Source organism: Lissotriton vulgaris, unplaced genomic scaffold (genome assembly GCF_964263255.1).
Source record: "Lissotriton vulgaris unplaced genomic scaffold, aLisVul1.2 SCAFFOLD_3362, whole genome shotgun sequence".
Classification (NCBI taxonomy): Eukaryota; Metazoa; Chordata; class Amphibia; order Caudata; family Salamandridae; genus Lissotriton; species Lissotriton vulgaris.
This window is the reverse complement of record NW_028243025.1, coordinates 55,761-199,939: the sequence shown is the minus strand read 5'-3', so window position 1 is coordinate 199,939 and position 144,179 is coordinate 55,761. Positions and strand designations below refer to the sequence as shown.

General features: G+C 44.1%; 1 protein-coding gene across 1 annotated transcript; it reads right to left on the bottom strand.

Annotated features, from left to right (window-relative positions):
- Positions 1–35,813: 35,813 nt before the first annotated feature.
- LOC147668741 (alkaline ceramidase 3-like) lies at positions 35,814–142,469 on the bottom strand. Its single transcript, XM_086948465.1, has 10 exons — positions 142,362–142,469; positions 113,420–113,472; positions 93,952–94,004; positions 86,941–87,022; positions 86,523–86,558; positions 53,888–53,946; positions 53,613–53,714; positions 49,724–49,828; positions 45,700–45,745; positions 35,814–37,233 (listed from the first exon to the last, which is right to left on the bottom strand). Exons 1-10 carry the CDS (start codon positions 142,447–142,449, stop codon positions 37,180–37,182), a joined length of 678 nt encoding a protein of 225 aa, XP_086804591.1. The 5' UTR covers positions 142,450–142,469; the 3' UTR covers positions 35,814–37,179.
- Positions 142,470–144,179: the final 1,710 nt, after the last annotated feature.

Here is a 144,179-nt window from a genome sequence, read left to right as displayed (position 1 = left end):
CAAATGACATCACTGATGACATCACTGATTACAACATCCAGTGACTGTATGTTTCTGTAAAGTTAAAATATGTTTTACATATTGAAGAATGAGTGGATATATAAGTGTCTGGATGAAGGATTTACTAGGTGCATGACTGACTGATTGAGTGAGTGATTAAATGTGTCTCACTGAGTGCATGGGTTAGTGACTAAACTGTTTTAATTTGTGCATCATTATATCTGTTGTTCTACAAACTGCTGCATATGTTGATCAGTAGCTATATGAGTAACTGTATGGGTTATTGATTGGTTGTCCAAGTATTTGTATGGGAAACTGAGTGTGTGTGTATGGGTGGCTGAGAGGTGTGTGACTCTGTACATAGATGTGTGAGTAGTTGATTCACTATATGTATAGATTCAAAAGTGCATGTGGAAACAACTGTATGGGCGGTTGACTGTGCATGAGTGTATTAGTGAGTAAATGGATATCTCAGTGCTACATGTCAAATTAAGTACATATGTAAAACACAGTACATGTGAGAGTTGACATCTATAAATAACTGTGCATAAGAGCCAGTGAATGTGTGAGTGGCTGTATGGATCATTGTGAACATGTATCAGAGATTGTATAAGAGAGTAAAGTAAATATGTGTTAGTATATGTTTGAATAAGTAAGGTGTGTATAACTGTATAGTTGAGAAAATGGAGGTGTGATTGATTTTTGGCATAACTGACTAGGTGTGTGAGTAACTCCATGGATGAGTGACTGTCTGTTTACACTGATTGTATCTAAGGTTATATTAGAGTCTGAAGAGGTTCATGGTATTATCACATGAATGATATCATCAGTGATGTGATCAGTCATGTCAAATGAGATGTTATCAGTGATGTCATCAGTGATGTCATTTGAGATGTCATCAGTGATGTCATCAGTGATGTCACTAACCATGTCATGAATGATGTAATATGTGACATCATCAGCAGTGGATTGCGGGTGCGCAATATATAGTTAGCGCTTATAACTATATATGGAATTTCAATGGTTTTATGCGAGTAAAATAAGGTTTTCTAAATGCAAATCCCTAACTATATATGACCTAAAACCAATGGTTTTTTCATTGAATTTTCAAGGTTTTGTAAATGCAAATTCCTAACTATATATGGACTATAACCTATGGTTTTTTCTGTGAATTTCAATGGTTTTTTAATAGCAAATATCAAAAGCTGTCGAATGTCAAGTACGTGATAGGTAAAAACGTTTTCGTGTTTATGCACGCTGATGTGCTTTGAACGCTGCCCCCCCCCCCACTCCCCTCTTTTCTCTTAGTAGTACTCTCTCTTTGCAGATAGTGAACGGTAGTTAACGCAGACCTTTACCCCTGTTGTAATCCGTCGTACCTGCTTGTCTCTCCATTTGATTGATTATTATCCAAGCATTTACTGTTTTACAATTGGCTCTCTTTGGATCATTCTCTATTTACAAACAAGCACAAAGTCGCAATACTCTGTTTAGTCTTTGCAGATAGTGAAAAATCGTGAAAAAAAATAAAAGTAATCGAGCAAAATCAGTAGACCACTAATTCGATCTCTTTTTGACCTCGGTAAAATACAAACATTAGGAATAACCCTTCATGAGAAATACGAAAATAGTGAAATGAACTGAGCTCCACACCATGAGGGCTGCAAAACAGCTCGACTCCGCCACCCACACCGCCCAAAATAACGACAAACCCTATGCAAATATTATAAATATACACAACACACCAGCAAAGAAACAGAGTAAAACATTTTATTAAATAACTATTTACATAACTATTTTATACTTTTTATTGCCCGATCCGGCTAGCTCAATCGATCGAGCATGAAACTCATGCACTGATAACAAGCGTTGAGAGTTTGTAGAATGATGGCTTCAGATTTTCCACATACGGTGTAGTGGCGCGAACTGGCAGGGGGCGTTTGGATTCTACCCCTTCTCCAAATAAGATTTTCATACGTGAATGTTCGTTCATGCTTTTTGTCCCTGAGTTGCTTCCATGTCACTGCCTTACATAAATGGCATAAGTCCTGGTTGTTGAGTGCCATACTTCAGAGTTCTAAGCAGCTCTTGTAACACTGTTTAAACCTTATTTGCACCTGCTGCAGCTTCACTATTCAAAGTAAGTGGAGTCCATTTGTGGACCTGACTGCATTAGAAAACAATGTGATACGGTGCCTCCCTAAACCGCTTGACGGAGGCCCCCGAGGGGCGGTGAGATGGCGCGGACTGAGAGGGGGCGCTTGGCTCCTGCCCCCTCCCCAAGTCGTGTTGCCCTGGTGAGGCCTGAGATCGCCCCCGGCATAGGCGGCCGGCTCCCGGGGTCCGGCGGAATTTTTTCCCTTTTGAAGAATCTTCCATTCTCGACCTTGTCCCACAATCCGTTTGACCTGAAGACACGCTGTCGTGGGACGCTCCTTTACCGTTTTAGTTGCCATTCCGCCCGCTTTTGGTACTCTGTGCCTCTTCCGCCATTCAGCTGTTTACCGCCCGCTCTTGCGACTACAACGTCTCGCTCACCATGTAGTTGAGTTGCTCCCACTCTTAAGATTTAACCGAACTTTTTGGACTGCTGAAAGCGGTTGTATTCCGACCGCTGGTTGGTGGAGACATTTTGACTATATTCTGGACCTGCATTGTCGCGTAATGCGTCATATGACGCGACGCGTTAGCGCACCCGGAAGTGCTCCGCTGCGCAAGGCGCAGCTTCCCGGAAACGATCCAGAGCGCGCCGCGCAGCGCGTAACGTAAGCATAACAGGTCATGTGACTTGTTAATAAAACTTTTCATTGGTTCATTTTACTTTTCTTTTCCTAATTATGTAAGACTAGGTCATGTGACCTAAAAATAACACTTTTCATTGGATTAAAACATTTTTTTTCCCAAATGATGAAAGCCCCACCTTGTTTCTGGATGTTTCAGACTGAAGCTGGCGTCACCATGAGAGCACCACCATCTCGTAGCTCCGTCGTGGCCATTCCGCAAGCAATCATGGCAGCCGCTCCCCACCGGAAGCCTGCGGGAGTCGACGGCCCCCAAAACTTTTGTACAATCTTCAAGGCTGAGGGGACGCTTTCGAGAATGGAACCCAAGCCCTGGCAGACAAGCGTCCGAGTTCCAAGGTGTCCCAGGGCCATTTTACTGGACCAGGCCCAAATCCGAAGAGCCGACCGCCATTTTAAGAGTCCTGTGGAAGCCGCCTATCGCTGCACCGCAAGAGTGGGAGCAACTCAACTACATGGTGAGCGAGACGCTGTAGCCGTAAGAGCGGGCGCTAAACAGCTGAATGGCGGAAAAGGCACAGTGTAGCAAAAGCGGGCGGAATGGCGACTGAAACGATAAAGGGGCGCCCCACTACAGCAGACAAGCCTCCGCCATGTGCTTCAAAACTGCATATGTATCTCGTGATATCAAGGTTGGGCAACCAGTACACAACAAGCAGTTACGAGTCCCATTTACACCGGCGCCATTTTGGGCGCGGCCGGGCAGGTCCAGGATCTACTGAAGCATAACAAATGAGGCTGACGTCTCTGAAGCAGTTGACGAACAGCAGGACATAGCAAATAAACATGAACTCTCTAAAGCTGTTAACTCACTGCAGAACAAAACAAGTGAACCTGAAACCTCTGGAATAATTGTCGCTGAAAAGAACAACACACAAAACTCTGTAGAGCCTGAAGAAAAAAAAACAGAAGGGCACTGTAGTTTCAGACACACTTAACACTAATGACTAAACAAAGATATCGTCTGTTTATGAAGCAGTTATCATCTTGACAGAATTGACAAAGAAGTGTACAGACACCAATGCTATTAAGAAACACAAGGAAATCCTAACGCATCAGCATTCTCGGAAGAGGTTGACACAGATAACATCTTAAGGAACAAAGAAAGACCTGTTCACTCTTGACACCCCAGGTGCTGTGTATGTTGCACTATAGTGCTGCATCGAGAAAACGGACAACCCTATTGATGTGGATTTTTCATTATTGCTTATTGTAAAGAAATGGCGACTCCCCCCTTTAGCAGATTAGCTAAATGTTTGCGTAATTTAGGCATAAAAGTTATATTATTGTTGTTGTTATCGTTATAGTTCTGGTTAATTTCAAAAAATGGTTAAATATATTTACAGTTTTTGTTGCGTTCGTTATATTTAAATGTTAATAAAGTTTTAAAATCTAACTTTGTTGGAGTGCTATATATGTTTAAAAAATCGGGTGAATGGGGCCTTGAATCGGGTTATTGTCATGTGTGGGCTTTGCAAGTGTACTGCTACAAGATCGGACATTTCAAACTCAAATGCACGTTCTTTTTCTTACCTTTCCGAAGCATGGAGCGCAATAGCAGGCAGAGAAAGGGTGATGCACGTGTTGAACACTGCCTGGCCTGCAAATTGCTGGCAGTGCCCCCCCGCCCGCTCCTGAAAGAGGGCACGCACACACACCGCCGCCCCGAGTACTTCACAAATCTTTAAAAGACCATGCGCTTGTTCATGAGGCTTAAATGGTTTATCACCCCTTCTAGAACCCCTGCATCGACCCTCTGACGTTTCCTGGAAGAATTAGCACGTAACACAATACCAAGCCCTGTCAGCTGAAACCCCCGAGAAATCATGGGGCATATTATCAAGGGGGTTTATTTCCGCTTTTTTGGCTTTAAAAGCCAAAAAAAAAAGAGATAAAATTATCTCCCTATTACCAAGCTGTCGCTAACACCAGTTAGTGACAGCTAAAAGGAGATAGCGACCATCTTGGGCCCCGCTTTGCATATCAGTGATATTTATCACTAATGACATGCAAAGTGGACGTGCCAAGATTTTAGCGACTGGAAACTGTCCCTAACCATCGCTATCTCCTATTACCAACTTTTGGAAATATTCGCGCTAAGCGCGAATATCTCCAAAACCTAACACCTGCCCTGAGCAGTTTTAGCCATGTTATCCAATGGGAAGTGGATAACATGGCTAAAAGCATTTGCTGGATAATGCATGAATATCGCTGACTTTTCAACGATATTCATGCATTGCGGCCGTTTTTTATCGCATTTGCGATAAACCTTGCTAATAGCAAGGTTTATGTGCGATAAAATTCGCCGAAGTGCGGCGATAATTTTTGTCTCTAAACAAGTTAGAGACAAAAATTACCGCTAGTTGTTGGTAATATGCCCCCGGGTTTTTCCTTGCAGGAATCGGGAAGCGAAAGACTAGCACTGAAATCAGTAGTCTCACGCCTGAATCGGGAGGGTTGGCATGTCTGCATACTCTACAGCTGGAGCCATAAACTACATCCGCAGGGCTAGGTGATAGCCTAGGTCCGGCCTGGACAATCGGACACAGAGGAAGAGGAGTGTCAGAGGGTGCGGTAGTGAATAGGGTGAAAGGGAGGTGTCGGGCGGGAGCAGCGCAGATGGGGGAAAGTATATGTCCCATGCATGAGAGAGAGAGCGGGGGTGACCAGTGCGTGGGGGAGATGCTTGCGAGGGTGGGGAGCCATGCTGAGGATCGGCGGCGTGCAGAGAGTGGCCCTGGTCAAGGCATCTAAAATGGCTGCCGTGCACGACAAAATTGTGGCATTGGACAAAAACGCAAGATGGCGCAGACAATGTTTATCAATAAGGATTCATTTATAACAAAATATTTACTCGCAGTGACAAAATGGTGGTCAACACTTCCTGATTTCCATCGAATCGAACGTTAACAAACGTCACGCAGCAAAAAAAAAAAAAAAAAGCTCACGCACAGAGCAGTTTTTAGCCATGTTATCCAATGGAAGGTGGATAACATGGCTAAGAGCATTTGCTGGATAATGCATGAATATCGCTGACTTTTCAGCGATATTCATGCATTGTGGCCGATGTGCAGCGATAATTTTTGTCTCTAAACAATTAAAACGAAGCACAAAATGGCGAATTCCCGTTTCGCTACCAGTTTGCGGCCCAGTTCGCGGCCCGTGAAGCGCTTCTACCGTGAAAAATCATTTTTTTTTATTTTCCCCACGGGACCCTTTAATAACCCCAACAACATTCCTAGGGGGTCAAGAGGGGTATACCTTGCCCCCTTTCAATAAATTCCCCCTTCGTTTTTCACCTCTTCTTCTCTCTCGATCCTACCGAGAGATAAGATGGCGGCCGCTCCGGACTGTTTAGAATGTTGACAGACACCGGAGAGCCAATCAGCTTTCTGCGCGCAAAGTTCCGTTTCGCGAAAAGTAAGCGGACCGGATCGCTGCCCGGAGCGCTGTTACAGATATATATCTTGTTTTGAACGTTAATTTCTCAAAAACTACTGGAGCACATATATAGAGACCTAGCAAAGGCACATCGGGCTAACAGTCCCTACAATTTTGCCAAGTTTCGTGCAAATCCATTCAGCCGTTCGAGCTAAAAGTGAGTCCAACCGCCCTATGGAAAAATGAATGGGAAAAATGCGTTTTGGGACCCCCCTTTTTTCTCAGCCCCCCCTTGACGAAACCCCACCAAATTTTCAGGGGCTGCTCAGAAACAAAATGTGCCATTTTCCTGAAAATTTCAGCCGATTCCGTCCTCAAACGCCAAAGTTATTAGACATAGAATTTTCAAAAATCCCATAGGGAATTAATCCTAACTATATATACCTACTGGCGATAGCCAGTAGGTAATATATATATATATATATATATCATTTTTTTTATTATTTATTTTTTATAAATACACACATATATATATATTTAAAAAAAAAAACCTTTACACACAAAAAAATAAACCCACCCTGATCCCTTAAAATACATCTGCACCCCAAAATCCTAACCCACCCTTAACCTTAAAAAAACTCCTTTACCCTAAAACCCCTTAAAATCCACCTGTACCCCAAAACCCAAACAAAGCCGTAACCCTAAAAATACTCTGCACCCCAAAGCCTAAACCCACCCTGACCCCTAAAAATACCCCGCCCCAAAACCTAAACCCACCCTGACCCCTAAAAATACCCCAGCACCCCAAAACCCAAACCCACCCTAACCCCTAAAAGTGCCCCTGTACCCCAAAACCTAAAACCCCCTCAACCTTAAAAATACCTCATTTACCCCAAAAACATTAATACCCCTAAACCCTAAAAATGCCCCTGTACCCCAAAACCTTAATACCCCTAAACCCTAAAAAATCACTCCGCATCCCAAAACACAAAACCATCCGGAACCCTAAAATTACCCCCTGCACCCACAACCTAAACACACTCTGAACCCTAAAAATATCTCCAGCACCTCAAAACCCAAACCCACCCTAAAAATGCCCCTGTACCCCAAAAACTAAATGCCCCCTAAACCCTCAAAATACCCCATTACCCAAACCTAGCCTGAACCCTATTAAATCCCCCTGTACCCCAAAATCTAAACTCACCCTGAACCCTAAAAATATCTCCTGCACCCCAAAACCCCAACCCACCCTAAACCCTAAAAATTGCACCTGTACCCCAAATCCTATATACCCCCTAAACCCTAAAAACACCCCGTGCACCCCAAAACCCAAACCCTCCCTAGACCCTAATAAAACTCCATGTACCCCAAAATCTATACTCACCCTGAACCCTAAAAATATCTCCTGCACCCCAAAACCCAAACCCACCCTAAACCCTAAAAATGCCCCTGTACCCCAGTAACTAAATACCGCCTAAACCCTAAAAAATACCATCACCCCAAAACACAAACCCACCCTGAACCCTAATAATTCCTCCTGCACCCCAAAACCTCAACTCTCCCTGAACCCTAAAAATATCTCCTGCACCCCAAAACCTTAATACCCCCTTAACCCTAAAAATACCTGAGCACCCCAAAACCCAAACCTACCCTATACTCTAAAAATACCCTGTGCACCCCATAACCCAAGCCCATCCTTAACCCTTAAAATACCCCTGAACCCCAAAACATATACCTCTACACCCCAAACTAAAACCATATACTTACCTTAAACTTAAATATAAAAACAATATGATTTTACCATACATGCTTTTACAACAAATTTCGTTGTAAAAACATGCGTGGTAAAAGCATATAAAATGTAATGCCATTCGTTATTAAGGTATTGCGGAGTAATGGTACTTTAGTTATGAAGGTATGCGGAGTGATGGTATGTGGGATAATAGTTTTGTTGTGAAGGTTGATTACCTTCCTGCCCCCATAGGACCTTGAGTGGCAAGAAATGTGGCACTGTGGCTGGTGCGCTGCTGCACCGGACGTGATTTTGCCACCCCTGGGCTCCCACGAGGGTACTACAGCATGGGTCCCCCACAGTAAGTCTACCAGCGAACTATAAACATCTGGATGCGGCTCAATTCAAATTATGCACTAGACTAGAGTAATATGTGACCTTAAAAAAAGTAACCAAATCCTGGAAAAAACAAAGACTCGTAGGGAATGCAAGATTAAGTAATGCATGTGAAATGTAAGCAGGAACAACATGGTTACCTTACCACTTTTACACTAATTATTCAGAAATCAATGAGTGTTTTTGCCTTATAAGTTAAGGACATGACTACAGGGCCTGGAATGGACCTGTTTCAATGTCCATTGCTTATATCCTTACAAAATGTAAGCAATATGGATTAAAAAGACCACATCTGTGAACACAGCTGCTGTACACATTTTGTTTTACAATCCACCCATCAATCAGGTATTGCAGTACCTCCAGGATTGGTGCACTTCCCCATCCAGGGCAAACAATGATGTTCAAAGAAAGACAAGAAAACAAAAGTAGAGCTTTACTGGCAAACTCTGTAAAGTGGCGTTAACGTGTTTGGGTGTGAATAAAATCAATCTTGCCACTTTGCGACCTCTCTATCTTGCTTTATTTAGTTATTTTTCATACTTTGAACCTTTTATTCCCAAGTCTGCACTTTGGAGAAAAAAAAAATGTCAGAAAAAGACATTTCCAACAAAAGTGATTTTCTTTTTTGGATGCATTTCACAGGGGAATAGATGAAGGAATAAGAGAAAAGAGAGGGTAAGATCCGTTTCTTGAAATCAGGGTTTTCAGTAAGCGGGAGGGGTAGACAAAAATACTTACCTGAAGCACCAGCTCCCAGGTTCAAATAGGTGATCTCATAGTTGGTGTATTGTTAGGCTATCTGTCTGTCTCTTACATCTAGTCTTTTACCTGGAGCACCATTCCCAGCGTCGGACACGGGACCTCAAAGGCTTGTCTGTAATTTTGCCGATTGTCTGCCTCCTTACATTTAGCCATTCACCTGCAGCATCCGACCCAGAGTTAGACACGACTTCCAGGGCTGGTTTATTATGCTGTTTGCCTACCTTGTAACATCCAGCTATTCACCTGAAGCACTAGTCCCAGCATTAGATATAAGACCTAAGTGTCTGTTTATTTAGTTCCCAGCAGACCTACCACATGTAAAGCTGTGTAACTTACCCGACCATAGTCTTGGAGAATACTTTTGGCAGAGAGGGTGATGTTAAAACATGTCAAGTTCATGAACTTAATGGCTCCTAACTATGCACTTTAGGTTTTAAATCTTGCGGCTTTAGGTTAACTTTTTTTGTTTGCCTTATACAACTTTAGTTGGTCATTTTGTGATATTTGGAACAGAGTAATAGTAGTTGAGATGGGATGTAGATTTGTAAAAGACAACAGTGGTGGCTTCTCCGGTAAGGTGGAGGAGCGTCAGTCATCCCACTGCTCATGGATTAGTGTAAAAAAAGAAATAATAATACGTTATTTCTGTTATTATCAGTTTTTTCCCGGTCAGGTTGGGCGGGGGGCTGGGCCTCCCGTGATGGCTGGGAAGAGGAGTGGTTGTTGCACTTCAGGATGTGCAGGACTGCTTGGCCGCACCTCTCGGGCCAGCCAAGCAGTCCTGCGCACTTTGCATGTTTCTCTACAGGTTCCATTACAAAGCCTAGAGGGGAACATGCCCGCCCTCCCATTCCCCATCAGAACGCCGAGCCATGGTGCTGAGACCAATCAGAATGCTGCATTGAGCATTGTGATTGGCTTAGAGGAGGGAGCCTGCGTACTTTTTGGTTCCGGAGAGAGGGCGAGGGATGACGTAGGAGAGACAACTGAGGAGAGCTGCAGCGAGGATGCGTTTTTTAAAATTTTGTAATTTGTAAACACCCGCCCCTCCACTCCCGTTCCCTCTGAGCCGCTACTAGAAGACAAAACCAGAGATGTAAGGAAATATTAATATGATAGAGTAGGATTTGGTTGAAAAACTCTCTAAGTCATATTTGACATGACAACACACGCCCTTATTTCTGGCTCTCTACTTATTTACCAATTCAAAAGTGGCCTGTTTTGTTCGAATTTTCTCTCAAGCCAACATGTTTAAGTGTTCAGCTTTGGAAGCCTTTTCATAACGTAGAAGAGATTTCCATTTCCATATGGATATATGTATATGTGGGAGCCTCAAACATTGCAGCAAGGAGTTTTAACCACCACCTTTTCTTTGCTCCTAAATCATTCTGGCCTCAAGATATATTATGGGAACTACCAGTGAAGTGTTTAGGAGTCAAAATATTCTAGCCCCTGCTTATGCCTCTATATCCATTTCAACATTTCCCAGTATCTGACAAACTGTTGACATTTCTGAATTAATTAGCAGAGGGGGCTCATGTAATTCTCCCTCCGTTTCTATCTCTAACTCCAACTCCGCTATATAAAATGCAGGAATCTGCATTAAATAAACCACACATTTGCTCTACTTGGACTGTATGGATAAGAGATATTCCTGTACTGAAAAGTAGAATTCCTCAAGATTAGGTATTTAAAGGTAGAGTCAGCTGAGATACAGTTTTACCCTTTACCAAACTGGAAGCTAGAAAAGACTCCAGAGTCAGACAGGGTTACTGTCATAGCGTGTGTCTCACAAGAGATACCACCCTCAGAGGCATGTGAGACATAGAATGGATCTACTCTGAGTGCTTGTAATCTACCTATGATACTAGTCAAGCAGTCGAGTATATGCCATGTCCTGGAGGAAGAGATTACTTCAACCCTCAATAAAGATGCAAAAGACCCAAAGTCGACTCTATACATGCCTGTAATCAATAATGGTTTCAAGGCAGGTTCAAAAAGAAGCCCCAATCTGGGTTTATAATTTTTAATCCCACAATAAGTATGGACCTTCAACATTCTCTAGGCAGATCTAAAGGTGGGTGCTTGAAAGATAATAAAACTGCATAAGGCAGACACATTTGAAATGGACTTAGTGGGAGGACAAAAATTAAAAAAGGTCCTGTGGTACGTAAAAAAAAAAGAAAACAAACTGAATTGGAAACATAATGAGAGCTAATGGGTTTAACCCTTATAGAAGTAGTTGTATTGACTCAGATAATTATAATGTATTATAATCCAACAGTCCTTAGTAAACTGGGATACATAAGTAGAAGGGTTTCAGGAGCAGATAGAAAATTTGGAGTTTAGCCATAACAAGCTTGAAAAGCAAATGAAGAAACAAAAGGCAACTGTAATGTAAATAAAAAATAATCGGAAGGTAGTGAAGAGTAAGGTAAGGAATTGGATAAATAGAAGAAAAATAAACAGTTTATGATTTTTGTGGTAAGCTGAAAGACAAGTGTGGCATAAACAGGATTACATTTATTGCTGATTTAATACAGAACTGTTTATTTCCAAATGATGACCCAGGAGACTGGAAGAGAGAGAGGTTCGTCTGGCTCATCGAGTCCCAGCCCATATACAATAAGGTCAACAAAAGTAGAGAAAGATTCTATTTTTTTCCCTTTTTTCCCCTGAATTGTACTCAGCAAGAGTGACGGTATTCACTCAAGCCCATTGCGGTTACCCATTTGGATGTATTCAGACAAAAGGCAACAGTCATTTGACCAATAAATTTAAAGTAAAATGTGCTACTACTCAAATTTTTCAAGGAAGACAATGAAACATGTCCAATTCCATAATGTCTACTTTTCAATTTGTATCAGAAGCCACAGACTCTCTGCATCCATTAAAAAAGCCCTCTTAACTCTCTATGGTTCAGCAGGAACTTTAAAATTCTTCATCTCCTCACTGAAGGGTTTTAAGAAGCGAGTGATGGGATCTGTAGGATTCACATGTGGTCTGTGTTAGGACCGAACAAAAGGATGCCTTCTCCATGGAAGACATCCACTGGGGTTGCTGTTATAGGGGTTAGGGTTTCAGGATGGGAGTGGGGATTGGGGGTAAACATGATTCTAAATGGTACTAGAAGCTGGCTAGATTTGACTAAATTGTTAATAAAATGTAGTTTCTTAAATATGCGATCATCACAAACCAAGGAATAAGCATGAAAGGAATGAAAATAGAAATTTATAAGGTGAAAGATGATTAGAATGAAATGTAAACAAAGTTTGAGAATAGAGAAAAGGCAAAAGGGGCTATAACTCTTCACTATGTACATACATTAGTCTATGACATTATTGGCTAGAAGAAATGTACCTCAATTTTAATGAAACTAAGAAATATTTCAATATAAGTTGGGCAGTGGAAGCTTTTTTCTCAACGCCAGGTTCAAACGTCTGTTGGGTGGCAATTCTGGAATTTAAGATCTTTTTTCTAGAAGTGAGGTAAAAGTGGGCATTAGTATAAGCCCGGATACATGTTAAAATTCAATGAAGTAGTGAAGTATGGCCAATATGCAAGCAATCAACAAATGAGGACATTTGTGAGATGTTAATGTGGGTGGCTAATGTAAGCATCAAGCTCTGATGTAGTTGCAGTAGAAATGCACAAAAGCATTACAGAAGTATAGGTTCTATTGCTTAAACATTAGTTCAGCCAGATTTGTCAATCAGGAGCGCATCCATAATCAAGGCATCCAGCCCTGATAACAATTTTTAATAAACCTGGAAAATACCTTCATTAGTGATCATTGTATCAGTGTAAGTTCCACTAAATTTGCAATACACAGATCTGTGGTAAGATCTTGGCTAATAGTTTGGGCAAGGAAATGGGGAGGTTAATGCATGAAGATCAGAGGGCTCACTCTCTAGTCCATTCGTTTGATATTGCAATCTCAGAAAATAACCCTTTAAGTATAAACTTAGTTGATGCAAAAAATCATTTGAGCCTGTGCATTGGAGGCATTTGAAGGAAACATCCTTATTTTGAATAATCAGAGTTTTGATGAAGGATTTAGTGCCATGAATAAATTCAAAAAGCTAGGGTGGTGGTGGAGTGGCATGTATAGCTAATTTAGCATCAATAGAGGGACAAGGTAAGGATGTCTACTTTTAACTACTTCTTCTTGCCCCCAACTGCTGAACACTAAGCCCACACACTTAGTTTAGAAGAAAGATGATCAGCTTTTTGTTACAAGGTCTTGAAACTAAAATCTACATTCTATGCTGATGATCTGGTTATGTATAGAGATAATTTTTTTATCCTATTAAAGGAAATAACTGAAATCTTCTACATCGGGACAAAGTAAACACTGCTAAGACTGATTCTGTATAATAGAACTCCAGTTTTCCAATTGAGTTACAGGTCCCCTAGGGCACGACATTATGGGTAAATATCAACAAATCATATTAAAAATAACTTAGATTCACTTCTGATCGAGGTAAAAGCTATGTTTAGAAAATGTACTCCTTATACTTAACTTAATTGGTAGGATTCGTGCTGTGAAAGGGCACTCCATGGAACTCCATAGGGCCTCTCATCTATCAGACTTCAATATCCCCGTACCTCCCCGGGAGAACCTTACGCTCCTCCGTGACCAACATAGCCATAGTCCCTAGCATCAGAAAGGTAAAATGTCAAGGGCACTCCTTTGCCTACAATTCGGCTAAATTATGGGATAGGGTTCTTCATTCTCTGAGATCAATGAAAAGGGAATTTCCTTTTCGAAAAGTATTAAAGACCTGGCTTTTCCAGAACAGATCCAGGTAATCCTCATTTATCCGGACAGTGACACACTATTAACGCTGGGATGCCGAGGGGTAGCCAAGCACTCTATAATTGCGGTTTAGAATAAAAGTGCTGTATATAACTGTACTTTCCAGGAGTTCTCCAATCCCCAGTTACTCAGTCTGTACCTCAGTGAGTGAACGACCCTGACCACTACAGAGTTTGAAAGAGGTGGGTGAGATCTGGGCAGTATCATGTCAACAATAGTATTAAAATCCAATCTTAAAGGTACTTAAGCCAGGGGCACAAAGGGCCAGATGTATGTTCCTTTTTATAGCTCGCAAATGGGGCGATTCGCAGAATCGGCCCGTTTGCGAAGGGAAAAAAGGTTTTTCAAAAGTATCAAACTCAAATTGCAATTTGGTAACCTGTTACAGAATCGCAATTTAAATTTGCGATTCAGTATTAGGAAGGGGCGTGTTTAGGGTGTCCCTTCCTAATACTGCATCTCATCGGTATGTGTGAATGTTTTGTGACCGTAAATGCGGTCGCAAAACATTCAAATTTTACCACCTACTTCCAGTAGGTAGTAGCCCATTTTTCTTTTTTTAAATGCAACCTGTTTTCCATTAAGGAAAACGAGCTGAAAAAATGATTGCTTTATTTAAAGGCAATCACGGACATGGTGGTCTGCTAACTCCAGCAAGCCACCATCCCTGTGATTTTTGCGATTCCTAGGGGGTCGCAAATTGCCACCTACCTCATTAATATTCATTAAGTTGGTCATTTGCGACCACCTAGGAATCGCAGAAAGTATTCAACACACTTTCATTCATGCCGTTTTGCAATTTCCTAATTGCGAACCCTTGTGATTCGCAATTAGGTAATCGTAAAATGGTATCTTCATACATCTGGCCCAAAGTCTCTTATCGTACAATTCAGTGTTCAACAATGGGAACTTAAGCACTGCCCATAACCACTTCCACCTCAATCAACTTAACAACCATGATGAATCCCTTGTTAATCCTGATTTAAAGGGCATTTCCAATATTGCGGGAAGCCTTTGTAAAACAGTTACCGCCCCATCAACACTTTTGTTATCTGCTTACTTCCTCACATGAAATGGGTTTCTTGCAAATACATGTAAAGGCTCCCATCTCTTAGTGTGGCAGAATCTTGAATAACCTTAGACCATAACTCATTTATATATCATTTCACATGAGGAACTTACAAGCATTGGAGGAACCCATAAAAACCAGTCAGCTGAAGTGAACAGTCACTCCAGAGTGTAAGAGCAGCAGGATATCTAATAATACTGCCATCCATTCAAAGATGCATGTCCATTTAATGTTTCACTCCAATGAGACAGGAACACTACAGGCCAATCTGAAACAAAACCTAATTAACACCCCAACAAACCCCTCCTTGGATTGAGAGGCAATGGTCTTCTAGACAATAAGCTAGAAAACAAGTTTTGATCTACTTAGCACCACAGAACTAGGAGAGAAGAAGGCTTACATTGGGTGAGAGAGTTATCTCTCCTATGTACTTGTCCATCGATAAGCTCCCACCGGAATTGAATTCTCTTCCTGCGTCTTTGTGGGCAACAGGTCCCAATGACGTGGGCCTGCTTGACATCTCCCCTTATGTTGTTCAATTGAAATCCAATGTGCGATTACCACGTATTCCCCAGTATCGTATCTCCCTTGATGGTGAGCGAGCGTTGTTAGCGATCATCTACGATTTGATCGAAAAAGATGTTATCGAGGAGACTCGGGGAAACGTGTGTAACAGCCCTGTGCTGCCCATTTTGAAACGCACTGATCCATCTGAGCCTCCTGTTTATCGTTTTGTCATCGATTTACGGGAGGTGAATAAAATTGTGATTCCTCAGTTCCCTGTGGTGCCTGACATTACAGCTTTACTGACTCTGATTCCAGCATCTGCATCCTGGTTCTCAGTGATCGATCTGAAGAATGCTTTCTTTAGCATCCAGATTGCTGAGGAGAGTAGGGACCTTTTCGGTTTCTCTCTAGGTGGCCGCAGCTTTAGGTTTAAACGCGCTCCTCAGGGCTACTGTGAGAGTCCATCGATATACAGCCAAGCCTTGAAGAGCCAACTTGACGCGTTTGTGTTGCCGGCTGGAGCGGCCTTGATCCAAAATGTTGATGACTTATTGGTGGCTGCGGACACACAGGACATTTGCAAAATTGCTACGGTGTCGTTGTTGCAGCATCTCTGTGACTTACATCACAAGGTGTCACCTTCTAAACTGCAATATTGTTGTCAAGAAGTAACCTATCTAGGTCACTTATTGTCAAAGAAAGGAAGAAGGTTGACCCCAGAGAGAATTGCAGCGATTGCTCGAATGACTGTGCCAACAACTCAGAGAGATGTGCGTGCCTTTTTAGGTATCACGTCATACTGCAGGCAATGGATTCCAAATTTTTCATTGCTAGCGAAACCATTGGTGGCTCTTACATGCAAGGATGTTCCAATTCCTTTGCCATGGACGGAAGAATGTCAGAAAAGTTTTTCTGAACTGCGTGATGCGTTGTGTTCGGTTCCTGTGTTAGGTACTCCTGACTACAGTAAGCCGTTTACACTATACGTTCACGAGAGGGAAGGTTGTGCGTTGAGTGTTTTGACGCAACAATTTGGTGGTAAGCAGAGTCCATGTGCATATTTTTCCTCGACCTTGGACCCAGTAGCTAGAGCATTGCCGAGTTGTTTGAGAGCAACAGCGGCAGCTGCAGTGTCCATCCGACAATCTGCAGGATTGGTCATGGATAATATGCTTACGGTGATGGTTCCGCATGCAGTTGACACTCTCTTGAATCGTACGAAAACTCAACATCTGACGAGTGCAAGGTTGTCTGGTTATGAGTTGACGCTTCTGGCAAGTCACATTCAAATAAAGCGCTGCAATGTCCTAAACCCGGCGACTTTGTTGCCAACCAATATGGAATCAGATGAGGTAGCACCACACGACTGTTACTTACGAACTGAGGAGGAAACAAAAGGTCGTGTTGACCTAAAAAACACTCCGTTGGAAGACCCCGATGGTACCTTGTATGTGGATGGTTCGTGTTTTAAGTTGCCGAATGGTGATGTGACGACTGCGTATGCTGTGGTGACGTTGAGTACGGTTGTGGAGACTGCGAGATTGAATCAGAATTCTGCACAGGCGGTGGAGCTAATTGCCTTAACCAGAGCGTGTGTTTTGTCGAAAGGGAAACAGGTGAATGTGTTTACGGATAGTCAGTATGCGTTTGGTGTTGCGCACAGTTTTGGACGATTGTGGAGAGAGAGAGGTTTTATGACATCGCATGGTACGAAGATTCAGCATGGACAGCTTGTGAATGATCTTTTGGATGCACTTACATTGCCCAAGCAGGTGGCAATCATTAAATGTAGTGCACACCGTAAGGTGACGGATGATGTTGGTCGTGGCAATGCGTTCGCTGATGAGATTGCTAAGGAGACTGCAAGGAACCTTACAACTAGAATGTATGTGACGAGTTCGGTAACTCTCACTGTAAGTCAAGACACGTAAGAGACAATTCCAAAACGGACAAATATATAATTAGAGAGGGATTAACAAAACACCAGTTCCACATGCAGAAGAAAGTGTCATATCATATTGTCTCCTGAGTTCAGGGTGATTTTTAGTATATCTGTATTATTTTCAGATGTGTGATCTGAGTTTTGACCAATGTCAGACGTTTCTCTGGCAGAATTGTCGGATTCCCCAAATGTTTCTTCGTTAATAAATTCTGCTGCAGCCACCGCTGTATCATTGTTTCTTTCTTGTGCATTTTATTAGGACCGTTTCATCAGCTGCCTGAATATGGGTCTCCTGCATCATCATCTCCTTGTTTGCTGCTGGTCCAAGGGTTTCTGACGACTATGTCCTGTTATATGCATCTCCAAAACAGTCTGAAATATCTTTGGGCTTAGGCATTAACCCCTTCACTGCGGCGGCTATTCCGCCGCAGTGCTAAGGGGGCGGGGCGGAAATGCGGCGGGCGCATGCTGGTGACGGAACAGTCACCAGCGTCGGTTGCGCTGTGCTTATGAAGGAGCGGTTCCGTCATGGCCCCGGAATTCGCGCCGCGCAGGAGCGTCGGGTGGGCCATGACGGAACCGCTCGGTCATCAGCACAGTGCCACTGCGGCTGATGACGGGGCGGTTCCGTCATCAGCAGGGTAGGGGTTAAGGAAGGCACAAATAAGACCATGCAGAGCGGCAGTCATAAAATGTTTTGGAGGATCGTCGCTTCAACTGTCCTGCAGAGCCATAAACATTTGGAAAACGGAAGCAAGAAAACTGGACAAAATAGCAAATTAATTCAAGAACCTTCAAAATAACATGTTTACTGTTTCCCATTTGTACGGATTACAATGTTTTACATTTCTTATTCTACTAGCTGCTAAAATGTTGATTCAATTTTTTATGTACCATGGTGGTATTCCCACCCTTTTAGGATTTTAACGAAATCAAATAACAGTATTTTTGACAAGTGAAAAAGTATGATTTATCAAAGTATCATCCAGCACAGCTTTCAATTTTTAGTGAAAATTGGAGCACATAGGGCACTCCAATGCCCTACATTTATGTTCCATATCCAGGAAGGATGAATGTTGCTCCAGAACTGCATCATCTAGTCATGATTTTGCTGTGGTCTATGACAAAATGTCTGGCTCACGTGCTCTTTACAGAAGTAAGTCTCCATCGTTGTAGGTCACGATTCTAGTAACTAAAGGCCTTGGGGGTATCTTGGCTGGAAGGGGCCTCACTAGTAACCAATGAGCAAGCTCAATGTAAAAGTTTGACTGATTCATTGTTCCAAAATAACGGCTACCCTGCACCCTTTAATCCTCTCTGGTAGGTCTGCCACACAGATAGGTGCACATAACCCTATACCCTCCATTTCAGAAACCATACTCATTCAGTGATGTCCAGAGCCTGTTTCTGCACGGCTTTAGTGGTCCATCCAAGTTCACAAAGAAAAGACTCAGGTTCTCCTGCTCATTTGGTTAGTTTCCTTTGGTCTTCCATTAAGAGAACTAAAAAATTCAGCACCAAATTATCATTGTGCTGAAAAGCTTATCACAATGGCATGAAGTATCCTGACCAATAGATTCGATGGTGTCTCCATTGCCGCTTCTACATCAACTTGTGACTCAATCTGTATTACCCCAGATTGAAGGGTAGATACGCTGGGAGCTCCCTGGGCGTCCATGCAAGGCCCGTGGTGCCCTTCAGTTTCCCAATGTTGGGGAAAATAGAATAATACTTAGTGTTGCTTTAAGTTTTTTTTTTTTTTAGTAGATCACAATGCCATGAAGATACACAATCATGAAGGTATTCAAAAGATCCCAGAATTGCAATTAACTAAGTGCTGGAACTAGGTGCCCTTTAGTTTCCAGATGTTGAGGAATGTAGAACAATACTTAGTGTTACTTTACGTTTTTGTAATAGATCAGAATGCCATTAAGATACTCAATCTTGAAGAAGGTATCCAAAGGATCCTGGAAAATATTAACAAAGGGCTGGAACACAGCAGGGTTGTTGTACAGACAAAATGACATGACTTCTACTCACCCCTTCCCTCACAGATTTGGACTTGATTGGAAGACCCCTTGTGGTCCAGTTTGGAGAAGACTTGGGCTTCTTTCATCACGTCTTATCTGAGTGGAAGAGGGAATTGAATTCTGATGGTGATGGCACCAAACTCATGATGCACAGCCTGTATTTTCTATTTGGCATGAAAATATTAGTGTCACAGCAGGTGAGGTTGACTGTCGGATGAGATCCTTTTCTATGTTCTGCTTTAGACACTGCTAGAATCCTTCATCCTCCTTGACTGTTAAGGAGTATATTCCCCGGGAGGAATATGAGTCTTCTGCATCAAGTCTATGAGAGTCATTTTTAGGATGAAGCAGCACAGAGTCAGCCCCTTTGTGACTAAAGGTCACTTGGAAAATTGTCTGTTGCAGGAATATTTTCATCAATAGACTTTTAAATAAGACAACATGGAAGCTGAGGTGTCTGAAGGAATATTCAGGAGCTTTAGATAGAAAACGCAATTGAAACTGAACCATAAATGTTAGAAACAAGCTGGATTCTCCTGAAACCATATCATGCGGGGCTCAAAGATTGGAGATCCACCCACTCCTGCTTCTGTTGAAAAGCACTGGGTTCGTTAAGACGCACTGAGGGTATATCCTCCTGAGATGTTAGTGTCAATTGATTAACGGACATCCACACCAATGTTCTTTCTTGCCGGGTAGTTTTTGAAAAAACATTTAAGTCTTTAAAACGGCTTGGGCCACTACTTCAAAGAGATTGCTGGCAGAATCAAGGCGGTGGATAAGTGGCTTGGAAAGCGGTCAGGATTTGTTTTAAGTGTTAAGACTCCCCAGAGGGTAAGGTCAATAGACCCAATGGTCCAGCTATTCTAGTCAAAATAATGTATCACCAGAGACACTGTTTCGGAATGGTGCCCTCAGCGGCCCTGGGTCATACCTGTACCACAGCTCTGTTACCTTGATAACATAAAATACAGGACAAAGACTTTTAGGGAATATTGTCAAACAAATAAGTAATGCACTCCACACGAATCAATAAGGTTAGGAACTTACCGTTCACTAGGCTCAGGAGGACGGTAACTAGTCCTGGTCCTGCCAGGATATAGGCATAGAGTGATAGGCACCAAGGAGAGCAGTACTGTGGAGGCGCAATGCCATCACTGGTTGCAGGCTCGATAATCAGGTAAAGGGTCGAAGGCATAGAGAAAAAAGTCTGAAGAGGTCCTTATGCACTGTATACATAAGGAAACCAAAAAGTTCTATAGGAATGAATAAACAGTGGGAAAATGGAAAGGAAGAAAATAAAGATTAAGACAAGGCCGTGTAATGAACTAGTGTGGAGGCAAAACGCTGAATCAACTAGCAATGTTGCCGGGCACTGATCCATTGCCTGCGATTCTCGCATGCCGCCCTAGATGCCCCAGAAGTTCCTCCTCTAGCACCGAAGTGCAACAAAACTATATTTTATGCTGGTTTCCAGGTCTCCGTCTTCCACAGTTTCCATCCGTGCCTGACCTCTGCGGAACTTATACAAGCCTGAGCCCTGGGTACTGGTCAGTATCCCATCCCATGCTTGTCTCTAGTTCTTTACATGCACAGAATCACAGCAAATTTCTTGGATTCCCTTCACCCTTTCTCTAAAGTGAGCACATACAAGACATTGGGACCAGTACTTTTAAAGACTTTATTTGAAGTCGTTGCAAAACTTTGTAGCAAAAAAATCACAAGAATATTGGTAACTAAAAGCAAAAAGAAAATAAATAATATTATAATGGCCAACACGTTGAAAAGTCTGCCATCGAGAGAGCTGAAGTACATCGCCTACCTGGTTGGTAGGCTGCCCGAGGGGGGAAAAACCAGGCTCTGTGATGACCCATCTTTTTATCAACCAGTGACCTTAACGGTGGAGAAAAAAGCTCCCTGGATGCTGAAAATTCGCCTCTGGGTCCAAGAAAGCTGAAGGCGTATTTGTACTGTTTCACGTGCAAGCTATGGTCTAAGGCCCTGTTTCACCTTTGTCAGTGCCTCTATGGGCTGATCAAATATTTTGGCTTGTGGTCTACCAAACAAAGCCCCTCTGGCTGCTTGTCAAGGTCTCCAGTAGATGAAAGGAAGAGAAAACATCAGAAATCCAGGTGAGAGCCAGGCAGGGTCAGGACCAGGTCAGGTCAAGCTAGTAACAACAGACGGGCAATCAAATTCATACAGGGCCAGTACAAAATCAGAACAAGGACCAGTAATATTAGGCAATGGCAAGTCTGATTCAGGCCAGGTTAGCACCAGGACGTCAGGTCGGAGTCCAATAAAAGCAAGCGTAAGTTTAAAAGGAACTAAAGGTGTACAGTCATTCACAGAGCAAGTCATGCCTCTATCTGAACTAAAGAACTGACTGGTGTAAGTTGGCAAATGCAGTTTGCGCCTTGACAATCTTGTGAGCACACATTCTGGCCAACTAGTGCCATGTGCAGTAACCAGGAGTAACTCAGATTCTATGGCACTGCCTCACACCCAATTTGAAGTATGGAAACACTGACAACGATGACAGGTCCTAAACGCAAGATGCAATGGTGGAATTAATGGTACAAAGACTCCTTCATTCATTGAGGTACAGAGAAAAGCAGGTTCTATGCCACGTTATACTAGGCGAGGAATGGGGCCTGACGATTTGTCTCCCTAATGCAGCCCATCTAACTTTAAGTTCAGGCTGATATAAGCAAAAGAATGTGAGACTTGACTTATCCTGGTGGAAGTCTTACGGGACAATCTCTCGACTCCTGTCTAAATCAAGATGGCAGAGGCCTCACTTTGAGAGAAAGTTCTGCCATGGAACAGAAAACCCCAATTCCACCTATCCCAGGGTGGCACTTGGCCCCGTGGCTCTTGGAACTGGAGTCCATAGTGCCCTCCAGTGAGCAAATGGAAAACAATATTCTTCATTTCACACCTCACTCAAGTTCCTGGAATCATTTTCACCCAAAACCCTGTTGTGAAGGAGATCTTCTGAAGACAGGCAAAGAAGATGGTGCCCAGATAATCTCATCTGGATTCTGTGACAAATTTTTCTCACCTGCCCAGGTGTAAACTTGAGCATTTAATTATCCTCTTCCTGAAGGAATGTAGAACACATTTAATAACTTTTGATCCAAAATACATTTCATATTTCATGTTCAGATTTGGGAGCTTTAATGTGACAATTGGATCCTGCCCGTTTGTGGAGAGCTGTTGTGCTGATCTAACTTGGCATGGCTCACGTTGCTAGACAGGCTTCCTAATCCTGCACACAAAGTCAGGAACTTAAGGACCTTTTTTTTTTGTCACTTGTCAAATCAAGTCAAAATATACTTTTATTTGATTCATTAAAAAAATCATAAAAGGATGGACAACCATCATAAAACGCAGTGCTTTAGTATATACATTTTTAAAAACCTAAAAAGACTTAAGGTTGATGTCAGAATAAAGAGATGCTTATTACTTTAAAAATAATGACGAATAGAACAATGCATTTGGGAGAAATCTGCTAATTAGTTGGCTGCTTGGCAGGGTCGCATTTTGCCAGTTCTTTTGCTGCGATTTTCCATAGTATTATGGCTCTACAGGACAGAGGAATTGACGACCCTCCGAGACATTTAATGACCACTGCTCTACATGTTCTTGTTTGTTCCTTCCTTAGAGCCTCCCGGAGAATGGATTTTCGGGCTTCCAATAAAAAAGAGCAAGTACATAGAAAATGTAGTAGTGACTCTTCCCCTTGACCACAGAGACGACACTCCTTGGATGGCCATATTTGTTTCCATTTTGGGGTCAAATCCTTTGAGGGGAAAGACCCCATGCGTATCAAAGTCAGATAATGTTTTTTCTGATTGGAGAATTGTTCCAAAAGATATTGTTGCGGCTTCAGCCTCTGGTAATCCTTTATCACAGCCCAGGCATGATGTTTTTTTGCAAAGGACGTTTTATCAGTTAATAAAGAGGTCCGTTTGATAGCGTTATTGACTACGATTTTAAATCCGGAGTACGTTGTGAGGGTGAGCCAAGCATCCTCTAACTGTAATGCCGACAGGGATTCCTTCAGGGCTGCTGTAGCTGAGTTAGCTAGGCTCTTTTGGTTTTCAATCTCGACCCAACAATGGTGGGCTAGGGTGTTATCTTCTGCCTCCCTCATCTTCCAGTAGTATTTTACTAGGGTGCCTTGTCTGGCCATAATCTGATTTTTTAGACCATATTCTAGGCGGATTTGTGCCTGTGAGGTGTGTAGCGGAATTGAGAACAGTCTCTTAAATAGTATAGATTGTGCTGTATTTAGGACTGTGGCATCTTTAGTATTCAGAATTTCTGAGCCGTATGAAATGGAAGGTAAAAATTTTGCAGCAATCACTTTAAGCAGGTGGGCAGTGGAGCATCCTATAAGTTTTTTCCTTAGAGTTTTAAAAGCAAACAACAGTTGTTTGGCTTTCAAGCGACCTTGGTCCAAGTGTGATTTGAAGTTAAGCTTACAATCTAGCTGAAAGCCCAGGTATTTATAGCACGTAACCCTTGTCAATTGATGCTCACCCAAATTCCAGGAAAAAGTTTGACTTTTCGGTGTTTTAATAGATTTTGAGAAACACATAACTTTTGTTTTTTTATGGTTAATCGTGAGTTGGTTCGAGGTGGCATAGTCTCCTAGTTCTGTGATCAGTTTCTGTAGGCCTATGGGAGTTTGTGCTAGCAGGACGATGTCATCGGCATATTGGACACAAGGGATCGGTTTTTGTTCCCAATTTTGGAGGGTCTGCTTGGATTAACCTGAGGCGCTTATCGAGATCGGAGGTGTAAATGTTAAATAGACAGGGTGCCAGTACGCAACCCTGTTTTAGCCCATTGGAGGTTGGAATTTTGCCGGTTAAACTGGACCCATCTCCTTTCTTGATTTGTACCCACGTATGTGAGTATAGATTGATGATGGTCATCAGGAGTCGTGGCGAAACCCCCCAGTCTTGCATTTTTGCCCATAAGTTGGTTCTTGAAACTTTATCGAAAGCTGCTTTTAGGTCGATAAAGCAGGCGTACAAGGGCCTAGATTTTGCAAATGACTGATTGGCTATGAGACCTGGTCTCATGATCATCTGTCATTTGAACATCAGAATCAGAATATCTGATCCTACTGCCTGATGATGACATCATGCACCATGAAGAAGAAGCTCACATTTAACCTTTTGATAACCCTCCTCATATGGTGGGCTCTGTGATTTTGCCCTCCTACATTACCGTAAAGCTGTCTACCTTGGTCTTCTGGCCACTCAAATCAAGTTGCAAAGAATTCAAAACATGGCTGTGTAGCAGGTTTAGGGACTTCACAGGTTTGAGCATTTCTCATCATCTTGCTGTGCTTAGCACTGGCTCCCACCCCACTGCACAGACTTGAAGGTGGTATGTATTCAGTAAGACGCCGACCACTGCACTGATCCTAAGCAGCTCCTCAATAGGCTTTACACCATCTTCCTCCCAGAACATTGCACTCAGACTCTCTCTCTCATCCACAACAAAGAATGCAATTGCGGTACATCCTTCCTACCTACGGTCCCATCTTTGGAAAGCCCCCCTGTTCCTGTTAGACTTGAGCATGACTTCTAATGTTGCTCTCTGTAACTCTAAAATGGCAACTCCTCTCTGCTCTTAATCTTGGTCGGTGTCTCTCTCTCTCTCTCTCTCTCTCTCTCTCTCTCTCTCTCTCTCTCTCTCTCTCTCTCTATCTCTCTCCCTCTCCCTCTCCCCCCCTCTCTCTCTCCCCCTCTCTCCCCCTCTCTCCCTCTCTCGCTCTCTCCCTCTCTCTCCCCCCCTCTCTCTCTCCCTCTCTCTACCCCCTCTCTCCCCCCCCCTCTCTCTCTCTCCCTCTCGCTCTCTCCCTCTCGCTCTCTCCCTCTCCCCCTCTCTCTCTCTCTCCCTCCCTCCCTCGCTCTTGCTCTCCACTCTCTCTCTCCCTCTCTCTCTCTCCCTCTCCCCCCTCCCTCTTCCTCTCTCTCTCTATCTCTCCCCCCTCTCTCTCTCTCTCCCTCTCGCTCTCTCCCTCTCTCTCTCTCCCTCTCTCGCTCTCTCCCTCTCCCCCCCCTCTCTCTCTCTCCCTCTCTCTTCCCCCCTCTCTCTCACCCTCTCCCTCTCCCCCCTCTCTCTCTCCCTCCCTCTCTCTCTCCCCCTCTCTCTCCCTCTCTCTCTCCCTCTCCACTCTCTCTCCCTCTCTCTCTCCCCCCTCTCTCTCCCTCTCCCCCCTCCCTCTTCCTCTCTCTTTCTCTCTCTCTCCCCCTTCTCTCTCTCGCTCTCCCTTCTCTCTCCCTCTGTCTCTCCCTCTCCCTCTATCTCTCCCCCCTCTCTCTCTTCTTCTCGCTCTCTCTCCCTCTCTCTCTCTCTCTCTCTCTCTCTCTCTCTCTCTCCCTCTCTCTCCCCCTCTCCCTCTCTCCCTCCCTCCTCCTGTGCTGTCTGTTCAAGCACCATGCTGCCCTCGGGTGAAGGCTGTGCTTTACAATAAATACAAATAAGTAAATATGGTAGAACACACAAATAAAAACCATGAACATACTATTGGTGTAGTCTTTCTGCAGCCTACGGCACTGAAAGCCTGGAAAACCATAAAAGACAAAGATAGAGGCAAGTTGCACAAACACCCACCACAAAAGTTCTGCCAGGATTTACTTATGTCTGTTTGCACGCGTCAGCTCATCAATGGCAGAAGGGTTCGTAGAAGCAGCCATGCTGTGTTTTTACTTCAAAAAATAAGACATAGCAGGATGAAGGATTTGGACATATTTGTTCTTGGTTTCCACAATAATATATGCTTTTCCAAAATTCACCTTTGAAAGGCGTCTTGCATTTAATGTAATTTTAACAAGTCTGTATATTTATTCAGTACACATGATTATTCCCGACTGATTTTGCATAATGAATACAAAGTATGTTGCCTCACTTTTACATAATGTTGCTTTTATTGACCGCTCCTTGTTTATAAATTATCAATTTATGCCACCTAGCAAATTATGAATGAATTAAGGTACAGCGTTTAGCAGTCATTAACTAATGCTTATAGCTTTCCTGTTTATAAGCGACACTCCAGAACTTAGGCGAGCGGTCACCGGCAGGCCTTGCAGTCAAGAGCTTTCAGATGTCCTACCCAGATCTTTGGTCCAGGCAGGCAACTTCCAACATAATAAAAACAATACATGTTAATGCTATTGCACTTACAGTGTAGTTTTTGCAGTTTCAGAAGGACTCTAAATTACAGGCGTTACTATTATCCAATGTAATGGCTCTCATTTTAACTTCAGAAGGATGAATTGTCAAGCTGGCCCGCTGCGATTTGAGTTCGTGACCAGGAGGCCAGAGCAGTCAGCTGCGAGCGCATAACGGACTTGCGCATTCTCGCCTCAAGGATGATAAATTTCTGCAATAATCTTCCTTCAACACATGCACTGCGCGATTTTAACCAACTCTTCCTTACTGAAGAACCACTTGGCAGACAGGCGCTATATTCGGCCCGAAGAGCTGCATCCGTAGTCTCTATACACATATCGGCAGGTCATCCGCGGTTATGCTCTACTTATTGGTTATTGTTGGAATCTCGCCCATGGTTGTGTTCCCAAGCCCTTTCCCTCAGACTCCTACTTTGACAGCCGTGATCACTATGAGGTGTCTTCATAAAGACATCATGGTCCGATCCATGGGTCTTGCAGACTGCCAAAAGCTGGATCTCTGGATCAGACTGTAGCGAGCCGTGGCGCGAATGATGGCTATCATGGCGGACTCCCGCAAGGGCTGTGATTACATCTGGAGTCCACTAGTTGGTTATTTGTCGGAAGGCTTGCCACTCTTTGCCGGTGGTCCTTCACCTCTTTCATACATAACTGGTTTGGTCTGGTCGCGGTTTCATCGGGAGCCGTGGCTCTTAGGGCTCTAATGTCCCCCTCACGTGCAGACCCCCACTCTACCTGGGCCGGAAGAATTGGGCCCTGTTGGCCCACCTGGCACTAGTCACCGCCTGCTCCTTGCTCTCCTCAACCACTTTATGGTTATGTATAATGGATTCCACTGGATTGTTTATTTGTTTCCCATTTTGTTTATGTTGCCAGCTCTCGATCATAGCGCCTGGGTGCAACAAGCGAGGTGTAGATTGTACAATATATACAATGTGATAATGGGACGTTTGCACTTAGAAACGCTAAGAGTTATGCCAAGAAGTTGTGTAAAACTGTGTATTGTCTATACATACCTGATGATCCTGGCATGTGTCAGAGCTCGGTTGAGCTTCAAAAGTTGTTAAAACCAAGAAAAAGATTGACAAAAAAATACCTGGATCTCTTCTGCGATTGATGATCTACAGTGAAATCTGCACACCCGACAGCATTCCATCCTTTTCAACGTCTGTGGACCTCACAGTGCTGCAGAACCTCTGTACCCTTGGTCTTGGTCTCCTATCTCTCCTCAAGCCACCCTCTGTAAGTTATCTTGAGAGGAGCGGCAGGAAGTGGTCTAAAGACCAGGAGAGAAGGAGGAAAGGATCCGCTTTGTCTGTTGCCACCTTCCATGCGGGCTCAGAGGTAGAGCCGTGCTATGCTGTCAATCACGCTGCCTACCACTCCCTGAAGGCTGATCCAAACTGTAAACAATATGGACAATAGAGGAACAGGAGAAGGGGACTTACCCAATACCACACTTTGTGGCTGTTGTCCTGTGGGCTGATAAAGACATGAATTACATACAGACTGAGCAATGACTTGAGAAGGCTGACCGACATCTTACGTATGCAAACAAATACAACAAATATAAAGCAGTGTTTTATACCAGACCATAACATTTTCCAAAATCATTGTATCGGCGGCATAAGTACAGAATCCTTAAATAATAGATATGTGATTTTTTAAAGAGGGTTAGCCTTCCTGTTTGTGTTCCCCAAAAGTCACAAGAAACAGGTTTAACTATGAAGGAAAATTAGCACCCTCAAACCATGTAACCCAAGTATGTGTATGGCCAGCCAGGAGTGGTGCTATATGTACCACAGTGAATTTAGAGTGTACGCTTTGTTAGAGAGCCCTTATCGGACGATACCCAGTCAAGTGGTCTGAAATCAAAACAGAGCATACAAAAAGCAAATTTTGTGATTCTATTGTTGAGGCAGGGAGTCCTCAAATGAACAATAAATCAGTTCCTTACCAAGTTATTATATTTGTCACTCTATCCTACAGTATTTGCATACCAATCCCCCACCCAGTCAGGTGTGGGTTCCACTTCTTACTTTAATGTTGCTTCTTGTCTGAAGTTATTATGGATAAACGCAGTTACCTCCATGTACGTGGCTTCTTGGTGTAAACCTCTTATAGCGGAGTAGTACATAACCTGCATTCCTAAGAATATGAGTAACATCTTTCCAAAGCGCAGATTACCTAGTAATATGCAAATGTAGGGCAAGAGAGTTCGACCTGATGTTTTAGATTAATGCAGCTGCAGTTTGGGAGATGTAACCCTGGATTTATTCTCTAAACACGGATATAGGTGTCACTGTTCGGTACGATAAACGGGATATACTTGGATCTTGTCATGTCCGTGATGTATTAGGCTAGGAGGATAATGGAATTATAAACTTACTGAAACAGAATAACATTATTTCATCGTTCTACTACATAGTTCCATACGAAAGCCCTGAAGAAGGTAATTTCATGAACGAAACACATTGGCTAGAGGCTGTTTTTATGAAAATGGAATAAAGAAAGAAAAATAAAGAAGATTCTTACAAACTGGAAGCTTTGGACTATTCACTTTGGGTGCACCTTCCCATATTGTGTTCTCTAGAGAGACAGAAGATATTTTGGTTCAGGAGGGGTTGTATCAGTGAAACATCTCGATGAAGACATGAAGACTGCCATCATAGAATGCCTGCTGCACAATACAAAGTGGGACCAATTCACAAAGGCAATCAAGAGTATGTAAAGTAGTACTTCTGTATGTATATGTAATTGTGGTCACATATAATACATCACATTCCGCCGAAGGGTTCCCGCGACAAGCCACGCTGCCAGGAGGAGGGGGCTGGAGAGGTGAACGAAAACGCTGGGGCGGCTGCACAGCCGAGGGACCAGGATCGAACCTCATTCTTGGGGAGAGCACAATCTGAGGAGACAGCACTTTCGCCCGTGTCCCTGGGCATCAAAGGCATAGAGCACTTTTCACATGACCCCCGGAGGGACTTTAAATCACTGGCGGCGGCTCTGCGACAAGGGACCGGGCCAAGACTTGCCTGTCTTAGCCCGCTATAGACCGGGAGAGGCCGGGCTGGGCCAAAACTCTGTCATCTGCCACATCTAAGGTTCTGTGTACTGTGATTAAAGCAAAGGACTTATTAGTTGGATTTTATTGAAGAACGGTCAATGATTTTGTAAATTGCCGAGCTCGCACCACTTCCCCCGAGAAGGAAAACTGAGTGAAGCAAAGTATTACCTTTTTGACATCCTGATTCCTTGACTTGTGGGGACAAGGAAACCAGCCACAGAAGGGTGAACCTACCTGCGGACCAGACACTCGCCTGCTCGCTCCTGGGGCCCAAACGCTGTAAGTCTCGCCGTCGCTGCATTCCATCCCGTGGCTAGAGACTACAGCTCCCAGGGAGCCTAGCGGCCACTTCCTGCATCCGGCCAGAGCGCGCCACGAGGGGCTACATTAACGGACGCTTCATCCGCGTCGCGGGACTCGCGCGGGCGTGCGCCGGGCAAAGGGCGGGCCCTCTTTGGCCCTCAGAGGCCGGACGGGACGGGCCACAGACCCTGGCTCCTGTATAAGGACCTAGTTCATTCAAGTGAGACATTGTCTGTTTATATATTTTAATTCCTTTTTAACTTGTGGATAATTGTTGCATCAGATTGAGATAATACAGGTCTCTCTACGCCTACTGGGGACTTGGGGCATACTGTAACAGCTATAATGCCCAAAATGATTTCGGACCCACCAACAGCTGGCCTGCTTACCATGGACAATTTCCTGGTAAAAAAAAGTTACTCAAATAAATAACGAACGTAGGGCCTCCTTAGGCAGCAAAAATCTCCCCCCCCCCACCCCCCCCCTTGGATAATGTACCTATTGAAATATCAGAAGGTCCAGAAGGCACTTTAGAAGATGCCCTACATAGTACAGGGGGATCTAGCATAGTGGTACAGGTACAGGTACATCCTGAGACGCCCGTAGACTTGCACAACACATCGGAGGAAGACTGAGCCAAGGAAGAGTTAGTAGAGGCCCCTTCCACACAAAGGCCAGTGAGGAAGTGTAGAAAGACTCAAGGGAGGCGCGGGGGGAACCTACAGCACCAGTAACCCAGCCAATTCAACAGGTTCCTGCACCCTTGAGTACTCGTGCAGCTGCTCCGCAGAGGGCTAAACTTAGGAATGTAAATCTCCCTCCTGATTGTGTGCCATATGTTGTGGTGCTAACCAATGTTCCACGCTACGAAGAAGTACCAGCCCAACCACACGGAGTATCTCATGACTCTCTAAAAAATAAAACGGTGGCGTGGTTAAACAAAAATTGTGGTTACCCAACTCATTACTATGACCAAATTATTTCTACTGAAAGGGTCAATTGGGTCGGCCCTTCGAGGAAGGCGACCACGGGGGATTGTGTGGTTGTTAATTTCCAGCATCCCCAACATGTCACAACAGTTTTACTGCGTGCATCCTCATTAGTGTACAATGCAAACAGTGTTTGTGTGTGCCCTCTGGGTTACTTCTATGCTCCTGACCAGAATTTCCCCAAAGACCCTCGAAGGTATAGGCCTACATCCCATGCTCAGACTCCAATTTCGGCAGTACCATACATGTACAATAATAATACCCATGGGTTGAATGGTTGGCAGACACCGGCAGCAAATTCTAACGCTGTCAATCAGAGCATGAGAGGGTACAATGTTCCGACACATAATCGCTTCGAAATGTTTTCAGGGCTGGACGCTTGCGACTGACTGATGGTGCCGGATGGTCAGAGTATTGTACAGTCTCCTGTAGGACAGCTGACAGAGGTGAATCCACCCACAATATATAAAAATAACGTCATATGCTGGAATGTGGCGGGTCTAGAAAACAAAATGCAAGATGAAAGCTGGTTATCATACATTAGGGGCTTTCAGATTATTTGCCTTCAAGAAACCTGGTCAGTAAAATGTGAAATGTGTATTGAAGGTTACAAGGCATATTTTGTACCTGCTATACCAGTAAACCGGGGAAGGCCTAAGGGTGGCATGGTAATGTTTATCTCGGTAGCACTGACATGTACAATTGATAGCAGGGCATCAAGCAACCCCGGTATACAAGGCCTAGTTTTATCTGCTGGCAATTGCAAGGCTGGTTTGATCAATTTTTATAACTCTATCAACACTGGCACAGCTCATGGCAACCTATAAATTTTAAATGACTATATAGGTACCTCAATGAGGAATTGTTCACACAACTTATTGATCATGGGCGATTTTATTATTCACCCTTGCGGTGACCCCCTAGGGAAAAACCTTCAGGAATTAGACTGCCCCTGACTAAACGGTCTACATCTGGAGCATACTATGGAGGGGGTCAGTTTTAATAACTTTCTTAATGACCATGGTCTTACTTTAGCAATGGCACTCTGTGACCCCTCTAAGCGCTTTGTCACCCCAACTTTTAAAGGGCACGGAAAGGGGACTTTTATCGACTATATGTTGTTAACCCTGCCCATGCAGGTCCTTGTGCATTCATTCTCTATAGATAATAATGCACTCAGTGATCATAACCCACTCACCATACATCTAAGGGGGCCCTGGGTGGCTAGCGTAAGTCGCAACTTGGCCAGGGGTAGGGTAACATCAACGGATTGCAGACGCCGCCTAAAATGGTCTATGTGCACCCCGGACCTCATATATCAGAACATCAAAAATACCTGCAGTGATATAATCATTAGATGCACACAGGATGACTCTGTTCCAACTCAGGTCCTGTCTGACTACCAGAGCTTAACAGACAAAATAGCTTTTCTAATGACAGAACCATTAAAGAGTAGAGGGAGGGAGGGCCCGAGGTGGTTCAACAAGGAATGCTCTAAAGCTGCCCGTGACCTTAGAGCTGCTTTGTCGGTAATACCAAGAAACAAGGAATTAGTCCAGAGGTCACGTAAAGAGTACAAATCAGTCATCGCCTCACGGAAGGAGGTATTGAAGAATGAGGCTTGAGCTGAGATCCTGGAACCACAATCACTGAAAAATAGCGCCAGATTTTGGGCGGTGCTTAAGAAACCATTTCTGGTGCAAGATTTGGGTGAGGGGTTAGAATGTGTTATAACAAAAGATGAATGGGTTGCACATGTCAAACAATTGTATGGGGGCAGTGAGGTCAACACTGTACTTTCTGAATGTACCAAAGGGGGCCCATGCCTTAATGTCAGTATAGGAGAGGTTTTAGTGGGGATAGAGGGACTCACAGCGGGAAAATCACCAGGCCCCGATGGGATACCCCCAGATCTTTTCAAATCTGATCCTAATTTTTGGGCTCCGATTATTGTGGCGGTTATTAATGCAGCCGTGAGAGTCGGATGTCCACTATCCTGGGGGCTCTCCACTATCGTGCCTATATTTAAAAAAGGGGATAGGGATAGCCCCCTCTGTTACAGGCCTATCTCCCTAATTAACTCCATGGCGAAACTAGTGGGGAGAATTGTACTGCAGCGTCTCTCTGAGTGGACACGGGACAATAACATCATGTCTATTACTCAATATGGTTTTTGTAATGGCCGCTCTACCACAACACAATGTCTAAATCTCTTCTTAATACTCAGCAAACATACTATTGCACAAAAGGGTACAGTCCACCTGGCCTTCCTGGACCTATCCTCAGCTTTCGACTGTGTGAACAGGGGGAAGCTGTGGGGGTCCATGAGGGATAAGGGAGTAGACAACGGTATTATAAACTTTTTGGTTGACCTCCATAGTAACACAAGTGCAAATATAAGGTATTGCCAAGACCGGTCAGTAACTGATGATTTTAGAACAGGGAAGGGGGTGCGGCAAGGCTGCATATTAGCTCCATTCCTTTTTAATTTTTACATAAATGAGCTGGATAGCGTTTTACAGGAGGTGAAAGCAGACAGTCTGAGAGTGGGGAAAAGAAGCATTCCTGTCTTGTTATACGCAGATGATGCGGTGTTGTTAGCAAGAACTGAAAAAGGCCTTCAACTACTCCTTAATGCATTTAAAAAGTTCATGGAAGATAGAGATTTGTTAGTGAACAACTCTAAATCTTACATTATGCAAGTCGGGAAACAGCCAAAGAGACAATATACCTTCAAACTAGATAAGGCAGTAATACCGTTTTCTAATACATTCTCCTATCTAGGAGTTCTCTTTGACTCCAAATTATCGTGGGGCCCACAACTTGCGAAGAAAAGATGTGACGTGACTAGGGTTAATGCCTCCATTTTTAAATTTGCTTCAAAACTTGGTAAAAAGCCCACGGCTGCAATGATAAAATTGTATGACGCAAAATCTGTAGCAACTGCAGCCTATGGTAGTGAGCTCTGGGGCTACATGGCTGGGGATTAACTTCAGATAACAGAAAATTCTTTCTACAAATGGCTTCTGTGTGTCCCGGCCTCCACCTCCAACTTTGCAGTTCACGAGGAGCTAGGAGTGGGGTATTTGAGCGATATCCTATCCCTACGACCTCTGACCTGCTGGTTGAAAATGTGGTTGTGTGAAGATATCCCCCTAACACATTTAATTGTTAATGACTTTATGGCTCATGATAACGCGGTGGGCACTCCCTGGATGAAGTATTTAAAAACCTGCTTCTCTGAGATGGGTCGTCCTGATCTGTTTGAACACCCGTCGGGAATTGTAAAGGGGGACATTGATCTAATCAAGCAGACCTTTCTTCTGTGTAAGAAGGCTGTGAGGGAGGGTGTTGAGTTACAAAAAGTAAGTGTACGGAAATTTATTATGGTTAAAACCTGCTTGACAACAGAGCCTTACCTACTCGGCACACTTAGCACTCACGATAAGTTTTTATTAACAAGATTCAGATTCAATCTGTTTCAACATCTGCTTATCAGACCCAAAAAGGAGAGTTTTTGTAAAAATCCAATATCCTGTGGCTGCGACAGAAAGTCTCCACAGGATATGTTGCACTTTATGTTTTTATGCAGATTTTATGAATTCCCACGTAAACGCTTTTTAATTGCTCTTTTAAAGAAACTAAATTTTAATCAGATACGACCAGCCTTTTTATATTTACAATTGCTGCACAGTGACAGTGTCCTTCAAGTTCTTGAACTTTTAAAATTGTCTCTTAAATTGCGAATTTGTTTGGACCAATGAATGAAGTGATTATAATGAACTGAGCTCTACGGATCTAATGTAGACAGTCCTATTAATATTTGCAATCATATTTTATCTAATGTCATTTTATGTATGTACTGTATGTTTATGCACTTTTATGGTTGAAATACACCGAATAAAGTCTTTTTTGAATTTGAATTTGAATACATCACATTGAAATGAAAAAGAGAGAACACCTCTTTTAAGACCCTTCCTAAATATGATGTGCAGCAAGTCAGTAAATCAATTTTGCAATTTGGAAAGGTTTTCTGTCATTGGAAAATGGGTTTACTAGTTAGTAAAAAGCCGTTTTTCTACACAAAACGAAATAATATTTGCAAACTGCAGTGTTTGCAACTTCACAATGGCTTTCTGCAAAGTGGCTATCTCAGGTCCCAGCTCTCTTGTTCTAGCACATAAAATAATTAACTGCCATCTCTACATTGGCCCCGTACTTATATCTACAGATTTACGAAATTGTATTATTTGTGTGCATTTCCCCCTTTCCCCTCTCTTTTTGCTTCTTTTTCTTCTTTGTCTTTCTTTTGTTTGTGTACCTAATCTCAACTATCCATTTGCAGGTTTTACTTCTGTTTTCACTCTTTTGCTTCCATATTGAATCATTTTGGGTGAAATTAATTTTCCCGTGTTTTTTTTATTTTTCCTGTGTTTTTCTCTTCTCCTATATATTGCCTTTCTTTGCAAATACTCATTTGCAAGTGTTACATGTAAAATCTGAAAATATATGATTTGGAATTAAGGTTTGACCACAACAGTGTCAGAGATACAAAAAAAAATTTGCAGATAGAGCTAAGTTTCCTCTCACAAAAAAGTCTGAATACGGACACTGGCCAAACCAAATTACCCTGGAGGCAGTGGAACCGGGGGACTTTAGGTTCTTCGTCAAGCATTGCCGTTAAACCCCAGGCTAAAACACAGTCAAGTCTCACAGGACATTAAAGAACATCAAGAGCAACAAGCCAGATGACATATAGACACTCAAAATATGAAAGAAAGAAGCACAAGTTAAATATGGAGATGTAAGTCTTTATTTTTACATCATTTGGCAAAACGAGGGTTTGACACCGGAAGGAAATGGAGGTTGAAATGGAGATGATACAAAATACTTTATATTTTTGCATTGAAATTTCAATGTGTGGCGTGAAACTGGATCCTGGTCTCCAGGAGAAATACTTGCATAAAAAAGCTCTAAAATGTGCCCAGATTGGATGCATAGTCTTAAACATTCTCACCACAATGCATTTCAAGCAAGTTGGAATCAATGACTATCGGTTTACACCTTAAGTAGTAGCTCCACTGACAGTGAGAAGAAGCCGGTGCATGAGTGTGGCAAGTTCTCCAAGAGCGACCACGCAGCACTGCTAGAAGACAAAGGCCGAAGTCTGTGAGCTTGTGTAGTTTCTACACTCATATTGTGCAGGACATGACACACCATCGATAGACAGTGGACCTTAAGACAAATTATTTGTGCACCACTACAAAAGGCTTCTGTTGAAAAGAAATGCACATTTAGGTGGATGGTCATTTTTTAGTGAAGTTGTTGCGTCATCAGGCATGTGGCAGTAAGTATGTGAGCGCTTTTGTGCCTCCTATAGTGGCAGGCACCACAATCTTTTTTCCCCAATGTAAGGGTCACTGGAAGCAAGTTTAGGAAGCACAAACGCACTTGTAAAATAAGACAGACCATGCCTAAAAATAGCAGATTTAGGCCAACTTCACATTGCTGTTATTGAGAACCAAAAGCAGATGTAAAACAACTGATGTCCATTGCCCACTAACATAATACAAGAACTATGGTGTCGGCAAATTACAGTCCTTCCACAAACTACTAATACCACAATCCAATTTTGATCAAATGTCCATATTGTATATATACTTGGTCTTCAGTTGTGATGAATGGGCGAAAAGTTCAATTCAGGCCACAACCTCCTTCTCTTGCTGTATTTGTTTGAATAAATGATCTTGAATTCGTTTTTTGAGCAATACAAACCAATAAGCAATAAACATTTTTTACATCTCATCTCAAAAAACGTCAATTTTCCATGGCCACGCACAAACCCAACATGCCCGCTTCCACCCAAAAGGCCAAGCCTTATATTGGGAACGGTCCAAAATATAAAAGAATATCTTACTCATTAGGTTTTAACACCATATATTCAGAAACGCACAGTTCCCCTTGACTCATCCACTCCTCTTTGTGCTGTACCTGGCAGTACCACTTGCAAACAATTATACATAAATAGTCCCTTTACTGCAGTGGAACTTGGCGGCAGTGCTTCATATGACACTTCTGCATGATCACGCAACCCGAATGTCTCCATCTTTCAGCAAGTTTTGCCTTGGTTGCCTTTGCCATCAGCAGCATGGTCACGCCCGTCAGTTCTTCTTTGGCCGCTCAACAAGGATCACAGGCCATATCCCAAAAGCAAACTGTTGAAAGATGGAAGAACAATACGGTTAAGTATATCACTTGTGGCAGATAAAACCAAGCCCATTTTAGAGACACGTCAGTCCCACAGAGGCAGCAGCCAGGTACTAAGATACGGGGAGGAGACAGGTGAGGACTCAACAGAGCACTCCCATTTTTGGACTGTGCGTCTTACCAGAAGCAAGCATTACGCATTTCCTATGAAAAAGGGCACCCAAGCAAACCGTCTGTCCCACTAATGTACGCTTATATAGAATTCCGGGATTTTTGTTTAAAGATGGTAAGTATCTGATTCCACTAATATCTAATAGTCTTTAGATTTGGTCATAGACAAGGTACATCACATCAACTCAACAAACATAAATGCAAGTGCTCAGTATAGATCCGAATGTAACACTTTGCAAGCAGCAGGGCCGGACTGGCAGTATTGGGCACCGGGCATTCCCCCGGTGGGCCGCTAGGGTGAGGGCCGATTTTGGGCCCTTGGGGGCCGTTTTTGTTACAGGGCTGTTTTTGCAGCGTAGCTGCAAAATCGGCCCCTGTAACAAAATCGGCTGAAAGCGGCACAGGCAAACCGCTAGGAGGGCCGGCCTAGCGCTTTGCCAGGGCCAGTTTTGGTTCCCAGTCCGGCCCTAGCAAGCAGGAACAGGCTACCTGTGCATCATTTTTCTAGTGTAAGTCAAACCAACAGTAATGGAATTTAGCAATAGAACCCAGCAGGAAATCACAAAATTGTTAATATTTTATGCAACCAAGTTTGGGCTAATCAAATGTGCTCCGTAAAGCAGTAGTAGTTGGCAAGTCAAATATCTCAGCTCCCAAATTTGGGAGGGTACAAAGTATTATTTAAAAATATATATTGACTTATGCTTATAAAACTTTCAAATTACTAACAGAACACTAAGAGAATGTAAGAGTTGACCCACAATGCTGATAGTACAATAATAATGGGAAATGCTTCTACTCATTTTGATTTGACATTATTTAATATTGGTCTAAAACAAGAGAATCGAAGAGGCACTTGTGGTCTGATCTATAAAGCTTTACTTTGGAAAAACTTGATAGATGCTGGGAAGCATCTCCGATGTAGACTAGCACTTTTAACACATTGAATACAAAGGACAGCACTTTGAAAAATTAAGATTTGCCTGGTTTATGCATTAAAATATTTGTGAATTTCAATTGCACACAAACACCTCAAAGCTGTTCTGAAAGAAAAAGAAATCCCCAAACGACTTTAGTTTATTGCATTCACCACAGTTTCTGGGAACTTTAATATGGATTTAAAAAATATATATTTTTGTGTTTCAAGTTTCAGGAGAAACATACAACCTGCAAAATAGTAACAAAAGATCGCACATAGGTCAGTCATGAGAAGTCTAATCATCACAGCCTCAGTGGTCACACATTTCAGAAAACATCGGATGTAAAGGTAAGTGTTTCTCTTCCCCTTCCCTAAGAGTAGCACAGTTCGCATGCGGCACTCTTGTAGCAGGGCCCCAATGGGCCACTACTATTTCCGCTCCCCGTCATCTGAAATCTGTGTATCTTTGTCTCGATGGGCTAAACCTTAGTGATTCAACCAGCTACCCTAGATCTTACTGAATTTCTTTGGGCGCCCACAACTCTTGTATGTGACTCTTTTAGCCGCCATGTGCAGGCCCATACCTCTCTTCCATTCGTGGAGTGTCTTGTGTACCCCAGTGTCTTGCCACATCCTGCTTTGTTACCACTAGGCCCAGGGCGCTAAAGAGCAATAGAGTTCTGGCCACATCAACATCGCATGGGATGTCCAGAAGGATGAACTTTGGGTCCACTGGAAGGGATACCTTCAGTACAGCAATCAGTTCTATAATTATCGCACCGCAGTAGAACTGTATGTTAGGGCAGCCCAATAGCATGTGTAAAAAATCTCCCACTGCAGTCTGGCAGCACTGGCAGCTCGGGTTCTCAGCCTGATCCATTTTATGTAGCCCGGCTCTATCGTAGTATGTCCTGTGAAGGATTTTATACTGAATGAGGCGCAATCTGGCTTTGATCGCCACTTCCGCATCATGGCCGCCTCCCAGAACGTCCTCCATAGTCCCCAGCTCATCCTCCCATGTCTCCCTAAGTTTGCCAAGAGTGTCGGGCATGTTATTGTTCCGCGTCTTGTAAGTGAGTGATACTGCCTTGTTTGCAAGCGCTTCCTGGAGTACCGCCCCTCAAGTGGTGCATATTCTGGTAGGTCCGTCCCTTCCACTCCTTCCTCCCTCCATGCGTGGTGCAGCTGGGCATATTTAAGAAATTGGGATCAATGTAATTTGACGTCGGTACAGAAGGTGGAAAAGGATTTGAAATCATCCTTATCAATGACATCCCCAACTGTGGAAATCCCCACCGTATGCCAGTTTCAAAACCCTGTAGCTGATCCAGTTCCTTGGGCCAGTTCCCCTTCCACAGCAGAGTTTCCCTGGAAATCTTATGGGCCCACCCCAGTGACCGAATTGCCCCTTCCCACAATTCCATGGTAACTCGTGTCATGGGAAGCAACCAAAGTGTTCCCTTTCTTCCATATACATAGTGCAAGAACGTGTGGGGTGTCAGTGTCTCCCGTTCCAGTCTATATGTGTGGTGATCCCAAGCCACATGCATCCAGTCGTTAATGGGAGTCAGATGCACTGCCCAACAATAGGCTTCAATATACGGCAATGCCAACCCACCATAATATGGATTACGTTGTAGTGTCCTTAGGGCAAACCTTGGGTGCCCCCTTAGCCACAACAGTGATTGTAGTTCGAAGTCTATTTCCCCGAATATTGTTCTGGGGAGAGGGCGATTGGTATTCTGGACGACATATACAAACCGAAGCAGAGTAATCATTTTAAAGATGACCACCTGGTCCATTATGATGAGGGGCAGGTATCTCCATCCTGCTTAGATTTGTTTAACACCTGCAGAATGTGGTGTGTATGGCAGACCCCAGCATGGGATGTAAGAAAAACACTAAGATATTTAAAGCCGTCCGTGGCTACCTGTAGGTCCCCTGGTAGTTAAGGCCACTTCACTATGTGTCCAGGGCTGTACAGTACAGATTTGTGCCAGTTGATCTTATAGACTGAAAACCGGACAGTCGTCCATTATATGAAACAAGGTAGGAATCGTGGTGTCGGGTACTGTTACAAATAGGAGAATGTAGCCCACGTACAGGGATACCTTCTCCTCCTCGTTATAGTCAGGAGTAGCTCTGAAGCCCAATACCAAGGGTGCCCTCTAATCATACACGCTAAGGGTTCCACTATCAACGCGAACATGAGTGGGGACAGGGGTCACCCCTGTCTAGTCCCGATACCAACAGGGAAGTCCTGGGATAGCCTGCCATTAACCAGCACAGCCTCTCAGGGGGAATTGTTTAATAATGTCACCCATTTCCTGAAGTTTGGGCCATATCCAAATTTGACCAGAGTGGAATCTAAAAAGGGCCAGAGCACCTCATTGAATACTTTTTCTACATCTAATGACAAGAAGACATATGGGGTGTTCTTGACAGCCATCAACCAGTTGTGTGTTCTGCGGAGATTGCATCGGGTGGCCCGGTCGGGCATAAACCCAGACTGGTTGCAGTGGATGAAGGTCATTATTATAAAGCGTAAAAGTCGTGTTGCCAAAACTGTCGCTAGGATTTTGACCTCAGTGTTCAATAAGGAAATCGAGTGGTATGAGTCACACCTATCCCTGGGCTTACCTTCCTTATGTATAGTCACTATTGTGGCCGTGCGGAGGTCAAATGAAAGGATGCCCTCACTATATGCGTCTTGATAAAGGCCTAGTATAAGTTTTCGCATCGTTTCTAGAGCTCAGTGGGTATTCCGTTCGGGCTGGGGTTTCTTTCTGGGCACAGGCTAGCCACCACTCACTCGCTTCCGTGAGTGTCAGTCCTTCATCCAGCCCTTTCCTGTGGGGAACATCCTTTACGACGCGGATGTTACCCCGCAGTACCGTTACAACGCGGATTTTAGAACGCAAGTCGTAACCACGACTTGCGCTGGAGGGCGCTAAAGGACAAGGAATAGTAGATTTACTATTCCAACACCTTCCCTACTGTACGTAGGCTGGTTTTGGAATAGTAAATTAAACTATTCCTAAGTCCGCGCCCCTACAGCGCAAGTCGTGGTAACAACTTGCGTTGTAAAATACGCGTTGTAACGGTACGCGTGGTAATACCACGGGTCGTAACAACGTACATCCCTTTCCTGTCATCCTAACACAATCTGGGGGTCTGAATGTATTTTGTTTAGTCATCAATAGCGGCTGAGCCACTAAGTGGTCTCATTCCGTAAAATGCTTCATAGTGTGTGTCAAATGCTGTCACTATCAGCTCGTCAGTGGAGTAACTCCCTGGTCGTCTACAATGGATCTTACCCATCTAGTCTCAGTTTCTTTCCTGGTCAACCAAGCCAACAGTTTACACGCTTTGTCACTGACCTCGTAAAGTTGGTGTAGTGTAGCTAGCCTCTGTTTAGCTCCATTATGAGCGAGGTCACGGTTTTCCAATCTAAGGGCTTCATTGCCGGGTAGTCAATGGGTCTGGCGTGGCTATAGCTTGCCTTTCTAGGGCGAGTACCTGGTGTTCCAGCTCCTTTCATTTCTCCCTACCCTTTTTCTTTTTCCATGCTATACAGTTTTGTGCCCTGTCTCACAGTACCATTTTATAACCTTTAATAAGGATTTTGAACTACCATTCATCCTAAAGAAATGTACAAGGGTAAAGTCTACTTCTAGGCCCACAGAATAAGAAATGGTGGGATTTTGCCCTTGTTAAGTGGTTTTGAATTTCCTTGTGGGCAAATGTACTGCTTGGGACAGGTTTGTGGGCGCTCATGAGTGGGTCCACCAGTAATATTTGATGAACCTAGAATAGCTTTGTCCCTGACAGGAGTACGCATTTGAATATCTGATGCCTGGTTCGGGTTATGGAGTATGCCCCTCATACTTTCCCCAGATCGGTATGTATGGTCCTGGATCTGAATAAGTCATCGGACTCCCTCGACTGGAGGTATCTTGTGTGTTCCTCCAACAGATAAGAGTCAGATGTATGCTCAAATTTATTCAACTGCTTTGCACGCTTCCTTCAGTGCAGGTCCTTCATGGCACCATATCTTGGTCACTATCACTATCTACTGGAGCACCAGAGAGGGCTATCCATTTTCCCCTCTCCTCTTTGCACTGGCGATGGAGCCAATTGCCATTTGTTTACACAGCGAAAAGGTCGCCTGAGACACCCCCTGGAAGACAGAATGAACACTGTATCCTTTATACAGACTATGTGCTGTTATACTCAAAGGATATCACTGCAGGCTGCACAGACATTGTGCTAGCCCTAGGTGTCTTTCACAAAGTACTGGGCCTACAGGTTAACTGGCAGAAATCCTGCCTCTTCCCTTATGCTCCAGAAGTGACACTGTATATAGGCAGCCGTATGCTCCAGCACCAGTGACATACCTTCCAAAACCTAGGTATACGTGTCTATCATGAAGATCCAATTTTGCTTGATGGTGACGTGACGCATGCTGCCACAGAGTTCTGCAGTCAGATATCATTCTAGGGGTCGCTACCACCGGCAGGGCAGGATTGACCTTTCTAAGATAATCATACTCCCTTGATTACTTTATTTGCTCACTAATCTGCCAATCCATCTGCCTGTCTGCAAATTCCTTCCATATTGTTGATACCCTTCTGGGAGCTCTGATCTGACGCAACGCATGGCATAGGGTTGTGTTAGCTAAGCTTCAAAGTCCTACTGACATCGGCAGCCTGGATGTTTGCAGTTGTGAACATTACAATCTTGCTTCTCAGCTACAGAGGCTTTGCTGCTGAGTCAGCGGTGAGTGCCTTGAAGACACTGCAACAGCATTGGCGCCATGAACACCTGCAAAGGTGCTCCAGCTCTTTTGTTCAGCGGGGCAGTCTGCCCGGCCCTCGCCCATCTATTAAGGGTAATTTACATCTGCTATTGCAGAGCCTTGATCCTCACAGCACGGGTTCATTTGTGCATCGGGCAATCCTACTCCTGAGCCTGACGTATATTGGATGCGCTCTTGCCAACCTGAAACAATGTCATAGACTGGAGACCTTAGGCCACCTATTCCAGGACAGACACTTACAGACACATACTCACCTTTGAAAAGCTTAGGGAAAAATACAACATACCCTCTTGGCCAATTTTTTACTTATACTGCATTAACTTATAAATTGCAATATCGCTGGCATGTCACAGCTAATGAACCTCCTCCGCATGCGGTAATGCAGGTGATCTACACTTTGGGCACGTGCTGGCACTTCATTAGGTGGTTGGCTAAGGTGCTTGTTGCCCACACGCTGTTTCCAAATTTCAGACAGATAGGAAGCAGAGTTTGGTAGGGAGTTCAACAACAGTGAATGGGGCCATATACTGGATCACCTGCGGTATCTAGTAATATAGTTCTATGTTCTGCATTGCATCTTCTTGACCCCATGGAAGATAAGATCATTCTTTCTGGGAGCCAATGCTTGTTGTCCTCGGGGCCGGTTATTAAGTTTGGAAACGCAGCATTTGTTTTTGACATGACCAGGGTTGGCCCCTTTTTGAACATTGGTAGTGATCAATTAGGCCAGCTTTAAGGGCATAGCAACCTGCGTAGTGGGGATGTTTGCACCCTATGCTTTTTCAAAAGCTCCAAAAACACAAAGCATTGACTCCTTTCCTGCACTTAGCTCTTCTGCTGGCAAGGCGCTCTATCAAATGCCTTTGGAAGGCCACTATGCTTCTTTCAGCCTCTGCGCGGCTTTGTGCAGCGCCTTTTGGGTTGAAATTAGGAGTATGCTACTCTAGCGCGAAGAGATAAGGGGACTCCTGAAATACCCCTTTTGCTGGGACAAGCTCATTCAGAGTTAACAGGCTCAAACCAAAAACACCCCCGCCCTCTGCAGAAGTGCCATCGTGCACCGAACATGCTATCTCCTAACTACTGCCACCCCTGCTTAGAAGCAACTATGTGTCACTGTTACTTGCTCCCTTCCTCAAGTGGGCACATGCAAAACCCTAAGTAGTCTCAACTCCCTATTTGCATGTCTTTTCCCTCCCGATACGCCACTCCACGTGGCAGGAAGAGTCAACATTGCTGTATTGAGTGCATGTAATGCACGCTGTTTCTTTCCACAGTAATGCTTATGCTGATCCAATCGTTCATACACTAACTTGTATGTTACTAGCTGTACGATTGTACTAATGCAATAGTTCTATAAAATTAAAATTGATCCATTCTGTTCTATGATAATAGCTGGACCTGCTGATCCTTTAAGTTCCACAGAACAGAGCCATCCACACTGATATGCATTGCAGGATACAAAGCTGAAAAGTTCTTGATAACAGAATGGGAAGTGAAAACATCCAAATGCCAGTCCAAAGGACCAGGAGCTAGCTGGTATAGAATCCTTTAAGTGTTACCGCCTGTCGTTGATCTACTTACTCTGCAGGAAAAGTACCATCAGAAGTAATGGATCTACTGAGTCGGACCACAGTAACTCAGTCTTTGACTTACTGTTTGATGAACAATCTGTACAGGGAAATAGTCACAGCAGGTCATCAAGCTCCCACCATTCTTTGAGGATAACTTCTCAAATAGCTGGAACAAAGGGATTCTAGAAAATTGAATGTGGCCGATATGGTTCGTCATGGAGGACAATGGTGTAGATCCACAATCTTAGGAAGCCTACACATGTGCCGGACATTGACACAGCCATAATGTGTTCCCAACTAAGCCGTGCAGTGGCAGGGATTTACAAGGAGATGAACACATACTCTAGGTCCAGGCAGGACTAGAACAACCACCATAACAAACCACCTCCAAATTCCAGAGAAGAAGACCCCATAGCACAGACAGGAAGACCCCTGAGGAAGAGCTTAGATACGCCTTTTTCAATAAACTCAAAGGGAGACCAGTTTCGAAAGGACTCAGTCAAAAACTGAAAATTGAATGGGTTGAAGGTCATTTTGTATTGGGCCAAGGCCAGGGCTTAATTTTCTAAAAGAACTAGAAATGGAAATAAGATTGGCACCTTTTTCAACATAGTTAAGTACCTCATTCAGTGTGGGAGCAGAGCCATATAGTACTAGTTCTCACTGTTTTATGTTTATTAATTTTAAAAACATGCTTAATCATTCAGTGTGAAAGAGGGACCATATAGTACTAGTGCTACTGTCTTCCGTTTACTAGTTTAAAAAGCATGTTTACTTAAATGACATTTTGTTAGTATTACACCCAGAGGTGAATAACACTGCCTAATAATTTTAATTGCAAGCCTATCTATGGAAGTAAAATGTATTTAATATAGTGAAGAGCCTACTAATAGGCACCCTACCTTCTACAGTCTTTAGGATCATACTGCAAACAAAGTGTACCATTTTCAAGTTAAATGTTATTTTGAATGCACTTGATGTGATAACTTACCTTCACTTTTGGCCTGTATTTAAGGTAAAGTGTTCTTGTGTATAGGCTGGAAGAAAAATAATTGATTTTATACTTTTAATACACCTAAATCAAAAATACATTGCGCAACAGATATTAAAAAAACATAGGCACAAAAAATTTGCATGCAATATTACTATGCTCAGTCAGACCTCAGGGCTCCATATCAGTAGGCACTTAAAAGCAATAAAAGACAATACGTAAATCAGAATCAGATTTAACAATTTCCCTTTATAGGAACCAAAAATGCAGGTTTTTGACTGAAAACATGGAGAACAAACTTTTTTGAGACCCTTAGTTCGATTGAAAAGAAAAGGTTTAAACATCAGTATGTGGTACCATTCAGAGAGCAAGGCATCCTAACAGTCACACGGTGTTATAAGAAACTCATCTGGATGGTCAAATACCAACTGGAGAGTTTATATAAGTGAACAGCCGTAAAATAGTTCTCTTTGGGAGATAAGTCTAAATTTACATGTTGGTAATGGGGATTCCCTCTTTGATAATGATGATAATGATACAATACTTATAAAGTGTGTAGGTCGGTCGTACTAGAGCGTCCCAGTGCTAAAATTGTTACCGTCAGAGAGATCTGGCGAAAGATCTTGTTCAGAGTGATACATGATACAATAAATGTAGGAATTTAAATCTGATGAGTACTCTCCATCAAAGGCCACAGGTATTATAAACTAAGCAACATATAACTGTGCAGGCTTTATATGCTTGCTAACACCATCCTATTAGAAGCTCATTAGCTAATCTGGCATTCTCAACCAACCAACAACTCCGCAACCAAACAGATCTTCTGGGAAGTGCGTCGGCTAATCTGACATTCTAAAACCAAACCACAACTAGTGGCAGGACAAGAGTAGCAAATCTATGAAAGGAAAAATAATTGTCCTCAAGGATTTAAATTGGGAGATGACAAGGAAAATAAGATCAGATCACTGACTCAACACGGTATTATGAAGAAGAGTTCTCATCACCTTGGAACACAGTAAGCTATTGGACCTTAAATTGCTAAGACAGTGAGTCATAATATCCTACCAACATTTACACTGCTTTAACCATAAGATTTGTGTCCAATATCATGAAGATGTCCTATTCAGCTGACATAACACATGATCCTATTTTGTACATGAAAGCGGTTCCATCAGAACAAAGATGCTTTCACAATATTTCAAATTCTTAATTATTTTTTTAATGTCTGGGCATCATTTGGGAGGGAACTAATTTGAAAGACACTTATGTCAAAAAATGGTCTACTAGCAAAGGACATTTCAGATATGTAAAGCACCAAGTTTAGAGTCTGGACTTCCATCAATGACCATAAATTGTAGTCTTTGAAGCCCAACTGAACAAACAAGGACTACATCTCTCACAATCTAATACATTATTGAATGAAATTCCAGAATCTGTAAATTAGGATGACACACATTTATGGAAAGATCTGGTGAACCTAGTTTCACTGTAGTTCAGTATGATCTAGTTTTATTGATTACATTTACCACAACAAATATTTGGTGCTTATGATGGAGCTCAATCACTTACTTTTGATTACCACCTTTAAAAGGTTTTTAATGTGTTCCCCGTTGGTACTTCGCAAGCGCATTGATGAAAAAACACAAAGTCACTATGCTACAGTTTCACTATTCTGCTTACCTCTCACTTTCATTACCCTGTAATGATATTTGCCTACAGACGGGAAGTGTCCCATACAATTTTTTTAATGAGACACGAAGTAGATCAGAAATTAGACTTACTCCAATTAGGCAGTTCAGTTGTAAACAACAAAAGAACAGCCTCAAATGCCTTGTCCTAAATGTGGAGACAGATGTAAAAACAACTTGTCTAAGATTGCAACCATTTGAACAATGGGGGAACCGAAATGGACTTTGTTTAAGGGGGTCCAGTGTACAAGTCCGACAACTAGTAACACAAGGAGGGTACAAAGTTCCCCGGGACAAGTAAAAGCTGAGTGTACTAAGGAGAGCAAGAAGGGGGGGATTCCCTTGTTGGAACTAAAACCCTTGCACACCCAGTAAACTAGGTGTCATGCTTCATCATATGGGTTCTGCTCCTCGTCAGTCTGGCGCTGCAATGTCGGACGGGCTCCCGAAACCGGGGCTCTTTATCGGAGATCTTTTGTTCCAGCCATATGGTGCATGCGTGTGAGAGGGCAGGGAAAGTGTAGTCGTGAAGTGAAAGTGAATTAAAAAAGGTGGGTCAGTTCACAATGCACTTTATTAGCGTGGTTGACTCCCTTGATTAAAAGGGTGGGAGGGGCCTCCACAAATGTTGCCTCCTTGGCAATACCCCTTTTACCCACAGGGACCACCACAGTTCTACCCAATGAACCCACCTTTTTTAGACAGAGGCTGGGGCAGAGGAAGAGGGCGCAAGCGAGGAGGGCAAAAAGTTGTACAATGGCAAGATCAAACAACCACACCAACATCGTTGGAAACCAGGAGCACGACCAGGGGAAGGAGAGTCTAAGATTGCAAACAGTCAAAAATTTTATGAAACTGACCTATGATCTAATAGGTCGGTTCCTAAAAATTCTAGTCGTCATGGGTCACAATCTGACCTACCTTATGATATTAAATCGTGACTCACTACAACGGGAGGCCTTAATAGGAATCATGGAGACCACCATATTTCCATTTGCTTTTAAATAAAGCAAGCGTTTTTGTTTTTAAATGTGGCCTATTTTGTTTAAAGGAAATGGGGCTATGTTTAAATAAAAAAAGTTTTTTTGTTTCTGTTAATTTAAGATTCAACAGTGGTCCTCGGGAACAATGCTCATGTTTTAACAAACTTTTTTTACATTCACAAAGGGAAAGGAGTCCAAGGAGAGCCCTGGATCCTTTGCTGTTGGCCAAAACAATACTATCTCCTTTAATTTGGCAGTAAATGTTGAATGATTTCGAACAAGATACTGTATGCAATATATATTTATATATGTAGGACTCCAATTCTGTATATGGAAGGGATGCCTACAACACGCCACTTCCAGATGCAGAATCAGTATTAATTTGGAATCCCATTAAAAGGAGTCGGGAAAATGGGATTAGTACATAGAAAAAAGCATTTTAACAGTTGAAAAGGCTGAATTGGATCATTTGCGACTGTTACAAGGCTAAGAATATCTTGTCCTTAGATCTTTAAAAACATGTATTCTTTCTCCTAACCGTACAACCAACAAGCCACTTAACCGCATCGCTGCAGGGGCTTTTCCCGCTGTGTGCGGCATTTTTAAAAATACCGCGTTACATGACGAGCTCAGCTCGTCATCAGCATAGGAGCGCCGTAGCTGATGATGAGCTGAGCTCGTCATCAGCATCAAAGTGGTTAAACATGGTGAAAAGGCTACACTGCATACCGCGAGCACCTAATGTGTGCACAAAACTTGCTGACTATCTTGCTGCATCTAATAGTCTAAGACTCCATGTAGGATACCCAAGCCCCTTCTTCTTGCATCGCCAAAAGATATGGAAGTACTGAAAAAGCGTTTTGGACCAGTTGCTCAGGGTCCATAGTAGGACAGCCCTGGGACATTAGGAATAAAAGGCCTCAACCCATATGGTTGGCCCCATTTACCTCAGCTTGCCCTGTGGCTCTGAGATCTAAATTAAGAATTAAGAAGGGAGAGAGTAGGTATCCACAGATTCCAATTCTGTTAGTCAAAATTTACCATTTATACCCAAATAAGTTATTTTTGAGCACCCACAATTAAATCGCAAAAAACGGTCAACAGAAATGTAGCCCAGACAGTGAGAAGTCTACAAACGCAAGTTGGTATTCCAAACAGGCCAAGTAGGTAGAAGAGAGAAATTTCCTGTGATATTCTGCAGACCAGAAAGACCCCAGCAGCCTTTTATCAAATGAACATCATAATTATTGCACAGAAAGGCATACATTGTCACAGGGGAATCCCCACTCTGTAGGTTCAGAGACTCCACTAAGGTTGTGTTGTAAAGCTGGCAAAGAAATGCCAAATTTGTACCTGAAAAGAATATGCAAGTAAGAGCCAAGGCCAGTCAGTATATGCCACCAGGCATGAAACTGTGTCACAGCTCCCAGGACAGGGGGCATCTTCTGTCGTAGTCCTCTGTTGGAAAAAAGGACAAAATAAATTTGAAGTAATAAGAACCAGATGCATAGATTATACAGAAACAAAATAATTATTTTCTACTATGGGATACATGTCTTCTGTCACCAGCATGAAGAATGGCTGCACACTGGGTGTTCAATTTTTCTGGGTCTTACCAACTATATTCATGCTTGCATTTTACTCTTTCCCATATGATAAAGACACTGTAAAGGGCACTCTGTGCTTTCACACAGTTTAACAAATGCTTCAGTATGCAAGGATGGTCCTGGACTTGTAGCCAGTTGCAGACTGCATGGCTGACTGGGTAAGAATTCCAGCTTCAGCCATTTTACTTGGTACTTTCTCAAGGGAGTATGCTGGGTGTAACAAACTCAAAACAGTCAATAATCTATTTTGTTTTGATTATTTGCAAACTGGCCAACACCTCATGGTACACTTGAGGCCTACAAGATAGCATCAAGAGAATGGTTTTTGAAATTTGATGTGATCACTGTGTTCTTTACATTGATGGAAGGGAAAGCACACTTGGTGTGCCTTAGTCTGTAGTTTTGCCAAACACAAAAAATAATATCTCTATTTATCCATTGTTATTATACACCTTTACAAGTTTATTTGGTTTCTTCGTATTAAAAACTCATAAAACCATTATGTAATCCTTCACGATTAATAAAAAAGCAACTAAAAGTCATACAAGACTTGAATGCAATTATAATGAATTAATTAACACAACATGCGTAACATTTACAAAATTTTCTTGGAATTTTTTGGAATTTCCTTTGTTTTGGAAGAAGGAACAAAATAGTATAACAGTTTAATATAACAGCACACAAGTTTCCTATAAATAAAGAGCCAGAGAGACTAGTAAGAGCTATTATTGCCAGTAGTTTCACAAGAAAGCATTAGCTCCTACTATAAGCCAGCTCCTAGACAGCAATGTGTCAGAGTAGAACCAAATATAAGGAAGATCTAAGGTATAGCCCAAATAATTTATGTTTGAACCAAGGATGTTATGCACAACCCTATGTAGAAAGTAGATGCTGAAAGCGGCTCCATCAGGATAGTCCACATCCATATCCACATAATTCGGCGTCTAAGCTGAGATGGTGATAAATGCTCGAATATCCCATTCTTCATGAATATGGCACGTTACATTGCATTCTTTTTCAACGCATGCCATTACAACGCAAGTCGTAACAACGACTGCTGCAGGGGGGCGCTGGATTTTGGAATAGTATAATTCACTATCCCAACTTCAGCTAGTGCAACAGTAGGGAAGGTGTTGGATTTTAAATACAACACCTTCTGACCCCTACTGCAAGTTGTTGTTCCGACTTGGGTTGTAATGGCATGCGATGTAACAACGCGGCGTTGTAATGACTGCGTTGTAATGGAATGTGTTGTGTCGCATGCATGGTAAACGATGTTTAACATTCTTCACGAAGGACCAAAGTGGTGTGGCATAAGGAAGTGACATTAGTGATTAAAAAATAGTTTTCAACAGCAAATAATTCGCATCACATTGCCTGTCCCCATAAAGTGTCCCACCAAGACACCTAGAATTATAAACAGTCAAAGCAGCTGTAAAGGTACCGCCTCCATACTTGTAGTGAAAGGACTCCAAGCTGGCTGCTTCTTGAACTCTGAATATTTCAGGAGGATTTCCCAACGTTTTGATTACTCAATTAATATCTGGCAAGTGGGGCAAACCCTAACACTTGAGCCTAAGCAATTCCTTTATGAAAAATCTTTCATCTGTTTTGCTGATGCCACTGCGCGTCTCTTAGACGTTTTCACCTTAAAGCGTTTAGATCCAGTGCGGTACCTTTCGAACCCTGGAGGAAGAAACTCAAGGCAGGTTTATGTGCAAGCACATAAAACAGTACCTTCAAACTGGCACTTTGTCCAATCCCAATTTTGAAACATCACACCATATTACCTATAAGGCAGCTTCAAGACCCTTAATGGCAATATTAAAAACAAAGGAAGCTAAAGCACAGCCTTGTCAAACTCCTTTAATGATACTAAATTTCCTTGTATATATCTGTCCAGACCATATTGGGTGCAAGGCTCTGTACGTAAGCGGATCAGCTTTATCAGGCTTGCATCAAACCCCGTTGTCTTCATGGTATTGATCAAGGTCTGTTCACCACCTCAAAGCATCTTTTCAATAAAAAACCTAGATAGACTTTTTTAAGATGGACAGATTGTATCCTAATCAACATTGAGATTGTGTGCTCATTGGAGTACTGTCTTTATGGTACATGGTGTACTGAGTGAACAGTTTGCAGGGGTGATTCCAGCTGGAGATGGTTCACTATATGCAATGAAGCTTCAACATTTGCTCTGTGGGAAGACAATCACATTTTTGAAGTAGTGAACACATTACATTAGGTCAAGGAGTTAGATCTAGAGCTTTAGAGGATCCTTTGTGTTATGTTGTTAGATGATTTTCATTTTTCTTCAAAAGCAAATATCGGCTTAAAACAGTCCAGAATTCCAAAGATTTTACTAAAAGTTACTGCTACAGTGTATTAGTGACTTTGATTCCCTACCTTTAAATAAGTAGTGAAATACAGCAAGTACTAATGACCTTGAGAATTTCAACCATTATTGTTATATCCTTCATTGTTTTAAGCTTCTGTGATTTCTTTTGTGCCACCCCATTTCCTGCCATCTTAAGTTTTAGCAATTCGACATTGAAGGGACCAGCAGGACATTACATCCAACCTTATGGAGGATCTGCTAGGCACAGCATTCAGTTTTGCTTTACCAAAGATACTTTCCCAAGAAAAGTTTTTGAGATAGAAGGAAAACATTTTTAATTGACTAATCTCCACCATGTATTCAAACATGGACTCATGGGTTAATCGCAGAGGGTGCCAAGCTCCTTGTGACTCCCACACTCATTTTCGGATTTTCCAAAGGTTAACCTCATCGCTGCTGTTCACATTCCCCTCCTGTGCTGGGCCCCAATGATAATGGGTGTGGTCGTGACAGAACCATTCCGTCATCAGCACAGCTCAAACGTGTCTGATGACGGAATGGTTCCGTCACCAGCATCGAAGGGGTTAAAGTCAAAACTTTTTCCAGTGTTTTCCTTTGAGTTAATACTATTTTTCTTTTGCTTTTTGGTCCCTATACCAGACTGCCTTCCTTTTGTGACCTTTTTCTTTTAGTCCTTTAAACGGACTTGTTTATGGCCTTTTATATTCCTACGTGGAACAACTTCAAAGTACTCCAAATGAAAGACTGCATAGATATCCTATGTTCTATATATCCTACAAGATATGAGGATGAACTCATATCATCCACTACTGAAGTGATCATACTTTAAAAACCTTATCCCCTTCCCTATAATTACTGATTTCTTACGACATGTTATATCAATGTGAAAAGAAATTGATACTCCTGGAAAGAATGCTCAGCAAGACAGACGTCTTGGAACTCAAAAAAAGCTATGACTTCTAATGTGACGGGAACTACCTTAATATTTGACCAAGATCATGAGAACAATTTTGAAATCTTTATCTCATAGGATTTAATCTCCCTCAAGAGATTTTATAGTTACTTTGGTGTCAGTGTCTATTGTCTACTGCATAATGAGAATAACTTTTTATTAGTGAGAAAGACATTCTCAATCCATTTTGTACAGCTACAGATATTTTCCAGAAACAATACAATTCAACGGATGCTAGCATCTATCAAATAAGAAGTGATGAAAAAACAAAAGCATATTCTGACAAACACAAGGAATGGTATAAAACGTTATCGTAAAACTCACCTCCATGTCTCACAGAAAATGTTGTCTATGTTCCAAAGTATAAACCCTAATAAAAATAACCCTAATGATGTATAAGCGAGACCTCTAAGCCATGGGTACACCCTGTGGATACAAATAAAGATTGTTAAGTAAGAGGATGATGATACAATCCTTGCATTCCATTATGTACAATAAAGTGTTTATTTGCAAAGGTTGCATTTAGAAGTATCAACAAAAAAGCTAATGTCAACAAATAAATCAATCAGATACCATAATAAATCTAGTTTCCTACTCACCATGTAACAATGTAAACAGATCGTAGTACTAAACAAGAAACCAGCAGCCCGTACATAACCTGGGAAAGGAGAGCGCAAGACCAAAAAGTAAATAACGTTTAAATATGTGTAAAAACTCAATATATTCAGGACTTGAAAAGGGCTTGAGATAGACATAGCGAATAAATGGAACTGGCAAACTCAAACGTACACGCTGAACGTATGATTCACAAAGGGCTTCCCACTCGTAGCGGAGGCCATAGTCGCGGGGGAGTCTCTGCACTCGTAGTGGCATCTCTGTAATGAGAATTCTCATTGCGGCGATTCGGCCGCGGGTGTAGACACTCCCCCACGACTGGGGGCCTGGTCACGAGTGCAGAGGGCCTTTGTGAATCAGGCCACGAGACTATGTTATTTTTTTTGTTGGAGCTGTGTGTCAATGGCATGCTAAACATTGCCAGATCTGGCTGTGTGTGAAGAAAAGTATAATTTCTTGTAATAAGAATTGGTGGCTTTCTCCTAGGGTAAGCAGCAACCCTTTCCTGCGATTCCTAAAGCTTTATGGGCGAGAACTAAATTCAGAGGCTACTAATTTACTGCTGAATATTCGTGTACTGTTTCGCTGCCCACTCCATCTTCATACCACTCGGGAACTAAGCGGTGGAAAATTCCTTTGAGGCGATATTCAAGATAACAAGCACAAGCACATACACTTTGTGGTTGTGACAGAATGCCTCTAACATTTACAGTTATGTGCGGCTCTCATAGAGCCTCCACTGTTTATTTCTGTTTCTAAATGTCATAACCCACTGCTATGACATAGCAAAAGTTGATAACAAAACTGGTAACCCACTGTTGTGATGTTGTAAAGTCCTTCCAGGCCAGGTGTCAGGGCCATCTGAGAGTCTGTCAGCGCAGTTCTGCTTGGAAAGCAGAAAGCACAGCTGCAGGGGAAGGAAGGCCGGGAAGGTGGTCGGGTTAATTAGGGATAGCAGGTAAGGTTTATTTTTATTTGGGACAGGGAGGAGAGGCTGTGTTAAGTATGGCTCCCCATTACTACTCTTACCCTTAATAGCAGTTGAAAGCAGGGGGAGATATAATGGGTAAAAGTGGAATTATGGGAATGATTTTCACCTCTGGATTCTGAGTGACAACTTACATAGAAAATGAGAGTGAAGCTCGAGTTGTCTAATGTCACGCAGAACCCCTCTGTGAAAAACATCCCCATAATTCATTGTTACCTATCTATAATTGTATATTGTGTAGTGTTTCCAGGGAGCTATATAACATAGGTCTTCAGTTTACCAGCAGCAATGCATCTGGTTTTTGTAAAGGCAGGAAAGATTTGTGATATGTGTAGCTTTGACACCTAAGGCAACAACAAAGCCCTGTGATTGAAAGAGGGTCCGATTCTACTGAAGTTGTGAGTTTCAGCTAATTGACTTTGTAATATTCGGGACATAATAATCTAATACTTCAATGAATCATCTCAGTTTCTAAACTACCCGTCCTGTACTACGGTTTTCATCTGGATTAGTGTGCAATTTATGGCTGAGCCAACCTCGAGAGTGGAAGGATTGTTCATTGTTGACCAGATGGACCTTATAAATGTTCCAGGTGGACCCCTTGGACTTTAACACCAGTACCCTTACAAAATAATTTACAGCTCTCTCCAGACTAAGGGGTTGAATACGATGTAGTTCGGAAAGGCTCCGAACGGCATTTGATTCGTCCGAAACAGATTCGGAACCCGCCTTTCCGACCTACTCGGACACTTTTTCCAAATGACCGATTACTGTGGCTGGAAAACTTTCGGACTGTCCGACTCAGTTTCAAAAGGCATTTGGAATAACCGAGTTGGTCGGAGTCAAAACGTAGTTGTCTGCGGTCTGTATTTCCAGCCGAGCAATTAGGATGTCAGATTTGTACAGCCTTTCCGATTCGGTTGTCCTGACACGGATCGGTTGTCGGAATCGGACTTTGGGGACCATGCACAGTGTGGCACATCATGGGCTGACCGCCACAGTGTGCAAGGTTTTCCCAAAACACCCATTTTGTCAATGGGAGCCTGTGCTCTCGTTCGGAACACAGGCTATCGTTGAAGTCAATGCGAGTCCAACCGAATGATCTCCGGCAGCGTTGTAATTGTTCGGTCGGTCTCGCAGAACCTGATTCGGTCGGAAGGGATTTCGAAACAGATTCGATCGGAAGAGTTTCCGGACAACATAGTAATCGGCCCCGAAGTCACAAAAGGAGCCAAGAGCAGCAAACGATCTTGAACAAGGAGATAAATGTTGTTACTGTAGCCAAAAATCCTGGGAAAGTGGTGTGTTTTCTGAGATGCAGGTCGACAACTTTGTTGACTTTGCAGACCCTCACTTTGCAATCCAGCAGAACCCAAGCTGTACATCATAAGGAATGGAAATGTGGAGATGCTAGATATCCCATAATTCAGCAGCGTGTTGGAGGTTCCTGTTCTGGCAGCGAAACACAGCTGAAAGTTCTCACGGCAGCAGCCAAAACAAACACTTCCAAATGATGAAGTTGCAGACATGCTGTGTAGACTTTACCACATAGTCTCAAAGGGAATCAATGAGGGGATGAGATTCAAGGCGTAAATTAATTACAATGCAAACATTTAATAATGGCAAACAGTCCGAGGAACATGATTAAAGGCAATTATATTGTCACAAAAGACATACAAATTGAACTTCACAAATTAAAATGCAGCATCAGACATGCTTTTAAAGTTGTGTACTGAACGAAAAGTGAACACTTTGAGCTTGTGAAAAAAAAATGTAAAACGGCACAATTGAAAAAAATACAAATCATCATTAGAACATAGGGAGATAGTTACCTGGAGGTTTTTATGGGTACGTGGGGGGATTCTGCGAGAGATTGAGAATCCACATGCCGGGACTCCAATCGCTGGCTATCATCCACAAGGGCACAGTCATCTGCAACAGGACAATTCCAATAGGTTACAAGTCATGAGGTCGGGTGGAAAGGGAATTCCCCGGGAAGATGGAAGTATCCAGGAACCAGAGCTAGGCTCAGGGGTCCTACGTCAGGTCCCCAGAGTACAGGCAATTAATGTGGGCAAAGGCAACAGGTCTAGCATTCACAAAGCTCATCAACATGTAGGCTAAGGACGGGAGAGCATGTACAAATTCAGGAAAGGTACTAAGATCAGGGTTAAAGCAGACTACCCCAAAGCACAACTGTAGAATTGTATTGGCCGGTGTGTCCAGACTGAATCAGGTGTGGGACACGCTGGTAATTGTGGCACCAAAGTGTGGATACTCAATCTCTGGCAGAATCCCGCCACGTACCCAAGAAACCCTTCAGGCAGCCATCACGCTAAGTTGTATTATCTATGTCCTGATGATGACCTTCAGTCATGAAGGTCGAAACGCCGTCGACTTGCACAAGCTAAATTTGGGCTTTTGAATTAAGACATGATTCTACAAATTCCTCCATAAATACATTGACTCAGGAATAATTTTGTTCTGAATTCTTTACCAATATGCTATAGCATTTCTTAATTTTTTTTTTACTTGCTTCACTTGCGCAGTTTAAAACATTTCTTCCCAAGCACAAAGTGTTCACCTTTTCACTTAGTACACAACTTTGAAAGCATGGCTGATGCTGAATTTTGATTTATGAAGTTCAATTTGTACATCTTTGCTGACAGTGTAATTGCATTTAACATATTCCTGGGACTATTTGACGCTATTTAATATTTGCATTGTAATTAATGTACTCCTTAAATCTCATCCCCTCATTATTCCCATTGAGAATTTGTCGCATGTTACTACATTTATCCAGGTCTCTACTAGGACTACGGTTGTCGCCCGTGGTAGTTAATGCATGAAAACTTTGCTGACACAAACCTAATGGTCCATGAATAACTGCTCTGGGTCCATTCCATGCCATCAGTGTTAGGACTCTTGTGTTAATTATAGGCAGGAACTAACCATAAGCAATTAACTAATGATCCTGCAACAGAATGGACAGTTCAGCTTCAACTGAATGGTCACATCACCTTCTGAACAGCACTGCAAATACAAGTACTATGGGTGCTTTGTAATCCCTTGTTTTTAGCTTGTCTTTTCCCCTACCGAAAGGTACTGACTGTTTGCAGTCCAGCCCAAAGGCCAAATCCCCTTGAACAGAAAAATAAGTAATCCCCCACCGTTATTGGGATAAACTGTAAGGTTCTGCATGAATCACACAGCAGAGCATGTCTCGTGATATACGAGCCAATTAGTGTGAGTTATTTAGTACAAAAGTGATGGGTGGGAATGCAGAACTTTCTCTGCCAAATGCAAATTCTTCTAACATTTTCCATATGAAAATCAGTGATCGGTCAAAATAAGCAACCTACAGTAACCCAACGTGGAGGTTTACTTTCTCAGGTCAAGCAGCATCCCCCAGTGTGCAGCAGCATGAAGAAATACACTGCCAAACATGTGAGTCTAATTACAATAATATAGTGTCCTCATTGCATGAATTTTTTGGGTCTATTTTACCTTTCTCATTTCTTTCATCTCCACCTTATCCAAACACAAACTTTTGTGTCTACTCATTTCAAAGGCACCTGCAAATTATCAATTTCCATTTCATTTTAAATCTATGAATGTTACATTTTCTATTAGTACATATTTTCGTCATATTTTTTCAAAGTATCAACATCGTTAATCAACATCAAAAGTCAGGCACACTCATCTGCCATCCTGAAATGCAATCAAAAAATGTAATGTTAAACTATACATCAGTAAAAAGTTACTTACCAGTAACAATCGTTTGATATGTAGTCTTATTCCGGCATTTCCAAGTCATTTTCGAGAACGTTATAATGCTCATCATTAAAAGACTCTTAGCCTAAAACTCTAATTGGGTTTGTGCAGTGGTGGCCTCCCATTGGGGTTTGTCTGTTACGTTTGAGAGCAGAAAGTAAGTACCTTTTCTTAGTTTTCATATCACTCTTACTAAATGTCTCTATTCCCTTATTTCCACTGGGTGATCATTGTAAACCCTGCCACGCTTTCATTTCTGTCGCAGGGGCCGGTACCATGGTTCTTCTGTCTTTTTTCCTATCATAACTCTTTGATCCTGTTATAAAGCTGCTTTATGTTTGTTAGATGCTAGTTATGTTCCACAGAAATATACTTCCCCTGCATTGTTGCAGGCGAGAAGATTGCTGCTGCGCTTTGTACAAGGGGCAGATTTTAAACCGGCCGAATATCAAAAACGGCCCGCACCGGTCCAAAACCGGTCCCCACCCTTCCGGCCCACGGGGGAAATGTCCAGGGCCCGCTACAGCCAGTCCGGCCCCGACTGGGATGCTTCCTTTAAGATCAAGTCTCCCAAAAAAAGTAGCTTGCACATTACCTATATTTTGAGGGGATTCAACTAACTCGTTCTCCAAATGTTTACCACCTTGACTCGAAATGATACAAATATATTTAGCAGTTCCATGTACTTTCTCTAGATTGAGCCCAGCTGATATGAAGCTTGGACGACAGACATGGTTTGATTCTGGGCAAATCAGTTGAACCTCCTGTGCCTCAGACTATCAAAAAGGAATATTAGAATATAACAAAATGTAATGTTTAAAATAGTTTAAAATAATCACATATACTCAATATATACTGCCTCGGTATACCTCTCCTTTCGTCATCACATCCAATCCTAGTTTTTGTCATCGAATTGCAAACCGTTCCCACGTACACAACACTCCTATATTCCTCTATCTGCATTAAAAATGTTGCCCCTTCCTTAGAGTTGGGTTTGCTCTTCATCAAATATCACCCCAGTACAAAATATATATGAATCCCCTGCATTTGTGCTGCAATTGCTTTGCGTTCATAGGATGTAATCACTCAGCCGTGCTTTTCTGACCAAGCCTCACTTGGATTGGTAGATCATATTCAAGCTCTCCACTCCTAGTAATACTACTGTGAATTATGTCAAGGGTACCTAGAGGGTCAGGAGCTCATCTGGCAAACAACTTCAAGCTATTATTTTTTTGTTCTCTTCCTTCTTCATTCAAACACATGACATGAAACAAGGTCGTGCATTTGATTGCCATGCTGTTCTGGTACCATTGGAGTTTTTGAGTGGCCCAGAAGTAAAAGGCTGTGTTGTGATTATCTTGATAGGAGACCGGATGACTACTGTGCTCGAGGACAATGGCAAAACTTGAAGAGGATGTTGTTGATGTAATGTAAAAGGCCTTAGATTGAGACCATTGACTGATCTGTAACAGTCGCTGTATGGCTGAGTCGTGGAACCGGTGAACCACTAAAGGAGCACATAGTCCGAGGAGAAGCAAAATGGCATATAATGTGTTTGACGTCCATAGGCTGAGCAGTAAAGATTTGTCCCTCAATTATTTCTCCATCTTAATGTTCAAGGGCTAATATTTGATCTTTTAATGTTATAAGATAAGCGTAAAATATTTGTACCTTTAACTGGTTCCGTGCTCAGGACGGCTCTCAGCCGTCATGAGTCACAGTAGTCATGTGCTCATGACGGCCGGGAGCCGTCCGAACGTTGCCGCTCCGCCCGTGCGCGAATAATTCCCCGCGAATAATCAGTGGGCCGAGTTCATGAGCACATGACTACCGTGATTCATGGCGGCCGGGAGCCGTCCTGAGCACCGCAGCACTGCGCCCCGCCCCCCGCACCGTGGAAAAATTAACCCTGCAGCCAAGAGGTTCAAAGGAATTTCAGACATCTCCTGAGGTCTTCTCTGTTGGCAACTGATATGAATGTAAAATAGTTTTTTTTTTTTTTTTTTTTAAACCTTTATTGTGCAAAGAAAGGCATACAAATACGGGCCTACAACCAGTCAGGCCGGCCACGAAACATTATGCACAGCACATTGATCAACAAGGAGGCGTCCGGTAGCACCCAGCATCGTACAGGCTAGTAATTAAATCAGGTAAGGCTGAGCACTACTGCCGAAATCAGGATCAAAGAAGGTTAATTTTATTATTAGGGAGTATAGCAGGATCAAATGCAATCTTAACCATCTGGATCCCCATAGTGGGTCACTAATCAAGCAGCAAGACAGAGAGGCATCAACAAAAACAGTCATCGACTGCAGGTCGCATCAATCAGGATTTAAACGCCATAGACCAAATCTGTGCCCACCGTGACCCACCAGTCGTTCGCAAACCACCTAAGCACATATTCATACAGGACAAAGGAGCCAGAACAGCAACAGCGGTAACACACATCCTCTATACTAACCTAAATGATGGGAAAACGAAAAGGAGGGGAAAAGGAAGGGGGGAAGTATTATAAGGGGAAAGAAGGAACACCGCACTGGAGCGCGCGCCCCCAGCGATAACAGACACTGCCAGACTGGGGCGCGATAGTCGTAGCATACATGCAGGCAACACCATAAAAAGAAGAACAAAGAGATACAAAAGGGCCATAGAACAAAGAAGAAAAGAACAAATAGGAAGTCCCTACCCACCCACCCCACCCTGCACCCCTGCAGAAGGCCATGGCCTACCCCCCCAGCAGCGTGCCTGTCGCCCTAAATTAGAACCCGAAATGTAGAAAAGCCAGAAAGAAGGAAAAGAAGAAAAAGACAAAAAAGGGGAGAGGAAACCAAAGGGAGGGGAGGAGACCATCAGTCAAGACGTACAGCTCCGTCGCCCACCCCCCCACACACTTATGCAACATCAAGCGAGACCAACACAGTTCCAGGTACCATGAGCCCCCGAAGGGGTCGTCCACATTATCGTAATCGGGGGCACTCCAATTCTCCATCCGGTAATCAGCAGTCCTCCGAGTTCAGGCCAGCTCACCCCTGCCCTTTCCTGGTCATAGCCAACCTACAAGTTGGAGTGGTGGGCAGCGGGTGTAAACCAAGGGTCCCCGGCAACCGGCAACAAAACAAGAATTGTTCGCGATAGTCCAGGCTGTCCAATGTTAACAGCAGAAGCAGCAGGCCGTAGAGATACAGTTCCGCCACACAGGGGAGCGAGTTCCCCCCCCCACAAGGCAACATCGGGACCTCGCCAAAGCAAATTGGGGCGGCAAGTCACGTCGTTCCCCAAACACTCCAGCAGGGACGGGCCCAGCACGGAGCCCACACACACACCCGCCCTAAGCAGGTCAAACTGGAGATCCGGAGCCGCTGGAATGAAGTCCCGTGGACGCCCGGCGGCATCACTCCCTGCCACAACAAAAGGGGACGAAGCAGCACACACTCGAGGCCGAGCCACATTCACGAGGGACGACCCAACAAACATGGCGGCGGTCCGTCTATCTGGCACTGGGGCGGCCGGGGCCATGGCCGCATGTAGAGACTGCAGGGCTGCAAGGACATCACCAAGCGTGGGCTCTCGCTCACAGGACCAGGCCCCCGTACTTACCAACAACATAGGACCACCGCCCGAGGGAGTCCGCGACCCAGGGCGTCGGCCGCCATCTTGTGAGATCAGCCGCGTCTCCACGCTCCACAACTCCCGGAGCGGGCTCTTAAGCAAGGCAACCGCCGGAGCCCTCTCGGGCCACGGAATGGCAACCCTGGTGCAGAATGGAGAGCCACCAAACGGGGGTCCGCCAGCGCCTCCGCCCCAAAGGTTCACCGCCGTCTCTGGGCGCAAGTCATCAAGATGGCCGGGCCAGGCATCCAAGGGAGGGGGGGCACCCTCCTGCGCGGTACACCCCCAACCACGGCGCGCCGTGCTCCACCACCGGGGTCTTACCGGCCGCTGGACCGAGCCCGGACAGTGACCTCCGGCATATCCGCACAACGGCCCTCACAGCCGACCCCTCTCCACCATCAGGGGCCGCCGCCGACACCACTTCTCCGGCCGACCCAACCAGGCGAGTCCCCGGTCTCCACGCCTCGAGGGCCGCGGATGGAACAGGAGCACAGCTTCAAGTCCACAGCTCGTGGGAGCCCCGGGGTCAGACGGTAAGTACGAGCAGTGCTTCACCTTTCCATTTCCACCGAATGTGCCGTCTCGGGGCAGGATTAATGTCAGGATATGCGTAATGGGCGGAGCCGAGCTACAGTGCGGCCATCACGGTCGCGAGCTTGGCTCCTCCCCCCGTAAAATAGTTTCTTAAAGCCAAATATTGACACACTGATCTTCAACATCCTGAAAATATGCTTGTCCAAATTTCATGTTCATATTCATCTTGTTTGCAGCTATGGTGTTGTATTTGATAAACATATAAATCTACTGGCTACGTAGAAATAAATACCCTTACCTATGCCGCAGAATGCCAGATCATACCATCTCTTATTTCTAATCTGCTCCACATAATCATTGCTTCGGGCAGCACTTTTAGAAGTCATTCGGTTTACAAAAGCAACTCTCCAATCCCATTAGGTTACGCTACAACCTCTTGCTGTACATAAAGCTCAACAAAAAGCGGTTATATATACAGTATTTTTTCATATTGCAAATAAAATGTTCTTTCATTCTCCTGAGGTTCACATGTAATGACAACGCATAATCTTTATGCGCCAAGAAATATGACAATGTGCTGTGCATAATATATATACAGTAGGGAACACCTATAAAGCCAACCTAGTATACATAGAGAATAGAAGTGACTGGTTAAGTCAAGTGTCTTCCTCTATATTGTTTGGAAGCTGTTTTTTGAGTGCTGCTGTTCTTTAGTACGTTATTAGCGCTTACTCTTGAAAACCAATGCAAAACATTGAACTTCTTTCATGAAGCTTTAGTTGCACTTGTCGTTACTAGGTGTCCCGCTCAAGTCAAATGCAACAGCACGGCTCAAGTCAAATGCAACAGCACGGAAATTCTTTAATGAAGGTACAGGTCCACAAATTGTTCCTAGAGTCCCCTCCCGGGTTACGTGCAAAAGAACTACAGGCACACTTGCAATCAGTGTACTTTCACAGCACACATACTCTCCAGTATTGTGACCTTCATTGATTGTGTGTCTGGAGTGGCACATACATTCTGCACACACTTTCAATATGTGCACACTATTCAGTGCAGTAGTTTTTAGGTTTCGCCTATTATCATTCGCTTGCGAATGTAATAGGCGAGAATTCAAGTGCTCCATCGACTCGTCAAACCACTGCAGTTTTTTCACAGTGCATGTGAGTCACGTGACCACAAAAGCGGGTCACGTGACCACACAAGCACGCGCATCTCCCTAATCCGCCTGCCACACTTCTCCTCCCCTCGCTCGCATTCCCGCCCCTCCACCAGGCTCTCCCGCCCCCATCCGGCTTCCCTCCGGCCATTTGCCAGCATTGCCGACAAATGAGACAGAATGGAGAAATACAGGGAGATGCTCCTAAAGTTTTCACATAATTACTTCATTCCTCTGAAGCACATACCAAGTTTTAATGATAATGGAACTCTGGAATTCCAGACCCCAGACAAAATTCCCTACGTGTTGGCTGGCACTGGAATATTCTTCACAACAAGGATACCCACACCTTGAATACAGGCAGTATGAAAACGCTGACGAAACGCAACTTCTAAATCAGTAAGAAGCTCCCAAGCCGATGTCAATGACGCAAACAGAAAAATAAGGCTGACCTACTAAAACCGGAGTACAAAAGCATTTATTTATGTATGCATTTTTATATAGCGCAAACTTTATATTGCATCACGCCTTCTGGAACATTGATACCTATGCAGCCTATCTTTCATGCTTATAGGCGCTACAGATGTCGACATGTAAGGAATTTAAATAATTCATGCATAAAAACAGGCAGGGCAAACTCCCAGAAACGAGTATTTAGTAACAACAAAACAACACACTGAGGGAGGCAAACATACGATAGGATACGAGAAGACGATGTCAATGTATGTAGGTCAGAAAGGGAGCGTTAACAAGCACGAAGACCCGCTTCCTTCCACGCAAAAAAAACAAGCACTGGCGTTGCCAATATTTTTCGCATTTGGAAAGTTGGAGCTATTGGTTTTGTAAATGACATTTTATATTTATATATCGTTATTGGCATTGTCAATAACAATATATAAATATAAAATGTCATTTACAAAACCAATAGCTCCAACTTTCCAAATGCGAAACCTATTGGCAACGCCAGTGCTTGTTCTGTATTGTACCAGGGTGTGCTATTTGCAAACACACACTGTGCCAGAACACACTCACCATGTGTGTGCTGAACAACACTTCACCCATCATCTATTGTGCTTCAAGCAAGCACACATCACCAAGTGCATTCTTCTACTGCGCACTAACTGCACAGCACATCTCTCATATAATGTATTCCTGCAAGAACAAATACACCCATCCCATGTGCTACATAGTACTGCTCCATCCCTGTACTGTACCTATCCCAGGCACACATACATCTAGCACTGCGCAGGTCTCCACATCTACCTGATGAAGGCCAAAGGTAACTTGAGCACACAGCAGCATAACTTTTAAGAAGGCGAGTGAGGCTGTACACCTCATTCCGGTGGCACACGGTAAAAAGGACCTGTTCACTTTTACTGATCATTACACAGTATGCTGCCAACCCCACGCTTGTCCTGCTTAACTCCTGGTAAAGACTGTAGCCTTTTACCACTATGAGAGTAGAGCTTTGTGCGCCCTTCCTTGCCCGACAAGACCCCAATTCATGAAACAGGGCAATGTCATGGCACAGAGGCATTAACCGGGTTTAACTATTACACAAAGAAATAAGCATTAGGGATCCAGACAACAGTACAGTTGGGCACATGCAGAAGACTTTTCCGCCCCAAAAAGAGTGTTGGAAATAGTTGATGAAACTATTAGGGATTTTCAGTCCCTGGGATGTGCAAGTGTGTAACAAGTTCTATTGCTGCAGAACTATTATTTAGGTGCATGTGTACACGTGCAAGGGCAAAATTCAGTCGCTCAAAGTGAAAGCATCCAATGGCTGAAGAGGACTTGTCTGTTGATCTATACCTTCTCCTGGAGTGGGAGGGAGTATAGTTTGAGTGACATGTCACTCAACCAATGGTAATGTATATTGTTTGAAATGCCCTTTTTGTTGATGTGTTTTTATTTTTAAACATGATGCAGACAACAGCTAAAGCGGTGTTTAGGCCACAGCTAAAAATGATCCAGTAGCAACTCCTACAAACTACAATTTGATTACCTTACTTGACACGGAGGCAAAATATTTTGGTAACCTCTTGGTGCAAGATCTAGAGGAATGGCTATGCTAATTACAGTGTTTTCCGAGTAATTCAACAGGTTTTTGCCCCAGAAAAGGAACTATTTCAAACATTTTTACAGTCCCACTTTTAATAGAAAAAACACTTTACTGTTACATAATTGATTTGTTCATTACCAGTCTGCTATGAACAAAGTATCCAGGATTCATTTGTGGAACAAACTTATCCAGTTGGGCATACCACCACTACCCTACCACTATGAGTAATACAGGAGCTCTACTGAGATACTTCGGTAAGAGTGAAAGTGGGCACACGTCAAACAGACTCTGCAAAATTCCATACTAAACATACAGATGTGTACTTAAGCCACTCCTCTTTACCCTGCATATTGCAGACAGGAACAGTGACTTACATAAAGTGGTATTCCACACCTGAAAAATTGGACAGATGCATTTAGCATCAGTACAATATAGAGACAACATAGTCCCCAGAAGTAAAACACCAATAGGTCTACAGTTAAATGGAGGTTAACTTGGAAAAAACAAAAATCATGATAATTGACAGAAAAACACAGAAATCGGATTGCTGGTTCATGAACAATGAGCAGTTGTGAGAGTAACAACCTACAGGTAAACAGGGGTTCTATTTGAAGACTGTGGCAACTTCAGAGACCACCAGTTATCTTTCAAATTGAAAGCTCCCTCATTGGAATTTGCCTTGAAGACACTACTACAGACGTTGTGTGGCACCTTACTTTAAGACAAACTAATGGTTATTAAAACCAAATTCCTACCTCATTGGCGTATGGGATTGACGCACTGTTTGAGAAAATGTCAAAGTCTCTAGACATGGCAGTTAGCAACCTTTACCGACAACTTCTGCCTTCCAGCGTTTGCATCTCAAGCACTAATTAAACTGAAAGTGTAGCCTTGTAAGGCGATCTAGAGCACGTCAAGTTACTTTTTTTGTTTCAAATCTGTTTATTGAGAATACAATTAAAGAAAATCAAACCAGCAAGCTAGATTATCAGAAGTCAGAAAAAAGGAGGAGAAGCAAAAAGGAGAGGAAGGGAGGATCACACGGGGAGAAGGGGAGAAGAGGAGAGGGAGGAGAGCAACATGAAGTAATCCAAAAGAAAGTGAAAGCTTAAGAAGCAAGGCTGTGGTGCTTCACAAAGCCATCATTGACCAAAGAGGGAGAGGGCAAGGCTACCCTGCTTTTGGAAAGTGGTTAAGTGATGGAAGATTATTGGAGGAGGGAGCTGTGTAATGTATAGGCGTGGGGAACAAAACATCCAGCATCTAGAAACGAACCCCCTGTGCGTAGAAATGGTCATGGAAAAAAGAGCAGTGTGACTACTTGCAAAGGCAACCCCATGAGGTGAAGATGATAGTTGGCCTTTCTATTGGGCCCCAGCAGAGGGGAGTGAGTTATCCTCAAATAGGTGTAAAGCCCCAAGCTTCGGGGGCTAAAGATGGGCATGGTCAAGTTTATAAAAATAATCTATCAAGGGTTGCCGGAGTTTGGTAAATTTGGTGTCTTGAAATTGCAAACGCGCCGTGAGTAACTCCATTGCCATAGTATGCCACAGGCGAGTGAACCAGACATTCACTGGAGGCGCAAGTTACTTTTTCTAAAGACTTGCCTTAATTTGAAATACCACCCAGCTCCATTGTTAAATTCATATTTATGGGCAAAAATCTAAGAAAGTGAGTCATGGTAAGAAAGGTCTATGGGGAGATGACCTGTAATCTGCAATTGAAACAGTGAACATGAACGAAAAGTAGGAGGCGACAACAAGCACAAACCATTTCAAAATGATAGCTATTAAAAACAAGAAAACAATGATCTCACATATAGAGCCTAAAACTAGTTTATGCGAAGTGACTGCATGCTTGGATGGTCATCAATACTATGGTCGCGGCTGTAGTCAATCTTACTTTGGCAAATTCTATGCTTTGTACAGAAAACAAAAATTATTGCAGCATCGGTTTGGAGCATTTCCAACAAAAGATCAGCACCACCATGGGTCAGACCACCTAGCGCTTTTGAATGCAGACTCTATGAATATAACCGAGAGTCCATCCAGCATGTTATGTACTTGTCCGGCCCTTCCGAATGAACGCAAAATGCTGATTTTGCGACTTTTTTTATTCAGCAAATAACGTGCACATGCCGACAAGCACATATTCAATGCCTAAATGGTGATAACTGCCAACTAAATCCTAGATTTGTCACGTGTATGGTCATTGCAGAATTGAAGCTCCAGGAAGTGGACAGTAAAGAAAAACTACTAAAGATATAAAGTGACCAGTCAACCCAAACTCTGGCCACTTCTCACCACATTACAAGACCCAACAAATGAATTGATTCTATAATTAGCCTTTAGATCCACCGTTTTATTAAAATGTTGATTATATAATCCCTATATTTTATTAGGACTGATTTGTAACGGCAAGGGGTTTAATTCACTATGCTTTAAATTTATTTATTTACTTAGAACCAAGGTGAGTGGCAAACTGTGAAAAGCTTTTGCTTTTTTACGTGCTTGACTATTTGTGAATTTGACATAAGTAATTCAGTCAAGGTAGACTATTAACAATTTGCACATCAAGCGAAGTACGGGTTTCAATTGAAGTGCTGAAAGTGAAAGTTACATCTAGCTTCTACTGCAAAAGTTTTTTTCAGTAGCCATGGAAAATCGCCAGACAGCTTGCTCTGGAATCAAAAAAGACATTTGCACATTCTGTAACAGAGAACAAAATATATGCCTGAACCCTTTCCCTATCCAAGTACCAATTACACAAACATACTTGCATGGAGACATGTATGTGATGCAGGGTTTGAAAATATTTTTTCAGCGGTGACTATCAAAATGTGTGAAATCACAAAGTTAGCAGGTGTGTGCTTAAAGGTTATTAGATGCACAATGCGACTCTGTCTTTATGCCTGCCTGTTGCCTTCTGGGGCAAGGAGTGGATTCGGCCAAAAAACAGTAACTGTAATGGTGGGTCCCTGAATCGAATGTTGTTATCAGCTAGTTTTCTTGGGTAGGGGGGAGGGGTGGGGTTTTCTATTTCTAATAGTTATTGATGAGACATAGCACTCTACTAGATGATGAAATACGATAGGTATACTCAAAAATTCAGTCTCCGTAAAAAATGTTCTGGTGGTTTCATCAAATTTTCACTGACACGTGTTTCACTCAGACTTACAATATTCCTAGTAATTTTCCAAGCTTTAATGAGGTATTTGTTAATAGGGGTCATGCAATTGTAGACTCATTTAATGGACCGCCCGATCCAAACGGCTCAACTACTTATATAACAGACTTTGTTTTAAACAGAAAGGCCATCCAGTGATGCACACTATGGACATATGTCTTGCATTACAATACCTGGCAAATGCCAATGCCTGGCCTCTAGCTTCCGACATCCGGTCGAGACGCCGGAGAGCCAGACCCCACCATCGGAGGACGCCACCGACTCCATCCCCAGAGACGTACTGTTTCCATCTATCACCCAGAGCGAGGAATTACAAACCTTGAACCGACACGAAACAAGTTTTAACCGAGATGTCCTGTTCCCCTTGATACCTCCCGGACTATCCTGAGTTACGCCTTGCTGCCATATTGCCAAGTTTCCAAGAATATAGAAGACCACAGGGTAGCATTGCATATATATTCCATATACCTTACCAGCAGCGAAGAGTTAATCTCTGCACCCCAGACTGTGCCATACCCTTGGCCTTAGTGCAACTCTAAATTTGCATCTAGAGTCCACCCCCTCGTATTGCGGCTGCAATACAACATTGGTACATCTGGAACATACATCATAGCTTCCTGATGAAGGCTAATAGCCGAAACGCGCGTAGCAATTATAATTGATTTCTAGCCATGTTTTTTTATTAATATTAAGTATCCTTGTATTTGTGTACCTTTTGGACCTATTTATTTTGTATATTTATATTGAAATGTATTGTGACGCATAAAAATTACAAAGTGCACAGCATGAGATTCATTGTAGGATCTAAATCAATGAATGTTAAAAAGTTAGATCCTCAATAATATTATTAAATAAAGCATCTTTTTAACCGTATGCTATATTGTGTATTGTTAATCCATAGTCAGTATTCCCTGTTGTCAGTTTGTGTCCATTTGAAATCCATGTTCCTAAATTCCTGTCTTTTCAAATAACATAGTGATCCCGATTTAGGAACTTTAGTCAGGGATACACCCTTTTCTTACACACAATGCCTGGCATCCATTCACCATGACAACAATGGGTTTTAGTGCATTCATTGCTGCTTCAAATGTAATCAATGGCAAAGTGGCTGGAAACCACCCATACATATTAGTATCTGGCATGACCCTAACGTGAGCATGGGAATGAACTTTTACTATCGCTACCTGCATTCATGACTTGCTATAAAAACACACATGTTTAGGGAAGCTGACCTTCAGTGACTGATGAATTTCGAGGGCTCTGGTGAAGGACAGGAGGACACATGCCTATGGTAAGCTTTATCAGAATAAAGACTTTGATGTTAATCTATTGTTTGATCAACCAGTGAGTGTGTTTCATGGTAGAAATGTAGGAAGACCTCTTTACGCAGGGGTCCAGCAGCATAGATAGGATCCAGAGGCAGACACAATTTTGAAAAGAAGAGCAACAATCGAGTCAGGACAAGGTCACATCATGGAGCAATACAATTTCACGTGGAGAGAGTACAGACTGGGTATTTCATGCAAGATCCTTAGGTGGGAACAGGTGACCTTATGACAACATTCATTTGTGGCACAAACAATAGGCCAGCAGTGACACTTGCAATGCACCAAGATGACAGACTTGAGGCTTGGGTACTGAAAGCTGGCCCTTACAGGGTGCCCAAGTAAACTTTAGAGTCAAAGATGACTGGTGGTAGAGGAAGTTGGCATAAGCTAGTTTCACATAGTGGATGTTGTGAATGAGAAAAGAAGCAAACAGGGTTTGCTGCACCATCAATTCCTCAGCAACACCTTAAAGAGATCATCACTTAATGTGACCAACTCTAACCAATGAAAATATCCAAGCCAGCGAAACGCCTTTTCTCAATCATGATTCACACCATTTCATTCTGCAAATGCCCACCACAGCGATGTGGCTAACCCTCAGTAACTATCACAAGTCAAAAGGAAAAGCACTACAAAGGATTTATCTTGCCGGTACTTCAGGATCTGTGTTTGACTTTCTACACAAGAAGGTGACGATGAAGCAGTAGGTCAACTGAGAATAGGAAACATGTTGTTTAGATGTGTTTGGATGGGTGTAAAATCTAAATGGTGTGAACTTCAGATACCACAACCAGATGCACGTAAAAGATTTCAAGGCCCTGACATATCAGATATGGAGCAGGCAAGCAATCTCCAAGTGTGCGACTGAGTGTCAGGGTGTTGATGGCGAAAGACATAGGGGGATGAAGATATAGCATTGAACTGAACGGATTCACACATACTAGGTCATGTATTTGCACAAATATCGCAAAAGAGCTGGAGTAGCAGCAGCATGGCTAGAAGTGTCAGTTCTTTGAAAATGTTGAATAGGTATATAGAAGAATTTGATTTGTGCCATTGATAATCTAACTCTAGAAGGCAGAACTTTTCCCTCTGCTTAAAGCAAACTTGTAAGCACTATTCTGAGCGTTTCAGGTTCTGTATGTTCCTAAGTCATTGTGGATCGACCTGGTGATCTCAACTTTGCACGACTTGAACCTGTGGCAATTCGAGGTGCCATAATATTTAGGGACCAAGCAGGAGTCCTCCTGGGAAATGCATAGAGATAAATGGTTGGACGTCTCCCATGTTGAAAACCATTGACCAAGATGGGGAAATTAAAGGCCATTTAGTGTTAGGCGTGAGTTGGATTTCATTCCCCATATTCAAGCGGATCAAGCTGGGTTAATTCACCTGTGCAGCTTTTAGCCTGAGATACTGCTGTTAGTACTGAGTTGCCATGCTGGATCCATGAGTAGTTTCTGAACAAGCTGTGTGAATACTGTGCAGTCGATATATCAAATAATTTCATGCACTTAGGTGTAGGAGTAGTAAGTGGCACAGATGTTAACATATAGCAGCACATTAGTAAGCACAGCTAGTAACGCTATTAGAGGCTTAGGGGAGGAAAAACATGGCTGCGGTGGGAGTGATAGACCGCTTGTCCAAGATCCACTTAATAGATTCATAACCGGCCATGGGATCTCCTTCTAAGCAATAGCATAAGAACAGATCATCACCACCCGTTAAAATTACACAATGCTTATGCTTTTAAAGATCCATGGAGAACATAACTTAGTCATACTGTTGGATACAAATGTGCCTTGGACATCATTTCTTTTTCAAACAGAGGCTGATACACAGACACCTATCCCTCTCTCACACTCATAGGATCTAGTAGGGAAAAGAAATACGAAACATAACTCTCTCCTATCCTCGCTAGACAAAGAAAAACCAAAGTGGGTGATGGACGGAGCGTTGACAATACAAACACTCACCCCCAGTCAACTGATCTGGGTTTAATCCATCACCGTTCTTTAGCTCACTCCGCCACCCCAGTTCAGACATGTCTTCCCTGGACCGGAATCAAGCTTCCCAGGACCGGTTTCTGGCATTCCAGCCGTCTTCAGTCGGGCTTGCTTGAATCCAGTGGCAAAGTGAGCAAGGGACTCACGTCTGAGCATACCCTGCCAACTTAGGGCGAACTAAGAAAAACCAAAGGGGGTGATGGACAGAGCGTTGACAATACAAACACTCACCCTCACATCGACAGTCATGAGACTCTTATCCAACCCGAGTACAACTTTACGTCGCCGCTAGTTACTTAAATCACGGTTCACAATAAATAGCTGACGACGAATTATAAAGTCTATCAAAGGAGAGACAATCTTTTGAAAATGTATTTAGGTGGAAACAGCAAGGTTGTTTGATATAATACAACACAGAGTTACTCATTTATTTTAAAGCAGTGTCTATGATGTGAATTCTGCCAATGCTTGGCATATGGGCTAATTGGATCCAGCTACTGATGCAGACAGTTTTTAACATAGCGGCTTTGAAGAAAGCAGCGTGCCTGAAGTAAATAGACATATTTAATTCCAATTATAAAAGAAACATACATACCTTGTTGTTAATGACTGCCAAAAAAGAAATTCAGAAGCAATGCACAAATTAAGCAATTTTGATAGTCAGCTAAAATATTTTAAATGAGGTTGAACCGGGTATTTGATAAAAAAAATAGCCTGTAACATTTTCTCTTCCAGCTCATCGGCTACCACAGTGCAGTGGCCTGCCAAGCAAATACAGGGCGGATTCAGTGTTCCAAATTAATTAAAAATATTCATCCCACCAGGGTGGTATTATTAACTATTAATAATAACAAAAATTACAATTAACATTACAATCTATTCTGTTACAAAACTTGATACAAAAATAGAACATATTGTAACATTCTAACAGTTGACTAAAAGGGTCTCTGTGTCAACAAAAATATATATCTTAACCCCTTCAGCGCGGCGCGAATTTTCGCGCTGTGCTGAGGGTTCCAATGAGCCTATCGGCTCATGACGGAACGGTTCCATCATGAGCACAGCTCAACAGACGCTCATGACGGAACCGTTCCGTCATGAGCATGGAAGGGGTTAAGAGGTCTTAATCTCAATTTTAAGGATGCACGAGAAAAGGTGCCAACACCCAACAGGCTATTGTCATTAGTGCATATTAAAAAAGTGTCAGTTCTACAACTGCTAAACCCCAAAAGTTATAGAAAGATGCAGAGGTGGGTAACACGGTCCCCTTATTTAATTGTTCCTTGCAGGAGGAGCAAGCTTTAACAAATCAATTATTTTCATCTGAAATGACGGGGCATGTGGTCTGACCAGAATTGCATGCCAAACTCATTTTTCTTGCTTTTCTTTATACAAAACAAATACAGTTAAAAGGATTCCAGGATTCCTTCTTGTGTTAAAGATGTAAACTCAGATTATTGCCAATACTGTGTTTAATGTGCTTTTTTAACATGTTTCACGCCGGTGGTGTCTATACCTAGTGACCAGACCTGCTGCAAGTTTGCCCCTTGATTTGCATGCCAGTCTGTTACACAAAGTGCTGCACACCTGTTAACCTCATAAATCAGTCATTTTTAACCTTTTGACTTTTGTGGTCTCCAACTTAATTATTACTGGAATCTGGGAATCTCCACTGAATCATTTTTGGAATCAGGGGACCTCCACAAAGTCATTACTGGAAGCCGGCTGCCTCCACTTGAGCAATTGTGATGATTTAAACCTCAAAATAATACACAACAAGCATTGAAAATGCAACAGGTCTCGCCTTTGGTTAAGTTAAAGCCATTTGCTTTGCTAATGGTATGGTATTAGAAAACAACTAGGGGTTGGCTCTAATCAGCAAGGCTGAGCCTCAATATCAAAAAACAAAAGTGGGTTGCCAATAAGGTTTCAACAGGGAGAATGAGCCAAAGATGATGCGCTCAGGTGTAGTGCAGACAAGAACGCCGCCGGTTGAACACCTGCCCGTAGACCGCAATCCGCAGCTTGGCATCTATAATTAACAGTTCGTCTTTTCATCTCCCGCACTAATGGCAGTCCCTTGAACTAAAAGGTGGGTGGAACGCGCACAGCAAATTGTATATCAGCAAGGTAAACTTAGGTAAGGTCTGTAGTGTGCTATGAGGGAATCACTGTCTGACCAGACAGAGTGGTATCCACAAGAACTAATACATAGCTCTCCCTCTTGGGAGAGAGCACCTCTAAGCACAACTGAACGGTGACCAGTGGTCTTCTTCCATAAATCTCAAATATGTCAAAAGTTCAATCCTGGCACAAAGGAGTGGTTTTTCCAACTTCGTGATTTATTAAACGCATTGTGAATTCATGGTTCAATAATGGATACTCGAACAGTTCATAATCATTGGTTGACAATCGATGATACAAGTATAATCAAAGCAAATCCCGATGCATTTCGGGCCCCGCCCTTCGTCAGGGGTTTACTCTACAAACAAAATGAAAGAATCAACGTATCAGAACGATAATCACATCTCAATAAATGTTAAAAACAAAGGAATAGCGAAGATCCATAACCAACCGATCGGTGAAACAGAGTGGGGAAGATTAGTGTGATTAAAGCAAAAGTCGGGTTAACCAAGACGTGAACTAACGGTAAGAAGGTGTGGCATCCCAAGTTCAAAAAGTGGCTAAAAAGGTTAAGAGAGCTATCAAAGGCTTGTGTTCGCAGATAAAAATGAGACTGTGAGATGATAAGCATGCAAGTGTTAAGAATCGGCAGTAATGCGTTAAGAGAGCATAGGTCCCCGTAGGGTACTCACAGTCAGCAGACTACGCGTGCACTACGCGGAGTTCCCGGTTAGCGTCTGTGTACCAAGCGAAGCCGTGGTGAACTTAACATTCATGTGGAAAGTGAACAACATAAAAAAAGGACTCTCGGAAATTGTTATCGAAAGCGAGCGCCATATTGGAAAGTGTGTTAGTCAAAGAAGAAAACAGAGAACTTAATGGACACCAACACATATGGCGTCCTCTCAAGGGACCCTACTAGTGATTTCACCAGAGATTTGGTCAATATCATCAACCATGCGTTTGACAATGGCACCATAAATGATAAAACCAGGCGATTCTTGACACCCAACAATCCGAAACCCCCTGTGTTGCACATGCTTCCCAATATACACAAGCACCCCACCAAACCTCCATTTCGCCCAATTGTGTCTACCAAAGGAACCATACATGAAAACACTGGCAAATTTCTAGATCGATACTTTCAACTGTTTGTTTTGAAAACAACATCACACGTACGAGACACCACTGACTTTCTCTTGAAACTTGAATCCACCATGGAAGGATTGAGAGACAGTGATCTGATCATGTGCACTGTAGATGTTACATCACTCTACACATCCATACCCCATGATTGGGGAATGGAGGCGATTGAACACGTATTAGCCTCATCTGATTTGGATCATGATTTGAAAGTATTCTTGATGGAATTAACCATGTTTACCCTCTACCACAGTTATTTTACCACATTGGGCAAATGGATACACCAACTCAATGGTACGGCCATGGGAAATTGTGCAGCTCCTTGCTACGCGAATATCTTCATGAGGCAATTCGAAGAGACACACATCTTGAGCCAAACCAGCTGGCTGGAACATGGGAAATTATATCTACGCTATATAGATGACATTTTTCTACTTTGGGACGGCACCGCTGAAACTTTGGTTGGTTTCTTATCCACATGGAACAACATCAACGACAGGATACAATTCACGTGGGATTACAGCAAAAGTTGCATTCATTATCTTGATGTCGAAGTCCATAGAGACACAGGTCAATGGTCCACCACCATTTTTCGTAAACCAACGGACAGAAACTCAACCCTTCACTATAAGAGTTTTCACCCTTGGAACTTAAAGAACAATTTACCATATGCCCAACTTCTTCGGGTGAAGCGCATAGTTTCCAATGAAGGGGAAAGCAAACGAGAGGAGGAACACGTTATTGAAAATGAAAGCAAGAGGTTATCCCACCCCCATTTTGGACATGGCCATCAACAGAAGTGAAAAAATAATAATAATAATAATAATAATAATACTGGATTTTGTAAAGCGCGAACAGCTACCTCGCTAGGAGGTGTCCCGGCGCTAGTAGAACACAGATGACCTGGGGCTAAAGATAGGAAAGCTAGTGGGGTTGGGTGAAAAGCCAAGTTTTCAGCAGTTTCTTGAAGCAGGGTTCAGAAGGGGCCTGTTGAATTTCTTGTGGCAGGGTGTTCCACAGAGCGTAGACGTTTGCCGAGAAAGTCCGACCGCCTAGTCGAGCCTTTTTCGTGCGTGGGACTGCCAATTGGACACGGCAATTGGACCGCAATAGGCGGGTTTGGGAGTATCTGGGGAGGCGGTTTTTCAGGTATTCTGGACAGGAGCCATGCAGAGATCTAAACGCCAGCGTCAGTGCTTTAAATTTTATTCTGCTGGCAACTGGCAGCCAGTGCAGGGATAGAAGATGCGGAGAGACTGACTGCTTGAGTGGGATTCGCAGTAATAGTCTAGCAGCCGCATTTTGAACTACCTGAAGCTTTTGTGTCAGGTATTTTGGTAGGCCTAGGTAGAGTCCGTTGGCATAATCCAGCCGTGAGGTAACAGTAGCATGGATAACCATTTTTCGGCAGCTCTCCGGGAGGAGTCTCAGGATTTTTCGGAGATTTCTCAGCTTGCTCAGGCAGCAGCCGGCAACTTGTTGGATATGGGAGGTAAAGGACATGCTATCATCCCATCTCACTCCAAGATTTTTTGCCGTGTGACTGGGTGAGGGGGCAGGGCCCATCTCCGTCGGCCACCAAAGTTCTGAGGCGGGGGTGGGACCCTTGCCAAAAAAGATAACTTCGGTCTTATTGGCCTTTAGTTTTAATTTATTTGTGTTCATCCAATGTGCTATATCTTGGAGACAGCCTTTGAAGTTTGAAAAGGACTCTTGCGTCATCTCAGAGTACGGAAATACCAACTGGGTGTCGTCGGCATACGAGATTGCCTTGACACCCCAGTTGGCAATTAGCGTAAAGAGAGGAGCAAGGTAGATGTTGAACAAAAGGGGGCTGAGGGCCGACCCTTGCGGAACTCCACAGCTGAGGGTCTTGGGTGCCGAAGAGATCATCCCAAGTGCCACCTTCTGAGTTCTCTGGGATAGATAGGAGTGTATCCAGCCCAGCGCCCTATCCTGAATACCTATCTCAGCCAGCCGGCTGAGTAGTCTGGCGTGGTCCACCGTATCGAAGGCGGCCGACAGATCCAGGAGTACCAGCATTGCTGAGTTACCTGCATCCATCGACCACCTTACTGACTCGGCTACCTCAATAAGCGCTGTTTCCGTGCTAAAGCCGGGTCGGAAGCCAGACTGTGTTTCATGTAGGATTTTGTTTACTTCTACAAATTTGCTCAGTTGGCGCTGTATGACTTTCTCCAACATTTTTCCCGGGGCAGCTAATAGAGATATTGGGCGGAGATTAGTGAGGTCTTCTGGATCCCCATTAGGTTTTTTCTTTAGGGGTAGGAGAGTAGCATGTTTCCAGACGTCCGGAAGAAGAACCACAAGAAGGAATTTACTTCTACCCAAACCCAAGAAACATTCAGATCGTATGGTCGTTGTGTCCAAATACACTGCTCTTTCCAACACGTTCAAACACATCATTCGTAAACACTGGTCGATCCTGACCTTGGAACCTGATTTCAAGGCCCTCTTCAACCAACCACCTATGTTTGCTTTTACCAGGGGTCGCAACTTGAAGGAGATTTTGACAAAACCCCAAAAACCGACCATTCCAACGACATACAAGGGTTTACAACCATGTTACAACTGCAGCAATTGCAATAACTGTATCCAAGGCAACACCACCAACCATCCTTTGAAAGGCCATCCGATAAAACTCAAAGTCAATGCGACAGGCAACAGCAGCAATGTCATCTACTTACTCAAATGCCCATGCGGGAAATGTTACATTGGCCACACTGAAAGGAAAATCTGTGTCAGGATTTTGGAACACAAGAGCAATATTCGATCTGTAAACGCTAAAACGACAGTGGCCACACATTTCCATGAAAATCGTCACAATGTGGCTCAACTCAAATTCCTCATTTTGGAACAGGTGAAACCCACCATGAACAATAAGAACACTCTTTTGAAACGCGAGAACTTTTGGATCCGATACTTGTCCACCATGGTACCCAATGGGCTGAATGATCGCATGGAATTCCAATGCTATCTCTAACATCTTTTTTATCCTGTATTTGTATCTATGATGCCATGATATTTTCATTTTTACCCTTCAGTTTCATTAAGTTCTCTGTTTTCTTCTTTGACTAACACACTTTCCAATATGGCGCTCGCTTTCGATAACACTTTCCGAGAGTCCTTTTTTTATGTTGTTCACTTTCCACATGAATGTTAAGTTCACCACGGCTTCGCTTGGTACACAGACGCTATCCGGGAACTGCTGACTGTGAGTACCCTACGGGGACCTATGCTCTCTTAACGCATTACTGCCGATTCTTAACACTTGCATGCTTATCATCTCACAGTCTCATTTTTATCTGCGAACACAAGCCTTTGATGGCTCTCTTAACCTTTTTAGCCACTTTTTGAACTTTTTGAACTTGGGATGCCACACCTTCTTACCGTTAGTTCACGTCTTGGTTAACCCGACTTTTGCTTTAATCACACTAATCTTCCCCACTCTGTTTCACCGATCGGTTGGTTATGGATCTTCGCTATTCCTCGGTGGAGAAGTGTGGCTCAGGGTGGAGAAGTGTGGCTCAGGGGTTAGAGGCGGCAGACCTGGAGCTTGAGTTCGGTCCGGGACCAGGGTTCAATTCCCCGCCTCGGCGGGTCTTGGGCTCAAAAATTCCACGGACTCGTTAATTCTCGCTCCAGTGCCTTCTCGACTCACGGGTTCACACTCTGCGACTCTGGGCAATAGCTTGCTTAATCTCCACAACGGCCCCTCGCGGTGGGATGCCTGGCTTTCACCTTGTGGATACCCTGCCAGGGTATCTCACAGGGGAATACCAGGACGGGTTCCCTAAGCAAGCGCTGAGATGCCCCAGGGTAAGTCGTGCGCTATATAAGTCTCATTCATTTCATTTCATTTCATTTTAACATTTATTGAGATGTGGATATCGTTCTGATACGTTGATTCTTTCATTTTGTTTGTAGAGTAATCCCCTGACAAAGGGCGGGGCCCGAAATGCATCGGGATTTGCTTTGATTATACTTGTATCATCGATTGTCAACCAATGATTATGAACTGTTCGAGTATCCATTATTGAACCATGAATTCACAATGCGTTTAATAAATCACGAAGTTGGAAAAACCACTCCTTTGTGCCAGGATTGAACTTTTGACATATTTGAGATTTATGGAAGAAGACCACTGGTCACCGTTCAGTTGTGCTTAGAGGTGCTCTCTCCCAAGAGGGAGAGCTATGTATTAGGTCCCTTGAACTAAGCATCATCTTTGGCTCATTGTCCCTGTTGAAACGATTTTATAAATGTGAGTTGAAAAGCAACCCAATATCTGAAAGTGATTAGACTACAGGCAACCGGAAACGCATAAATCGAATGATCGTCCCTTTCAAAATCGTTCCATTCTGCCACGTGTACCGAAACCTGAGGGTACTACTGTTAGGGCACGTGTACACTTGGTTCATTTATCCGTCACAGAGATACTCCTACTCTCTAAACACGAGATTCGGACACAGCGCTTTAGACTCTGATGCCCTCCCGTCCATCTGGCATTCTTGCTTTTCGATACTACTCGAGGCCCTGAAGAGAATCCCAAGAAACATAGTGGGATTCGAAACGCGTAGGCTCCTGCCACACCGTGTCTGCAAAAGCGACAAGCTATTAAATGAAATTTTCCTTGCCGCTCATTGGTGTACATTACCTATAGCTAATAATTTTAGAAAGATTCTCCTGATCATTTGATTTAATACATAGGAATGTACTCAGTAAAAACTATTTGTCTTTAATATTACTGTAAAACTGTTCTGCAGACGGTGGCTTTCTTCTTCTTCTTTTGTAATAGATTGTACATAGTATATAGAATGTTTTTGTAGCTCCTTCCCCTGACTGGTTGAATGTTTTTGTATGCATGTGATATGTATGATACAATGAATGACTTATGAATCCCTTTCCTCCTCTTTCATGTATCATGTGTCCTTCTTGAATAGGTAATTTTGTATGAAAAATTAAAAAGTATGATTTCTTTCAAAAAATGCTAAAAATAAAAAGCTATTAATTAGCAATTCCCGCTCTTGAATGTTCCTTCAAGTTCTGTCAGGTTAGTTGTTCATTCAATTTATCCACATCAGTAATGGTATTGTATAGCAAAGCAAATGGCTTTAACTTAATAAAAGGCGAGCCCTATTGGATGTTTAATGTTTGTTTATTTTGATGGGAGAGTACCGGCACTCTTCTGACACAAGCAGGTACTCTGGTACAGTATCTGCACTTCTATTTTTCCATTTCAAGCATTCTTTGTAGCGGAGCCACACCCTTCTCTTCTCTACATGCATGCAAAGAATGCCTCCGAGGTCGTGGTATTTAGCGACACCAGTGTGCTATAGACATGACAATGACGGGGACCATGCTTGTCTGCCAAGGGCTGGCAATGGAATTCAAAGAAAAATCCTGGACTGGAGAACCTCATCACGCATGGACCGAAGGGTCGGGGCAGCTGGGCATCCACTGCAGCTACAATCGCATGCATTTTATGAAATCAGCACTGGAGGTTCACACACAGATAGGGCGGTGACCTAAATCCATGTCATTAGTGACAGGTTCCTTTCCTAGGCTTTAATTATTACCCATGGTGCCGTCTTGGTTTGTTTTTATTGTTTTATTTAGACTAACACACCTGATAGCAATCATTTGCCAGTTACAAGTCCAGGACTGGAGGTAGAGTCCGTAGTGACATGGAGTGAGGTGGTCCCTACATCCAGGGAAACTGGGCAGTACTATCTTCAGAGAATCCAACTTCTCTCATGTCATGTGCGAGTAGTTCATCCTGTCCTGAATTTCTCTTTACACCCAGGTGCTTGTAGTTTAAATTTTAAATTACAAATGCAGACTGCATTTACCATAATCCATAGGAAAAGTTGGACTGGATGAGCTACACAGTCTGTCACCATAGAAATCGGAGATCCCTGTTCCCTTGATTAACCTCAAGTAGGTTTTGCAAACAGGGTAACAGGGAGAGACTCGCCCTAATCTGAGGGGCAGAGTGTACATCCCACAAGAATTGTGCTAAGTATTTAACATCGGGGAGAGGAGTTGGCCTAACGGCTAGGACGCTCGACCTCAGACCTGGGGAACTGGGTTTGAGTCATGGTAATGTCGCTAAACATCCTGTGATTCTGGGCAAATCAATCAATCTCCCTGTGCCTAATAAAAAGGAATGTGTGTCCTCGTGTAACGTAACAGGTGCTATGTAAAACGCTCTGATACAAGATTCGGGTCAAGTTTGCGCTATAGAAAACTCTGCAAATAAAAATAAAAAAACATAAGGAGGAGTATTGACGGACTCATAAAACCTGGAACAAAAGTGTCCACTTTCCATATACTCGGGGCCACTGGAATTATGTGACATGGGAGCACCAAATTATGCTGCAGGGTTGACTAAATGATGCGGCAAAAAAAGCCAAACTGTGCAGCACATTTTTTAATAGTATTCATTTGTTATTTGGTCATCTTAACACATAATAATACTGTTAGGTCAAATATTTCACCCCATTAGTACCAGTTTATTAACCAACGACAGAAATAATCAACTGAAGGTGACAAGGTAACCTTTGCGAAGGGTCTTAAACTGTGTATGAACACGTTGCTACACTTTTAGTTACTTTTTATCTGCTTGAGCTCGAAAAACATTTTATTGTTAAAATCTGCAGATTATGCAGCAGATGATGGATAATGTGGAAAATGTAGCAAATGCATATTTATGTGGGAAATCCGCGGCGCAAAATCGCATAATTCCAGTGGCCCTCCGTTTACTGAAAGAGAGCTACCAGTCGGTCGTGTAACGATTACACATGAGGGGTGTGGCTGCTTCTCGCTGGTGCCTGACGTGGCGAATGGGAATATCTCATTTGCATTTTTTTTATCTCCTTAACACAGTATGTTGGACTGCATACAAGTACATCACCATATGCTGCACTGTCCCTTCATAATAAGTGGTAGTGTGCTTTACAGTGCAGCAATCAAAGTGAACAAGTTAATTCACTATTAAATGTAATGTAATGATAAGTAACAGAAATGGGAGTCAACTATGGCCAATGGTTTAGCAAATGATTCAAATAAAATAAAAATGAATATATGTAATTTTGAGGAAAGAAAATTAAAAAGTGTTTTAATGTCACCAAAACAAAAGTACACAGAAAAACACTTAAGTACTGCTTGCTTCTGTGCCTTCCGCCACCATGTGGGGCACTTCCCTGTCTCCCAACTAGTGGATTCACTACTATACTATACATGGAAACTGATTTGACATGCTCATTTTTGTCTTTAGAATAATTCATGGTGTGAACTGTGTGTCCCGTGAATCGAGTTTCTTTACTGCGTTTTAATGAAAAACAACTTCAGAAATAGCCTCACTGAGATAGACCAGGTGGCCTTCACAACTGACTAATTACAACCGGTTCTACACGACAGATGATATTGGATAATTCATGTCTATCAAGAAAAAGACGAGCAGGGTTACAAGAATTAAAATAAAATACCAAATGGAACCAAGCGTCACCATCAGGAACTGAAAACCAGTTGAAAGAACCAGCTGGAATCAAGAGGAATTTTCTCAATAGCAATTAACTGTATGCCAAAAGACACACACACGCCAGACACTACTTCACAGAGGAATAAAGTGTAACAGGCTAAGTGTAATCAAATGCAGGAAAAACTGTGTGTGTTTGTCCCGATCCTAAAGTGCACTATGGCAGCAGACAATTAAAAATAGTGCAAATGTAGACACACACGGATAGACCGCTTCAGAGGAAATAAAGACACACATGTGACAAGAAATAACAATAAGAAACGTCTCCACCTGGGAAACCAGTAAGAGGGCATGCCTGCACCTGATTTTAGCAACAACATGCAGATATGGTTTGCGAAAAAATACATTAATAATAAAGGCTGCCTGGAGACGCTCGTGACTTACCTCTGGCAGATGCGTTCCAATGCTTGACGTTCTGCAAGTGAGCCTTGGCTCGCGGCACAATACTATTTTATCTGGGGGCCGCCAACCTCATTTTTCCACTAGAAACTATCCTGGGCGGCCACTTTTAATCAGTAAGAATGATCGGCTGGTCGAGCGCGGTGAGCAGAAGTCAAGCCCAGGTTCATTTGCATCGAATGTTCCCTGGTGTTTGCGGCTATTTTCCTTGCGGTCTGAATCACTGACAGTAATCACCAGCATGCCAACCACAGTTCCCACAGACCGCCAGTGATCCCTGCCCATGGATCTGGAAATAAAGATGGCTGGAGTGTGCGACCAAAGCGATACCCTTTGGTATCGCTTTGGAGTGTGTGATCGGCAGTTGTCAATATCAAAACAAGCGCTCACCAGGCACCGCGCACGACGTAGACTTTCCTCTTTTTGCCGTCCCACTTGGACGGGTTCGGCTGCACTTCCTGCTGACAGAAAAGGTTTATTATCTTCTTTATGGGGCCATCTGTTTGGACCCATAAAGAAGATAACAAACCTTTTACGCCAGCAGTAAGTCGGGGAAGTCCGTCCGAATGAGACGGACTACAAAGAGAAAAGTGTACGTCAGAGGACGCTCTTTTCCAATGGCAGTCCACGTTTACCCTAAAGGGTGATGCCAGCCAAAGGAAAAAAGAGAGGCGGGGCTTAAAGCCAGCTAGTGAAACTCACCTAAAGTCATGAAATCTCGCCAGCGAGACTGTGCATGCGCAGCCTACTCAGGCCGAGACCTAAAAATATAGAACCAAGCTGGTTAAAAAAGACATCATGCATACATACATACATGGAGAGCTTTGGGTCAGCCCTCTTCATCCATTGGTCTGTTCACCCCTCATACACATTTTCCTTCCACTCACCAGGGAATACGGCCTAGGGTAATAGGTCAGCCCTCTTCATAGGTTGGCTTTCTTGCACTGTGAGTGACAGAATTTCACCTCATCACAAGTGCACGTACGACTAATAAGAAGCGTACTTCCATGCCACGGCTAATGTACGGTTTATACTTTACCCTGTCAATGTTTTTTCTATACTTTTATTGATCTTTTTTCATCTTTTAGTCTTGGTTTTGCATTTCAAACTATCGGCCTGATTTAGATCTTGGCGGTAATCCCACAGTCCCTCAGTGGAAGAGGTTTCAAGTACCCCGTCAAGTTGAAGGAGTCCCACCCGCCGTATTTAGATGTGTGCTGGCTCTGCTGCTTCCGTCGCCGTCAGGCTGGCGGTATTCTGCTGCGCCTTTTTAGATGTCCCTGTTGGGCTGGCTTTGTCCTAGCCGTAGTTTGCTGAGGGAGTGAGTCCCTGGTGGAGTGGAGACTAGTAAGTACAACTGATTTTCGTGACAATTAACATATATGTTGCGTTTGCCTCAAAAACATATGTAGGTAACGTTATGCCACTTTTTTTTTTATATTGCATGCCACACAAACATTCACACACACACATACACACGCACTATTGAATGCAAACCCACAAGCACCACAACTCCCACAACCCTCACAAAACTATACTTTTCTTAAGGGTTAATGCATTGGTGTTCATTTTACCTTGATAAGTTGGAAAATGAACACTACTGCATTACATATAAGGAAAAAAAAGTGGGTAAGAGCAATGTGAAAATACACAAAGCTACAGCAATTCTCACACAATTCATAGTAAGACATTGGAAAAAGTTACTTACCTTAGACACCGTAGTCATTTAGCGCCATAGTGGAGTTGGAGCTGCGAAAAAAGGAACCTGGACGATTTGGTTCAAGACAGAAATTTAAGAGGAAAACAGTAAAAAAAAAAAAAAAAAAAAAGTACGTTCTTGCCTCATTTTCTTTGATTCCGCCAACTCACGGTAGGAGGCATTCCCGCCACAGTTGCCCCGAAGGAAAGCCAAATCATTAATAGCTCACCAGTTCTCTTGGCTGAACTCCTGCTGACAGCCGCTTCAACCTATCACACCGTTGACGCAGGTGAGAATTCCTGCCAGAGCTGGCAGGATTATGGAAATCTTTCATCCATGGACCAGCAACATAGAAATAGAGTGGGTGGACCGCCAAGTAGGCGATGGTGAATCCGTTGAAAAAGTGACAGCTGGACCATTACTGCCAAGATATAAATCAGGCCCTTTGTCTTCAGTTTTCTGGAATTCAAAACTAATAGTACATTTGTTTGAGTCAATAATAATCATTTTTCTGATCTCCAACCTCAGGGGGCGGACATTGGAATCCTAGGTATGCATTTTCCTAATTTCCCATGATTCTGAAGGTTCTGGCTCAGATGTTGTGTCAAAAAGGGAGTCTGACTGATCACACTAGTTTGGAGAGCTGCAGCATGTTTTTCAGTTTTAATGAAACACCTATGGATTATTCCAAACCTCCTTTGCCGATACCTATACTTTTTCAACCCGAAGGGCATTGCTCAAACTTTAACACAGGGTTATTTAGTGACTCTGGCAGCAAGCAGGGTTTCAAGACTAGAAAGTAATCTTGGGACTTCAGAAAATTTAAAAAGGAGCACAGTATCTAAAACAAGCAGAATTCACTAAAACCATATGTACACATTCCTAATAGCAAACCATTGCAATTGCAAACTTATCATCTTTGGATTCAAACTGTTTTAATTTAAGATTGTAAAAATTGGAAATAAATGCTAAATTCTAATTTGACATTCAAAGTAACATTTAACCTACGTATGTTCAATACTGATCTGGATATGAACTCACCTGATGAAATACGGGTTCTTTCCATCTTAAATAAACCTGTAACAATACGACGAAGAACAATTAAATATAAAACAAATTCAGATAACGTTGACTTCCATTTCACGTTTGTATAGTTCAGGTACCTCTGCCAGAAATATACTACTGTAGGGTGGTATTGGAAAAAAATATGGCACTGAAATAGTCATGTAGTTTAACCAACTTAATTCCTTAAACATGACATGCACAGGTTTTACATTTTAATTTAGCATTAGAAATTAACTTCAAAATATTCTATTCTGTGTGAGGGCATACATAATTGGGGGGGGGGGGGTGGGGGGGGGGGGGGGGTAGGTTTTTCTACACCAATGCTAAGTATACATTTGACAAAACTCATGGGCAATTAATAATTATGAAGGGTAAATATGTAAAGCGCACTTACTGTAGTTACTGTTAAACTGAAAAGTAGTAGTATAAACATAAGTGCATAATTGTATGAGTTTCTGGATTTGAAACATTCATACCTGGAAGAAAAGCATGAATTTGCACGTTAGAACAATGTGGCAGTGTAAGCAAGAACAGAAATATGCATTTCGCATCATACATAAAAGGAATCAAACAATTTAGAAAAGTTATTTGACACAGAGCTGGACACTTGCACATTTACAATGCAGCACATAAAGAAAAATAGGAATTCTGACATCTCAGAGTCAAGCTGTAGAAATATTGCAATTAACTTTTAAGCAACCGTATGTAAAACTGGTTTGATTCAGGCAGGATGGGATCTACAGCAAAGCAATACTAGGTTGATATCAGCAGGCAAATGACTCAATTGTCAGGACAGGAGAGGTGGAAAATTGTTATTTCACACAAGATGGGCAAACCCCTGCCCCACGCCCTGGAGTGCCATAGAACACAAAACACAGTTTGAGCCAGATAATCTCATGATAGTTTCAACCCCATTAGTCGGTCAGATCATTTCTTTCCTACCATCACTTCAACTACATCACTACTTCGACTGCCATTACTAAGATTCAGAATCACTTTCACCAACATAACTGGACTAAGACTTTTAAGGTAAGTGTAATTTAGCTTTTGGGCTATTATAATCTTATTTAATTTTAATTTCTTTATTTAATTTAGGGTTACGATAAATGTTACTTGCATTCAAGTCAACTAAGGGGTATGTTTAAGGTTAGTGGAAATTATTTTAAATTAAAGGTTAGGTTCATAATTACTTATTGTTTTATTTAATTTAGCTAGTGTTATTATTAAAGTCATTAATTATGATTTAATCTAGGGCTAGGTTCAAGATTAGCCTGCGGGTCAGAATATGATTACTTGTTTTTTATTTAGTTCAATTTAAGGTGAGAGATAGTATTAGTTTAATTTAATGTTACCTTTAGCAATATGCTTAGAATCAGGTGACCCATTGGAATTGTATTTCATTTTATTTAAGACTGATATTAATTTAATTTAATTCAGTGTTAGGCTAAATTGAACCTTAGGACTTCAGTGCCATTTCTGACTAATCAAATGATTGGAATATAGAACTTTCAAAAACAAAGTAAATGATAGACGGCCAGCTATTCTAATGAAATACTGAGGGAGACCCTGCACAAATGGTTTGGCAATGCAACAGAAGGGCCACAACAAACCTTTTGACTGTGACCAGCACCAAAGATAACAATAGACAACATTAGGGAAGATACATAAATTGGAAGAGTGATAAAGTGAGACTATGGCATAAACAAAGAGCAGCAATAAAAAGAAGACAAAGATTTGCAAATTATCTGATAAGGGTTGGGACCGAATAGGCAAAAAATTTAATATTGAAGGAAAATGTTCTAAAAGAATTGTCTTACAAAGGTGGTGGATAAATGTGCCACCCTTTTGCAATCTGAATTACAGTCCTTTTTCACAGGGAGTTTCTTTCATTTTACTTAGAGAAAAATACTATGGCTAAAGACTACTAGTTTCCTAGCACACCCAAAACCTCTTTCCAAACACATTACTGCACAATGTGACTTCCATTTAAAATATGGTGATCTCATCTGCAACAAAAGTGTATATATTGTGAGCAGACACTTACTTTTGTTAAAAATCCAGCACCACAATAAGATAAAGGAACACACAGTTGATTGTACCTTCCTTTACAACATGAACTCCAGCGACCTGAAATTATAACCCAACCCAATCAAAGACTGATAACTCCATAATCCCACTTAACCCTTTAAAATTATAGACAAAAAAAACCTTAATCCTATTATGACTGTTACCGCGCCGTATAAAAATATTCAAATAATTATCTAGGAAAAAATTACTTACATGGTTTGAAAAATAAAACCATCATAGGATGTAATTGAGAACCCTGCTTGATTTTCAGCATCAACTGAGTATGCCGATATCAACTGGGTATATCTGGTTAGTGGGGCCTAACTGGGTAGATTTATGGCACCATTTCTTATTCCCACGTTGGACTGTTGCGTGCTTTAATTAAGACACTGGCTTGGCAGAGGGTCAATAATTAAACAATATTATCCAAGGGGCAGGTCATTCCCAGGTAGTTATTGAGTAAGGCCCGATTGTAGTGGATTGGAATGGGACCCATAACAAAGCCTTACTAAAATCATAGTGCTTGAAAGACAGGTTAAAAGCAAAGGCTCTACTGTAAGATAGAATGCACATCAGGGGTACTGGTGAGCTAATGAAAGAATTAATGCACATTTTCTTTCAAAGAATATTCACTTCCACTATGAAATCTAACTCATTTTCCATGACAGTTGATGAATGAGGTAAGACAATCACTGCAAGGGACTGTAGCTATTTAATTTAACAGATGTCTAACGTCTAACTATTATCTACTTCATAAACATTAATTTATTAACTAAAAGCTGAAACTTTGCCCCATAACCATACTGCGGTATCTCCAATATTCATATTTCTACATAATGGCAGTGACCCAGTTTAAACCACAATCCATAGATGATTTAAAAAAACATATATGCCACATCACCCTTAACTGACACATCCTATCTATTTTTAGTTATTTGCAGATTTATTTAGAGTTGAACCAGACCTTGACCTGGTGTCAGAGCACTAAACAAATATAGCAATCATCAAACAGCTTAGGAATGTCTTATAGGGTAAGACACTGGCAACTTCATGGTAATGTAAAATTGTCATATGTCAATATATTTGTAATTACATTATAGTCCAATCTTATGTTGGCCACCAGGGAACTAAGAATAAGCCAAAACCACAGAACTTGGGCTAGGGCTTTTTTCTAAATATGCTCATGATAATCAAGGAACAATTATCAAAGATCTAATAGGTATCACTTGAGGTGGTCAAAGTTCTGAAATACGGAATAGCTGTCAAGGAGAATACAAAATATGTGTGGACTGGTAATTGCATAGCAATTCAGAAATCATATTAAGTCACTAGTAATCTCATGTAAACACATAAGAAATCACCCAGAGCTAACAAATGCATCATGGCTCGAACATCAGGATTTTTTTTATTTACACTCAGTCCAAAAAACAAAATCAAGTAAAAATCGCAATGCTGTCCCATGTAAGTCCTGATTTACACATACTGATCTAGCCTTTGCTTCACATTTTGGTACTTGTAATTTTGTTTGGTTTTCCCATTATTAATTCAGACTAGAATGCAATGAAAATAAGCTTTGGCAAAGCCAACAGGTCTCAGATCTAAAATGCTGAGCTACTGTCTTTGCCAGCACTTTTTTGCAATCACACGCATACACAAACTAGAAAACTGAAAACAAATGTAAAAAACAGAGCAGGGTGGGGCAGTGCGTTGGAAGCAACACAGAAAGCAAGAGGGATGGGAAGTTGAATGGGAAAGCAGCAGATGGGGGAAGAGAGCAAGACCTTACATGCACTCTCATGCAGTGCTTATACAAAAAGAAAAAAGTATTTCCCTGAAAGTAAGCCTGTTAAGCAGTGGAAGGATACAAGCCACCCAGTGAGAACACTAAGACAGAAATACTCCTGGGTGGGGCCTACACAAAAATAGGGAGGAAAGGCATAAAATCTTGAAGCAAGGGGTTTTCTCAAAGCCCACTGTATGTATATTGGAAAAAATAAAACATGCTAAAGTGGTCAGTACCTGAGACCTAAAAATGAAACTAGATAAGCTGCTAACGCTACAGGTTAAAGAGAGCACTATGAGCAATGGTACACAATCGAACTGATACCATATTCAGTAAGAAAATATTTAGGGGTTTCACTCAGAAACATATGTGAATTGCAGAATATAGCAGGGTGACTTTAAGTGGCACCCGCAGAACCCATTATAATCTTTACAAACGTATGGTATTTTTGTATACATGTATATTTTTCTTTACTAAAGATAAACAATACAAACTTCAGTTATTTGTATTCATGAAGCGCAGTATAGGGATTCTCCTTTTCATGGGGCAGAAGTTGGCCCATTCATGTCAGGTAACAGAAGTGAAAGATACCTACGTAAACAAGCATTGGGAAAGCGTATAGGTCGGTCATTGGCAAGCTAGTACATGTTCTTTTTTTGTTTTTTTTTTACTTTTATCCAAATCATATTTTACAAAAACAAAAAAGTGCTTCTGCCTAGAGTTGGGAATATCCTTGGTTAAAAAAAAAGTAAATTTAGCAATAAATTAATCATTGCATATAATTTTAACATTAGGAACTGATTCTGGAAGAGAATGGTTATTGTTGAAATTTCCTGGGTATACAAGAAGATCTCGGAAGGGGAAAAGATCATCATAGTGTGGCTCAATCTGGCCAAGGCTTCTGGACAGGTTTGTCTCAGCCCTTGAGACATATGGCTACTAGGTGGGATGCAGGTGTGAGTGATGTGAAGTTTGTGGGTTCAAGACCAAACATATTACTCGATGAGGGTGGTTGACCCTGGCTTGAAGTGCCACCAGACAGATAGATGAATATATAAATTGCCAGGGGAAATATGATTCTTGGAAGGCGGGGAGAGGAATGATCAGGGGGGCCAAGTCTTTCTTGGCTAAGAGAAGTAGGAGGTAGGGGGGAGGTTCACTAGCATAAGAAGAGGGAGCAAACCATAACTGGTAGAAACTCAATTAGTTCAAATGTCTAGCAGGTATAATGATGGCAAGTGACTGTAAAAAAAGACACACTGTTTTGCAATGTTTCTGGAGACCGAAGGAGTGACATTAGAAAACACTGGTTGAAATATTCTTGGCCCTTCTTAACTAGTAATCCCTGAAATTGTGCTTTTCCGCCAAGACCTTAGCTTCTATTCTGCGCTTTAAAATGTCTAGTATAGCAGCTCGGATTGATCACGCGCAGTACCCACACAATACTCAGAAATATTAAGTCAATTAATGAAGATATGGAGTATCTTATGGAAATTAAATTAGTGTGCTTCGAAAGACACAAACTTAGGGATAGACAACACTGCTAAATCATCAAAAATATACCCCCGAGAGTAGGGATATTTAAAAATTAGGAATTTCGACCTATCTGGAACAGAAGTAAGGGAACACAAAGAAGTGGCTGTCTTCGTAAATGAATATGGTGAAGTGACTTTGTGAGGGACACTGGTTTATATGATCTGGGTTATTACATGATCAGGTTTATTTCTCATTTAAACAAATTGAATGTATAAAGTGAAATTTTCAAAATGATACAAGCAATGAAAGATTATGGTACAAAAAGATGGTAGGAGGTGAATCTTCCAACATCACAATAACGCGATTACTGAATGCAGAAAAAGGGGATTCTTAAGATGCAAATTAAATAAATGACCAGAAGCATCACAACAGACAGAAAGGTGGAGTGTACTTAAGTGTTGGGTAGCAAGCAGAGTAAAACATTGAAAATTAAATTGTGCACAAGGAGGATAAGGATCGGTCAATCAAATTATAGTCAAAGATTTAAGCTTAAGAAGGGGAATGTAAACTACAACTGTAAGTGAACAATTTAGAGTGGCAAGACCATGAACACACTTCAAGACAATATAGGCAAACAAAACAGGAGAAAATATTAAAATTGTAGTCATTGAAGATGAAAAGGGATAGATATAGGGGCTTAAACACAAGTCCCGCGGTATAATTCAACACCAGAATAAAAACAGATCATGAAAAAAGGAGGAACACAAGTCCCGCGGAGATAGGACAAAGGCATGCTTGAGGATTTTAGAAGCATGAAAGTAAAAAAGGGTACATTTATCTTATATTATCTAGTTGGAAAGAAAGCAGGAGAAAGGGAAGCATAGGGAGAAGCTGTATAAAATGGGAAACGTTTAGTTTAGAGGTATTATAATGAAGAAAATGGCAAAACACATGTCGAGATCTTGCATATGCAACCTGAAATAGTAACGTGAAGATCAAAATCAAAGGAGAAGAAATAGTAACGTGAAGATCAAAATCAAAGGAGAAGTATCAGAATCGTCTGTATAGAATTGGAAGAAGAGGCCCACAAAGAAAATAGTAGAGCAGCAATAGAGTTGTCAACCATGTCAAAAGTAAATGAATGATGAAAGAAGATAGACTTACAGCTTCTTCAGTGAACAAGGAATGAGGCATGATTTGTGATTAAGAACTGACCATGCGGTGTACCTTCTTAAAAAATGCCTGTTCAGTAAGTCTAAATCTGAGCCAGTTCACAGTGCAGGTCTCACTGCAGTTCAGTCTGGACTGCTCCTATTGGAGAAGGACTAACGCTGATTTGCATAAGGGCAGTCCCTGTCTGTAGTAGCACAGTGAACAGAAAACCATGGGCAATATGAGACCCAGAGTAATAACCCATGGCTGTAATTAATTCAAGCTCTCTATCCATCACTTTTTTTTTGGTTTACTCACTGATATTAGGAACATGACCAGGAAGAAGGAGCAATCGATCAAGAGCTCTGTTGAATATGGTTGAGTTATTTTGTACACCTATCATTCTTTTCTTGTTTCAAAGTTCTCAGACTAGTTATCTAGGTGGTCTTCTTTAACACTACTTTTTATTTACCGTATTGTTTCTCCTCGTATTTAGTTTTTTCTTCTTTTACATCTATTTAGCCCCCACTCCAGGCAAAAAAAGCTCAATAGAAATCTCAAGTAATAAACAAGAAGTGTGTCTGGCTAGCAATTAATGTCTGGTTCACAAGAACAGTACTGTAGAGTTTGCATTCATCACAAACACTGTAGCCTTTAATAATTTTGCTTGGTTTTTAGCCAGCAACTCGTGAAAAATGCACACGGGCGATTACATCTTTGTCTGCAATGATTCCTTTTAATAGAAATTGGCAATTCGATATTCTTAACAGAAATATAAGCAACCACATTTGTGCATAACCTGGAAAACAGGCCAATTTCATAGTAATTGGTCTCAAATAACTGCATTACAAGGTTTTAAATATTTTGAGCATCCGTCCTAACCTTTACCAGGCAGATCCCCGAGAATGTCTTTCAACAAGTACTTACAGGCAGTAGACAAAAATACAACAGCTGTAGATCATTGGCAATTCATCCAAGAGCTGGAAAGGAAAAAACACAAAGTATGAACACAGGAAAATAATGAGCACTTGTACAGAGCGAGCTCTCTGTGGCACATTTTCTTGGCTGTCAACTGCAGCAAACTGATTCAACATTACATCTACAGCCTTTAACGGAACAGCTGCAAGTAATTATCAAAAGGAAACAGAAGCTCCTATCTGTGGACCGAATGGCAAAAGGGGATGAAGTGTGGAACATTTCATAAAAAGGCCAATTAAAGAAAAATATGTTAAAATGCAATATCATCATATTCCTTCAGGATGTACCAGAGGTGGAAGGGGGTGGAGGGAGTTCGAAAGAGACTCATTCCATATAATGTCTGGCCTGACTGCTCAAAAGAGTAAGCAGTAGTGGATATTTAGTGCTTTCTGAAAAAAATACTAATTTTGCTGTCATTTCAAAAGAATGACAAGCATTGGCAAAGCCAATAGGTCTGGTCTTCAAATGCTGTTGTTTAATTGTGGTGTGCAGAGAAAAACACCATGGCAGGAAAAAATACAAAACAGTGATTACTTTCTGTGTTAATTGCATGTTTGAGATAAATAACTGAATGTTAAGAGTCAATTACATGACGTGAGAGGGTAATGCTCCTTTGGGTGGAGCCAAAACCCACTATTTTTTCAAAGAATTTGTAATAATAGATCTATATACAGCTGTGCTGTCAAGCCAGACCTAAAAAACACAGTCAATGGAAACAAAATAGAGGAAATAACAGGTGATTTTTCAGGAATCAACTATCGACAGACGTGAGGATACTTTGATGTCTGGTACATTGTTTGTTATTAATCTGCAACAAAGGGATGTCTGTAAGACCTACCTAAAGTCTTCAACAGAGGGAAAACAAAAAAGAAAAATACGGTCTTGATCTTGCTAGTAGATGGTAGACAATAGCATTTTAATATGTGAATCGTATACTGAAGAATGATTTCAGCAGAGAAGTAAAATCAGGGCAGACTCGTCTGTGGGGTTTCCTGCGTTGATGCCAGGTTTGTACCAAGCTGTCCCACTCCCTTACTGTGTCTACATTGGTTGATGGTGGCTGCCACATGAGTCTTGCTGTTAGTCAGTTCTCTTTCTGTAGAAACATGCCCTGCCTTCTGCTACTTTACCAAACGTGAGACTTACTTTGCATCCATTGCTCCACAACCACGTATTTTGTGGAACTGGATTGTTTCCAAAACTGCATGTCAAATCCGTAGGTATTTCAATCATTTTAAGATAGATCCCCATTAAACATTTTTTTTCTAGACTACACAATTGTACATCTTAGCATCCCTTCATTAGAGGTCTGGTGCAGGACATGTACTCACTACCTGTGCATCTTTCCGCTTGACCCTCAGCGGCTAACATTTAGCGACAGGACCACACAAGTTGGTATAGTAGAGCAGGCGAGGCTCCACCAATAATGGCAAGAAAATACCATGATTTGTGGTTGATTAAACCTCTTTATAAACCCCGCCTACATCGGCCGTGCTTTGTCAAACCCTTTAATACTTTAATGACAAAAGATATGAAAGACCCCCAAATGCTACTGTGTTGTGGACTTAAAAACCCACGACCACATTCTGCTCTCCAGAATGTGTTTGCTAGAAATGCATCTAACTGTGCCTTCTCAAGACCACTGTTGACAGTTTCCCTGATTTTGCCCTTATTTTATATTTGTTTGGATTTTAAGCATGATACACTTTTTATGCAATTTTAATAAGTTGAAAGTTAGTGAACTACACTAAAAATATATGTACGGTTAATCTGCAAAGTTGGAAGGGTAGTAAAGTGAAGAGATGGATCCCATGGAGTTTTGCAAAAGTCATGGCTAAGACATGTTAAGAGATGAAAACTCCATTACCCCCATTCCTGCTAATTAGTCCGCAAACATGCTGCTCTACTTTAAGGCGGGGAGGAGAGTGAGGGTTCAAGCCCTAGGCACGAAGAACAAGCCCACTGGACCATTACAATGGAGTTACTGCTACCCAGCCCCCAAGAGCCTTTAGTACGACCAACAAGGATCTAGAGGATAGTCAACTACTCATGCATAATGCTATCACATCAAAGTAGCATTTCATCCTCCATGCAAGTGTTGCACTTTGTATGCCTGTGGAAGTCTCAGTGTCGTGGTGCGCTTCAAATTGATCTGCCAAGTCTTAAGAACAGATTGCCTTCTGGCACCTGTGTCCCCAATATTTTTCTGCTCCACAATTTATAGAATGTGTGTAAATTGTTTTTGGTGAGGCCTCTTTGCATTGGTTTTATTTATTTTTTTTCCATTGAATTACATAGTGAACTGCTGCTTTAATCATGGTCATGGGAGGAATCCACCCTGAGGAATCAGGCATCTGAGTAAGAGCTTCTAAAGTACCTGCTGGTAAAAGAACCATGTCCCAGAATCAAGAGCGCAACAGATGCTTGCAAACAGTCTAACCACTGGCAATTGCTTTGGATAGCATTTCAACAAACAGTTAATCGCCTAATGTGCCACTCTAGACATAAACCCATCTTATGCAAATCTGCACTGACTGATGCTCCTCATGGGAACATTCCAACCTGAAATGCTATGCGAGGCCCCCCCCATCCAGAAGTGAACCCAAGCAACCCGGACAGTTTCAGTCTCATCAGTGACGTATAGCTTGGATCCTGTGGTGGAGTGGGTAAGGGCTCCATGTCTGGGCTTCCCCTTGGACACTTGGGGTATTACATCAAACACAACCAGGTGATGGGAGGAACGCTTGCGAATAGTCCAAGCACTGGCAATCACCTGGGTACCATTCCAACCCATCATTTTTTGCTAAATGTGCAAAACTAGACAAAGGCTGACCTTATGTAAATCAGTACTGACCCGGATGCTCATGGAAACAGTCGATCCGGTGGAGAAGTGGGTCCCGTGCTCACTGTGCCACTGACACCAATCTACACCCTACTGTTGTGGCCCAAACAGGTCTGGGGTTGCTTATGTTCCTTTATTTATTTATTTATTTATTTTTATTATTATTTTTTTTTTTTTAATGTTCCCGTTCTGAAGGGACCTGTCTTAGTAGTTCACAATGGAGGGTTCCTACTGGAGCTGGATCAAGGTCGATTTGTATATGGCTAGTTCCTGTCTGAGGTGACATTGTGCACAAAAATATAATGGCTAGAAATGTGGCCAGGAGTAGTTACTGGTGGAGGAGATTAAAGTATTCCACCATCACTTTGTTATTTTCTTCAGTACAGTGTCCTAACTGCGATGAGTACGCCACGACGTGGTTTCTATGCTCACTGTGTCGTCACTGGAACCAAGCTGCACTCTATTAATGGGAACCAAAGAGGCCAGAACCAGTCTGGGGTTGCTTGTGTTCCGGTTCAGAGGTCACCTGAACTTGCAGTTTGAGCTGGACAGTTCCTATTGGAGCAGGATGAAAGCTGATTTGCATATGGCTAATTCCTATATAGGTGACATGGTGGTAAAAAAAAACATGGACTGGAATGTGGCCTGAGCGCTGAGATTAATTTTAGTATTCTACCATTTTGTTTTCATCTGTCCTTTTGAAACAGCATCTTCCTGGGATATCCATCTATCAGTACCACAACACTTTGTTATGGCATGTTGATTTGTATGGCACAGCTAATCACCCATGAGAGTATTCAGGCGCTGGAGCAGGAGCACAGCCCCGCTGGTGCTCTTAGTTGAACAACTTGGGGCTGTATTATGGAAGTGTCTCGGGGTAGCAACGGGCGTTTGCACTCCCTTTGCACGCCCCGGGGCATTTTTGGTATTACAGAAGGGGCTGCAGACGGTTGTGCATCCCCTCCTGTAATACCGATAGCACTGTTGCACATAAAGCGCCAGTGCCATATTCAGAGGGCGTTCCCCCATTGGCATGGGGGCATGATACCATGCAAATGAGGGACTCTGTTTGCCTCTGCGCCCGCACTGTATTATAGATGCGGGTGCAGAGGCAAAATAGCTGTCAAAACCTAGAAGGTGGCGCACTGTCAGTGCGCCCCCTGATGGCAGCCCCTTGGTCTCCCCAGACATCTCCTTGCAGGTGGGTGCAGTCACTCACTGCACCCGCCTGCAAGGGGATCTCTCATGTCCTTAAAAGTGCAGGCGGGTTGCTGTCTATACTTCAAAGCAGCTGCTCAGTTTTTCACATAGCGCAATCCATGTAATAGGGGGCACTTTCCCGGTTTGCGCCCAGCGCACCTGTTTTAAGGTGCGCCGGGCGCAAACAGGCAAAGTGCGCCCTTTACATACTAGGACCCCAGGTCTTCACTTTGTTACTTGCAGAAGTTGAGGAGTGGAGTAGCAGTCCTGATGTGTAGAGGAAGTTCATTCCAGTTTTTGGTGGCCATGAAGCAGAATGGGCGACCTCCTGTCACGCTTCTGAGGAGGTGGGGGATTTTTGCGAGGGAGAGAGATGGACTGCACTCGTCTGGAGTGCTGGTAGAGTTGGAGTCAGTCATTGAGCTTGCTGGTCAAGTGCTGTGGAGGGCTTAGTTGGCCTGGGTGAGCAGCTTGAATTTGCATCATTTCTGGATGTGTAGCCAGTGTAGTTCGGTGAGCTATGGGGTGATGTGAGCACTTCTGGGGATGTCTAGGACGAGTCTGGTGGCAGTGTTTTGGACTGCATCGTTCATTCCCTTTTGATGAAGAAGCACGAGTACTTATGCGCCTGGACCTACTGCCAAGTCCTGACCCAATGCACACACCCTTGTTGACTGATAAGAGCACGAGTCCAACTCTCTATCCCATGAGACAGGACAAAAGCACAGATAAACGGTAACCTGGGTTTGTAAGAGGTGATGCAAATGACTGCTAATCCAAGAGTAATAAGGTAATAACTATGTGTAGCGCCTTACACTAGACACACAGGATAATAACAAAGAAACCAAGATGATACAGCAAGCAGATAGCATCTCACCAGGATCTTATGTTTGAATCAGAATATTTACAAAAAGTGTGTTAACTGGGCCATGTAGCAGACAAGGTGAACGTGATGCTGGATTGACCAGAAGCCACCTCGGGCATGACCACAAATTTAAGGATAAACCAATAAGAGGAGAAAACAACTTCATTGATTAGCACTCAAATTTGCGGAGTCAAAACCAGCATTCTAAAGACGCCTTCTTCTTGGGAAAAAGACCTCCATCTGCCATCAAAATCTTGCAAGGAAGAGCAGGGTATTTTCATATCATCCAGGCAAAAAGGATGGCCCTCCACAGGATCCAGGTTGTGGAGGGTCTACTCAAACGTAAGACTTAAACTACATGGGAAGACAAATCTCCAGGATGCCATGGAACTGTGGGATAACGAAAGAAAGAAAGAGGGTTGCTTGTGCGTGACCTTATTATCATTATCGAAAAATGTCACTAGTCTCAAAGTCTGAAGCTACTGCCATGATGGACAGAGCTGACCGGCAATGAAACAAGTAAACTTTCATGATATTAGCTTATACTCTTGGAATGTCAAGGTTTCTAATGATTTCTGGGCTAACACTGTTGAAGCAATAGTCAGCCTGACTGGGACACGTGAACTGTGGGTAACAAGTGCAAAAGTCAATTAAACCACACTTCCCTGCACTGTTCTGTAGGGTGGGAAGCATTTAAACAGTAAAACTTAGCTAATACCCTATATGTTTCTTTAATTTCCATTTACAGCACAAAGAAACCCTCTCAAGGGTACTAGTTATGCTCTATAAAAAAATATAAAATAACTTATTTGGTATAGGTGCTGTTGAGGACTGGGAAGTAAGGTGCCCTAAGTTCTTCAATGACGTTAATTTTCTCTCCTTATGCCAATGCCAGAATAAATATTAAGGCTTTGAGAGAACCTCAGTAGAATGCCCCTGAAAGGATGCAAGAAACATTTGTGGACACACCTCTCCATAGGTTCTCATACCCTGAAGCAAGATCAGAGCACTGGTAAATGTGTGCAAGTTCACATTTAAGAACTTGTTCATGGTATTTTGAAGAATTTCAATTTTAAGACCAATTCCTGAGTATCGTCGAGCTACATCCAGAGGGTATCTTGGTAATGGCTCTGTTGGAGAAGCCCATAGTAAAGGACCAAACTACAAGTCATGTTGTGCTCCCACCCAAAAAAAAGCAGAGCCCAATCAAAAAAGGGAATTGCTCACCTTTTATTACCATGTGCAGAAATCCGATAACTTCTAAGGAGGTAACAGTTGCAAGATGGCCCCAAAATGCTGAGTATTATAGACATAGCATTCAAAGGTGTCCAGCTCCGTGGACGTAGACAGGAGGAAAGAGACTCTGTCCTGACACGATAGCCGTTCATTTCATCAAAGCTAATAGGTTTGCCTACTGGCTTTGTCACTGGTTTTTAGTCTTGCAGTACAGCATACCGATGCTGTGCGGCATTGGCTAAAAAACAAAGTAAAAAAAAAAAAAAGCACTAGGAAGCAGTAGTTGTGCCTTTTTGTAAGCGTGCACACCTATAAAATGTCGCACCTTTTTTATTTACAGATGTGGATTAGTAAATAGAAAAACACTAAGTAGCTTGAAAGTATTTTTCAGAAGCATGGGGTGGGGGGAAGCAACACAGAGGGCAGGGTGGAATGAAGCAATGCAGGAGGGAGGGTGACAGAAGAAAAACAGAGGGTGGAGTGCAGGGGAGAAGCAATGGGTGAGAAAGAAGGAGGATGCGTTTGGGGGAAGTGGCACAGAGCTGGGGTAGGGAGGAGAAGTAACAGGCGAGAGAGCAATATGGAGCAGGAGAGGTAGAAGTAGAAAGAAAGGAAAGCAAAGGATGGGGCAAGGAAAAGCATATGGGACAGAGGAGAGCATGGAGTGCACAGCGAGAGATGTGTATAAGGGAGACAGCTGAGAAAAACGTGACCACTCATGGAGTGCTTAACCCAAAAGAAAGAAAGCGGAAGCACAGAAGCCAGACAATCTAAAGAAAGGGTATGCTCCAAGGAGTGCCAAACACAAGACTGACAAGCTAGGAAACAATTAAGAAGGAGGCAAATGGGAGTGACAGGAAGGGCAATAAATGGTAAGCAATAGGTGGTTTCCAAGTCACTGTATGTTTATGTTCTATTTAAGTCCACAATATGTCTAGAAACAGACAGAGCATTTGTTGTCTTCTAGGCTGGACCTAACAGAAGCATTTGCAATGTAATAGGTCTTGCATTACTTTAAGTTTGACCTATTGGCTTTGTAAATAATAATGTTTCCTTGATTTTTTTTTGTCAACAAATATCCCAGCAGTAGCATAAGCAATACAATGAAAATCCATGAAAATAGATAAGGGTATAGTACTATTGGCTGTTACTAGGTGTCCCTGTGGACTTGTAAAAGGATCTCTATTAGCCATATGAGGTACCGCACCCTTAATGCATTTTTTAGGTTTTGCCTCGCCAAAAAGATGCGCTCTGCGCATCTTTTTCGCGCAGGCGAAAACCTGATGAGAACTGTAGTGTGGCTTTGGGTCGGCCCTCGTCATTCATTGGCTGGCTCCATAAATGGAGCCTAGCCATTGGACGAGGGGCCTGTCCGTCAATGCCGGACCAGACACGGGGGCGTTCCCGACATTCTTTGGCTTTTGCCGACGTCACGCGACGTCAGGCGAAAGCCGGGAACGCCCCCGAATCTGTTCCGGCATTGCCGGCACTTCTGCGTCTCTCCTCCCCCGTTTCCCGCCCCGTGACTGGCCGGCCGGCCAATCCTAGCGCGGCCGGCCGGAAGTGCCCGCCCCCGGCAGCCCGGGGGAAGAAGGAAGACGGCAAAAAGTATGGCGGCGCCCGCGGGGCTCCCGTGGCCTGGAGGGAACCCCGGGAGATGCGGAGGACGTTGCCGGTCTCCCATGCCGAAGAGGGAGACCGGAGAAGTGCCAGAGAGATTGCCGCCGTCGACGTTGCCGGTCTCCCATGCCGAAGAGGGAGACCGGAGAAGTGCCGCCGTCGCAAGGTGCAGGTGAGTCGATTTTTTTTTTTTTTTCCGTGGACATATTTTATTTCCTGCTGGTTGGTGTGTGTCGGTGGCTCGCGCTTTCAAATAGCCGAAACCGCCTAAGTGCCTCCGTGTGTACGTAGCCAGACATCTCCAAAACCAAGTCTGAACTTTACTTACTTGACTTGAGTCTGAAAAAAGGGCAAACAATGAATGCGTGTGCCTGCTTTAGAAGCCTGTTTATCGCGCTTTCACTTCTTCTTCCCTGGAAACCGGTAACGTTTCCGTAAAGTGTACGGCGTTCAAGTTTAGATCACATGCTGTAGTGTAAACAAACTCCTTGCCTGAAACACCAGGCAGCAGTAACAGGGTTACAGCTAATTTGCCTTGTGCTGTTGTCTGTTTTCTTCGTGTCAACCGTGGTCCCGGAGCGAGTTTTTGCTGAGCAACAGGCATTGCAAGTACTTTTGATTACAATCCAGCTCTTGTCTATTAATGTTGTGGGGATGGGGGTTGGTGTTCAGTCGGACCCTCGTGTTGCTGTTTTGATTGTGGCTCGAGGATATAGACACACATAGCTCTATCAGTTAACGAGAGACCTCCTCTTTGCGTGATGTTGAATTGCCCTTCACTCTGAAAGAAATTATTTCTTTTTAATGAAAATTGAAGCTGCTGTTTCTTGTACAGGGCTAAAGGTTCATGGTCCTGGGAAAGAATGGCGTGTTCCAGGAAATCTGGTCTGTAGCGCACGCACCGCTGCTATCACCAGTAAGTGTGTATCAGTTGTGAGTCAGCACTCGAAGATCGCAAGTTGCCAGGCGTCAGAAGCTCATGCAGTCGTTTCTATGTCAGTTATAGTTGTTGTTGGAAAACTACATTTTTTTGCCAGGAAAAGCCAAACGTCTTGTTGTACACGTGCATTTCGCCATGGCAATAAATACACAACCACACGTTCCAGAATTCCCAGGTAAACAGTCCCTGGAAACGAATCCACACCTGACGTGACCACTTGAGATCTGTCATCAGGCGTTGCCTGCGTTTTTCACTGTTATTCTGGAAATGCTCCACTTTGAGTCACCGTGTTTATTAGTACATTTATCTGAATTTTGAAATGGATAAAAGGACACATTCAGCGTGGAGGGGCCACCGCCCCCCCCCCCCCCCCCCCCCCCCGAAAATTACTTCACTGAATGGGAAACGTTATTTTAAGCAGAATAGGGAATAATTTTACCCGGGGCGTGGTAGTCGCGCTAGAAATGCAGCTTTTTTGGCAGGCACACAGATAAAAATAAACAAATCCGGCTTAAACAGTAATGTTGTTGTTGGCAGCTTTTTATTATAGTGCGTTTTGCTTTGTGTCCTCGGCGAAGTGGTGTTCCTATCTCTGTTGGTGGCGTGGTATCTCCTGTTCACATCCTGGAGGACGTCCCAATCTGTGACAGTCTTCCTGTGGTTTGCAGTCCAGTTTTGCCCACTGTGTATTGTTGTGCATTCACCTACTACGACAGTTTACTTTGTATGTTCAGTGCTTCAATTCTTTAGCTTCTATTGCTGGGTTTAAAAAAAATATATTTTCATATTCTCGGTTATTGTACTTGTGTTTACCGCGGATATATCAGTGTGCCTCACTTAAGTGCCATTTCTTAGCTAAACTGCTCTTTAAAATTGGAGGCTAGCGCAGCGTACGAAGGGGGTGTTGAACGGCTCCTGTCAGGATTGGGAGGTGGGGGCTGCGTCATGCGCGCGCAGTTTATTTTTCCGGGTATCTCGCGCTCTCCAGTGACGCCGAGATTGATAGATCGAATACAGACTGCGCAGAATGATAACTAATGCACACCAGAAGGGTCTGGTATCCTCTGTGGATGAGATCTAAAGCCCTGTGACTCGCATTAAATGTAGCATACTTCTGCTCTGTGTGGGGGGGGCTCTGTGTGGGTGTATGTGTGGAGGGCGCTGTGTGGTTGTGTGGGGGGGCGCTGTGTGTGTGTGTGGGGGGGCTCTCTGTGGGTGTTTGTGTGTGGCATTTGCGAGAGATTAAGCTATTGGCATTGTAGGGGGGCGTGGCTAGCCGAGCAGCGAGATGGCCGCTCTCTGAGTGAGCTCCGCCGGCTGCTACGAATAATCCTTGAATAATCCTGTTCCTGGCGACTGCGGACCCTCACCCTTCTGGGGTTCTGCTCCTTAAACCCGGGTGATCCTCCTGCCCAGGTTTGGAGCGCGGCGGCGGCTGATCCGAGCAGCGGGACGAGCCACCGTTCTCACCGGCAGGCGAGCGGACCTGGTCCCCGACCGGAAGTGCCTGCTGTCGAGGACCGGATACCACTGTGCGCCGCGGCTGCAAGGGCCCCAACCACTCGGACCCGCACTGAGAAGCGGACCGGACGTGCCGCTGCCATAGCCACTGCTGGAGCCTGTCTGCGGCGGCTCCCTCACTGAAGACGAAGCTGCTTCCGCTCGGCATGAACCTCCGAGGAGATCGCTGAGACCGGCGCACCTGGGCACTAGACGCCGCGCCGCTTCGTGGCGCTCCCGCAGCCGCCGGAGCGGCACAGACACTGAGGGAGCCCGGTGGGGGCCGGTAAAGTCGCACTGGCGTTGGTTGAGGCGCCGCGGCGGCGTGAGCGGAGGTGGGCGCGCACTGCAGCGGAACCTGGACGGTTACAAGTAGGTTGTGGGCTATACTGATGAATGGAGACGCCAAACCCTTCCTCCGCTATGTTGCTTGCTGAGGCTTGATACCACGCGATTGGGGGGACGCCTTACCGCGCTGCACCCCAGACACCTGCGAGCTGCATTTTCACTGCTGGTGCGAGCCAACCCTAACATACGCTACGGGAGACCGCCATTTTGTACACGTGGTGGCCCTGGCCTGAGATGGCATACAATCCCAGCTGAACACCGTGAAGCGGATCCCGTTACCCACTGAACTGCCTCAGTTGCGCCGGGCACACACTTGTACCGCCTGAGGAATCGCCCGCTAGCGGAGCACTTGGCGGCTGTGACGTGGTAGGGTGCTGCCCCATTACGATACCGGAGGACTCTCGGACCGCGAGTATGGGGAAGAACGATGTCAAGCAGCCTAAACTGAGCTTTGACAATAAGAAGCCACCGAAGACCACGGCGGTGGAATCAGATGGGGGCGCAGCGTCGGCGCGGAATGATACCCCGGACATAGATTTTGGGGCCCTCATCATGGAGGTGAGAACCAGCTTGAAAAGCATAGATGCCAAGCTTGACAACATGGCGGCGCAGCTCGAATCTGTGAAGGCGAAAGTGGACACCCACGAGAAGAGGCTGGACTGTCTTGGGAATCGACAGACGGAATGTTGTGAATTCCAGCAACAGGCCAAAAGACACATCACGGCGCTAGAGCGGGAAATCGACAGCTTGCGCACCAAGTCGGACGATTTAGAAGCGCGCTCCAGGAGATCCAACGTCCGCATTACGGGCATTCCAGAAACTACGAACACAGGGAAAATGGAACAGTTTGTGTCAAATCTCCTCCATGAACTGTTTGATCCGGATCTGTCCCCGGTTTTCACGGTGGAGAGGGCGCACAGGTCCCTCGGGAAAAAACCTCCGGTGGGTGCTCCACCGCGCCCAATTCTGGCTAAACTGCTGAATTACCAGGATAGAGATGTCATTCTACGCTTGGCGAGAGAGAAAGGTAAAATCTTACATCAAGGGAATCACATTTCTTTCTACCCGGATTTCACCCCTCTGGTGCAGGCGGCCCGTAAAGAATTTCTGCCTGCAAAGAAGATCTTACTGCAAGCTGGAGTGCCCTACTCTCTCCTATACCCGGCAAAGTTGAAGGTTCAGCATGAAAACGCCTCTCATTTCTTCACTGACGCCAAATCCGCCCTCAAGTTCGCTAAACACATATGTGCTGGGGCGAGGAGGAAATCGCCGAGACTTGAGGAGGCCTCAGATCAACTGAGTGACAATGATTGACGTCTCCACGGCGCTTCCCCGGAGTGGTGACTAATGTGCTCTCTGCCTTGAGATTGGTCACCCACAAGGTCCTGCTCCCACTGTACTGTCCCTTCTGGGGTAAGTCATTGAGTCGCCTTTGCACTAACTTTTGGCCGTGGCCGCCGCGCCCCGGCTGGGACGATAACTGCCTCTACCCCTGTGGAGTGTGGGGTGGGGGCCACTGTCAGGACCCAGGAACTTGAAAGTTTGACTGTAGCCACCCCGCGCAACCGGGGCTGTTTGCCGGACACACCACGCCTCATGGGGTGTCTCCCTTTTTTGTTGTTGTTGTTGGGGTGTTTCCACGCGTTGCGTGAACGCTTATGGGATATGTCACGACCTGATTGGGGGGTTGCTGAGGGAGGTGGATGGGGAGGGGATGTTCGAATGTTTCGAATTTTTGTTCGTGTTTGGTGCAATGTACTACTACACATGCCTATGTATCTAACTGCTGCATCTGCAGGTATGGTGTCTGGGTGCCTGAGAGGCATTACAGGGCGGGGATTGTTGGGGAGGGCGAGTGACAGTCGAGTGCTTTAATGGGAGGTGTTAAACTCTGGACTTGGAACATTAGGGGCCTGGGGGATTTCAAGAAAGCTCGTCTGCTGCATGGAATGTTGTCCAGACACAATGTGGATGTGTGCTTCCTTCAGGAGACTCATCTGAATGTCGCCCCATCGGCTCGCTTGAGAAACTCCAGATGGGCACATGTTTATTCTTCCATATACTCAAAGTATGCGAGGGGTGTTGCGATACTTATTCGTAGGGGGCTTGATTGGAGGGAATACTCCCAAGTTCGGGATGAGGAGGGAAGATATGTCCTGCTCCATGGGTCATTACAAGGTCGACCTATTGTCCTGGCTGCAATTTATGGACCCAATGTGGACGATCCCGATTTTTTTAGAACTGTTTGGGCGAAAATAGTGTTGCTGGATTGTCAGTCGATTGTGCTGGGTGGGGACTTCAACATTGTGCTGAATGATGACATGGATCGTAGAGGTGTGAGCAGGCCACAGCACACTAGGGCGCGCCAGGCGGTGTCTGATGTCATGAGTGAGGGACTGCTGACTGATGTGTGGCGGGCTCGGCACCCGGGAGCTAAACTGGGGACATGCTACACGTGTCATAAGGACGCTTGGTCACGGCTGGACTTCTGGTTGGTCTCCCCAGCAGTTGCGACATGGGTCACGGATGCGGAAATCATGGCTAGATCCTTGTCGGACCATGCTCCATGTATGCTGGAATTGCACCCCCCAGGCACTGCACATAGGGCATTCCAGTGGCGGCTTCCCCCACACGCACTCACTGACCCTGTGTTCGTGGAAGAAATAAGGGAGGATATTAATAATTACTTTACTGAAAATGCTGGGTCTGCCACATCTGAGGCAGTTGTTTGGGATGCCTTTAAGGCTGTCATTAGGGGCCAATGTATTGCACGCAAAGCGGGGGTGCTGCGCACTATACGGGGTGAGCTGGCTAAACTTGAAGGGGAACTGAAAGCCCTAGATGCTGCGTTTAGTGCAGACCCGTCATTGGTGACTGCTGGTGCTCTGAAATCCAAATTGCTGGCCTTTCACGAGGAAGCCGAGCGGGAGGTGAAGTTTTTAGGGAGACAAGCAGAGGCGCGTAGATATGGGGAAGGAGATAGACCTAGTAGGACCCTTGCCAGGCTGATTGCTCCCCGCGCACAGTCAAATTATGTACACACTATCTATGATGCCACTGGTTGCCTTGTCACAGGCCAGGAGGCGGTGTTAGGCGCCTTCGCAGACTTCTATGCTTCCCTGTACACCTCACGACAGCCCACTGCGCCAGCGTCGCTGCGAGACTTTCTTGACTCCATAGCGCTGGTGTGGTTCAACAACAATCATAGACAATACATGGACCTCACAGTCACGGTACAAGACATCGCCCAGGTGATTAAGAGTATGCCAGCCAATAAGGCTCCTGGCCCAGATGGCCTGACCACCTCCTTCTATAAAACATATGTTACTGAACTGGCGCCGAGACTGCACTCTGTATTTGTCGAGGCCCTCGAACTAAATTCCCTTCCGGACTCCATGCGCGAGGCTCTAATTATTACACTCCTCAAGCCGGATAAGGATGAGCAGCAGTTGGACTCCTATAGACCCCTGTCCCTTATAAACGTTGATGCTAAGATTTACGCGAAGGTCATTGCAGATAGGTTGCAGCCGATGTTACCTATAATAGCACTCCCGGATCAATCGGGCTTCATACCTGGCCGCGCGACATCACACAACCTAAGGACGATTTTCTCGGTCCTTCATTATTTGCACCCGTCGGTACAGGCGGCGGTGGTGTTTCTGGACGCCACCAAGGCCTTCGACTCACTGGAATGGCCCTACCTGTTCAGTGTCTTAGGGCGGATGGGCTTCAGTCTGAACTTCATGACCCTGATTAAGCTCCTGTACCAAGAACCGAGAGCCCGGGTGAGCGTTAATGGACTCGTCTCCAAGCCATTCCGTATTTCACGAGGGACTAGGCAGGGTTGTCCTCTGTCACCGCTCCTGTTTGCGATTGCAATGGAGCCGCTGGCTGCCAGGGTCAGACAACACCACACTGCTAGGGGCATTGGCTTCAGCGCTAGGAGCTTGCTAATCTCGTTGTATGCGGACGATGTAACACTGTATGTCCTGAACCCCAAGGATAACCTGAGCCCGCTACTCCGTGAATTTGTACGATTTGAAGGACTGGCAGGGATATCCATCAATTGGGCGAAGTCGGTGGCCTTCCCCCTGACGGAGAGCACTGTACGCCCTGCTCCTGACTACCCGCTCAGATGGGAGTCAGATGCTGTCAAATATCTGGGCGTCTGGATAAGTCGAGATGTGCAGGAGCTGTGGTCGATGAACTTCGGTAGAGCGGTGGACTGGCTGGAAGGGAAGGTCGAGATCTGGAATAAACTACCACTGTCCCTGGTCGCGAGAATTGCATTAGCTAAAATGGTGATCCTCCCTAAATTCTTGTATTTGTTTGTAAACGTGCCGCTGCCTATGACAGCGCACTTCCATGCCCGGGTCCGCTCCCTTCTGCTTAAGCTGGTGTGGTCTGGAGGTCAAGCCAGAGTCTCCTGGGACCTACTCACGCTTCCTCTAAAACAAGGTGGTCTGGGTGCCCCAGATTTGAAACTCTATGCCCTCTGTGCGCAAGCCCAATTCCTGCACTTCTGGGCGTTCCCTACCCCCTACCAGCCGCACGTGGCAGTGGAACTGGCTGTGGTCGCCCCCTTGCCGTTGCGAGTGGCCTTGTATGGTAAGGTTACATGCCCGTCACGTGAGGTGGACACGGTGGAAATGGTCCGCTGGTCCTGGCGCGAACTCCAGAGGCGAGCCGGGCTCTCCATGCTTTATGCACCGGCTGTCCCCCTGAGGGGAAACCCGTTGTTGCCTTGCCTGACGGCCAGGGGCGACGTCCTCACCATCAGTGGTAATCGGCTTCTCACCTTTGCTGACTTATATCCTGAGGGCTCCTTTTTCGAGATGCCCGCCGATACGGTGGACCAACCCTGCACATTCGCTGACATATTGCTGTATCACTCCCTTAAGGAGTCTTGCAAGAAGATAGGGCCGTGCTTCCCTGAGGAGCCCAGCGCGCTCACCGCCCTACAAAACTTGCTTTCTAGGCCTTCCCCCAAAAAGCTGGTGTCCAGGTTGTATAATTGTATGCAGGAACAGGCGCCAGTGACGGTGGCCGCGGCCAAAGCCGCCTGGACTGCAGACCTGGGGGACGAGATGCCGGACGACGCATGGGAGTTTTGTTGTGCGCAACTCACGGCCCTGTCCCCAAATTATCGTCTGCGGCTCATCCACTTCAAATTTCTACACAGATATTACCGTACTCCGACACTATTACACCGCATGGGAATCCGGGAGGACGCAGCTTGCTGGAGATGTAGAGGTGACGGAGCGTCCTTTATCCATATGGCCTGGACCTGCCCCAAGCTGTCTAACTACTGGACAGAGGTCTTCGCGGCCATTAATCAAATCACCCAGCGGGAGGACTCGCCGTCTCCGCTGCTAGGGCTGCTGGGGTATGTTAAGGACACTGAGCCCTGCGACAGGAAACTGCATGCGTTGCTCTTATTGTATGCCAAGCGCCAGATCGCACTGAACTGGGGCAGACCGGCCCCCCCCTCTCTCGACAGCTGGATCAGAGACGTGACTTACGGCCACGCGCAATTGACGCATTACTGGGAGACCATGCCCACCGCTTCCAGACCCACTGACATATGGGGCCCGTTTCTACAGTGGACCTCTGCACGCACGAACACTGACACCCCACATGCCTCACGTGATACAAGCATTTCGGATGATATGGGCTGAGGGTGCGCACTGCGTAGGTCATTTCGGGTGGTCCTGTATTCCCACGTTGACACTGGCATACCCTGCCTGGACGCATGCTGTGCGCCTGCGGCCTTCACTGGCCTGGTTGGAGTCCCTGTCCCCCCCCCGCGCCCACCTGGTAGCCCCGTGCTCTGGGCTTTGCCCCTGCCCCCCCCCCCCCCCCCCCACCCACTCACCCCGCACCTATGCGTGACCGGACGAGGCGACTTTACACTCTCACTCTGGTACTAGATGGCACTTGCAATGCAGGTCGTGTGGCTGGCCCATGAGACCTTCTTGTGGATTGACGCGTTGTATGGATGTGTTTTCCATGTACTTGCACCTCTGTTTGTAGTTTCTAACTTGGTTTGTTGGGGGGTTGGTTGGGAGAAAAATGGTGCCGACGGACGCATCCTACTCAGAACATGAGATAGCGAGTGTATTACCGCTCCTTCGTTAGGGGCGGCCTCGCTGGTTTCCTATCTCTTTCAATTGCTGGAGGCACCGTACAAAACGTAAGACCGTTTCTTTGCTGAAGTCATACTGTGCACATTCAAAATTCTATTGTGATTCATGCTTCCATCTATATGTTACGCCCGGTTGGGTGTTGGACCCTATCTGGGTCTCAGAACTTTTTGTATGCACTACTTGATAGCGGCCTGCCTCCGGGTTGTTGGCGTGACGCAGTGTGAAACTTCTCTTTCCTTTGTTCAAAATAAATGTCTTACACCAAAAAAAAAAAAAAAAAAAAAGCTATTGGCATTGTAAATGACAATGCCATTTATTTATGTTAAAAAAAACATAAATAAAAATAATGTCAAGAGCAATGCCAATAGCTCTAACTTTAACAAAGGCAAAACCATTGCATTGTAAATGCTTGTTTATCTTAAGCTAATAAAAATCTAACGTTCAATAAAACCAAATGGAACGATATGCTCAGCTTCAATCTCTCTCTTTATAACTGCATTAAGGATGCAGTACCTTGTGTGGATAATAAAGGGCCCTTTACAACTCCACAAGGACACTTAGTAACAGTCTGTGGTACTGCAATTTATTCTTGCTTTGTGGATTTTATTGTATTACTTATGCTACTGCTGCGATATCTCTTGACAAAAGAAACCTGTAACAAACATTACCATTTGCAACGCAATAGCTCAAACTTAAGTAATGCAAGACCTATTGCATTTCAAATGCTTGTTTAGAATTTCTTGCAATGCTTAGTATTAAATCTGAACACAACATGATTATTGGGGGATCCTTTTGTTCTCGAGTTAAATGCCTCGCGGCGTTTGTTGCTTGCACAAGCTGGAGCTCACAGCAATTATTGGTGCAGCATTTCCTGGTGCTGTAGGACTATCCTGCCCTGGAGCAAGATATCTAGGTTTCTCGGTTTGAACAGGTCTCCACGCCCCCCTTCTCTCCTCACTACAACAGCACAGCACCTCAGGGCAGACGGAACTGCATGCCCTTGCAGATCGCACGCACTCCTTTAAGTATGCTGCGCTATGATTTTTTTATGCCATTTTTCAGCTCGGAATCAAATCAAGTGCCGCAAGAGATGCAAGCCATTCAGTCCAGTGTCCTCTTGAAGTGGTGATAAAAGAACCTAATTACAACTCTTTTCGCAACTCTTACCCACTGTGAAACCATTCAATGTGCAACAAAGAACAGACAAATTAGCAGCTTACTTCTACATGTTTGTATCTTGGAATCTGCACTTCGAACAAACAATGGCATATCAGCTACCTTCGGCGCCAGGTGAAGTCCTCAAAGAAAACCCATCCTACAAATCTCTAACATACAACTTTTGTGATATGATGCGTTTTACTAAGGGGCATTGAGGCATAACACAGCCAATTGCCTATCAGTCTCTGAGAAGATCAAGATAAACAAGATAATACCTTCTCAAAGATGAACCTGTTGCTACAGAAGAAAAACAGTTCAAGTAACTACACGAAGAAGTTACCACTTTAAGCGCTTGCACATTAGCTTCTTGATTGGTGGACAGTAAAAGTGTAGTTACGTCAACAGTGCCCCAATTGGGTAACAGATATGGGCTAGAGAAAGTCCTGGCATCTAAACCAGGACAGATCCGTTTGCAAAAATGGTAATATATTTGAAATAGAAATAGGACAAACTTGTCACAATGCACAAGACAAACCTGCCAGTGTCATTTAAAAAAAAGTTTGCTAGATTAATTTTTTTGCCAAAATATATCCCAGCAATAAACAAGCAGTGTTGTGAGGGTGCAGTACCAAAGGATGTCACTAGGTGTCCCGTGGGACCACTTTTGGCCGCATATGGTACAGCACCCCTGCGATGCGACATCGCCAGGGAAAGGATATGGCACAGCGGTGAGAGCTACCGACTGGAGATCTGTGTTCAAGTCTGGTGTCAGCCTGAATGTTTATTCCCCGCCCCCCCCCCCCCCGAGCGCATGGCTAGGTGCGCTATATAAAACAAAATAGAAATGTAAAATAACATAAGAATTCAATGCTCTGGGTTGTCAAGCCGTGCCGGGAGCAAAACAGCAGTAGACTTGGTGGGGGTCTGGAGCTATGTTGTGGGAGGGGTGAGAGCAAAACAGCAGTGGCCTCTGAGGGGTTGTGGGGAGCCTGGAGCAGTGTTGGGGGAGGGGGGAGGGAGCAGCACCAGGAGATCAAGGGACCAAGTAAATGAACCAACAGAAGTTTCATTGCACACGTTAACAGAACACTTAAGGAGACAAGACGCAGCCCAAAAAAAATTTAAAAAAATTCTCTCCAACTATAAAAAACCTGAACAGTAAGAACACATGCAAGAGGGCCAGTCCAGATGGGAGGATATAAAATTCCAAAGGGAGGGACTACTAAGTGTATTCACCAATGAAAAAGGACAGCAACAGGAACCGATGAAAAAGATGGACGTTTTTTCAAGCCCATATCCTGGATACAGCATGTCTCGAAGAGACAGCGCAAGCGCTGCCTAGGCGAGACCTAAAAAGGACTGGATGAACCAGTATTATTGGAAACATGATGCCATAAAGAGAACGAATACACAAAAACAAATTCAATGGTACTGGTTTCCTGACAGTGTGACTGCACATACAATTTCTTTCAAAAGCAATTTTAGCAATGATTGAAGAACAAGAATAGGTAAAACGGTAACAGTACATCTTCATAAATAGAAGTGATGAAAATAAACCATACCTGCATTTCATACTGAAGGGTCATGTGAAAGCACCAAGAGCCTAAGCCGACAGCTGATACGAAAAAGCACAGCATGTTATACAAGGCCAAAGTATGCAAGAACACTCAAGAATGTTGAATATTAGGTAAATACAAACATACATAGGAGAGGCTATTATTGTACAAAATCTAGTGGTATAAAATCAATATTTCAGCAGGGTCCAATGAAATTCATCACAACAGCCTCAAACACTTTGTATAAATTTACAGTTCAAGACTGTTTTATCAACTTTCTGTTCATGAAATGCAAACAAAACCTTAAAAATCCAATCGGTGACTATGGTTTGCTTCAATTTGCACAGAACAATTTCAACATTCTCTCCCTTCACAGACAAAATGCGTTTTTTAACCAAGCAGCAGGTGTTTATCTGAAATTTGCCATTATGAACTACATAACTAGGGATTTTTCGCATCCTTCTAAAGAAGAACAAAAAACTATAGTCCAGTATTTGATTATGCTTTTAATAAACATCTGGCGATTTATAAAAACACATTTGTTTCAAGCTATATGCCCAAACAAGCATTAAGAATTTAAAAATCTGTAACAAATACTATTAAAAATAAGCCCCTATATTTAGGGGTGGGCGATAAATTTCACTCCACTGGCGGAGTTGGCGGTGTTTTGCTCACTCCACATAATGCATGTAACGTGGAGTTCCGACCAAATTCCTCCAACCATTGATAGGCTGAGTTTATTCTCGTGTGCGGCTTACCAGTGGTAAGTTGGCAAGTGTGAGAATTGGCCCTCCCTAGTGCGATTTTCGGGAGCTAGGAGGGCACCCATTGAGATTTCCCAATGCGTGTGGCTTACCAGTGGTAAATTGGCGAGTGTGAGAATTGGCACCCCTAGCGTGATTTTGGGGAGCTAGGATGGCGCCCATTGAGATTTCCCAATGCGGGCGGTCGCAACCATTTGCAGTGAGAAAGCTGCCACTCAAGTACAAAATCTACTCAAGTGGCAAAAAAGAACCCGCGTCTTCTGGTGTGCCGCCTGTTGCTGCTCGTGTTGATTTTGAATAGTGGAACAAGCTCCTGGTGCTAAAAATCAGGGTGAGCAGCGTAATGTGCCGATTTCTGCCCGTTCACGGAAGCTCGCGGAGTTACAGAATCCTGCAACGTTAAACTCCACGAGTTTCACCCATCTCTACCTATATTGTGACCTTGGAGTTTGATGATATTTATAAGGCGCCATTCGGCTTTGTCGTTAACAGTGTTACTGGAAGCCTTCCAAGGAAAATTAAAGCCATTTAACAATTACAGAATATGTATTCATATTTAGAACATGTTCAGATTAGTTTATTGCACAAAACTCAGTGGTATAATAACACATTTCACAGGGAGACTGTTTTTTGACAAATACCTGTCACAATGATTTATTTGATTAGGAGGCACAGAATCATCTGATTCCTTTACACTCGCTAATTAGTCTGTAAGCAAAGTGGTGCATTTAGATAACAATGCCCAAAAAATATTCCATAGGCTGAATCATTGCTCACTGTGTAATTAACCACTTAAGCAAAACCTGGACTTACATGAACAATGCAGGAGCAGTTTCGAAAGCCTTTGGGCTTATCCACAGTCTGTTGTTTAATCAGAAGGCGATTCATGGAAGTTAAAAATTCTAATTGTAATCATGGCTCTTTGTTAGCTCCACCCTGCTACCTGCCTCTTCAAAAAATTCGAGCAAAGAAAAGCAGGTTTTCTCTAAACCCTCGGTATTCCTAGTGACATATTTAAAAGCACTTCTCTTACTTTATCACTGACAACCAAACTATGCAGTCCAATAATTCACGTACTATTTTTAATAAACGCGTTCCGGTTTGCAAAAAAACACTGTTTTATGATAATTACGTCCAAATAAAGATGTACTATAAAAATACACTATCAGGGAATGTGCAACATGTTTCTGCAGCGGCGGCTCCTCCGCTAAGGCAGAGGAGCGTCAACCACCTTGCAAAAATGAAAAATTAAATGATAATAATGCAATGTTATTACCATTTTACTTTTCTGTACTGCGCCAGTTTGGTTTTGAGTACTGGGCAGGGTGGGCTAGGCTGTGTCACGGGGAGGAGTGGTTGAAGCACCTTAAGTGCGTATGATGGTTTGGCCGCCCGTCTTGGGTTGGCCAAACCGTCATGCGCACTTTAGCATTTTTTCCACCCAGCTGTGTTGTACAGCAGAGTGGAGACCTGTCCTAGGCTCCCAGTCCCTGTCTGAGCGGCGAACTAGGCCGCTCAGACCAATTAGGACGCTGCCGTTATGCTGGTGACAGCAGCAGCGTGACTGGCTAGCTTCCTGAGTCCATGCGTCGTAGACAGAAGAACGGAGGAGAGGCGGCGGCTGCAGGTAAGTGATTTTTTTTCCAGTCTCCCCGCCCCACCCGTTAGATTTCAGTCGCAGCCACCACTGTGTTTGTGTTGCTGTTTAGGGTTTTAGTGACATACACAAATCGCTCGGTCTTTAGCCTCGTGATTTATGTCGCCAGGGTCCCTTGATGATGATATTACAGCCTTGCACGTTATGTATACAGTGCATCGGGAATAAGACTTTGCTTCGACAAATACAACATATTGCAGCTCATTCTATGTTTGTCAACCCTCTTGTCGGATTGTTCTGCGGCTACTAGTAGCACAAGGAGGTATTTACAAAAAAACTAAAGTCAAAGCCAATTAGTCTAGCCATGGCAAGCTGAGGCAACCATGGTTTTCAATGCATTGGGAATATACCACAATTTAAAATACTAAAAATAAAAACACATGAATTTGTAATGAACGTGAAATAACAAAAAATAACCTTTCAGTATAATTAATGTTAATAGGACAGTATGGATGCTTTGTACCCGGCAAGTAAACTTGGAAAGGAATAGAAACACTTTTCCATTTTAATGCACTTCACAAGAAATTAAGATTATTACTGCTGCAAAGAAAAGAGGTTTCAATTGGTGCAACATGAAGAAATAATTTAAACACAGAGTGACTTAAAATGTTTAACAAATAAAAAAAAATAATCAAAGAATAGAAGAAAAATGCAATGGTAAAGTAAAACATTGGCCCACTAGCCTTGGCATTTGGTAGTGTACTTCTTTTAATGCGGATGTGCACATGTGATAGGGATAAACTACTGCTTTGCACAGTGAAAGCCCACCAATGGCTGAAGTGGAGTGACACATTGGTCCATGCTTCATACTGTGGTAAATGGAAGCAAAATGTAAAGGACACAGAGCTCGATGGGTGAAGAGGACTGACTCAAAGCCCCTCTAAGTAGGAATGTATGTATTTTTTATGTAATATCTACATGTGGTGCTCAGAGATCTAAGCTATCTCTAGGACTGACCTAACTAGGGCACGACTTGAGTTGCAGTCGCCTGGTAAATTACAACAACACGTCATATTGTGAGAAGGGAGCAGCACTTTATTTTTAAATGAGAACCTGAACAAGAAGTCTAGCAATCACCATTCGCGGGTCAAAGGTCAGAATTAGATATGCATATCAGTTCTGTTCTTGATTACAATCTCACGCATTCTATTCGAGTCCCTGGAGCATGTAATAGTTTCAACGAGTAGGAACTTCTTGCTTCAGCCAATGATTTACTTGCACGCTGCATGGCGCCAGACCCTGTACTTTTGTGTAACCTTGAGAAAGTGGATTAAGTCATGGCGCAGATGGGTGACACCCAATACAATGTTTGCTATTTGTAATTACAGTTAACACCCATGAGCCACCAGATAACGTCCAGTTTGAGAAAATAGTGTGGTGCCCACCTCGGTCCTTGTCATCACTGACTCTTTCCAACCCCTGGCTTTCATATGACAACCTAATGCATTCTGGGTATTGTAGTCTTGGTGAGCTTCTACTGAACTAGTAAGACCAGCACACTTGTTAGCATTGACCCATTTATGAAAAGTCCAGGGCAGTAAAGATGGTACCCATTCTGACACTGGTCACCCAAAGAAACACACAATAAAAAAATACAATAGGTTTGGCTTTTCGATAGTACGTGCACACAGAGGCAAGCAACCACTGTGGTCTGCGGAAGACTCAAACATGCCGACAGGGCACCACTGCAACATATATCCCTTTACACAGACCAGAATGCGTACTTTCACTCATCCACTCAGAACAAACATTGATTCAGACAACTCACGTACAGGCCTCGGTATATATTTAGGCAACACGCTCTTGCACACCCAGTGCAGAAGTATCAAATGGTCTTAGTGTGGGGTAAATGTTAACTCTGGAGGTGAAAATGCTTTTTACTGGGCCACCTAAGTATACATCGATGCTGCAGTTGCATATAAATGTATATGCTTTCAAGGTCTCTCCAGATAAGATGTACACCCAAATATCTAGCCCACAGGGAAAGCACGGCGATGACCAGGAGGTCCACACACAATGTATGAAGTACTTGGATTTCCACAAAACCCATTCCTTTGGAATCCATTATTCACAACAACACTAAAGGATTCCGTTAAGCGAAAAACATCTGAGGCTTTCTTCATGCAGCACTTTCAAAGGATCCCAAGGGAACCTTTGCATCAAAAACCCTCTTTTACCAACTATCTTCAGTACAAAAAAATTCAATTAATCAGAACTACCCCATGCCAATAATTGATTGGCTCTCCAGAGAGCTATACATTACACTGTGTGATTAGGTTATTTCTTGGACCACGCAAGGAACATTCAACGAAACTGCGATAAGCTCAGGATGTTGGCATTTGCTTTACTGCTGGCCTTGTACATATAGTAGAGTTATCTTCTCTCTGGTGAAGTCTATCCTACCTCAATGCTGAAGCCATATTGAAATGCAAATGTAAATGTGTTATCTACAAATGACTATCCTACATCCAGCTAAATTATCTGCAAGGCAAAAATAAGTATTTACCAGCAATATAAATATTTGTTTTTCAGCAGAAAAGCAAAACCCAGTTTCAAAAACCTTTAGTTTTGTTATGTTATGCTAAAAGATTTTTTACCGCGCACGGTCACCAATTGGTTTTGCACTCATGATCTTTTTGCATGTGTTTTTCCATGATGGAAAACTCTCAAAAGATACTCCAACAAAAGGCAGCAACTTGTGCTTTCAGACTGAGATAGGAAATAGAATATTCACATCTTTAATTGAGATGTAGCAGAGATGGTTTAGGAAAACAGGGTAAAGTAGAACAAAACAGACTGTCATCCTAATGATAAACCAGCTGCATTCAGGTGTCAGCACACAATTCTCCAGACACAGGATTGGGATGTGTACTCCTGGAAATCTGGGGGTTGTACTTTACAGGACATGCTGGTCGCCTTTTAGTAACTTCAGGGCACTGAAGTGCGTTCGCAGAAATACAGAGTTATGAGAGGAGGGGAAGTTAGAGATTAATCCAGCAGGCGAGGCATGGTATCAGGTAGTCTTCATTCACGACCCTTGTTCTGCACGGGTTCAGACGATGGTCTGTCAAAAAGTTCACATTTCTTAGGTTGTTTTAATTGTTTGTGGCTGGTTTCAGGTATCGAGGGTGAGTTTAAGACATTCCAATGCATGGATCTTTCACACCCAGGGCCTCCCTTTGTGTTTTAGTGTCTTGAAGGATCACTGGCTGATCAGAGAACGAGAAGCTGAAAGGAGGCTTGTGGTAGGTGCGTGGTGTGGTGTCAGTTTTTGAAACTATTGTTTATGAACCTTGATGTTGATACTAGAGTCAACTGGGACCCAGTAGAGTCCTTTAAATGGCAGGTCTGGTGCAATTCCACTTGTGGTAGTTTAGGCACATTCTGGCTGCATGATTCAGTCATCATTAGAGTCTGGTGATGTGTTTCATAGGAATGCCAGTGTACATGATGCTGTAAGAAGGTATATGCCCCAACAACGGCTCTCGTCCACTCTAGCCCGTGGATGGCTTTGTGAAATTGCAGGCTTTCCAGAGTAAAGAGCAGCTGAGTGACACCGTACACTGATTTTGGAATGAAGGTGAGGGGGGGTATTCGTATGTCAATTAATCAACTTTACGACTGGAGAGAACATATGTGTGATTAACATTATATTCGACTGGAGATTGGAGGGGTTCATTCAATATATTCCATTTGAAACTCAGCATGCTTGGCATTGTCTGTTCTACTGTTGATGTGGTAAACCTTCAAAGTAATCAATCACATGCATTAAGAACATATCTACAACTTATCATCTAAAGTATATCATGTAGCATAAGTTAAAGAGGTTATTGATCAACTAAGCTTCATGACTCACCAGTCCAGCAATTTAAAAATAAATGGAGCATGGTTGTATGCCTCTCCATCTTTGTCAGTTTTAACTGGTGCCCTTGCAATTTATATTCTGCAACCTTTAGAAATTCACTTGTGAACTCTACTCTAGTTGACACAAAGATCCTCTGCAAGATACTCAGTGTAATTGTTGGTAGAATGGACGCGTCATCCAAAATTGAAACGCATCTAACTTTTGTTGGGTCAGCTAAGATCCCCTAAATAAAATTCTATATGTTCCCTGCGAATGACTATTTGCTGAGCATACACAAGAGCCTATGAACCACTGCTGTAGAAGTGAAACGACGGAGATACTTACTGAATATCTGCAAATTCCTAGACTTTAAGATGTTGAAGATCTTGCGGTTGTAGTGAGAACATGACTGGTACAATAAAGTTGCCAAATGGTCATCCTACTTATGTTTCTTCATTGAAGAAAAACATTAAAATTCTAATAATTGGCTTGGCAGCCGTACCCAGATAGCTACAAAATTCCTTTAAAAACAGAATTTATCAATTAGATAAAAATGTGGCTGACTGAAATGGCAAAACGAAGCCATGTTGAAAAATATGTCATTCTCTTTTAGATACCTATAAGTATCTTAATTGGAATCTACAGTTTCTACTTATCCTGGGACTAAAGTTGTGTTAAGAGCACAGTGTAATTAATGTTAGACACACTGTGTCTTCCTTCTTTCCCTCTCCCACACCTGTCCATTAGAACTTTTATGCAAACCTCTGTGTTTACAGCTTTGATGCTATCACTTTATGTTCTACGGAAAACCTTTGTTTTTACAGCTTTGATGTTATCATTTAATGTTCAATGCTCAGAATTTAATACGCCTTTAACCCGTTGCATGCTGATGATGGAACCGCTCCGTCATCAGCTGCGGTGGTGCTGTGCTGATGACGGAGCGGTTCGGTCATGGCCCGCCCAACGCTCCTGCGCGGCGCGAATTCCCCGCCTGCGCTGAGCGTTCTATTGAGCGGGCGGGGCCATGACGGCGCAACCGACGCTGGTGATGGAGCGGTTCCGTCACCAGCATGTGCCCGCCGCATTTCCGCCCCGCCCCGCCCCCTTAGCACTGCAGCGAAATAGCCGCCGCAGTGAAGGGGTTAATATTAAGGAGTTTGTTTCTTCTGAGGTACATAGTTAGACTGCTTAGGCCTGAACATTAGTCTGTGTTGTATAATATACTGCAGTTAGTTTTTGCAATCACACTTGATTGAATGGGTGCCCTGTATTCTTTCAAATAAAATGAAAACATGTCTTCTACTGGAATCTTCCCATGGCACAAGGATAAATATATTGGGGCGTTACTGGCGCGGAAATATAACGCAGTGTTGCTCAAGTTCAATTTAGTAATACATCTGACTAATGCTGATCACAAAGCGAATCCCAATAATTTTAAAGGACCCTTTAACACCTGCATGGCTTTTATTTTACTGTGTAAGAGAAAGACGCCTCAACCTCAGTATTATATTATTATTCACTCCAATCCGGCTACCAGGAGGTACTTTCTATATAGAAATACAGTTTCTGGTAAAACAAAGTATGAAGGTCGTCTTTCCATACACTGATTGTCCTTCCCTTGCATGATGCTATGACATGAATTATTTCATCGCATGTAAATAAATTAGGGTTGGGATTCCCAATGCAGTTTAAAATGCATATTTTCTGAACTCCTGTATTGGTGTGGTTAGAGTGCTTTTATCTTAGGAAATCCAGACTGAGGTCCTGTGGAGGGAAGGTTGGATAAAGCTTAGGAGGATTTTTTTTGTTTACGTATGGTGGCTTAACCCCTTGCATGCTGATGACGGCCCCCAGCCGTCATGCACTAAGACGCTCGTGTGCTGATGACGGATGGGGGCCGTCATAAACCCGCCCACTTGCGATTTTGCCGCACAAGCGCAGAATCGCGGCCACATGCAAGGGGTTAAGTAACTGTTCTAAAGTCACCTATAAACAGGGGCACTGACATTTTTTTGTAAGGAACGGCTTCCTCCAATAAATTTTACTCTTCTGTGTGTCCTCTCTGTCTTGGGGTTCAGATTTAAGTGAGTTACAGTGGATCTCTTGATCCTTTCCCTCTTCCTCCACTCCTGGTCCGGGTCAACAATCGCCACTGACGCCCATCAAAAAATTGGAGACTATTCGGGTAAGTGTAAAGACAGCATAAAGAAACGGGAGTTCAGCTTTCCGCTTTAGGAACTTACTCCCATTTGTTAACTCCCTCCATACCCTCTTCTAAGGTATTCAGGTTTCCTTGGGTGCGATTGTCCTCTTCCTCTCATACGGATCACAGTCACTAACCCCCATGCTCGATAGTTCCTTTGAGGTTTTATTTTCCCCTTGTACAAACGGGGTATAACGGGCGAGTAGTAGCCACATTTTACCAGTATATCATCCGTAGCGCCCTTTGTGAGAAATGTTCCCTCTCCAAGGTTCCTCTTAATGAGTATAGCACAACTTTCGAGTATTCACCACTGCTGCCCACTCCCACCTCAGGTAGGCTGTCCCTTCCACCTGTATGTGGTGGTCAAGCCCGGTTTACTCACCCCTGTAGGCACAACTTTCCGGAGTTGTGACAGGAATCTCTACAAGGGCAGATGGCACACACTACTTCTCCAATCAGGTCACTTTGTCCTATGCCTCTTGCGTCGCTGTGTCGGCTGCTTTCGTCGCCTGCTCTGGAGTCTCGAGAATGTTCTTCTTTCTCCTTCTTGCAGCTACTGTACTCCGTTTGGCTCTTGTCTACCTCGTGTCTTTGTTACTCTGTGACCCCTTTTTGGGTTTCTGGTGTCCTTTTCTTCAATCTAGCTTCTAGCCCTTCACTTCTTTTCCAAAATCTATATGTTAACCCTTCCCTTTTTCTAACTGTGTTTCCTCCTCTCCTTCTAGGTGCTGGTAGGGTCAGCAGCGATATTCACGATATCTTCTCCCAGCCTAACATGTAAGTGGTGTTTCAAGTCTGTGTCTTCCTCACTGGTTTCCAGACCAAGACATCTCCTCATGATTCGAGGATTTTAGGCAGGGAGGAACTCAAAGAGGCATGCAGTTTACCGAGGAGTATCCCGGGTTGTAATCCCAGTTCATTTCTGTTATATGTAAGGTGCTCCCTCACCCTTTCAGCCCTCTTGCGTACTATTCTTTAAGTCAAGTCTGCAAATACGAACGCATTGCATGTGCTCTTGTTTGCGAGACACTACTGTTTACACTAAAGAGCTTGGAGCTCGCCTATTGCTTTCCATTTGCTTGCTTCTGTTTCACTCTTCTTTGCAGACTCCTAAACTGACCAGACAGGTCAAGTATCATTTCCGTTTGTTTCTGTGGAGCAGGGACCAAGCACAGATTGATTCAACGTATTCAGTGCCCATCTATCCTACCCAGTGCAATTCAGGTACTATTTCTTCTCCTCCCCTTCCAATTACCCCTGCCCACGTCTGGAACCCCTTCCCTCCTTTCTCCTTTTTGTTTCCCAATTGCCCTCCTTCTTCTGCTGTCCGTTATTCCTGCTCCCTCCTAGTACCTCATCTTCCCAACCTCCTTTTGTTTTCCAAACATGCTGCACAGCAGCACGGACGGCAATGCAACATGGCTAAAAAATACAGCTCTATGACGCTATCAACTCTTGTCGCGTCAGAGTTTTTTTCTTGACTTTAAACCATGTTGCATAGCAGCTCTTGCTGCTGTGTAATAGGTCTTAAAACGCTGACAACGCCAATAGATCTCACATATGCTTGGCCTATTAGGTTGCCACCCATCCTTGGAACTCTGTTTTTGGGGGGGGGAAGGATAACCACCAACTGATATCATTTAAAGGGGTGTATTTGGCTTCTACAGCCCACCTCTCGTTTTATTTGGGGCTGCAATGTTATAGGGTGGCTTCTAAATCACAATTTGATTTTTCTCTATATAAAGGTCTCCCCCATGCTCCCCGTTGCCTTTTGCTGCACTCCTCCTTCATGGCAGATGGAAGAGAATGTGGTCAGAGATCAGCGGGTGCTGAAGTGATGGGGAGAAAGGAGTGGTGGAAAGTCTATGTACTTCCTACTTCTATGGCTAAACCTATCACAACCGGGAGAGGATGCATTTTGACAATTAGAGTTTCCTTTACATTTTGGCTGTAATAAGACGTTTGCCCAAAACATAATAGAAGGCCATGCTTCCTTTAGAGGTAGATGTACCTCCATTTTTCAGAAGGTGACGCCACCACTGACGTTGCCACTGTAAACCCTATCACGATGGGTCACCCAAAGGATTTGGTGGCGAACATGGCTATATTTAAGTTGAGGCTTCTAATGCCATGTCCAGTTTTTCCTGCCCAGGGAAAAATATCACAGTAATTAAGGTAGTGGGTGAAAACATTAACAAAAACTACACTCCCAATTTGGAACTTTTGGAATTGTGGAGACTACTAGCTAGTCCGTAGTGATGCTCACTGCAATGCTGGCTGGTTGACTTTGAAAGACATTCTCAAAGTGCCCCTGCTGCTTAGTCAGAAATACTGGCATACAGTCCAAGTCAACTAGTTGGCGAACAGGTTGGTAGCTGGGTTACTGACGAGTGTGGAGCCCCAGTGGTTTGTAGCCCCAGCAGAATACTCTAAATGAGGTCCTAAGTCTGTTCACCGCAGTCCATTTCAATGACTTTTGTGCCTCAAAGGGCCTGGAAAGTTCTAGTTTCTTAAGATGTTCTGGTCACACTGTAGGGCACTTCTAAGTCTGGTTTACTCTATGCATTAAATATCCTTTATTCACACAATTAGATGAAGCATGTTAAAATTCACCTCATCACTGATCAGCCTTGTGCGAGATCACCGAACAATGAAAACTTTACAGATGTCCACATGTTATCCTACTTATTTAGACAGTTGAGTATTAGGTTTATACAGGTCTTAATAGCTTTCAACAAACAATCCTATATCCACACAATAAATTATTAGGAAAAGGAAATAGAACCACAGTGTGGATGATACCAAATAACATGCAAATGGTGTCTGTAGGCCAAGGTTGATTGTGCACCCCTCTCACCAATGATGGTCCACACCTCTCGTGTACTCTAGTGTCTCGCTGGTCCTGAGAAACAACCTGCGACCAGAGAAGTAATTCTAACTCATAAAAAGCAGCATGGAATAAGCATAAGCTGTCCTGTTGTCTGAAATTTGCTGATTTAGAGCACAGAAGCTACTACATAGGTTAAATATATTTACTGTTGATAGGTTCAGCTCTCTCATATTAGCATTTTTTTCAAGCAGGAAACCAAGAGAAGGGCAGCATTAGCATGGACATAGGTAGAGATGTTTGAAAGCTGCTGGTGTAGACCGACAAAGGCCGGAATGAGAACAAAAACCAGCCCTGGCAATTCAGTTGGACTGGCCCAGGGGTGCGGGATGGGGCAGGGGGTGCTAGTGAGAAGCACTGCAGCTGCTTTTGTTACAGGGGGGGGCGATATTGCAGCACTGCTGCAAAACCGGCCCATAACAAAACTAGCCCCCACCCTTCCAGACCACCGTGAAAACACCCGGTGCCGGCCACGGCCAGTCCGGCCCGACACATACTGCCACGGTTAGTAGAGCGACTCAAAGAATTCAGACCTTATGGGCATATGGAGTTTCTCTCAAAAACAACTAAAGCGGCCTCCAACCATGGAGAAATTGGCATAGATATTTTCTGGAAGGCAGGCCCAGCAGAAGCAGCAACATACTGAGGGACAGGATGACAACAAGCAATGGATGCCTTGGAATGCTTCCAGCTTGAGCTCAAACCTGCTAGGAATCATACTGGCTCTTCTTGCCGCATTCTTCCTATATTAACATTGTACAACAATACATTCTGGGCCCCATCCGACTCATTTTGCTGCAGCACTTAAGAAACATGACAAAGATATTCATCAGTAACACTTCAAATTCACTCCGGGTCTTATCCACACGAAAACGAATGAGATAGACTTGACATGGGTGCCATTATGCCCACAAACTACATTTTGACTGACCGTATTTGGCTAATGAAAATATTCCACAAGCTCCTGTTGCTCTGCCCTGCATTGGGCAAGAGGAGAACGTGATGCCTGATCAGATCAGACGGTCAATGCAAAATGAGGCAGTATTTTTGTAGCATGTATCTCAATGTGAATACATCTACCTTTTAATATTTGATGAATCTTCCCAAAGCTTTCCAAAACAATTTTCTTCCACCTCCGCTCCTCCCTGGGACGTCTTGTTGGGGATCCATCAAGCGGAGACAGAGAAAACAGGAGGGGGAGGGGTGGGGGAGTTCCCAAAACGTGTTTTTCCCATTCATTTTTCCATAGGAACTTTAGACACAACTACAGCCCAAATAGCGGAAGGGATTTACACTAAATGTGGCAGAAAGCTAGCTCTAAGGGTCAGAAGGAGTGCACTTTGTGATTCAGTGTAAATTCGCTCAGTAGTTTTTAAGGGATTAAGGCTCAAAAAAGGGTATATATCATGTTGGGGAGGCTCCACAAAGCAGACAAATCTCATGGTGAGATCTGGTTGGCCGTCACCACATCAACAAGGATGTGGCTGCAGCCATCTTATGACTCGTGACTCAGTCCTGAGTTCTAACAATAATGTAATAAAAGACATAAGAGGGCAGGGTAGGCATACCCTGACCCCCAAGGCATGGTGGTGGGGGTCCCATAGGGAGCCCGCTTGGGGCCAAAAACAATTATACAACAGCACAGCTGTACAACAAGCCAAATAGTAGAAAAGCAAAGCTATTTGGTTTTGTCAAATTCTTTATGCTACGTTGTACAGCAGCGCAGCTGCAGTGCAATATGCTTTAAAGTAAAAACATTTTTAAAAAGTGCTATGACGCAGCACGGCGCTGTACAACATAGCTAAAAATATTCAACAATGGCAATAGGTCTTGCATAAGCATGACCTATTGGCTTTGCCAATGCTTGTTTCTATACTCCATTTCTCATCTATCTTAGAAAAAGTCTGGTGTTTTGTAAATGGTCTACTGTGTTCAATACATAGTAGAACTGAAACTTTGGGTTCAACTATCTTGCAAAATATCAATGTGTGCCTAAACAAAATTAAGTCCATGTACTTATGATTCAAAGTGCATCTCAGACAGTAGACTGGATTGCAATGGAACTGATAATGTGTTTCTCATGTTCAACATGCCCATCACATAAATAATGCAGCAACTAGTGCGAGGCTGGCCATGGCCACAGCTGGGCGGAGGACTTCGCTAAAACTGCTTGCCCAGTCGCTAAGCAGTAACTTGATATTTGCAAGGCAGAACTCAGGGACTGTTCATAAGTAGATTAATGTAGTCAATCAATCAATCGGGGTTTGTAAAGTACAACTACTCACCCGCAAGGGTCTCAAGGCGCTAAAAGGGAGGGGGGTGGGTGGCTCTGTAGCATGCTGGGGTCATCCAAAGAATGCCAGAAATCGGTCCTCGGAAGAAATGCGTTACTTACCTGTAACAGCAGTTATCCAGTATTGGTGTCTTTCATAGATTCACATGCCTGAATCATTCCCCGTCGCCGAGACGGGAGCCTCCGGTACATAAAAAAGTAATGTCCTAAGGACATACATAGAGAATATAGGCCGAAGGGCCTCCCCTTTGGGGCCTTTCCACGTCCTTATGTAAAAAGGACCGAACTCTCATCGTTAGCCAATCAGCTCCGACCTCCCTCTAGAACCTTCCCGGGAGGAGCCTCAGTCCCTCAGATTTTCGTACGCACCCAGCTAGGGTGTCGCAATGTAGACATAGAGGTACGTGAGTCCTTACCGGGGAGGCGGGAGGGTTGCATGTGAATCTATGAAAGACACCAATACTGGATAACTGCTGTTACAGGTAAGTAACGCATTTCTTATCCAGTATTTGGGTGTCTTTCATAGATTCACATGCCTGAATCAGAGTAGCCAGCAGTTATACATGCATAGTGGTAAAGCACATTCTCAGATGTAGCAGGCCTGCATAAATTACAGACAACATGAGAGAAACATGGTAATATACAGTCATGCATCTAGCAGAGAAAACCATGAAGAATGTGCATACATGAGAGAAACATGGTAATATACAGTCATGCATATAGCAGAGAAAACCATGAAGAATGTGCATACCTGGATGGCGGGACGAGGTAAGGCTCACCTTATTGGAAGAGATGGCGCAGCACCGCTTGTCCCACTGCAGCGTCCTTCTGCAGTTCGATGTCCAGGCAGTAGTGCTTGGAAAAGGTATGCGGGGACTTCCATGTCGCCGCTCGGCAGATGTCCAGGATCGTCACTCCAGCGAAGAGCGCCGCTGACGTAGACATCGCTCTGGTCGAGTGGGCAGCCACTCGGTCCGTCAAAGGCCGTCCGGCCTGATCATGGCAGAAAGCAATTGCTGAAGAAATCCAGCGTGAGATGCTCTGTTTTGTCAAGGGCAACCCCATGCGCGGGTTGCTGTAGGCTACAAAGAGTTGAGAAGACTTCCTGACGTCTTTGGTCCTGTCCAAGTAGAATTTGAGACACCTTTTAAGGTCCAAGGAATGCAGCGCCCTTTCCGCAGCTGTGGAAGGGTCCGCAAAGAACGACTTGAGGACAATTGGTTCGTTCAGATGAAAGTCTGACGGCACTTTAGGAATGAATTTAGGGTTGGGCCGGAGTACCACTCGGTCGGGCCTGAATTGGAGATACGGTTCCTGAATGGACAGCGCCTGAAGTTCGCTGACCCGTCTGGCTGACGTCAGGGCTAGCAGGAGAGCCGTTTTCCAGGAAAGATGTTTGAGCGAGGCCCGGTGTATGGGCTCGAATGGGTGTTTCATTAGTTGGTTGAGCACCAAGTTCAACTGCCAGGTAGGAGGGACTTTCCGAGGCCTCGGAAAGGATCTGTAGAGCCCCTTCAGAAATTGTTTTACCAGTCGACTGGACCAGAGGGAGGGTCCCGATGGAGTCCTGGTGAACCTAGAAATTGCAGCCAGATGAACCTTAATGGAGGCGTGAGCCAGCCCCGATTGAGCCAGGTGTAGGAGGTACGGAAGCAGCTGTACTGGGGTGACCCGGAGGGGGTGTAGGTCGTGTTCCGAACACCACACGCAGAACCTCTTCCACTTCAGCGAGTAGGTCTTGGTCGTGCTGCCCGCCCTCGCTTTGGCTAGTACTGCCCTGCAGTCCTGCGGTATATCTAGGTCTCCGAACTCACGGTGCTCAGGAGCCAGGCCGATAAGTTGAGCGAACGGAGGTTCGGGTGGTGTACTTGGCCTCCGGACATTGTCAAGAGGTTCGGGTGTTGTCGCAGGTGAATCGGGGGCCTGATGGACAGGCGAAGTAGATCCGAGAACCAATGTTGTCTCGGCCAGTACGGAGCAATCAGTATCAGCGTGCACGGTTCCGTCCTCATCTTCCGGAGGAGCCTCGGTATCATCGGGAACGGAGGAAAAGCGTACGCAAACACGCTGGACCAGCCGATGGAAAAAGCATTTCCCAGCGACCCCCGTTGGGGATGCCAGCTTGCGTAGCTGCGGCATTTGGCGTTCCCTGCCGTCGCGAAGAGATCGATCCTCGGGGTGCCCCATTGTGAGAAGACGTGGGCCACCGTGTCGCCGTTGAGTTCCCATTCGTGGGAGAGAGAGGCCTGCCTGCTGAGGGCGTCCGCGATGGTGTTGTCCTTCCCTGGCACGTACTCCGCTTTGAGGGAGAGGCCGTGCGCCACCAACCAGTTCCAGATTTTTTGCGATTCTCGTGAGAGAGAGAGAGATCGCGTTCCCCCTTGTTTGTTCAGGTAGTGCATCGTCGTGGTGTTGTCTGTTTTGACGAGCACAGGGGAAGTGCCGATACGTGGCAGGAAGGCCTGTAGGGCTAGATACACTGCTCTCAGTTCCAGGAGGTTGATGTGAAGTTGTTTCTCCTGGGCGTCCCATTTGCCGCTGACTCGAAGGTCCAGTAGCACTGCGCCCCAACCTTCCAGCGAGGCATCGGTCGTGATGACCAGTGGTGCCGGCGGCAGGAGGAACCGCAAGCCGGCCGTCAGGTGTGTCTTGTTTCTCCACCACAGAAGGGCCTTTATGATGGCCGGTGTGATCGTGACGATGTCGTCGAATGAGCCGGAACACTGTTTCCATTGTCTCGCCAGCGCCTCCTGCAGGGGGCGCATGCGGAGCCTGCAGTGCGGTACGAGGAGAATGCATGAAGACATCATCCCTAGCAAGGACGTGAACGTCCGGACCTTGAGGCGAGGCTTCTTGGCCACCGCCGCGGCCAGAGACAGTATTTTGCTGATCCTGTCCTCTGAGGGGAAAGCCTTCGCGTGCTCCGTGTCCAGGGTCGCTCCTAGGAAGGTGATCCTCGTCGATGGAGTAGTGCATGATTTTTTGAGGTTGATCGTCAGACCCAGCTGTTGGAAAAGAGCGCTGCAGGCGTTGAAGGAAGCCAACGTGTCCTCCGGGGAAGGAGCCTTCACCAGCCAGTCGTCCAGGTAGGGGAACACCTGGTGACCCCTTTGTCGCAGGAAGGCTGCCACTGGCGCCAAGCACTTCGTGAAGATACGTGGGGCAGATTTGAGGCCAAACGGTAAGACCTTGAACTGGTAATGTCTGCCCGCTATTTCGAACCGTAGGTATTTCCTGTGCCTGACGAGGATGGGGATATGGTAGTAGGCGTCCTGTAAGTCCAGGGAGACCATCGAGTCTCCTCTCTCCAGTGCTCCCAGGATCTCCTGGAGTGTGACCATCCGGAAGGATTGACTCCTCAGGAAGGCGTTGAGCGCCCGGAGGTCTAAGATCGGCCTCCACTTGTCCCCTTTCTGTTGGACCAGGAAGAAGTGGGAGTAAAAACCCTTCCCCTTCTGGGACTTTGGGACTCGTTCGATGGCTCCTTTGACCAACATGGCGGAGACTTCCTGGAGAAGGAGGTGCAGGTGTTTGTGAGCACGCTTCAGCGGAGGGGTGTTGGGAGGGGTGTTGACCAGTTCGAGGGAATGTCCAAATTGAATTATATGTAGTACCCACCGATCCGTAGTGATTTTTTGCCAATTGTGGAGGAAGTGGGTCAGTTTTCCCCCAATTCGAAAGGATTGAGACGGTGGTGGGACTGGCTGGAGTAAATGGTCACTGGCGGCCGCCAGTGCCCTTCTTGGCGGATTTGCCTCTGAAGGACGATCTCCCATAGGACGACTGTCGGGACTGTTGTTTTTGCTGGGGCTGGTTCCTGTTGCCGTAGGAATAGGACGACCGGTTTTGGTAGGAACCTCTGTAGGAGTACTGACCTCTGGAGCGGCCCCCTCGAAAGGATTGGTTCCGGGACTGGAGGGAGCCCAGAGCCCTTGCCGTGTCGGTGTCCTTTTTGATGGCCTGGAGTGCCTCGTCTATCTTCTCCCCAAAGAGGAATTGACCATCGAACGGCATATCCAGCACCTTAGATTGGACCTCCTGCCGAAAAGACGTCGCTTTGAGCCAGCCTTGGCGGCGGAGCACGGCAGCCCCGGCCAACTGGCGGAATCCCGTCATGGCTGCGTCGATGGCGCAGTCGATAATTTCTGCCGCGGAGTTTTGTCCTTCTGCTAGCAGAGCTTTCACCTCGTCCTGGACTGTGGTCGGCAGGCCTTGTAGGTAGGGAGCTATGTCTTCCCATAGCTGGCGGTTGTAGCGGCCAAGGAGGGCGATGGAATTTGCCACCTTGATGGACATGGCGGATGTGGAGGAGAACCTCTTGCCTATGGTGTCCAGCTTCCGTCCTTCCTTGTCCGGGGGCGCAGACAGCGGCGAGGAGGGGTTGCGGGATTGTTTTTGGGCCGCCTGGGTGACAACCGAGTCCGGTTTGGGGTGGCCGGTCAGGCAGGCAGGTGCGGAGTTCGGGGCCTTATATTTTTTGTCTAGGCGCGGAACCACCGCAGGCACCGAAGCAGGCGTGAGCATCAGCTTCTTGCCCTGTTCCCACAGAAAGTCTATAAGAGGAATAGACTTGGCCGATTTCTGGGTGTGCTCCTTGAAATCATGGAGGAAGCATTCCGTTTCCGCGGATTCCACTGCCATGTGAAACCTCTTTGCCGCTCTGTCCACCAGTTTGTGGAAACCTCCCACGTCCGCCGCTTCAGAGTGGCGCGGTCGTGGGGATGCAGGGGTAGACGAATGGTGTGATGACGCAGCATCTTCGTCTCTGTGGTCCGAGGCGACGTCTTGCACTTCGCCTTCCTCTAAGTCCGTCTCATCCTCCTCGCTTTCCGATGAGTCCTCCGCCTGGGTTTGCGGTCGGAGCTGGCTCCGAGGACGGGCCTGGGGAGCGGAAAGGTGCGAGGCCGACGGTTGCGCTTGGGTGACCGGTACCCGGGCACCGCTGTCTGCGTCCGGGAACCGTTGTTTATAGTCCTGCACCAGGGATTTCAAATCGTTGACCAGAGACAGTGGCAAACAGATCATCGGGGTGTTCACCGTGTCGACGTTCAGGGAGCTGCCTTGATACATAACTTCGTCCCGGATCCCGTGGACGTCCTGGTGTTCTTCGTGAACCTCCTGTTCTTCGTCGGACTCCTCACTCTGGAGCGTGTCCTGTTCTTGCTCGGGTGCTAAGTCCACCGTTGGGCGAACCGAGGGCGTTGGAATCGAGTGAATAGAGACTTCGACCAATCTCGATTCTTTCCAAGATGGCGCCGGGGTCTCTTCCGGCGACGTGCGTGAAGATGGCGCCCCTGCCGTGTGTGTTGGTGATTTGGGCACCTCCGTCAGGGTCAATGGCATCAAATTTTGCGGGGATAAGGGTTTCGCCGGCTTACTGATGGCAGGGCCTTGGACTTGAGATATCTTTGTCGAAGGTGTGCTCTTTGAACTTGACTTCGACGTTTTAGGAGACGAACTTGACGTCGATGTCTTAGGTGACGAGCCTTCGGTATGATGTGGTTTTTGCGAAGGCGTACCTGTAGATTTAGACCTCTTAGGTGACGAAGAGGCCGCTTTCGTATTAGATGAAGGTTTCAGAGGAATGGTCGATGAGACCGGTGCTCCTGAGGACGCCGTGGAGGTCGACGTGGCCGTCGCGGAGGGCGATGAGGCCGTAGTGGTCGACGCAGTGGTCGTGACCGAGGTGGTCCGCTTAGTAGATGGAGCGGGCTTCTTGAACCTCTGGCCGTCCTTAACAGACACGGAGGAGGTGGTGGAGCGTGCCTCCGAAGGCTTCTTCGCCTTCTTAGGAGGAGTGTCTGTCTCACCAGGGGACTGCACCCTGGGTCTCTTCTTGGAGACTTTGGAGGTCGCGGAGACACTACCCTCGGAAGATTCCAGAGTGTCTCGGACCTTAAGCCTGTCGAGCCATTCGCGAAGGCGACTTTCCCTTTCCTTAACCGTCTTCTTTGGGAAGGCTCTACACACCCTACACTTGTCAGTGACGTGGTCAGGGTACAGGCAATATAAGCACAGGTCGTGCTTGTCCTCCGCTTGAATCCGCTGCTTGCCGCAGGAGGAACAGGCCCTTAGAAGGGCTTTCTTCTGTGAGTCCTTCTTAGTAGGTTCCGACATGTAGTCGATGATAGGGTAAATCCTTTTTTGACAAAGTGAATTTCGGCGAAGTTTGAGACTTCGAATTTTGGAAAACCTGAAGAGCTCAGGTTGGAGACTCCCTAGCACAACGTGCGGTAGAAAAATCTGAGGGACTGAGGCTCCTCCCGGGAAGGTTCTAGAGGGAGGTCGGAGCTGATTGGCTAACGATGAGAGTTCGGTCCTTTTTACATAAGGACGTGGAAAGGCCCCAAAGGGGAGGCCCTTCGGCCTATATTCTCTATGTATGTCCTTAGGACATTACTTTTTTATGTACCGGAGGCTCCCGTCTCGGCGACGGGGAATGATTCAGGCATGTGAATCTATGAAAGACACCCAAATACTGGATAAGCTTGTTTCCAGTCCAGGGAAGGCATGGCTTGGCAGTTCGGGCTGGACTGTTCCTATGAGGCACAGGGTTAGACTGATTTGCATATGGCCATGTCTGAACTGGGGTGGTGTGGAGTGCAAAGAAACGATGGATTTGGGCCTAGATCTCTGTACTGGGGTGATAGTATGACATTGTTCTGCATTCTGTCCATCAACTGTGGTTTTTGCATTTGTCACCCCGAGTGGGCTGGGTATGCTCAGACGTGAGTCCCATGCACTCCACACCACTGGATTCAAGCAAGCCGGGCTGAAGACGGCTGGAATGCCAGAAACCGGTCCTCGGAAGCTTGTTTCCGGTCCAGGAAAGGCATGGCTTGGCAGTTCGGGCTGGACTGTTCCCATGAAGCACAGGGTCAGACTGATTTGCATATGGCCATGTCTGAACTGGGGTGGTGTGGAGTGCAAAAAAAACGATGGATTTAGGCCCAGATCTCTCTACTGGGGTGAATGTATGACATTGTTCTGCATTCTGTCAATCAACTGTGGTTTTTGCAGGGGTCATCCAAAGAGCCCTGTCTTGAGGTCTTTCCTGAAGTGGGGCAGTGGGAGAGTTTACCGGAGGAGAAGGTCGTGCCAGGCCTTGGCTGCGAGGTAGTAGAGGACTTTCCTCCCGTTCTGGTCTTATAGATGCGTAGAATAGTGGCCAGAGACAGGTCGGCTGATCGGAGGGGTCTCTTCGGTGGGTGAAAGGAGTGACTCAAAGCAGGTTTTTCCCTATTGGCAGTGCTATTTCCCTTAGGAATAAGATATTGCAATGGCTAACTGGCTGCACAAAATCCAGAACCGAGAGCATTCTTTTTGTAGTGTCCAGCTAAAGCACATTCATTTGCTACCCTACATGCGCAGTAGGAGGGAGTATAGTACCGATCAAACTAAGAACCCCAGGAAGCAATCACTTCTTAGAATTTCTCATGTTATGGGTCTACAAGCAGTTTTCAGATGCCTCAGTGTCTGCTTAAGGATACCAGCAGGTCTCTCTTCTAACTTAATTCTAAGGTCACTGCTATGGTGAGGCCACTACAAGCAGCTGACTCATTGTCACCAAAAATTGTCACAAGGAGATAGCTTGTAACAAATGCTCTCAAAAAAGGTATTTGTGTTAGAAGAAAGGGAGTGCAGTAAAAGCTAAATATAATTTTGTCTGGAGCTCTGAAAACTCCTTCACTGCAACAACTTGATTTGGTGGTGAACTCCATTGGTAACGGGTCGCTCAACGTTGGGTGAAGCTCATTGTAATATTTATTTTATATTCCACTTTTGAGTGCAGGTTGTTTTGCTTTTGTACATGATGGAGCATTATCTAGTTTGGTTGATTTGAGGCAGAACAAAGGGAAACCGTTGACTTCACATACCATAGATAAGGTTTTGGTCTTACACAACCACTTCCACTTGACGTTTTACGGAGCTTGAGCAAAGAATGACTAATTGAGAAATGTATTTTGGTGCTTTCACCAATTTGACTTCCGCACAACGAATAAAACACTAACGGTGACATGCATCAACAAAACGTTTTGCGATTCCTTATTAGCGATTTTTAAGGAATCGCAAATAAGGAATCGCAAAACGGGATGCATGATTGAAAGTGCATAAAATTTGCGATTCGGTAAAAATCGCAATTTTTACCGAATCGCAAATATTATGCGAATTCCAATTAGCGATTTCGCAATTCCCATTGATTCCTATGGGCCTTCCTATGGGAATTGCGAATTCGCAAATTAGAATTCGCAAAATGTTGATGCATTCCATGGGTGTAGGGGGGTCCAATGGACCTAACATGACAGTGTTTTGAAATGCAAAATAGAGCATTTTAACACATTTTCGCAAATTACCACGAGGTTCAACCTCGTGGTAATTTGCACTCCCTAATTGAGAATTCGCCATTTTAAAATTAATCATGCATTGCTTTTAAGGAATCGCAAATTTGCGATTCCTTAAAAGCAATCGCATTTTTGGAAATCGCCAAAAATAGCGATTTTACCAAAAATGCTTGATGCATCCCAAAAACCTATTTAGGAATCGCAAACGGCCGAATTTTGCGTTTCGCACCGTTTGCACTTCCTAAATAGGTTGATGCATGTCCCTGTAAATACATACACACAACTCCCCCCTGCTTCGGAACTAAAAAAACGGAATTGCAATTATTTTGATCTGTGGACATGCTTTGATGCACGTGGTGGATGTTCGCCAAATGTCCTGTAAAAAGTTACCTGTTACCAAGGTTACCAAGTTTTTTATTTAGGTTTTTGCCAAGTGTTGCGCCATCAGCCTTGTCTCGTCAAAACTGTTGCAAAGTAGATGGAATAAGACCTCCCCATCTACTCCAAGGCCTTTGATTCCGTTCAGGGGTTGAGTAGCTACCCACTCCCTGTCTGCTTGCCTTAGTAGGGGGCTGTTGGGACTGTTGGTGGGGGGTGCCAACCTCAAGCCCTCAATGGCGCGGATAACCTTAAAAAAGAACAGCAATGCCCGGCCTTAACTGCTGGGTCTAAAAACACACATGGGGGAAAGAGACTTCCAGGGCTATAAGCGTGGAAGCCACTGAGGGCACACATGGGGAAAACTGGTGCACACACAATGCACTGTACACTTTATTATTACAGCTAGGGAAATTACATTTCAGACAACGCTCAAGGGCAAAGGTCACCCTCGAGCAGAGAAGGTGAAGGCTGTTAAAGACTCGCACAGACATTCTTTCTATGCCCTAGTGACCTGCAAGTAGATTGAAAATTTCCACAAAAGCAAGGTCACAGAGCACTGCAAGTGCCAACAACGTGTACTGCCTTGAAGTAAACATGAGACCTCAGGAAAAAGGTCTGACTACTGGTTCTCACAACTGTATTTTTTAAAGTAAACACAAACGGAATGCGGGAAACAGGCAGTCCATATAATAAGTCTTGCACCATCCAACTAATACCATGTCTGCACAGAGACCTCATTTCCAAAGAGCTGCAATGCCTCGAGAAAACTAAGTGTGAGCGAAGGTATGACATTTCACCACATTTTGTGAAGGTTAGATTTTTTAGATAGTGGTTGGGAACAAATCAGACAAATAAACACAAAGCAAGGTTGTAGCAGAAGAGCGTTTCTAGAGAAAAACAAAGTTTCCGCAAAAAAAAAAAAATCCAACAGGAATAATCCGAAACAGAATAAATAGCCTGAAAACTGCACCCCAGGCGAAGTACCAAACTTGGTGAAATTGAAAGATTGTGTACTTTGAACAACTTCGCTACGAGGCAATAACTTCACACCTTCCTTAACCAAAATCATAAAAAGCCACTAAACCAAGAGGAAGGCAGCTTAGTTGCAGTGGGCTGTCCAAGATTGCTCCTGTGAGCACAGCACAAAAGTAGCAGGCAGAGGACACTGTATGCAAGGTGGTGGAGAGAAAGTCAAAGGCTAGAGACGTCCCATTTCCTTGCAGCTCCTCATCCTTCAGGCACCCTTTTCTAACTAAATTTCATTGAGCAAAAAAAAGGCACCATGTGAGACCCTTGCCAATCAATCACAAGTTCATTTGTCTTTACCTACAATAAGATTTTAACTTCTTTAATCAGGCAGTTAGGAGAATGAATGACACAGATGCTCGCTTTATGAAGAACAATCTTTCTGAAGCACTTGGAAGCCAATCAGAAGATCATATATTGCAGAACTTTGAACACTGAACAGACCTCTACTATTCCCACAACATTCTTTATCTTTCCCTTTTGGGACTGCTTCAAGATGTCAGCGCCAGAACCCCTGGCCCCTACGAACGCCACGATGCCCGACTCCGCTACGATGCCAGCACCCTCCACGCACTCAACACTGGACGATCACACACCTGCTTTCTGGCTGCCCCGACGCGCACCCAAGGACCCTTCTCCTTCCGGAGCTGCAGCTTCACCAGCATCCGATCCGCCAACCCAACCACCAGGATAGGACGCAACCACCTCAGATGCAAACTCCTGAACACCCGCTCCGCACGCAAACACGCTGTTGAACTCTGGGACTTGCTCGACACATCCTCCCAGGCCATCGCCTTCCTGACAGAGACCTGGCTGAACCCCACCTCGGCACCCGACATCGCCATAGCCATAGCCATCCCGGACGGCTACAAGATCACCCGCAGAGACCGAACCAACGGTGTCGGGGGTGGAATCGCCATCATCCACAAATCCACACTCAAGGTCTCGACCAACGCCGACGACACCCTCAGCACCGCCGAACACCTGCACTTCCCGATCCACACCGATCCCAACACCACCCTCCGAGGAACCCTCGTCCACAGACACCCTGGACCCCGGCCACAGTTCAGCGACTCCATCGCTGACTTAGTCAGCAAGCACGCCCTCGCCTCCACGGACTACATCCTCCTCGGAAACCTGAACTTCCACCTTGAGAACAACACCAACTCCACCACCCTGATCGACAACCTCCGGCTCAGAAAGCTCGTGACAACACCCACCCAGTCTGCCGACCACACGCTTGATCCTATCTTCACCACAATCCCCCAGATCTCCTCCAGCCACACCACCGAACTCCACTGGACTGACCATCGCTGCATCCACTTCACCTTCCGGGAACCCGCCACGCACCACCACACCCAACAGAAACCCAGCCGCAGCCGGAACAAAATCACCGAAGACCAGTTAAACACCGCCCTCAGCCAAAGCCCACCCACAGACCCCACAGACCCCGCTGCCAGCAACCTCAGACGTTGGATCGATGACTGGGCCAAAACACTCACCCCGATCAAGAATCCCTCCAACATACGCACAAACAAGAAAGAACGCCAGCTGGTTCACCGTAGACCTCCAGACCTCCAAACAAACCTGCCGAAAACTGGAGACGAAATGGCACCAAGAACAGACGACTCACCTTCTACACCCCAAACAGCCAGCTCCGTCGACCACGCTCTGGCTACTGTCCCTCTCATCCGAAGAGCAACCTCAGGTGGCAGATCGTTCACCTACCTCGCCGCCAAGTCCTGGAACACCCTCCCCATCCTTCAACGGCAGACCGAAGACCTACTAACCTTGAGGAGGCTACTCAAGACCTGGCAATTCAAGCAGTAGCAGCACCCTTCCCTCCCCCCAGCGCCTTGAGACCCTCACGGGTGAGTAGTGCGCTCTACTAATACCTTGATTGATTGATTGAATCCAGCTGTCAAAATGTGACGTCTACTTCTGTACTTCTAATTGCAGTCTAATTTGTTTCTACTTTTTGACTATTGGTAAGCTAACAGAGACAGAATAAAACCTTCCCGTTGTAAATCATTCAAGAGAATGAAACACATTCAAATAAATAAACCGTACAAAGGGTGCTCGGGAGAGTCCCTCAATATGTTTATTAAAATCCAGAATCTCCCAACACTCTCCTTGGAGAACCTACATTTTATCTGTAAGAAGAGAAGGTATCTCAATGCATGTTCAAAGCTTGTTAACATAGAACCTCAACTGGTTTTAAGTAGAACTTCAAAGATATCCTCTCAAGATAGTCTCCCCACGTCCTCCTGCCAGAAATAACTTACAAACCATCGCCTCCTAGTAGAGTGAGCAGCAAACCTCTCAAAATCCACCCTAGCTCTTCAATCACCAAATGAACACATTTAGTTATAGCAGCTGGTTTCACTGCACCATGAGACACCACATCGGGCCACCCGCCCAAATCACACAAACTCTCTTCTCATTTGAAGACATTTAACCACACAAAATGTTGTCTCAATCTGAAACCTTGGATGAGAAAAAACAGACCAACTCAGGCTTCATATGCAGGGCCAGCTTTAGCGTTGGTGGTGCCCGGTGGGATAATGTTTCTTGGCGTCCTTTCATCCATGGTGGAGGTGGTGACCACCTCCACCACGGATTCCCTCACCACCACCTTTTAACAGTGCCTGTCAAGTGTCCATAACCACTCTTTTTCAGATGCATTTAATTAGTTACATAGCACTAATCATACCAGTGTAGGATGTCAAAGCACGTTGCATCACACACATTACACAGAGACAATCATACGTCTGTAAATCAGTGTATAGAAAAGGTCACATAAGACATGGGACTACAAGGTGCAGGAGTGACATGTAATCCATACAAGTAGGCATTACAATTTAAAAGTGCTTGGTCTGGAGAAGCATAAACTCAGAATTTAAAATGTAACACCATGGTTGGGGGTTCTCCAACAATATGAATAAATTCCTATCAAAAATGAACTCTTTTTGCAACAATAATCTATGCTCTAATCTATACTGTGCAGTGTGCATGCAGTTCTTTGATGACAGTTAATAATTCCCTGTTCTATATTAGGATTTTATTTATACACTCCAAGTAACAAACGGATGTCTTTTAGAAAAGCAGTAACACAGTGCCTGCCTATTTACATTATATGACTTTGTGATCGGCCTGGAACACGTTCTGTGCAGCAGACATATTAACCGTCCACGCTATTTTAAGATCAGTCAGAACCTCAATTAGACAAAACTCGGATCTCTCTCCAGGAAGAACATTAATCACCGGAGTAAGCTTGGCATTTTTACTGTTGTCTGAAAATTGTTGGAGGCAAGGAACACAGCAGCAGGTGTTTATAAAACCCAAATAAACTTGCAAACACAGCGCCCAGGTGCTTTTAAAACCAAAATAAACTTGCCAACACGGCACCCAGGTGCTTTTAAAACCAAAATATACTTGCAAACACGGCACCCAGGTGCTTTTAAAACCAAAATAAACTTGCAAACACGGAGCTACCTGAAGTCAGTACCTGGTGCGGTGACATCGGTCGCACCGCCCAAGAGTCAGCCTTTTCATATTCTTGAAATCACAAACAGTGATCCACTGGCGAAAGGGAATTACTATCCACATTCAAAGCACAAACAACTGAAACACCCCTAAAAGAGATTAGGCACAGCCAATTAGTGATGACATAACTGATGTGGAATTTGAATTTCCTGCCCACTTTTCAAACAGTTCTAAAATATGGTCAACATTCCGAATGGAGTTATAGTTCGCAACAGGTGGGCTTCACCACTTAAGTCCTTCATTATGCTACAAACCTCAACATCCTTACCAATTGATCTCGTATAAATTCTGGCCCATTACATCCCCCTCTATAAAGTCTAAATTATACTCAAATGTACTTCCTTTACCCTCCCCTTCAAAGAGCACTCCCTTCCAATTCCTCTCTCTATATATATTTTTTATAACACCCATAAGTGTACCAAACACTTCCCTACAAACGTTCACTTGAAACTCTCATAAACTGTCACACCCTGACAGTTACACCCATCAAGACCTGTAATAGTGTGCCAGACCTACCGGTTATGTAAATGAAATACATTTTCTGCAGCTCATCAAAATGGCCACCAAATTTCAAAAGATTTTAAAACTCCTGAAGACTTTTAGTTTCTATACTCGGTCAACAGGTGCAAAACTGCAACACTAGGTGGCCTGGGAGCAGCATGGGCTTCCTCTTGCCCCCCCCCCCCCCCCCGTTGCTTGCAAGCTATCTGCCAACAATCTACTGTTTGCACCACCCTTGAAGAAGCGAGCAAGCGGGGACTTCACAGTGAGAACAAAGGGTGCAACGACTACTGCCCTTGAGGGACATTTTTTAAACTCAATGTTTCATGGGAAACAACTAAGAATCCTGAGTAAGCCCTAATTAAATTAATCTGAAAACAATTGTAAAAACGCCATGCTCAAGAAATGATTTGTATCTCTGCACTCATTAACTTTTATTTTTTTTTAGTCACCAGAATAACTAATCAATATATTGCACAAAATGGTTATAACAAACTCACCGATACCCATTCAGTGTTTCAAAAAATTAGACACTCAGACAAACCAACTGAGTCACATACAACTCACTTCAGAAGCAACCAAATTTCAAAAAAAGGAAACCGAGTCTTTAGCTGTCTGGAAGCAGTAAAGAAAAGAGGATTAGAGAGAATGTTGGGGAGATATTAAGGGACAGATTCATGACCATTTACTTTTGCGAGTCGCAATAGCAAACGTACAACAGTGTAAGACACAGTTAGCGATTTCCAATGGGGTTGCAAAATGTGAGGCTCATGAATATTAACTCGCAATGTGTGACCCCATTGGGAAAGGTTGGCCCTCCCAGGGATGGGGGCCTGCTGGGCTCTGCAGACCTCCATGTCTGGGACTACTTTGAAATAAAGCAGGTTTTTTTTATGCAAAACGTTTTTGTTTCATTTTTTAAGGGAAGGCAGAGGTCCCTGGGAACACTGCCTGCCTGCCCTTAAAAATATATTTTCCCATGCATTCTCAAAAGGAAGGGGACCCTTTCCCATTTGCAAATGCTTTACCACCTATTTGAAGTAGGTGGTAAATTGCGATTGTTTTGCAACCACAATTCCGGTCGCAAAACAGTCAAATAGGGCTCAGACTCACTATTAGGGAGGGACGGCATTGAAACGTCCCTTCCTAATAGTGTGGAGCTAAGCCTAATTAGCGAGTCGCCAATAAATTGCGACTCGCTAATTACCGTTTGTTTATGACCCTTAGATATTTTTGCATGTGCAAACGGGTCGCAAAACTGTTTGCGCATGCATAAATACGTCGTACATCTGGCCCTAAGGGTTCGTTTAGAGTTCAAGGTTCTGTAATATAGGATTGCAAGAAGCGGCAATAAAAGACTCTTACGCATAAGGAGAGCCTCCGGCCATGCAATAACATTGGTTGCAGCGGTGGCACAAACCAGGCTCACCTGAATATGTGGAAATGCAACAACTTAAGGTTTCTTCGCCAGGACTGGAAACAAAGATGAAAGCAGGAAACTAACCTGTAAGGCCCAAGTAGGCAGCTAAATAGCGCGTCTCAAGGCCGTCCTGCCGGGTCTGAATCGCACCATAGATGGGAGGCAGGATCATAATCAGGTTACTGAGCGTGTTCCCTGTGGTAAGGAAACAGAAAAGAGATTTAGTGCTGGGCACAGCAGCACCTGCACAAACAAAGCTGCAGTCATTCGATAAACAAGGCCCCAACAGTGTTTCAAAACTCAAAAAAGCACCCACCTACCCCCTCAAAGCCACTTGCAGCTTCGACACATTCCATACAGATCATGAATACATTTTTCAAACTTAAGTCTTATCCATGCAGCACTGTAACTATTTTTGATTACATGTTAATGACTATTTGTTTATAAATAACATGCAAGAAAGATTGTGAAGAAACAGTACACTAAATATAAATGGAGATATCCCCTAAAGTAGATTTCTGCCTACAACTAGGCGGAGATCTCCGTACAATGGTATTCACCAATTCTGGGTGGAAACCTCTGCCCAACAGTAGGATTTACAAGTCTCTGACTCCTTACACAAGAGGGTGGAGACTCTTTCGATGGATATTGCAACAAGAAATTTACTACAAGTAACTTTACAACCGGATTTCCGATCTACGCCTATAGGTATAGAGCTCCAACCAGCAACGGAAAACTCAGAATAGAAAAGTAGAGGAAACCAGCATTTGCCAGACTTAAATAACATACCTGACTCACATTATTCTAGTAAACACGTAAATCCAGCCCACATCCTAACTTCTTCCCTCTTCCACTTGGACTGCATGCCTTTCGAGATGCTCTAACACACAAGCCGCCAAAAGGCAGCCATGTCCACTCAAGAGGAAGAGAAACATCACAGAAGAGGATACAAGCCCTGTATTCAAGTTTGTAGATCATTACAGGAAACTACAAGGTCTACCCTCAAACACCCTCAATGGAGTAAAGAAGATGAGTGGAGAAGGTGGCAGAATTTGAAAGCCAGAGCAATGGGAGTGGAACCTGAAAGGAAAGTGGCAGGAGAAAAGGGGTAAAGGAGACGTTCTGCACAATTCTAGTGGAAAAGGCTAGTTATGGAAGCGGAACAGGAACCGGTCTCCCAATGCATGGTGTCAAAAGCTTTCTCCATGTTTACTGACAGAAAAGCATGTATTTGTTGCGTCTTGGGACTTCAGCCATGACCGCATAGGGACAGACTTATCTTCCTTTGTCGATGCCCTACAGTACAATATACAGAGTGTGTTACTCTACTGTGCTTCAGAGTTTACATGGACTGCGCTCCCAATGTCACTTCCTGCTCTAACTTAAGAATATCTTTTTCTAGGGTCAGAATATCAGGTTTGTGTGGATTTAGCTATAAACTGTGTTGCGATGCAGATACCACATATGTACACCTTAAAGGTGTCCCATTCAATGGAGGCGTCTTTGTTAAAGCGTCATTCACATCAAAACTTTGGTGTATGTAAGTTAATATGGTTTCCCAAACTACCCTGTCTTCTAATGATTCCAACCTCAATTTCCAGCTCAGCATTCATTGTCGGTCATGCCATCATCTGAACCTCTGCCATCAGTAGGGCGTGATCAGAGATCACTCTGGCTAAGTGTCCCACCTGATGAAGGTGCTCTGCAGTTGCTCAGAATGCAGCACAAATAAAGCCTAGAGAGCAGCTGGTCGACGTGCGAATAGTATGTGTATTCTCTGATCTCCACAGGCTCAATATTTGTCATGTGTCAATGCTGCAACAAGTATTCTATTGTAGGTGATGCTCTAGCCATAGTATGTTGACAAGCAGAGGCAAGACATGTCCAGCATCTTGCCACAAC

Excerpts from the sequence above, each read along its gene's own strand:
- LOC147668741 (XM_086948465.1), bottom strand. The coding sequence starts at position 142,449 with ATGATCCTGCCTCCCATCTATGGTGCGATTCAGACCCGGCAGGACGGC. Across the intron at positions 86,559-86,940 it reads TCAGTTTAACAGTAACTACA|GTTTATTTAAGATGGAAAGA; the intron begins GTAAGTGCGCTT and ends GTATTGTTACAG. Across the intron at positions 53,715-53,887 it reads TCTGTTTACATTGTTACATG|GGTGTACCCATGGCTTAGAG; the intron begins GTGAGTAGGAAA and ends TTGTATCCACAG.